Source organism: Lampetra planeri, chromosome 60 (assembly GCF_965212315.1).
Source record: "Lampetra planeri chromosome 60, kcLamPlan1.2.h2, whole genome shotgun sequence".
Taxonomy (NCBI): Eukaryota; Metazoa; Chordata; class Hyperoartia; order Petromyzontiformes; family Petromyzontidae; genus Lampetra; species Lampetra planeri.
The window spans coordinates 2,431,618-2,575,796 of NC_136166.1; the positions used below are offsets into that span (position 1 = coordinate 2,431,618).

Consider the following 144,179-nt stretch of genomic DNA (forward strand, 5'->3'; position numbering starts at 1 on the left):
CTGAGCCACCTGGTTGGTGTTCACAAATCTGGTCTCACACAAAGATCCCCTGTATAGCCTTAACAGACTGAAGGGGAAAGTGCTGTTAGCGAGCACCTATGAACGGTACACGAGGGGGTGGGTGGCCAGCACCACGCCTTAGACTCCCCAGTGGCGATGTTTACTACACACCGCACCAGGTACTTATTTGAGGCTGAGTCGACCTAGGGAAAGCCCGGGACCGGTTCAGAGATAATCGTCACCGGTGTTGGCCGTGAGCGGGAATCTAACTCGGGTCGCCGGGTTCGTAGCGCAGCGCGCGCTAACCGCTACACTGCCACACACACACGCGCACACCGACCTGATTATAAAGTAAACTATAAACTAAACAATTTAGTCTTGATTTGAAGCTTTCGTGACTGCAGGAATCCATACTCTTTGGTTCTTTCGGTAAAGTCACGTAGGTAGAAAATATAAAATAAACCACGACGTTTCGGGCGCAACACAAGCGTCTATCATCGTGCTCTCCCACATGATGATGAACACTTTTGTTGCGCCCGAAACATCGTTATTTATTTTATTTTATACCTACGTGACTTTACCGAAATAGCCAAAGAGTATAAACAATTTATATTTTACCAGGTAAGGCCCACTGAGCGGTGTAGCCCTTTTTCAGAAGCGACCTGGTCACAAAAGATACCCAACAAAGTGACCTTATGAAGTGGAAATCTATCGCAACCAAATACTCTAAACGCGGGACGTTCATTCTAAATGTGCAGGGGAGAAATGGAGGACGCGGAGAAAAATCCGCACGACCACCAAAGATACAGCAGGCGTCAGCGTCGGGATACAACCCACGACCTCCTGTATACCAGGCGAGGTAGTCGACATTTCCTAGCCACCGTGGTGATGATGAGAGAAGGAGACACGCAGACTCCAAAAATGCAGCAGCAGGCGTCGTAAGGGTCGGGATCGAACCCTCGCGAGGTAGCTAACATCTCGCCACCCTGGCGCCCTTTTAAGATGCACCCCCCAACTTTTTCTTTAAAATACGGGGGGAAGGGACGAAGGGGGGGGGTAAATAATTCTCATAATCTGTAGAATACGGTGATTGTAAAAGTCAAAGAATGCGATGCGGCGCGGTACGGAGCGGTCACGCAGCAGCGAGGGGCCGGCTCGTAAAGCCCCGCTTAATGAAAAATAACGCCGCGGGTGAAACACAGGAGACCACGGGACGCCGAGTCCGAGGAACTTTGTTCGTTAATCAGGGGCTATGCGGCGGCTGAGCAGAGGTTTCAACAGGAGGGGTCCCAGAGACCCATACGGAGATGCTGGCATTATTATTAATAGGGGTCTCGGAGATGCCAAAGCTTCCGGCAGGGGGTCCACAATTTGCCAAAGTTTTCCTGCCGAGCGACAAGTGCCACGCTGTGCTCGGCGAGCGAGCGAGCGAGCGGCGACGAAGCTTCCCTGTACAGCCGCTTATTAGGGAAACCTTCGTGCTCCAAGAAGCGTCGGTGCCTTCAAACGCGCAGACGCGCAGATAAGCAGACAGGCAGGCAGGCAGACAGGCAGGCAGGCAGACACAGAGATAGACATTCCGACAGGCACAGAGATTTGTTTGACACTAGGGTAGAGTACAACTATGGGATGTAAAGGTTGCTCCAAACTCAGAATACAGACAGACCAACAAATACAGATGTAGTGGTGATACGCGCTGGGGTAGGGATCGTGTGCCAGCGCGTAGTGATTAGCTGTGTGTGTTGGTGACGCGCGCTGACGGTGAAGGATCAGGGGTCAGCGCGGGGTCGGGGGTTATGAGGCAGTGATTGGTTGGGTATCAGTGACGCGCGCTGACAGCGATGGGATCCTGGGGCAAGCGCGCGGGGATTGGTCAACTAAGGGGGATGCTCACGTCGAGGTCCGCATACGCTCCGTCTCCCGTGAGCGGGGGCTATATAAGGTGGTGCGCACAGGCGCACGGGGAGCGAGTGACCAGCGAAGACTGAAGACGGAGGAGGAAGAGATAGGGCCCTGCGGTACCTAGTCCCGCTGTCCTGTAGGGGCCGGGGCTCTGTGTGACCCAGAGGCGGAACCCTGGGACCCGGGGCCGAGCGTCCGTGAGAGGGCCGGCCCTTGGGACTCAGAGGTTGTGGCCCACGCCCAAGCTGGGGTGGGCCTGTAGGCTCCACGGACGTTACGGGGCGGAGTGCAGTGTGAGCATGCAGTGTGAGCCATAGTAACTACACGTGTCAAGTGAAGTGTGTGTAGTCAGAGGCATAGTAACTACACGTGTCAAGTGAAGTGTGTGTAGTCAGAGGCATAGTAACTACACGTGTCAAGTGAAGTGTGTGTAGTCAGAGGAATAGTGACCACACGTGTCAAGTGAAGTGTGTGTAGTCAGAGGAATAGTGACCACACGTTGTATCGTGACAAGTCAAGGTTTAATAAAAAGTGTGCTACCCATCAAGTGGTTTCCTGCCGTCATTCCAATACTTCACAGACACGACCAAGAATACCGAGAGAGGCGCCACCGGCGTTTGTAATGTGCTACGTACTTCGTCAATCTAGATCTTAAGTTTTCGTGACAGCAAGGATCCATACTCTTTGGTTCTTTCGGTAAAGTCACGTAGATGAAAAATAAAATTATTAATAAAAAATTATAAAATGAAAATAGTAATTTTGCTGTAGCTGTTCCACCTGATGACGGAGGCTTGTGTTACCTCCGAAACGTCGTGATTTAATTTAGTTCTTTAAAAAAAAATCATCTACGTGACTTTACCAAAAGAACCAAAAAGTATGTGCTACGTACTACGTCAATTTAATGTTGTGCAGTGCTTTCAGATGTTTACGATCCTGTTTTTTTTAAGTTACGTAAAATATTAAAAATTATCTACCGAGGAAAGTCACAATGAGTCTGGAACTCTATTTCAGGAGGGTCTTGCTTTGGTATTTCATTTTGAAATGTTTTCCCATCAATTGATGATGAGATGATGAGCGCTTTTGCAAGTGGAAGGAAACCGGAGCACCCGGAGAAAACCCAACACGTGCGAGGGGGCAACACTCAATCCCCGCACAAAATGTCGACAAATTGCGATTGGTCCACTTGCTGTACTGCCTTCTGCTGGCGAGCCAGGATATGGCATCTCGACGATCCGGGGAAAGGGAGTTGAACGACGTCTGTACGATCGACCCAGTTGCTGCATGTGTAGCTATTGTGGCAGAGCAGGGTGTCACCAGCGGTAACACACTCGTGCCTCGCAGCATGAAGGGCCTGAGTTCAATTCCCAACTCGGGCGGCTTTCTGTGCAGAGTCCGTGTGTTCTGCCCCTGTTCTGCGTGGGTCTCCTGCTCTGATTTCCTCTGTCAGGCCAAGAAATAAAAAAGAAACCACTCAACACAACGTGACTGGTATTGGCCACGCATCCCAATGGCCGAGATAGACCACTCGCAATTTGCTAAATTTGGGATCACGCGGCTGCAACATCGCCAACCTGCTGTGACACAGAAAAAAACTTTGGCAGCAACCTCCTGAAAAAGTCTCGAGGCTCGTCGGGGCTTTCCTGGAGGGAAAAAAGAAGTTTAAGAATTAAAAAATTATAAACTATTTTTCCACATTTGAATTTTGCACTTTTTTTTTTTATATAGTTAATCTGTAAAGTTGCTGTGTCCATGATGTGTTGTTTATTGCTCGTGTCGTTTTCTGTGCATTCACTTTGGTGATGTTATTGTGAAAGGAGCCAACTCATAAAAATAATAATGATCTTAGGGGCAGTCGTTTTCTTGAGTCAGGCAGACAGACAGCCCAACAAACAGTCGGACTGACAGAGCAGCACTTGGACACTTGACGGTCAAACAAATAAACAGTCAGACAGATATTCTGACTTGTGCAGTTGGCTATGTACGGCGCAAACGAAGTTCAACATACAACATAAAACCAGTCAAACAGACACACACACACAGGCAGACTATCTACTAAATGAACATGTACACAGGAGGCAGGCACAGCCTCAATGTGACAGACAGCTGTGCAGAGACACAGACCAACAGTCAGACAGACAGACGGATATGCAGACGGAGAGGCATAAAGTACGATTTGGCAGACAGAAATGCAGCCCAGTAGGCAAGCAAGACATGCAGACACGCACACAAATGCCCTTTTAGTCATACAATTAAGGAGCGTACAATCCTCAGCAACTGCCGAGGCCTATATAACCTCGTGCCACAGCAAATCTCTCGCCTACTTTAGCAGTTTGTTTTTGCTGTGGTTGTCCTACCTGATGACGATTGCTTGTGTTGCGATCGAAACGTCGTGATCTATTGTTTTTTCTACCTACGTGACTTTACCGAAAGAACCAAAGAGTACAGTTCTAAGGAGTCGGTGGCGTGAAGGGCACACAAAGACGAAGATCAAAGATCCCCCATATAGCCTTAACAGACTGTGGGGGCAAGTGCTGCTAGCGAGCATCACCTATGAAGGCCGGCACTGTGGCACACGAGGGGGTGGGTGGCCAGCAACCACGCCCGGCCGCCTTTGTCTCCCCCAGTGGCGATGTTTACGCACCGCACCAGGTGCTCATTTGAGGCTGGTTCAGATAATCGTCGCCGGTGTTGGGGGCCCTTGAGAGGGAGTCGAACCCGGGTGGCCGGGGTTCGTAGTGCAACTCTACACGCACGAACGCACGAACGCCCCCGTCGGCGCTTCCAGCAAACACGCTGCCACCGTCCAGTCCCGCTCCATTAGCGAAGCGTTGCGAATGAAAAGGCGAAACGCAGCCCCGAGGGGGAGAGAGAGAAAGGGAGAAAGCAAAAACAACATCGAAACTTTCCCAGCCAATGGAAACGTGGTGGGATGATTCACTTCACTGGTCGCGAAGCCCACCCCTCTCAAGGATTACTTCAGTTCCAGCATTGGCAGGCGGACGCTCTCGTTTATAGAAATATTATGTTAAAGTGCCTACGCGACTGTTACCGAAACTGTTTTCATTCGCCTCGAGCCAATCGAATGGCCGTGGCTCTGAGAATACAAATGAGTTACTCTTGAGCGGATGAGTGACTCTCTATCCCTCTGTCGCTCTCTCATGAGCCCACCCTCTCAAGGATTAGTTCAGTTCCAGCATGGCAGGGAGAGGCGGGGGGGGCTTTTCTCGTTTATAGAAATATTCTTTGAAAGTTGCCCACGCGAATGTTACCGAAACAGTTTTTGTTCGCCTCGAACCAATGAATGGTCGTTGCCCTGAGAACAAAAATGAGTTATTCTTGAGCGGAAGAGTGACTCTATCTGTCTCTCTCCGTCTCTGTCTCTCTCTGTCTCTGTCTAGGATCTGCCCCACCAGTACTTACGCTGCCAGCGGCTCAACCCAATGTTCCGCCTTTTGGGGGACATCTTCAGAAAACTGGGGGTGCCCTTCTACAACAGCAGCTTCGTATATGGGATGGTGCCTTACCTGGCTAACAAGCGCCATGACCTCGCCAACTTCGTCTGTGCTCAGGCGAAGATGGCGGTGTACAGAACGAGAAAAAAGATGCTGGAAGGTGACACTGACGGCTGCTCTGTGCTTCCAGTGTTCAGGGGCCTGCTTAAGGCGCGGCTCCGGCTGGAACACGCGTACCACACGCATGTCGGTGATGTGCACGTCTTCTTCGAACGCTGGGGAGCCGGAAGGGCCCTCTGTACCAGCGTGGATGGCACCCTCGTGTTCACCTTTTGAAGCGCTCGCTCGTCACCGTGGCGTGCGCGATGACCACCACGTGACTTTTTTGTGTTGTTCGCGGCGCATTTAGCGCCACAGCACGCGGTTTTATAGTGTTTGTGTTATTCGTTTGCTGGTGACTTCTTGTATTTCGTATCGGAATCGCCTCCAGTGCTGTTGCTGCTGGCGGCAATAAAAGTTGTTTAAAAGTCACTCTCTCCGTCTCTGTCTCTCTCTCTCGGTCTCTCTCTCATGAGCCCATCCTCCATGTGCACAAACCAACGAATTGGCGAGCAAGCGGCCAAATCGCCGCTCGCGGGGTCCGGGGTGCGGGGCTCGCCGCACAGTGCAAGAGCGGCTCGACAGAGACGGCAGCAAAACGTTTTAGCGTTTCATAAAAGTTCCCCTGAAACAGGAAAGTATCTTTGGCAACGCGGGGACGGCCCAGACACAAGTAACCCCTTGCCCCCCCCTAAAACCCACCCATGCGGCACTCCCACGAAATTCCAAAATTTCCAGAATCCGCAAGCCGACGAGCTGCGAGCGAAGCGGTCACGTGACCGCGCCGTGTGGCCACTCCGCGTGGCTGGCCCAGTTGAATTCTGGCGTATAGGCGGCACCACACCGGTGCAGCGTAACAACAACACACCGGGTCCTTGTGAAACAGTCCAACGATGTCGCTGTTGCCCCCCTTGTTGAGTGGAGCTGCAGAACTTTCCATCAAAAGTTGCCACTTAGATTCGGCGGCCGCTTTCCCATTCGAACGTGCGGTGATGACACCGTCACCACAAGTCGTAATCTTTGTGATGCCACCGTCCCGCCAAGAAACGATTCCGGAAACAAATCGAGGAACCGTCCGACCAAGTCTGGTTAGGGCACGAACAGTCAAATCTTGCCTCTGGAACACGGAGCCAGCCAATCGCCATCAGGGCTGGGTGCTGCTGTACGGCAACAGACCGCAAAGCTTCATGTTCAGCCGCTAGTGTCAACGTTCCGTCTTGCGACCGCTTCAACATCACGACAACTGATTTTGACTCACACCACCACCACCGCCACCCGCAAGATTTTCTGAGCGCGGTGGCGAATCGCGGGAAAATAAATAATAATCGTGAAAATTTAGAAAATAATAATAATACTATACCGGGCACCACCGGTGTACTGCCCGAGACGTTCAAATATTCTACCGCCGAACTCTCCCTGAAAACGAGTCTCGTGAGACTGGGCAAGGCATTCTTGAACGAGGGCGAGAGTCTGTCCTGCTTACTATTCCTCTGCACGGGTACACGTTCATCTCGGCACTAAACAAACGCTCATCTCTTGCTTACAACTTAATTCTGCGCTCGCACCCCGCAATCATTTTCTGACCGGGGTTGCGAATCGCAGGGACGGAAATAATAATCGCGGAAAAATTGTGTTTTTTTTATTTCTTTATATACCGGGTAACAACCGGCGTACCCCCAATTCTGTTCATATGGGTCTCGTGACTCTGGGCCCCCCGATTGAAGATTTGAGACTGTACCAAAGCACGTGTTTTGTTTGCATGTTCACCACAAGTATATGTGGTTCATGCGGTAACATGATTCCTTGCAAAAGGTTTCAGTTTGGTGTTTTAACATCTTCACACAGCTGTTTTATTGCCAGAAATGGTAAAACCTATTCTTATATATTGATATTGGCAAGGGAGGTCCCGTGATGTAGCTGCTCACCCCGAGCTCTCAGTGCCCTGATAGTGGCGTTGTCTTTGTGCGGTTCGCCTTTTGGCGCCCTCTGGTCTAACACTGTTTGAGACTCGGCTCTAAAGAAAGCTGTCTCTGGTGTGGACCAATCAGATTCAAAGACGATGCGTATACTATCAGAGCATATGTTTTTGTTTGCATGTTCACCACAAGTATGTGTGGTTAATGGCGTGCATGAGTTCTTGCAAAGGGTTTCAGTTTGGTGTTTTAACATCTTAACACCTATACTCTTTGGTTTTTTCGGTAAAGTCACGTAGGTATAAAATAAAAAAATATTTCATATCGCAAAAATTATTAAAAACTACGTGACTTTACCAAAAGAACCAAAGAGTATGAATTCCTGCAGTCACGAAAGCTTCAAATCTAGATCTTAACACAGCTGTTTTATTGCCAGATATTATTATATTTTGATCGTGGCAAGAGAGGTCCCATGGAGAATGTGACTCGTTGGGGTCAGGAGCGTGGTCCCCCCGCGTGCCTGCTGCGTGTCGACCACCGTCAGTGAGTGACTCTTGACAAACGGGGACGGCACCACGGGAACTTGTTGCCAGCATCAAAGTGTGAAATGTAATAACAGGGGATTAGCCTTTCTGGCCAATCGGTTTCAAAGACAACGCATATCTTATCAGAGCGTGTTTGTTTGCATGTTCACAAGTACGGTGTGTGGTTAATGCAGTACATGATGCCTCACAAAAGGCATCCATTTTGGTGTTTGAACATCTTAACACCTGTTGTTGTTACTTTTCAAACGTTGCTTCAATAAAAGGACGAGTTTGCTGGACTATTTTGCACATACTGTCATATCATTCGGCACAATTATGGCCAAGTCTCGGCTTACGGCTCAACATATCCAAACACCTTTTCTCTGCCCGCTCAGAATGGCGACTGTCACGTGACATGCACGGCACGATGGGAGGATTCATCAAACGGTCATGATCGCGCCTTTTCTTATCTACAAGTAGTAGATTTGTGTATTTTTCCAGCACTCCTGAATAACAAAAAATTGGGCCACCCCAAAAATGACAGAGTTAGGAAGCTGATTGATTTTACGCTGTCAAGGTTCAAATCTCTACATTGAGAGATTTGGAGCTCAGAACATTTTAATCTCATTTCTATCTCGCCTGCTTCAGTCTTCTCTGCCTGAATCCGTCTCGAGATATCACTGCTACCCCTTCTGTTAAACAAAATTAATTCTCCACACGTTAGTCGATCACACCGTGGCCTTTCGGAAGGAAAAGTTTATGATGAGTGATGCTTTACACCTTTTTACGCGCTACAACACAAAGGTTCGTTGCCCAAAACGTCGGTCACTGTATCCTTTTAATTTTACGGCAGCACATTTTTCAAATGACGAATATTTATTTTATTTTTTACCTCTGCCAATGCAGCAGCAGCGGCATCACCAAACAATTCGTTTCCTTGGCTGCTACATCCCTTATCTCACTGCATCTCTTGTTCACATTTCTTCTGTAATATAAGGGGAAAAAATCTGGCTGTCGCCTGATGAAGCTAGCTGTAATTACTGGCGAAACGTCGTACTCAGATTGTAAATGTTGTGGCTTGGCTCTCCAACACACACAGGTGTGCTGTACTAGTATACTACACTATACACTACACTATACACTACACTATACTATACACTACACTATACACTACACTATACACTAGTGCTGTGCTAGTGACGAATTGGCATGTTCTGTTTACGTGACAACCCTTACTAGTTGGCTGTGTCGGGTGGTGGCGGGTTTTAACGACACATTTATATGTTTATGCACTCTAACCCAAAAAAACCTCTATTATCTCACTGAAAGGGGGGGGGGGGCAGCATAACCCAGCGGTTATGGACCTCGCTACGTACGTCTGTCTGTGTGCTGAACTTCTTTCGCAACCGCACGTGGTCCACCGCGCTGATCGGAGGCACGCAACACGCCCGAGTGACGGAGGGTCAAATACGCGTCCACAGTTGCGATGTTTTGGTCAAAATTGTGACTCGCACATCCAGCTCGGCTTGCGCGGACGCACAGTGTAAATTCGTCGGGACTAAAACAACTACATGAGCGCCTCTTCAAACCTAATTTGGCCAATACCGTGCCCATATTTTTTTTGCTTGTGAAAACACAGCATTCTCCAGAGCTTTGACCCTACAAAAGAAATTCCGTGCGGTCGCCGGAGCATAAAATTGCTTGGAAAAAAATATCACGCGTTAATGAAATAATAAAATGCTTCTACATACACAGTGTGCTTATAGTTATGTGTGTGTGTGTGCGCGTGCATGCATGTGTGGGGGAGCGGTGGTGTAGCGGTTAGCATGCCGTGCTACGAACCCGGCGACCCGAGTTCGGCCAACGCCGGTGACGATTATCTGAACCGGGTCCTGGGCCTCCCCGAGGTCGACTCAACCTTAAATGAGTACCTGGTGCGGCGTGTAAACATCGCAACTAGGGAGACAAAGGCGGCCGGGCGTGGTGCTGGCCACCCACCTCCTCCTGTGCGCCGTGCCGGCCTTCATAGGTGCTCGCTAACAGCACTTGCTCCGACAGTGTGTAAAGGCTACACGGGGCATCTTGTGTGGGGGAGGTGAGGCGTGGTGGTTAGCGAACTACGCTAGGAACCTGGTGAACCCAGTTTCATTCCTGGTCACAACCAACATCTGGCGCCGCGTGTAACAATTTCAGTTTTCAGTTTTATTCATTTGGTATAGCCCTGTGAGCCATTCGGCTCTTGAATCGGGTGCAACTGCAACAAACAAAAAACAAAAACATGAACAAGAAAACATCTTTAAGTGACAGAAAAATCCAGGAAAAAACTGCAAAGTCTTCCAGAAAAAGCACCGTATATCAATGCTGTATGAAAAAATCCCAATGGGATGCAAGTCAAACAACAACAACCACAAAATAACCTAAATTAAAGCCATCAGTCAAACTCCCTACTACAACAAACAAACATGGCCAAACCAACATTTTTTCGAAATCACCAAAATAAAGCCATAAAAGCAATGTAACACTGATCATAGGAACTGTGACCGAATTTTCACAATAAACGACATAAACAACATGTAACACCAAAACCCTGTAGCCATAGCTAGCTGCATGAGTCACTCCACAACAGCAGGAGCATCCGTAGGAGTATCAACATTTTTCAATGCACCTTTAAGATCAGCACACTAAATCAAAACACAAGATCATACTTTGCAGCGGTCATCCAGAATGAAAACATCAGCACTGGTGAAGAAACAGGCTTTGACGTACCAGTGTCTCATCAGCAGTCAGGCTTGCTGTGAGGCCCGGTGGGTTGTGTGAAGAAGATACTTTTGTTATGCGGGGCAGCAGCGGCTTCTGGCTCACCGTCGGACAGAGGCAGTGGTCACCGCATCGGGAGGCGCTTTCAGACGCGCTTCTGCGGCCATCTGGAACGCTCTTCCTTCCGATATTAGGAAGCCGATGGGAGCCATGCACTATTAAATAATCTCGATTGACAAACTAATTTCTTTAAAACTGATTTTTGTGTTCAATTTGTTGTCCTTCAATCCCCCCCCCCGCACCTTCGATTAGCACGGTTGACTACCAAAGGTGCAAAAGAAGTTGAACATATATACATACTGCCCATAGACTAACATTACCCATAGACTCAACACTGCCCATAGACTCAACACTGCCCATAGACTCAACACTGCCCATAGACTCAACACTGCCCATAGACTCAACACTGCACCACAGACTCAACACTCGCCATAGACTCAACACTGCCCATAGACTCAACACTGCCCATAGACTCAACACTGCCCATAGACTCAACACTGCACCATAGACTCAACACTCGCCATAGACTCAACACTGCCCATAGACTCAACACTGCCCATAGACTAACATTGCCCATAGACTCAACACTACCCATAGACTCAACACTGCCCATAGACTCAACACTGCCCATAGACTAAACACTGCCCATAGACTCAACACTGCCCATAGACTCAACACTGTCCATAGACTCAACACTGCCCATAGACTCAATACTGCCCATAGACTAACACGACCCATAGACTCAACACTGCCCATAGACTCAACACTGCCATAGACTCAATACTGCCCATAGACTAACACGACCCATAGACTCAACACTGCCCATAGACTCAACACTGCCCATAGGCTCAACACTGCCCATAGACTCAACACTGCCCATAGACTCAACACTGCACCATAGACTCAACACTCGCCATAGACTCAACACTGCCCATAGACTCAACACTGCCCATAGACTCAACACTGCCCATAGATTCAACACTGCACCATAGACTCAACACTCGCCATAGACTCAACACTGCCCATAGACTCAACACTGCCCATAGACTCAACACTGCCCATAGACTCAACACTGCCCATAGACTCAACACTGCCCATAGACTCAACACTGCACCACAGACTCAACACTCGCCATAGACTCAACACTGCCCATAGACTCAACACTGCCCATAGACTCAACACTGCCCATAGACTCAACACTGCACCATAGACTCAACACTCGCCATAGACTCAACACTGCCCATAGACTCAACACTGCCCATCGACTAACATTGCCCATAGACTCAACACTACCCATAGACACTGCCCATAGACTCAACACTGCCCATAGACTCAACACTGCCCATAGACTCAACACTGCCCATAGACTCAACACTGTCCATAGACTCAACACTGCCCATAGACTCAATACTGCCCATAGACTAACACGACCCATAGACTCAACACTGCCCATAGACTCAACACTGCCATAGACTCAATACTGCCCATAGACTAACACGACCCATAGACTCAACACTGCCCATAGACTCAACACTGCCCATAGGCTCAACACTGCCCATAGACTCAACACTGCCCATAGACTCAACACTGCACCATAGACTCAACACTCGCCATAGACTCAACACTGCCCATAGACTCAACACTGCCCATAGACTCAACACTGCCCATAGACTCAACACTGCACCATAGACTCAACACTCGCCATAGACTCAACACTGCACATAGACTCAACACTGCCCATAGACTCAACACTGCCCATAGACTCAACACTGCCCATAGACTCAACACTGCCCATAGACTCAACACTGCACCATAGACTCAACACTCGCCATAGACTCAACACTGCCCATAGACTCAACACTGCCCATAGACTCAACACTGCCCATAGACTCAACACTGCACCATAGACTCAACACTCGCCATAGACTCAACACTGCCCATAGACTCAACACTGCCCATAGACTCAACACTACCCATAGACTCAACACTGCACCTCCGCATAGCACGGTTGGCTACGTACGGTGCTAAAGAAGTTCAACAAACATGTAACATACGCGTGCCGAGTCGGAGATATTCGAAGGACAGACACTGTCCACTGATGTATTTTGTTACTTATTTTCTCCGCCACGATGCTAATGACTCTTTAAAGTCTACGGGTGTCAAGTGGAGTGTTGTTCATCATCACACCTCCGCTGTAGCCGCAGACCGCGGCGCTTTCTCAGTCTACGCCCTGGGGTATCCGTGCCACCTGCCAGGGGTTTGTGCAGCGGATGGGATTTTTAGCTCATCAAGGGCCCACCCTCAACCGCATCCACTACACGAACCGTGGGCAGTAGATGCGGGTGATACCTGCTGCACAAATTGAAGAAAATAACATCCAGTCGTAGTGGTGCGACTGTGGTCATCCAGAACAGAAACAGGACAACGTGGAACGACTCAGCACTTCCCATAGATTCAGCACAGACCGCATAATGTATAATGGCTCAAGGCCGTAATTATAATATATAAATATTCAAATATGCTCAAACTGTCCCCCCCAATATATTGCTATAAAATATAATTCTGTTTATATGATTGTGGCTATATGGTTGTACTTTATTAATCCCTAATCTCTGCCATTACATACAATGAAACAAGAAAAGGTAAAAAAGAAAAAACAGAGCAATGCAATACAATACACTATTAGACATTATTGTAAAAAAAAAGTACATCCGATGTGTTAGTGAATGTATTTATATTTTAGGGAGGAAATGGCAGGAAATTCTTTTCAAATTTAGACTTTTTTCTGGGGGGGGGACCCCCAGACCCCCTGGAAGTTTTGGTCCCCCCCAATGTTGACTCCATGGCTACGGCCTTGTAATGATTCAATGCCCCCCGATCCACAAATACAAAGTAGGAGACATAATCGCAGCGATGCCCCACGCCACTGTGTGGGCTTGAACCAGCTGAATGTGATACTGTTAGTTGTTGCTCCGCATCTACATCATCATCAGCCGTACGTACGAACGAGCGAACGAAAGAAGAAGTCTATCTATGCCTGCCGCAAAAAAATACGATTACAAGTTTTTACACCGGTGGTTTTCATTCGGTTACCGGTGATATAACAACAGTATCCATAAGAGGGTTTTTTGGGTTAGATCTCGTAAATATATAAATGTGTCGATAAACCCGCCACCACCCCACACAGCCAATTAGTATGGTTTGTCACGTAAACAGAACATGCCAATTCGTCACTAGTACAGTACGAAAGCAAAGCCGCCACGTTTACAATCTTAGCACGACGTTTCGTCGGTAATTACACATAGCTTCATCAGGCGACGGCCAGATTTGTGAAGAAATCCTCCTTTTGCGTTCCTTAAATATAGGCGTAGATGTGGTGGCGTCACTTGTGTGCCCTTGAGCGAAGTGGTGGGGAGGGGAGGAGATTAATGAATGCATATAAATGCATACCACTAATAACAACAGCAGCAGCAGCAACAACCTCGAATCATAAGGCTCAATGCCTTTCCCATGGCAGGCGAGGCCCCACGATCCACGCACTCCAAGGCGGTGCTGGTGGTTGTGGTGACCGTGGTAGTGCCCCCCGCCCACCACCACCGGGGGGCCTTCGCGATGGCTTCCCGCTGAAGTCGTCATGCGGAGCGTGGGGTCAGAGGCCCGGCACCTGCCCCCATCTTTGACCCCTGTGCCCTCCCCCCTCCACCCAGGGCTTACGGGTGGTGCCATGCGGTGGCGGCAGCGCAAAGCCTCGCTCGGCGACAAGAAAGAGAAGAAGAAAAAGTGCAACTCGTGACCCCTAAGGGTCGCAATTATTTTTATTTTTCAACATTTAAGTTTCGACAAACTTTCGCTGGCCTTTAACGTCGGTAAAAGCGCAGCCCTGCGATTGCTTGCTGGCGGAAGGGCGAGCTCTGGGGAGCGCCACTTTTAGGCTCCTCAAAAATGTGAATTTGGCCTACTCTTCCCACGCCTGGCCAGACGTCTTGGGAGAGTTGAGAGTACCCGTACTTTACCCCGCCACCACGACCGCACGCGGCATGCCGAGCGACCGACCGTGGTTACATCTACGGGACCTTTTTGGCAGTATGGGAAATGATGAAAAACAAGAATATGTTTTACCCTTTCAGGCAATAAAGCAGGAGGTGTTAAGCTGTTCAAACACCAAATAGAACCCTTTTGCAAGGCATCGTGCTTGTGGCAAAACATGCAAACAAACATGCTCTGATGATGATACACGCATTGTCTTTGAAGCCGATTGGCCTATAACAGAGACAGCAGCCTTCTTTACAGCAGGCGTCAGGGTCGGGATCGAACCCACGACCTCCTGAATACCAGGCGAGGTAGTTAACATCTCCTGGCCACCATGATGATGATAGAGAGAGACACGCAGACTCCCAATATACAGCAGGCGTCAGGGTCGGGATCGAACTCACGACCTCCTGTATACCAGGCGAGGTAGTTAACATCTCCTAGCCACCGTGATGATGGTGAGATACTATTGACTTTCAAACAACTTTTATTGCCGCTAGAAGCAACACCACTGGAGGCGATTTCGATGCGAAATACAAAGTCACCAGCGACAAATAACACAAACACTATAAAAACACGCGCCGTGGCGATAGGCGCGCCAAGCGCAATGCAAACAAAAGTCACGTGGTGGTTCTCGTCGCACACGTCACGCCCGACGACGGAGCACGTGAGAAGGTGACAAGGAGGGTGCCGTTCCACGCCGGTACAGATGCCTTTTCTGGCCCCCTCACCACCAGTGTTAGAGCAGTTTCAAGGACATTGTAGATAGTAATGATAATGATTAATTATCAGAGCATGTTCGCCACAAGTGTGCGTGGTTAATGCAGACTTGATGCCGTGCAAAAAGGTATCAATTTGGTGTCTGATCATCTTAACACGACTCCTGTTTTATTACCAGAAAGGGTACAAACCCATTATTACTACACGCTTTTATTTAACTCACTCTATCTGTTTTTGTTGTTGTCGTATCCTCAAATCTTGTAACTCAATTTTAACCCACTTCCCAATGTGTTATCGACTGCAAATTTGGTATACTTATGTCATACTGATGACAATACTATATTCTATCATAAAAAATATTTTTAAACATTCATTTTTATATGTTATGTTTTGGCTTGGGATAATTGTCCACGCTCAAATGACGTTGGCTGTAAATGACCAGGGCCCTACGTTATGGCAAGCTTCGGGGCCACTTCCTGGAGTCGTGGAGTTCTGCCATTACGAGTACATTTCATGAAAGCGTGTTTTAAAAAATATATTTTTTAATATTACTTATTTTTCATCATTTTGGATACTGGCAAAAAGTTCCCATAGATATAGCTGCTCGACCCGAGCTAGAAGTGTTCTGATCCTTGCATTGTCTGTGTGCTGTTCGCCTTTTGGCGTTCTCTGGTCTGACACTGTTGGTACAAGGCCAGTGAGTGGGTGGACAATTGCATTGTGTTTGTTATTGTAGCGTTCTTACCCAGTGCCTCTACTGGACATCCGTGAAAAAGAGCTTCATAGCTCATCGGATTACTCCAGTATAAATACATATTTTGATTCTGTTTGGGGAGTTGGGGCGCTGCCCTACTTAAGTATCTGCTGACTATTGTAACAATACTTTCCAGACAATGTACTTTAAAAAAAAGAACATTTAAGTCAAAAATAACTTACACAAGGTACTAATTTAAGTCATTTTCGTTCGGTTGTTTTCTTTTCATTTAGAATCAGTTCCTAATGGAATCGCTCCACTAAGGATCGAGTGTAGATCTGCAAGATCTTACGTGTGTAATTGTGTTTTCTCTTCTTAAGCCGCTACTTGTAATCCGGATAGGCATGCGTGCTTCACATTTAAAACTGGAGTGTGCTGATGAGTCACATGGCCTCACGCGTATCTGAACCGGTCCTGGGCCTACCCTAGGTCGACTCAGCCTCAAATGAGTACCTGGTGTGATGTGTAAACATCGTCACTAGGGAAACAAAGGTGGCCGGGCGTGGTGTTGACCACCCACCCCCTCGTGTGCCGTGCCGCCCTTCATAGGTGCTCGCTAACAGCACTTGCCCCTACAGTCTGTTAAGGCTACACGGGGGATCTTTGTTTTGTGCACCGCGGTTTCTTTTTATGTTGCAAATGTCAAAACGTTGTTGGTGGGGGTGGTGGTGTGCACAGCACTCGGTTAAGGCCACTGCTGATTTTGCTTGTTGTGGTCTGTGAGGCTGGGCGGCCGGGTCAGAAGTTCCATACTGCCAAGCAACTTGTATGATAATTGGTTTATTGTTTACAAGCAGTTATCTTCAATTTAGAATTTGTATTTTTTATTTTGCACATTTGTATCATAACAATTATAAAATGCTGTGCTTTTTCTTTAATGACAACAGAGGGTCAGGGAAGGCATGGGTCTGGGGCTCTTGTGCCGTGCGACCAGGGGGCTCTGAACACCGCCCACTCTGTCGGCCGTCGGGGAAAAATGTGGCACCAATTGACTCCTCGTGCTAAACGCATCGGGCGATGGAGGCCCTCAGCATGGGCCGGGTGGCTCTGTGGAGGTTATTGAACCACGGGGTTGGCGAGTTGAACGTCGGAGTGGATTGGCTTTTGTTGATAGCTTTTGCCGTCTGTACCTCTCTCTCTTTCTCAGTCTTCTTCGAACGCTGGGGAGCCGGACAAGCCCTCTGTACCAGCGTGGACGGCACCCTCGTGTTCACCTTCTGAAGCGCTCGCTCGTTGCCGTGGCGTGCGCGATGACCACCACCACCACGTAACTTTTTTTTCGTGTTGTGCGCGGTGCTTTGAGCGCCACAGCGCGTGGTTTTATAGCGTTTATTTCCATTTGTTTGCTGGTGACTTTGCGTATTTCATATCGAAATCGCCTTCAGTGCTTTTGCTGCTGGCGGAAATAAAAGTTGTTTAAATGTCAAAAGTCTCTCTCTCTCGTCTCCATCTCTGATCTCGCTCGTCGGCTTCCTCTGTTGACGTCTCTCTTTGGGCCGCATCTCTGCCCCGACTGGACATATGCGAACAAGAGCTTCATAGCTCATCGGATTCCTCCTGCAGTCGAAACAAAGGTTGCGATTCTGATCGCTCCGTAGGCCGTAGCTCAGTGGGCCTCTGGAAAGAGCCTTGGTCTGCGTTGCGCCGTTATTTAGCACGTGGCAGAAGACATTGGAAAACCAACTGCAATGTCAAGAGCTGTAGTGCGTGACAGCATCGTTTAGCGTGAGGCTGCGTTCAGCACTCAAAGGCTAACGTCGCGATTGAGAAGAATCAAATGGCATCTTACAATGTCATCTCTGACTCAACATCCTATCCCCTAAGCGATAGGCTCATTGAATCGGCAAGCCGGCGACGGAAAGTTACATCACAGCACGTTGCCTCGGCACCCAAACCTCATCAAATGTTGGAAGCTAAGCGGGGTTTGAGACTGGTTAACAATTGGTGGGCTGGGAGTACACCAGGTGTTGTAGACTTGGGCTAGGAACTGGCCAAGCGGTGGCGATACAGCAATGGATTGGTGAATTCATCTGTGCGGAGCTTTAAATATCACTGCCTCGTATGTGTGGAGATTCTCTAAACGTTCATACATGGAATTGGTCGACGCGTCCCAATGCAGAAGCCTCCCAAAACGGGGTTTTGAGACTTGGGAAGGACTTTGTGGGTACATAAATGGCATTGTTATTATTATCATCGCAGAAAGTCACATCACGTTGCTCTGTTGTGTTCCGATGCTTCTATAGCCCTGCCAAGACTCCTCGGGCTGACGGAGTGAATCACTGGTCTGAATACGGAAAAAAGAGATGTGCATGTATTTAGCACTCACATGCAACTTTCGCCCCCCCCCCGCACCCAAAAGTACTTCGACAAAACGCTGCAGAAGTAATAAGAATATCGGCAGAGCAATAATTGCGTTGGAGGGAGATGGGGGGGGGGGAGAGATGTTGGAGAGATGTGGGGGAGATGTGGGGGAGATGTGAGGGAGATGTGGGGGAGGTGTGGGGTAGATGTGGGGGAGATGTGGGGGAGATGTGGGAGAGATGTGGGGGAGATGTGGGGTAGATGTGGGGGAGGTGTGGAAGAAAAACGCCCTGCTCAAAGGCTCAATCGCCGTCTCCCAAGCCACCGGCGGAACGCAGCGACAGGTTCGTGGGAAGAGCGCGGCACAGACAGGAAATCGAAGTGTCGGTCCGAGACCACAGAGCACCTTAGGCAACGCCGATCACTCGTTTATTTAGAGCGGCTTTAGGTGGTGTCCGTTTTGTTGTCCTTCCCCCGCACCTCCGATTGGCACGGTTGGCTATGTACGGTGCGAAAGAAGTTCAACACACATACACACTACAATACACTGCACAGTACTTTATACTACACTATACACTACACTATTATACACTACCATACTATACAATACACAACTACACTATACACTACACTATTATAAACTACAATACACTACACACTACACTACTTTATACTACATATATACGCTACACTATTATACATTACAATACTATACACTACACAACTACACGATACACTACAATATATTACAATACAATACACTACTATATACTACACTACGATATATTGCAATACTATACACTTCACTACGATACACTACACTACCATACTAAATTGGAAACTCATTCCTTTAGAGCTGCTTTTTGTGTTTAGTTTGTTGTCCTTCCCCCGCACCTCCGACGAGCACGGTCGGCTACGTACGGTGCCAAAGAAGTTCAACGTACATACAAAGCAATACACGTGCGTGCACATGCGCCAATCCATCCCACAACCTTCCGCAGATACCACAAAAGGGCAGTCGCGCAGTTACGATGGGCTACACGTGGGTGGGGTGGGCCGGGAATCCTGCCTGTGGCTAAACTGCGTACTCAAACGCAGTGGTCTCAGCCCAGCGACGAATGACCGCATTTTTTTAAATATCAAAAACATTACATTTATACCTCAGTTTGATAAATTGTAGCTCTTTGTAAATGTCCGAACGATGGTCTACTTTGTTGAGCTATGTTTTGTGGGCAGGTCGCTTCTGGAAAACAAGTTCATACCTCGGTGGGCTTTGCCTGGTAGGATGAGGATGTTTTTTTTTGCCTGTGTTTGGGTGATTTGTTTACCTTTCTTGTACTTTATACTCCGATCGTGTTTTTGTGTTTGTTGTTGTGACGTTCTTACCCAGTTAAAATAGCTTTATAGCTCATCGAATTCCTCCATTATGAATAAAATATTCTCATTTTGAAAGTGTTAAATATTCTAATTTGTCTCTGAAGCAGAGCATTTGGACAAGTTCTGCCCCCTTTTGTGCGCAACAGAGGTCGCTTGAAGAGATATCGGAGGTAGCTCTGTGATATCCATTTCTGTGGGCCGTTCTATGAACACCAAGGGTTGCAATGTTCAGTGCGAGATCTGAATGTATTATTATTAATATTATTTAAGACCGAAACAGGAGGAGGAGGATTTCTCCACAACTCTGTCTGTCGCCTGATGATACTAGTTGTTGTAATTATCGGCACTCGAATTGTAAATGTTGTGGTGGGTTTACTCTCCAACACACAACCGCTGTAGTGCTGAACTAGTAACGAATTGACACGATTTGTTTACGAGACAAACCCTACTAATTGGCTGTGTCGGGTGGTGGCGGGTTTAACGGCACATTTATATTTACGCCATCTAACCCAAACAAACCGCTGTTATGGATGAATGGATTATGTTTCTCATGACCCGACGCCGATAGCACAATCAGGATAACGGGATAAGCGTGGGGGGGGGGAGGCAATGAATGTAAAGTATACAAAAAATAACAACATCCATGCACTAGTCAGGAAACGGGCCCAGCAAGTCGAGCAGTGACGGAACAAAAAAAGGACCCACGGCGCTCACGGTGATTCCCACGGCGCGCGTGGACCCCGTCTTTAAGGAGCCATAGGACAACCCCAGCGCTAGCAGATTGGGAGAGGGCCTCAGCACCACCGGCGTACACCCTTAAAAAGCTGCAGGGAAAACCCCAAAGGGAGATCACGTAATTAATTCTGCTCTCAGCGTGGCATGACCCCAGCGTGGCATGACCCCAGCAAGTCCTGGGGAGGAATCTTAATCTCACTAGGGCAGCTCAACTCCAACTCAGGCCCTGGGAGTAACGCTCGCCGAGTTTTTTTGTTTCCTCCGGTGTGGTGCAAGTCTCAGAATGGATGTCCCACATCATTCGTGAATATCAGGACTGGGCTCATGGAAGTACGGGGAGCAGGCGCTGAAGTGAGCGTGCCACCTCGTGCCCTGCAGCCTGGCACCAGTCGGGGAGGGGTCTCGGCGCCGGGTCTCAAGTTTCCTGCCCTCATGCTCGATGGGCGAGATGTTAACTACCTCACCTGGTATACAGGAGATCGTGGGTCCGATCCCAACCCTGACGCCTGCTGTATATTTGAAGTTTGCGTGTCTCCCTCTCTCCCCGTGGTCGTGTGGATTTTTCTCCGGGTCCTCTGGTTTTTCCCTCCACATTTAGAATCAACGTCACGCCTTTAGAGTATTTGGCCGCTTTACCTTTCCACGTGAACGACCGCTTTGCTGAGCTATCATTTGTTGCCAGGTCGCTTCTGAAAAAGATCTATGCAGCTCAGAGGGCCTTACTTGGTAAAATAAAACATTGTTTAGTTTTACTGCAAGGTCCCACCGTGTCCGTCCAGTGCTCGCCGAGCTGCATTGGCTTCCAGTTGCCAAACGAATACTAAGGTGGCACTCATTACACACAGATTGCTTTCCACAGATTAACCACGATATCTTGGCTGATCTCATCAAGGACCATAAACCATCATCATGCGAACTCCGGTCATCCTCGCAGAGGCAGCTTTTGGCCACTCTGTTGAGCTATCATTTGTGATAGCCAGGTCGCTTTTGAAAATATCTATGTAGCTCAGCTTGGGGAGGGCTTCTTCCAGCAGTGGATAGACAATGGCTGATTCGTTTAAAATATAGCTGAGTTTTAGTTGATGCGAGGAAATAGGCGGAGCTACCTCAGAAGTAGGCGGGGCTAGCGGTGTAGTGGGTGTGGCCATGTACAAAGTGGGCGGTGCTCACGGAGGAATGGGCTGCCAGCCGCACGTGAGTCCTGGCTTTAGCCAGTCAAGACATTTGGAAGCCTTACCCGCACACACTGAGTCCTGACCCACCTGAACCCACTCCGCATCACCATCGCAATGACTGCACGCGGCGGACCAGGCTTGGGGGGGGGGTCGCCTAGGGGAGGGGGGCGCCTAGGGGGGGGCTCCCGCGGACGAGGGGAACCTGCGAGTCCTCACCTTCGTCTGGGTCACTGGCGTTGAGGCTGACGACGGCGGCTCCCAGCGCCGCGTCCTCGCACACTTCCACCTCCAGCCGCGAGCTCGCGAACGCCGGCGCGTTGTCGTTGGCGTCCAGCACGCTGACGTAGACCCGCGCGAGCGTCCCGCTGCCGTCGGAATTCCCAGCGTTGCCGGCGACTCGGGGGCTGTCTCCGTCGCCGGCAGAAGCGTCGAGCGGATTCCCCAGTGGTGCCGAGCTCCCGGAAGCGACCCCCAATTCGCCGCCGCCGCCGCTCGGGGGGTTCCGCGAGTCCCCGGCGGGAACGGCGGTGACGCTCAGCGTGAGCGCGTAGAAGGGGCGAGCCTCGCGGTCGAGGGAGCGGAGCAGGCGGATGGCGCCACTGCGCCGGTCCACGAGGAACGTGTCCCCCCCCGCGTCGTCGTCGTCCGCGAGCGAGAAATCCGCGAGAAGCCCCGGCTCCGGCGACGCGGCTGACACAGTGCCCACAGTGCTGCCTGGTCAAACAAATAACGACACAAACAATACGCAGAATTAACACAATTATATTTCGATTTAAAGCTTTCGTGACTGCAGGGATTCATCTTCTTCGTTCTTTCGGTAAAGTCACGTAGAATGGAAAAAATAAAATATTTTATTATGTTTTATTTTTATTATTTCCATTCTACGTGACTTTACCGAAAGAACCAAGAAGATGAACACAATTATACTCGGCAGATCGTATTCAAATCTTTATTCAGAGCCAGGCATGGGGACTGCCGAGACTGAAAGTTTTGTTTTCCAAATTGCAATGATCCGCAGATGACACATATTCAACACTTCCACATAAAGCAGTGAACAGCGATTAACAACAACGCAGGGTAATGTTTGACACACGAATGCAATTTTCCAGTAGTATGCAGCTAAGGTACATTGAACTTATTTTGCACCGTACGTAGCCATCCGTGCTAATCGGAGGTGGGGTTTCGGGAGGGTGTGATGCAGAGGTGGAGCAGTGGCTAGGAGTGCACTGAACTTGACGACCTGAGTTCAATTCATGGCCACGGTTCACATCAGCAGCGAGTGACATCTGAACCTGTCCTGTGCCTGCCGTTCACCAACCTACACTAACCAGCGTGGTGAAGTATGGTCAAACAACCCCCATGCATTAATTCAACTGCCGTGCCAGAGATGAAATCGAACTGACGAACAGCTGGATTGGAGGTCCGGTGGTGTGCTGCTGATTGTGACAGCATTGTGTGTGGCAGCTGTCTTTGTTTTTCAGTTAAAAAGCCAAACACATAGTGTTTATTTTGACTCTGGACATTTATTGTTTTCAGAATCAGAGTATGTATTTATATTGGAGAAACCCGATATGCCATGCAGCAATTTTTTCACAGATTTTTGTTCCAATTGTTTTATCACAGATACTCATGCGGTTACCGGTATTTTTTGTTTGTTACTTGGGTGCAATTGTGAATAAGAGCCATATCAGACATGAGTACATCGAGTATGCATCATCATTGGGTTCACTGCAACTCAAAGACTCAGCCACCTACAAGGCACGTGGTGAAGTTAGGAGACATCCCGTGTGTGAGCTCGGGGCATTTGAAGGCCTGAAGACCAGAATCGGTGATCTCGACGACATCAGGGAGGCATTTCCTTATCCTGCTGCCGCCGCTGCTGCTGCTACTGGTACCTGGAGCCGAGTCCTCGGGCACCGTGAAGACGAACGCCCGCCGCTCGAACCGCGCCAGGGACACGGCTGCCCGCCCATCGCCTCCGCCCGTCTGGCACGCGCAGCGGCACTGCCACGGAGAGCAAAACGGAAACACGGCGGTGACGCCAAAGGCGGGGGCGGCAGCGCCGGGGCGATGCGCCGCCGGGCCACGGCAGAGGTTTCATGGGTTCGGATTATCCGGCGGCCGCCCCTGATGAAGAATACGGTCAAACACTTACGCGTACGTCTGTTTCGGAGAAAACGCGTCGTCACGGATTAGTGCAGGCCGGTCAAAAAAAACAGGTGAGTTTTAAAGCGGTCCACATTCGCTTTCAAATTCAAGTTCAAGTTCATTTATTAGGTATAGCCCTGTGAGCCATTCGGCTCTTGAATCGGGTGCAACTGCAACAAACAAAAAACAAAAACATGAACAAGAAAACATCTTAAAGTGAATATGTGACTAAGTGCAAACAGAAAATCCAAGAAAAGACAGCAAAATATTGCAGAAAAAACACCGTACACCAACGCTGTGTGCAAAAATCCCAGTGGGATGCAAGTCAAACAACAACAACAACGACCACAAGACAACTTAGATTTTGATGGCATGGCTGACACAGTGCCCAAGGCGCTGCCTGGTCCAACAAACAAGCAGTGCCGGATTATCCTAGTAGCAAAAGTAGCTGCATATGCTACGGGCCCCGCACTTTCAAGGGCCCTGCGCTAAATGCTTTGAAGCTATTCTGCACTTACTTTATTACTATAGTACTATACCGCCTTAAACTTTTACGAACGACTGGGCGTGTAAGGTTAGCGATTTGTTGTATTATCTGGCTGTATAGCAAAATGAAAAATACAATTTCTTTACTATGCAAGTAAAAAGTGTGTGTTTTCATATTTTTGTGTTTTTGTTTTTATTTAAGGGTTTATTTATAACATATTTTCCAGGCCCCGCACTACCTTAATCCGGCACTGCAAATAAGCAAACAACAAATACAAGCATAAACAAGTGAATATTCAGAAAATCGTCATCAAAATATTAATTAAAAAACCTTTCTTTAAAACCGCGATGCAGTTCTTCAAGAACGATTGATTGGGTTTTTTTTGCATAATTGTCAGTGAATTTTAAAAGTTCCCGTGACATCATTCGCAAGGGGCGCCAGCGTCATGGCCCCCGAATTTTTCCAAATTACACCGTCAACTTACTCAGTTGGGACGTACGTAGTAGGGAACATTGCCCTCTGTTGCGAAAACAGACTTGGCAAGGAGATTCAGCGGGTGGTATGCACTTTACGTTGAACTTCTTTCGCACCGTACATAGCCTACCGGGCTCATTGGAGGTGCAGTGTTGAGTCTATGGTGCAGTGTTGAGTCTATGGGCAGTGTTGAGTCTATGGGTAGTGTTGAGTCTATGGGCAGTGTTGAGTCTATGGGTAGTGTTGAGTCTATGGGTAGTGTTGAGTCTATGGGTAGTGTTGAGTCTATGGGCAGTGTTGAGTCTATGGGTAGTGTTAGTCAATGGGCAATATGTACGTTTAACTTATTTCGCACCGTACATAGGCAACCGTGCAAATCGGAGGTGCAGGGGAAGGACAACAAATCAAGCGTCACAATGACAACGACGCACACACACACACGCACACACAAGCACGCACGCACACACACACGGACGCACACACACACATGCACGCACACTTGCACACACTTGCACACACGCACACTTGCACACACGCACGCACACACGCACGCACACAAGCACACTTGCACGCACGCGCACGCACACGCACACACACACGCACACACACACATGCACGCACACGAGCGCACGCGCACGCACACGCACACACGAACGCAAGCACACACGCGCTCACACACGCACGCACACACGCACACGGACGCACACACGGCCACGCACACACGGCCACGCACACACACACGCACACATGCGCGCTGGGCACACTTCGACACGCATTGCGATACGCAGGTCACAGATTTAAATGCAAAAGTCGTTCCTCGCATTAACTAAAACTAAACTATATTTTAAACGAATCAGCCATGTTCTATCCACTGTTGGAAGAAGCCCTTCCCAAGCTGTCCCCATCTATCACAGTTCCGTGATGTTAGAAAATGAACTAAAACTTATTTTTAAAATCTTGATTTGAGGCTTTCGTGACTGCAGGAATCCATACTCTTTGGTTCTTTCGGTAAAGTCACGTAGGTAGAAAAAGAAACATTTATATTATTTTTTATTACATTTTTTCATTTTATTTTAACAGGTAAGGCCCAGTGAGCTGCTACGTAGCTCTTGTTCAGAAGCGACCTGGCCACAAATGATCGCCCAACGAAGTGGCTTCACATCATCGTCGTCGCGTGGAAATGTACCGCAGCCAATGACTCTAAGCGCGTGATGTTGATTCTGAATGTGGGGAGGAAAACCAGAGGACCCGGAGAAAAACCCACACGACCACAGGGAGAGAGAGAGACGCAAAAATCCAAATATACAGCAGGCGTCAGGGTCATGATTGAACCCACGGCCTCCTGCATACTAGGCGAGGGAGTTAACATCTCCGAGCCACCGTGGCGCCCCAAGATAATCAATAGATGGTGGTGGTGGCATCTACATCTGCAGAACGCGATGAACCAGTGGCATCTACATCTACAGGAGATTATACAACCTTTAAAGCCACCCCCCGTGCTTAGTGTGCATGCATTACAATATGTTTGGAATCGAAGGGAGTAAAGTTGGACTTACGAATAAATCGACTTATGAACAGACTTCTGGAAACAAACTCGTTCGTAAGTAGAGGCACAGCACAGCACGGGAGACCTCCATGATCTCTTGTTGCTGCTGCTGTGATCGCGCGTTCTACGTTATGCCCCTTGGGTAGAGGCGCGCGTGGTGGATTTAAAGATCCGCACGCGAATCGGGAGACGCCGCTTGACCACCGCTGCTCTGGGGCAGTGATCCTTCACCTGGGGTGCACGCTGAGCCCCCTGGGGGAGCGAGATGTCCTTTCTGGGGCGTAGCGAGACATGGACAGATTTCTTTTCGAATGTAAATCGTCGAAAACACAAATTAAGCATGCGCATCTTCTTGGTTCTTTCGGTAAAGTCACGTGGAAGGGAAATAATAAAATAATAAAAATACAACATAATAAAATACAATTCTCACGACGTTTCGGCCACAACGCAAGCAGCCGTCTTCAGGTGAAGAACAGGTCTGTCGGAAAGACAGCGTCTGACGAAGAAGCGTCTGACGCTGTCTTTCCGACAGAAGAAGCATCAGACGCTGTCTTTCCGACAGACCTGTTCTTCACCTGAAGACGGCTGCTTGCGTTGTGGCCGAAATGTCGTGAGAATTGTATTTTATTATATATATATATTTTCCCTTTTACGTGACTTTGCCGAAAGAACCAAGAAGATGAATCCCTGCAGTCATGAAAGCTTTAAATCGAAATTTAAGCATGGGCACTTAAGTTGAACTTACTTTGTTTCATCAAACCCTATGCATTTATTAGCAGCAAAATTGAAGAACCGCTGCTCTCGAAGGGAGCGTTTGGCCGATTCCTACTACGCCGGACAGACTTCTTGGAAGACGTGGGGGGTTACCCGCACTTTACCCCAAGCACACATGGCGCTGCTAGTCGACTAACTCCGTGGTCTACTCACTCACGATGCCGCTGAGTGGTGAGCGGTTGGGGAAGAGTATTGCAGAAACTTGCCCCATCGTTTCAGCAGTCATGCAATTTGCGTTTAGCTTTCTTACTCTGCGCTCCTATCGTGTCTCTGCATTGTTTCTTTGCTGTAACTTTCTGAGCCGCCCCCACTGGACATCTGTGGGGGGAAAAAAAACTTCGTATCTCATCGGATTCTTGTCGTCCTTCCCCCGCGCCTCCAGTGAGCACGTTTGGCTACGTGGGGTGCGAAAGAAGTTCAACATACATACTGCCCATAGACTAACACGGCTCATAGACTCATCACCGCACCTCTGATTAGCACGGTTTGCTACGTACGGTGCGAAAGAAGTTGAGCATACAGCATGTCCCCGGGTTGCGGAAGACCTGGCTTACGGAAGTTGGACCTCACGGAAAACGTACGGAAATGTACGCGCGAGTTACGTAAGCGCGAGGTGAGTGTGGCGCGGCGATGTTGCACACGAACACCGCCAAAACTCCGCCTTGACCAAGCCTGAGCTTCACCACTAGGATTAAAGTAAATTTATTTTTTTGTAGCGTTACCTAAATATTTTACTTTCGTATCGTACAGGACTGTATGCTACAATACCATATGATGCGGTACTGAGAGAAAAGCAACTCGCAATCGGTTAGGGCAGGCTACGACTATTTCCGGCTATGGGATTTTATCTTGATTTTTGGGGGGAAATTTTTGTTCAGTTTCCGACATACTGAAATCATTCTGGGGAACCTAACCCTTCCGTAACCCGGGGACTGCCTACACACACACACGCCGATTACAAAGTCCGGTTCGCGTGCCAAGTGATCAAACTTCGCCCCTAATCCGTTGTAATCACGAAGCATGTGCCGCGGTCCCTTTGTGACCGCCCCTTTGGGAGAGAGAGAGATGGCAGGAACGGGACCGGTGAAGACAAAGTGATGGTGTTCATCGCCCCTCGAGTCGAGCGGCGGCAGAACGCGCACCGGCGGAGCGAGCAGGTCAAGAGGCGAGGAGTGGGAGGAAAAGCAAACGGCTTCGAGAGGCTTGACAAAAAGACACAGACAAAGGTGCCCCCCGTGTAGCCTGTAACAGAATTCAGGGGCAAGTGCTGTTAGCGAGTAGCACCGATGAAGGCCGACACGGCGTACGAGAAGGTGAGGTGGCCAGCAACGGCGCCCGGCCGCCTTTGTCTCCCCAGTGGCGATGTTTACCGCACACCGCACCGGGTCCTCGTTTGAGGCTGAGTCGACCTAGGGGAGGCCCGTGACCGGTTCAGATAATCGTCACCGGTGTTGGTGGTGGCCGTGAGCGGGAGTCGAACTCGGGTGGCCGGGTTCGCAGCGCAGCGCTCACCGCTACTACACTGCCGCTCCCCACAGGGTCGCACACACGCAGAGGCACGCACAAGCATACACGGGGCCACCGGTTCAAGATACGGAAAGCTTGGCTTAGCATCTCATAGAAACTTAGTGGGTCAATAGTGAGGACACACAGCGTTATTATATTCATTTAACACTGGCATAAAAAAAATTGCGTGCGTTGAGTTTTTCGTTCTTCCCCCGCACCTCCGATTAGCACAGTTGGCTACGTACGGTGCAAAATAAGTTCAACGCGCATACATTTTAATAGTTTGATCTTTAAGTTAATGTTTTTTTATCTGTTACATTATATTTGTTTTCCTTCTTCCTATTCAGATGACGTTTAAGAATGTAAAGACAGTTGATCAAAAGAATTCGTGAACATTCAAACATTATTCTACCCGTAAGGGAGAAGTCACGCACGCATCAATGTTCACGGAAGTCAGTGTTTGCGAAAATAAATGAAAATAACCCTTCACTATATCTTCAAATAAATATAATAACCCTGTGTCCTGACTTTTGGGCCACCCTGTATATATACACACAACAGACGGACAGACACATACGCACAAGTTTCCCCCGTGTAGCCTTTAACAGATTGTTGGGGCAACTGAGTTTGGTGGCGGTGATGTTGCTGCTGTGTTGGCAGTGGTGCGCAACCACAAACAACAACAACAAAACCTCAATAACAATGTGGCCTTAATAGGCGACGTTTCAGGCAATGACCCTTCTTCAGAGTACACGTTGGGTGGGGGTAAGTGCCGGCACAGTGCACGAGAGGAGTGGGTGGCCAGCACCACGCCTGGCCGCCTTTGTCTCCCCAGCGCTGATGTTTACACACCGCACGAGGTACTTACTTCAGAATATTAGGCTGGAGGAATCCGATGAGCTATGAAGCTCTTTTTCACAGATGTCCAGCACCGGGCGAGTCGAAATGTTACAACAACAAACATTACAAAAACACGATAGGAGCGCAAAGGATAAGAAAGGCAAGTAAATCACTTAATAAAACAAACACAAATAAAACTAAACTATTTTATTTTATCAGGCAAAACCCAACTGGGCTATTCGCTTCTTGTTCACAAGCGACCTGGCCACAAATGACAGCTCAACAAAGTGGAAATTCATAGCAGCTGAATAATGTAAATAGTTTAAGGCCGAGAAGACCTAGACGAGGCCAAGGACCACTTCAGATATTCGTCACCGATGTCGAGTGAGGGGAAAAAGTATTTGATCCCCTGCTGATTTTGTACGTTTGCCCACTGACAAAGAAATGGTCAGTCTATAATTTTAATGGTAGGTATATTTGAACAGTGAGAGACAGAATAACAACAACAAAATCCAGAAAAACGCATGTCAAAAATGTTATAAATTGATTAGCATTTTAATGAGGGAAATAAGTATTTGACCCCCTCTCAATCAGAAAGATTTCTAGCTCCCAGGTGTATTTTATACAGGTAACGAGCTGAGATTAGGAGCACACTCTTAAAGGGAGTGCTCCTAATCTCAGCTTGTTACCTGTATAAAATACACCTGTTCACAGAAGCAATCAATCAATCAGATTCCAAACTCTCCACCATGGCCAAGACCAAAGAGCTCTCCAAGGATGTCAGGGACAAGATTGTAGACCTACACAAGGCTGGAATGGGCTACAAAACCATCGCCAAGCAACTTGGTGAGAAGGTGACAAGAATTGGTGCGATGATTCGCAAATGGAAGAAACACAAAAGAACTGTCAATCTCCCTCGCCCTGGGGCTCCATGCAAGATCTCACCTCGTGGAGTTGCAATGATCATGAAAACGGTGAGGAATCAGCCCAGAACTACACGGGAGGATCTTGTCAATGATCTCAAGGCAGCTGGGACCATAGTCACCAAGAAAACAGTTGGTAACACACTACGCCGTGAAGGACTGAAATCCTGCAGCACTCGCAAGGTCCCCCTGCTCAAGAAGGCACATATACATGCCCATCTGAAGTTTGCCAATGAACATCTGAATGATTCAGAGGACAACTGGGTGAAAGTGTTGTGGTCAGATGAGTCCAAAATGGAGCTCTTTGGCATCAAATCAACTCGCCGTGTTTGGAGGAGGAGGAATGCTGCCCATGACCCCAAGAACACCATCTCCACCGTCAAACGTGGAGGTGGAAATGCTTTGGGGGTGTTTTTCTGCTAAGGGGACAGAACAACTTCACCGCATCAAAGGGACGATGGACGGGGCCATGTAACGTCAAATCTTGGGTGATAACCTCCTTCCCTCAGCCAGGGCATTGAAAATGGGTCGTTGATGGGTATTCCAGCATTACAATGACCCAAAACACACGGCCAAGGCAACAAAGGAGTGGCTCAAGAAGAAGCACATTAAGGTCCTGGAGTGGCCTAGCCAGTCTCCATACCTTAATCCCATAGAAAATCTGTGGAGGGAGCTGAAGGTTCGAGTTGCCAAACGTCAGCCTCGAAACCTTAATGACTTGGAGAAGATCCGCAAATAGGAGTGGGACAAAATCCCTCCTGAGATGTGTGCAAACCTGGTGGCCAACTACAAGAAACGTCTGACCTCTGTGATTGCCAACAAGGGTTTTAATCTTAATTTTAGAACTTTCGTGACTGCAGGAATTATTATTTATTTCTTTCGGTTAAGTCACGTCTAAAGATAAAATAATAAATTAAATTAAATAATAGAATACGACGTTTCGATTGCAACACAAGCAATCTTCATCAGGTATAATGAAATAGCGACATAAAATCTAACCAGAAAACTATAGACAGACATATTAGCAGACATATATCACCAAGATACATAGAGAGAGCAACACAGGTAACAGAGATAGATGGTCGTCTCTGTGGGGTGGCCTTAAATAGACGGAGGAGGGCGGACGCAGAGAGAGGGAGGGGGGTTAGAGAAAAAATCAGCATATCAATGAGTGGACAACAAAACGTGGTACTGCAAGTGCGATGACACGGCAAGCAAGCCTGAAAATCAGGAGAAGGACACACTAAAATTAAATAACCTAGTAAAATATCGAAATGTAATGTAATACAACACAGAGGGTCGGTCAACACACAATTAACGCATAGCCTGGTTGATTACGTATTTCAAAGATTGCTAAGTTAGAATTTAAGTGTGGAAATTCCAAAGAGAGGACACAGGCAGAGAGCACAAGTAGTCAGAGAAGATAAGTTTAAAACTTCCCCGTAGAAGTGGTTCAATCTTCTCCTGATTTTCAGGCTTGCTTGCCGTGTCATCGCACTTGCAGCACCACGTTTTGTTGTCCACTCATTGATATGCTGATTTTTTTCTCTAACCCCCCTCCCTCTCTCTGCGTCCGCCCTCCTCCATCGATTTAAGGCCACCCCACAGAGACGACCACCTCTCTCTGTTACCTGTGTTGCTCTCTCTATGTATCTTGGTGATATATGTCTGCTAATATGTCTGTCTATAGTTTTCTGGTTAGATTTTATGTCGCTATTTCATTATACCTGATGATGATTGCTTGTGTTGCAATCGAAACGTCGTATTCTATTATTTAATTTAATTTATTATTTTATCTTTAGACGTGACTTAACCGAAAGAAACAAATAATAACAAGGGTTTTGCCACCAAGTACTAAGTCATGTTTTGCAGAGGGGTCAAATACTTATTTCCCTCATTAAAATGCAAATCAATCTATAACATTTTTGACATGCGTTTTTCTGGATGTTGTTGTTGTCATTCTGTCTCTCACTGTTCAAATTAACCTACCATTAACATTATAGACTGATCATTTATTTGTCAGTGGGCAAACGTACAAAATCAGCAGGGGATCAAATACTTTTTTCCCTCACTGTAGGTAAAGTCTTTGCCCACAAGGCCACGTTATCTTCAATCCCTTGAGGCTGGTGGCCATGAATCATTGTGGGGTGGCTTGTGGAGTATTGTGGCCATCGTGCGATGCCTTGCAGCCGTAACTAATTAACATCGCGGTGGTAGGAAGGCAAGGCATATTTGATGCTTTGACTGCGGTTTCTTTTCAGGCCGTGTGATGGGTGAGTTGGTGGGTTAGGACGATGGGTGAGGTGGCAGGGTGAGTTGGTGGGTTAGGACGATGGGTGAGTTGGTGGGTTAGGACGATGGGTGAGGTGACTGGGTGCTCCCATTACTGACTCGACATCGTGCTGCCTCTGAAAGGGATCCGCAAAAGTTACGCGGTCCACTCAACAATAACAATATTATAGTAATTAGTAATCTCAAACCGCTGTACATCGGAAGTAAAAAAAAGAATTTGACTAAACCGGTAAAAAAAACCCATGCAGAAATAACCGTGATGAAAAATAATAAGCAAAACAAGTAAAAGGTAAACCCACTTTTAAATCCATAAAGCTAAGCGCACAGAAAGTCATGAGGAGAAAGGGAGCCAAACGCGTCCTCACGTTCCCTCCCTGTCCACGCTGTCTATCCTACACTGGCCCACTCCACCTGCCGTAGCCCAAGTGTCTGTTGATTCCACCCTGGCCTGCTCCACCTAGCGGACCCACCGTGGCCTAAATGTCCACCCCATACCGGCCTGCTCCGTCTCCCGCGGCCTTGCGGACTGCCTGGCGGCCCCGAGGCCCACAGATTGGCAACCCGCCGGTAAACGAGATTCGAGATCCGGCTGAGAGTTAAGAAGCCGCTTGGAGGTGGAGGGTGGGAAGGGGGGGGGGGATGCGGCGGTGGGATGTGGGCTCAGCCACGGTGGCGGAATCTTTACGCCTCAACAGCCGCGGAGACCTCTCGAGATCGATGTCGACGGGCCCTGTTGGTGTGGCCACGCAGGGCTCGCCTGGGGGGGGGGGGGTAGTGACCGTGCGGGGCTTTTTCTGTTTGCTCAGCGGGCCTTCCACCGCCCCACTGCCCCCCCCTCCTCCATCGCTCTCGCAACGGGGACGGAGCGCCGCGCACGGCAAACACTCGACGGGCTTGGAGGAGGAGGAGTCGATTTATGTGGCGCGCGGGGAGCGGAGGGACATTGGCGGTGGTGAAGAAGGCAAGATGCCGCTCAACCAATCCCACACTTGCATCTCATTACTTTGACCAGATCTGGGTTGTTGTTTTTTTATTCTAAAATGTTGTATTTTTACTGGTACGACAACACTCTAACACATTACACTTTGTATAACTCAATTTATAAAATGAGCGTTGCATCGACGACTGTGGATTTGAAGCCGAGCTTGAGGCCGCGCCGCGTGATTAAACCAGATTTTCAAACCAGGTTCTCAAAGATCAAGGGAGATTTCATTCAAATGAATCCACGTTCTCAACGTCCAAAGATATTGCCTGTCGACGGTAGATTATGGAACCCGCAAAACGCTAAAACCGAGACGTGTCCAGACGCCACACGGGCCAGAGTGCTTGACTGCCACCACAAAGAATCTGGGTTCGAATCCTGGGAAGCGGCCCATCATTAAACTGCGTTCCCAGTGTAGCGAGTTGATGATAGCAGCTTGGTCACCACACTAATTAAACCCAACATCAAATACAATTGAAATGTTTTTGTTTTACTTAATGTAGATACATTTCAGCCCTGATGATTAACAATGTTGGTGTATTTTAACGAGACAACATTTCAGAAGTATAATACAGGTTTTTTGGGTTAGATCGCGTTAATATATAAATGTGTCGTTAAAACCCGCCAACACCCGACACAGCCAACTAGTAAGGGATGTCACGTAAACAGAACGTGGCCAATTCGTCACTAGTACAGCACTATTGTATAGTGTAGTGTATAGTAGTGTATAGTGCAGTGTATAGTGTCGTGTATAGTAGTGTATAGTGTAGTGTATAGTGTAGTGTTTAGTGTAGTATATTAGTACAGCACAACGGTGTGTTGGAGAGCCAAGCCACAACATTTACAATCTGAGTACGACGTTTCGCCACTAATTACAACTAGCTTCCTCAGGCGACGGCCAGATTTGTGGAGAAGTCCACCTGTTTTGTTCCTTATATAGAGGCGTAGATGTGTCGACCACCCTTCTGTGCTCTTGCACAATGTGGGGGGGGGGATTACTGAGTCAACGTACATTATGTGCATTATGCGAGCCCTTCAGAAGTAGTTATGTTGGCGTCACCTATGGGGGTGCAGTTCTCTTAGACGGAGTAAGGCGTGGATTTGTGCGAGATTTCCAGACGGGAATGTCTTTGTTACTCTTTGGTTCTTTCGGTAAAGTCACGTAGAAAGAGAAAATAATAAATTAAATAATAGCATTCGACGTTTCGATTGCAACACGAGCAATCATCGTCAATCGAAACGTCGTATGCTATTATTTTTTTTAATTTTCTCTTTGTACGTGACTTTACCGAAAGAACCAAAGATTTATTCCTGCAGTCACGAAAGCGCCAAATCAAGTTTGAATGTCTTTGTTGTCGTCACAATAACCCAACAAATTGAAAATATAACCGTGGAGACGGCAAAGGGGTTTTGTTATTGTTGTTGTTGTTCTTGAAAACCAAGTCCAGCTGCCGACGCACGACTTCGTGCCGTGCGCGAGGAGGACCAATGGGCGACAATGGATGGGACAACATCAAAGCATCTTCGAGGCTCTGGAACAGACAGCGAGGATAGTCAGTGGCGAAGGATTGCCCACGGAGCGGCCAACCGCTCGGCTCGAGGATGGCTGAAGACAAGACACCCACAGTCACCGGCACACACCCGATGGCTTTTGGTTGGACTGCCAGACGGCAGGTGGAGATGAAAAGTGAATTATTTGAAATCTGATTCGGTCATCCGTCAATAAGCTGCTGGGCCCTCTCCCACACCGCGTCGGTCATGGGGGAGCGGGGGGGGCTGTTTGCGCACTACGCCGTGAAAGCACGAATATCAGACATCTCCCACCACTGACTGACGTTAACCGCGTGGCCTGGCCTTGAACTGGGGCCACCGCTTTCAGAGTCAAGTGCAGTAACCATCGCGCCACCGCTCCCGCTCTTGGCATATTCCTTCAAATTGCAGTGTTTTTCGTGAACCTATTCTTCTTTTGTACGGCTGCTGATGTAGATGACAATTTCACATTCCAGTGGCCAAGCCCAGATCACCGCTGCAATGTCTCCTTCGTATGTGTGGATCGGGGCATTGCGTCGTCATGCGTTGCACTTCGGTCTGTCCTGGATGTGACCACAGTCGTACCACGCCTACTGGAGAATTTCCAACGTTCCATTTGTGCACCAGGTATCCGCATCCACAATGCCGTGTGCAGCGAGTGGTGAACCATGAGCTTCGTGGAAGATCAAACCCCAGAGGATCTTCTGCCTTGGGTCTTTCAATCGACCGATGAGAACACTCTGGATATAACGAGAGTCCTAGATCCGTTGGCGTCGTCGGAGTCGACGAGCAGTGGCCCAACGAGAGAGCACAAGAGCGCAACATTCCCCCACGGGCAGCGCTGTGAAGTGGCACGGCACGACACGACACGGTACGGCTCGACACGGCACGAGCAGCCCACCGGGTCGCCGTGCCCGCGGCTCTGAGCGTCATCGTCCCCCTCGCCCGCCGAACCGCCCGACGTCTTGTTGCTGCGCTCCCGTTGCTCCCGCAGCTGCCAGATGCCTCCACCCTCCCCCACGTGTCCAGGCGCGCGTCGTGACGTGTGAAGTGGGTAACGCGGTGGCTAGGAGATGTTAACTGCCTCACTTGGTATACAGGAGGTCTTGGGTTTGATCCCGACCCTTGACTCCTGTTGTATTATTGGAGTTTGCGTGTCTCTCGCTCTCTCTCTCTGTGGTCGTGTGGATTTTTCTCCGGCGTCCTCCGGTTTTTCTCCTCCATATTTAGAATCAACATCACGTGTTTAGAGTATTTGGCTGCAATGAATTTCCACGTGATCAGCCACTTGGGCGAGCTTTCATACGTAGCCAGGTCGCTTCTCAAACAGAGCTACGTATGGCTGAGTGAGCCTTGCCCCGTTAAACAAAACACATTGTTTAGTTGTACTGCAGGGTCTGACCACGTCCGTCCAGTACTCGTCGAGCTGCATCTGGCTTCCGGTTGCTGAACAAATACCACGACGACGGTCGCGCTCATTCCACACAAAGCGCTTGCCACAAATGAACCACAATACCTCGCCGATTTCGTCAAGGAGCATAAACCACCACCGCGCGAACTCCGGCCACTTTCACAGCTTTTGGCTGAACCGTCGAAGAAAGATGGCGGTCACCGCATCATCGCGCGGCGCTTTCAGATGCGCTTCTGCGGCCGTCTGGAACGCTCTTCCCTTCCGATATTCGGTTGTCACTGGAGCTATCCATTTTGAAATCCTCTAGATTGAAAACGAACTTCTCTAGAACTGCTTGTTATGCTTTGTTTGTTGTCCTCGTCCCGCACCTACGATTAGCACGGTTGGCTACGTACGGTGCGAAAGAAGTTCCACACACACATACATCCAGAACGTTCCAGGGCGCTCCTAAAAAAAACACTCCTCGAAGCTCAGTCGCTGAGTTCTCAGTGGGAATTTCACCCCCATGGGAATTTCATCCCATTGAGAACTCTGGCTGCGAGCAGTGCATCTCCTTGAGTGACAAAATGTCAGGTGGTTGATGACACAGTTGACCTCACAGAACTACTTCTGGGGTCCATTTGTTGCCCTCTGAGCCACGGTGATCAAGGGCACCTTGCCACACGCCCTGCTGCAGATAACCTAAAACAAATTTTTTTTGCATGGACATTTTTTGTTAATTCTAGCAGGTAAGGCCCACTGAGATGCTCTGTAGCTATTTTATCAGAAGCAAACTCGCTATCAAAAATGATAGCTCAACGAAGTGGCTCATCACGTGGAAATCTAAATACTCTAAAGGCACGTTCACTCTAAATGTGGGGAAAGACCAGAGGACCCGGAGAAAAATCCACGCGACCCCGGGGAGAGAGACATGCAAACTCCAAATATACAACAGGCGTCTGGGTCAGGATCGAACCCACGTCCTCCTGCACACCAGGCGAGGGAGTTAACATCTCGCCACGGAGAGAGAGAGACACACACAAACTCCAAATATACAGCAGGCGTCTGAGTCAGGATCGAACCCACGACCTCCTGCATATCAGGCGAGGTAGTTAACATCTCCTAGCCACCGTGGCGCCCCTGTGTTGTGTCACACGGTAGCAAAACTGAAACTTTGTTTATCCCCCAGACATGGATTACAACAAATTGAGTGAGAAAAAAGAAACCATTTAATTACGGGTTTTCTTTTTTTGGTGCAGCCACTGGTATCCTGGCTAAAACCATCAACTCTCTGCACATGAGAACCCACTTTAATCTCAACTCGGTCTATACGAGTCTATATATATCTGTGTACAAGTCATCAGTTACCCCGATGACACCATCAACTCTGTGCACATGAGAACCCACTTTAATCTCAACTCGGTCTGTACGAGTCTACATCGGTCTGTGTACAAGTCATCAGTTACCCAGATGACACCATCAACTCTCCGCACATGAGAACCCACTTTAATCTCAACTCGGTCTATACGAGTCTACATATGTCTGTGTACAAGTCATCAGTTACCCAGATGACACCATCTGAGTTACCCAGATGACACCATCTGGGTAACCGCCGCTGTCACCCTTGTTTCACGCGTAAGCAACGACGACGCCGCCGTGTCTTCTCTTGTACTGCTCTCTCTCTCGAGAATGAGACTGTGCGAAAGACACTGTTTGAAGATGTTATTTGTTAATTTTGCAATAAACAAACTGATCTCCAAAAACGATAATAGGTTTTTTCCATTTTTTCTGGCAACAAAACAGGTGTTAAGATGTTAAAACACCAAACTGAAACCTTTTACAAGGAATCAATGTCTGCAGTAACCACAATGCTTGTGGTCAGAATGCAAACAAAAAACATACTCTGATAATGTATGAATTGTCTTTGAAACTGATTGGCCCACACCAGAGAGAGCTTTTTTTGAGCGAGTTGGTGATGATCTCAAAAAGTAAATCTCCGATGGTCAATTTCACCTTATGAAAAAAAAGATTAATGTGACGCTGCCTCTTTGTATCTAGACTATGCCAATCCTTGCCATATATAAATGTTTGTATTTAAGAAGATATTTTGTTTATTTGTATATAATTCAAACAAAAAAACGTGGTAAAAAACATTCGTAGGCCCTTTAGTTTTCTCAGGCCCTAGGCACAGTGCACTATGTGACGGCCCTGGTGGGTGGATGAGAGGGTGAGTGGGTGGGTGAATGAGTGAGTGGGTGGCTGGGTGAGTGTGTGAGTGCCTGAGTGGATGAATGAAAGAGTGGGTGGCTGGGTGAGTGAGTGGGTGGGTGAATGAGTAAGTGGGTGACTGGGTGAGTGAGCGAGTGGCTGGGTGAGTGAGTGGGTGAATGAAAGAGTGGGTGGCTGGGTGAGTGAGTGGGTAGGTGATTGAGTAAGTGGGTGACTGGGTGAGTGAGCGAGTGGCTAGGTGAGTGAGCGAGTGGCTAGGTGAGTGAGTGGGTGAATGAGTGAGCGGGTGACTGGGTGAGTCAGCGAGTGGTTGGCTGGGTGAGTGAGTGGGTGAATGAATGAGTGGGTGGGTGAATGAATGAATGAGTGGGTGGCTGGCTGGGTGAGCGAGTGGGTGAATGAGTGAGCGGGTGACTGGGTGAGAACTCACCACCAGCAGCAGCGGCATCAGCAGCAGAGCGGCGAGCCACGTGAGCGGCGAGCGGCTCCCCATCGGCGTGGCGAGCGAGAGGCGACGAAGACGACGACGTTCGCCGTGGAACTCCTCAACCGAGCATCTTGTGACCGCCACCGTCCATTCATTCATCGAGACGCCAACTATTTGTGTCGTTGTTGTTGATTAATTAAAATCGATCGCAAGAGAGCGTAACCCCCGCGAAGACACTAAACAACACCGACAAACAAACAAAATGCCAAAGCGGGCCGGGCCGGGGGGGGGGGGGCAATCCGTTCCAAGTGCGCCGTGGGTAAAGCTGCGAGCGAGGTGGAGTTCAAAGCAACTTGACGCGCGCGAAAGAGAGAGGCGATGACGCCGCCGGGGAGGGGAGCGAGCGCGCTTCTTCTTCTTCTTGTTGGTGACCCTTGCCGGTGCGAGAGAGGGCACGGGATGGCGGTGGTGGCGGTGGTGGTGGTGCTGATGATGATGCGCTCCTCGTTGGGAGAGGAGTAAGACTGCGTAACACCCCCAATCACCCCACCCACCCTCCTCCTCCCGGGGGTCTTCCACGAGGGGGGCTGCGCTGGGGAGACGGAGCGAGAGCGGCGAAGCCTGAAAGCAGGGAAATGACGGCGGCGGCTGCGGCTATCGCTTACAAGGGAGGCCACCTGGCCCCGTCACCGCTCACGGGGAGGGGGACGGGGGGAGATCGAATGGCTCGGGGTTTGTGCATCAGCATCCAGCCCCAGCCCGCGCGCTTCTTTCTCCGCAGTGAGCAACCTCCCTCGCTCCGCACCCTCTCCCCCCTCTCCTTCTCTCCCTCTTTTTTTACGATCAGTGGAAACAAGAAGATGCTCGGTGTAGTCAGCACTGTGCTTCGTTCATCATTTAGTTTTTTTTTCAATCCTTTGCTTTATGTGCCCCCCCCCCCCCCCATTTTTTAATGAAATATTTCACGCTCTTCTCTCCTCCTCCTTCTTACCCCTTCCCGCTCTCTCTACCCCCTCTCTCTCTCTCTACCCCCCTCTCTCTCTACCCCCTCTCTCTACACCCCCCCTCTCTACCCCCTCTCTCTCTATCCCCCCCTCTCTCTATCCCCTCTCTCTACCCCCCCCCCCTCTCTCTACCCCCCCCCCCCTCTCTATCCCCTCTCTCTACCATCTCTCTCTACCCCCCCTCTCTCTATCCCCTTTCTCTCTCTACCCCCCTCTCGCTCTACCCCCTCTCTCTACCCCCTCTCTCTCTACCCCCCCCCCTCTCTCTACCCCCCCTCTCTCTCTACCCCCTCTCTCTACCCCCTCTCTCTCTCTATCCCCTCTCTCTCTCTACCCCCTCTCTCTACCCCCTCTCTCTCTCTACCCCCTCTCTCCCTACTCCATGTCTACGTTCCCCCTCCCTCCCTCTCTGCCCCCACTCTGTCACTCACGCACACAAACTCAGGCAGCAAGGGGTGGTGGTGGTCTCCTGGCAACACTGCCCGCTATTCACCATCCCCCAGCGCGCACGCACGCAACAATAGCGCGAGCGGGAGTTGACTTGGATTTTATTTCGATATTAATGACACACTTTTATTTAACTTGCCCTGTTGTCTGCTGGGGTTTATTTATTATTTATTTTTAACTCTTTGACGCTTAATATCTTCGTCTCACGTGGCGATTCAAGATTGCGTTTAAAGAACCGGCCCAGATCCCGCCAATCCTGGGCCGATGCTTTTTTCAAGCTTATTTTGTGTTGCACTATATGGAATATATTACAAATATCCACACAATAATGAACAAGTGTCGTTGTCGGGATTGAGATCTTAGAATTAATATGTACGTATACAATTTATTTCTTTACAAGATTAACAATTAATTAAAATAAATACGTGATCCACACCAAGTTTTGTCAATGCACACACTTTTATTACCACTCAAAAGTAGAAAATGAATTATTTTCACTCCAGAATTAATCGCGTTTGATGTGCTGAATTAAAGTGGGGGGTGGGGGGGCTTGCATTAATGGAAATTAACGACATCGATTGGAAGCCACCCACTTGTATTCAGCACATAAAATATAATACATCCTGGGGTCAGAGTAATTTATTTTCAACTTTCGAGTGTTCAACTAAAAAAATTACGAGTTTTTTTTTTATTTAGGGACCCTTTGTAACATATGCTACAGGTCCCGCACTAGCACGATCCGACACTGCCCTATACGTATGTGTCAACATTGTACATTTTGTATAACTATAGAAAACCAAAGGGGTGCAAGGCTGCAGTAGAGGTTATATAAGAAGAAGAACCGCTGCTTTGAAGAATCTCCAGTGGCAAGGTCGCAGGGCAGCACTGAACCGGGTCTTCATTCACCACCACCGCCGCCGCCACCCATCTTCGTTAACGGGGTCACCACCACGGCGATGGGGAGACCCCTAGCGGAGTAGCAACATCGCAGCCCAGAGACAGAACAACGCTGGGAAAGCACCCTTTAAACACGGGGGCTTCCCGCAGCTCGCAAGGCCACCTGCGACTCCAGTTAGCACGGTGGGCTACGTAACGTGCGAAAGAATTTCAACATACACACTACCCCTAGACCAGGGGTCTGCAACCTTTAAGACATAAAGAGCCACTTGGACCCGTTTCCGAAGGAAAAAATAAACTGGGAGCCGCAAAACCATTGCAACATTTAAAACAAATATAACACTGCATATATTGTTTCTTACCTTATTGCTATATACAGGATCGTGCAGTCAGCTGTCAATCTGAATAAAAAAAGGACTTTTTCACTTAACAATGTAAAATATATTTTTGCAAATTAATAGCTAAATTACCTGGTTAATGGGATTTTTGCTCCTGAACCTCAGTGCACAGTGTCTGCACATCAGGGCTGTAAGACGTCACCTTCATTTTCACACAGGCTTGCAAGCTGTCATCTGTGAGGCGTGATCGATGTTTGTTTTTAATATAGTTCATGTTGGAGAAGACCTGCTCACATACATATGTGGAGCCGAAGATCGACAGGACTCCAAATGCATACTTTTTCATGTTTATATAAGTGTTGGGGATGGCATTCCATGTTTCGAATACAAGTTTGTCCTGTTTGGGAAGGTTTTCAATATCACTCCATTTATGATTCTGAGCCAGAATGGCCTTCTGACGGGCAACATCCTCAAGAGTAGCGGTCAAGCATTTGAACTTGGACACCCATATATCTTTGTCGGCTATATCGGCCAGTTCCATCTCAAGATCAGGTTGACTTACACCTGCAAATGCAGTCATATTCAATAGGGATGGATCGATCGCCAGGGGAGTGACAGGGAAGGATAATGTCGTTTTTTCCTCTCTGAACTCACAGAATCGTTTCCCAAACGAACTTTGCATTGTGGTGATTGCAGACTTGAAATATTCCAAATTTATCGTATCATGACTTTGTTTGAACTCTCTCAAAGAGGGAAAGTGAGACAGTGTACCTCTCTGTAAATCTTTGACAAACACTGTCAATTTGCGCTCGAATGCCAAAACCTCCTCCAGCATGTGCAGGGCTGTGCCTCCTTTCCCCTGAAGGGTTGTATTTAGCGTGTTTAGATGTGCTGTCATGTCTACCATAAAATGTAATTTTTCCAGCCACTCTGGCTGTTCCAGCTCAGCAAAGGTGAGCTCTTTGCTGCCCAGGAAGGTTTTTACTTCTTCCAAACATGTGACAAAGCAACGGCAACGTTATTGCCTGTCACCGGGCGGGCAGTGTGGAGCGGAGCGGCGACCTGTCAGCAGCGGCAACGCCAGAGCAGGTGTCACAGTGCGCCTCCTCCCCTCGCTAGCATCCGCCCCGGAGCCGCGGTCAAGGTTCAAAAGAGCCGCATGCGGCTCCGGAGCCGCAGGTTGCCGACCCCTGCCCTAGACTAACACTGCCCATGGACTCAACACTGCCCATAGACTCAACACTGCCCATAGACTAACACTGGCCATAGACTCAACACTGCCCATAGACTCAACACTACCCATAGACTAATACTGCCCATAGACTCAACACTGCCCATAGACTCAACACTGCCCATAGACTCAACACTGCCCATAGACTAACACTGCCCATAGACTCAACACTGCCCATAGACTAACACTGCCCATAGACTCAACACTGCCCATAGACTCAACACTGCCCATAGACTCAACACTACCCATAGACTCAACACTGCCCATAGACTAACACTGCCCATAGACTAACACTGCCCAGAGGCGTAGCTAGGATATTTTGCGCCCGGGGACGATCTATAAATATGGCGCCCCCCCCCCCCCCCCCCCGTTTAATCACATTTTCCTATTACATCGAATAAGGAATAACCATTTAAATTTTAATGAAACATTGTATTTAAAGAAGCAAATTTATAAAAAAATTATATTACATGGCTCACTCAGTCACTGTCGTAGACTGGTTGACAGTCTACAAAAGATGATTTTTTCTTGATTTCACTGTCGCAAACTGGTCAATCACGTAATCAAAATATATTTTTTCCAATGTTTCTCTTTCAACGCTAAGAAGAGCAAGATCGCTGAGACGATCTTGTCCCATTGAAGCACGCAAATACGACAAAATAAGTTTCAATTTGCTGAACGACCGCTCAGCTAGCAATTGAAACTGCTATTGTTAATAAAAATTTGCAGTGAAATTCGTAAATTCGGAAATATGTCGTCTCCATGAAACACAATAACACCAATAAGATCCAAAGGAGTTTCTGGTAGAACTTCATTCCGGTTACTGAGCAGCATTTTGCAATCTCCAATTTCTGTGAAAAGTTCGTGGCCATTGATGTCGGTGTCATAGAAATTTCCAAAATCTGTGCAATTTCGACGAATTGCATCGACATCTGTGTCGGATAGAAGAGTTTTGACGTCCAGCAGAAATCCAAATTTTGTGTTCAGGTCTTTTAGTCGTAAAAACCGTGTTGACATCTCCTGTTGAAGTCGATAAAATACGCTCTTCATAACGCGCACAATTTCTTCTTCTGCTGAAAGTCCTGCATCTCTTGCCAGTTTCTCCTGGCATCTTCCAACGTCGCCTAATTCTTCTGTCCACATCGATCACCCAGGCTGTGCATCTTGTTTTGGCGTTTTCTACAGCAACTTGGCTCAAATCATCACGAAGCTTGACAAATTCATGCTCCAAAGATTCAAGATCAGTTGCTGCTTACTTGAAATTCATAGTAGGATCCTGTAAGCGCTTCTGAAAACGATAAATTTGTCCAAGAATGACATTCCAGAAATGTAATAAAACTATGAAGTAAAAATTTAATACGCATGCTTGTAACTGTTCTGCATCACTTCTGGTTTCAGGCATCATAGTTACGTCCTCCGATAATTTGTCTAGCAGCCCTACTAGTTCATCCAGTCCTTCATAGATAGCTTTAACAGCTTCTGATTGTGCACTCCAGCGTGTTTCAGACTTCTGCTTTACTGTGATGGGCACAGCTTTTTTTTAACTCTTCCCAACGAAATGTTGAAGGAGAGAAAAACAAATATATACTTTCAACTGTTCCAAAAAATGTGACAAGTGGATCCCTTTAGCTGAGTGTACTCCTGATAAGTTTAAGCTGTGGTTGTCACAGTTGACAAACAATGCTCTGTGATTTTTGTCACATATTCGTTGTTGAAGGCCGGATATATGCCCAATCATCACAGCAGCATTGTCGTAACATTGTGCCCGACAGTCGACTAGAGGTATGTTGTCAGATTTCAGTCTCTCGACGATGACTCTTTCTAGGCTTGCTGCATCTTTTGCATGTATCTCGATATAACCTAAAAATTATTCTTTGATAGTTACTTTTTTAGTTTGAAAATCCACATCCACAAATCTTATGACCTGAGAAAATGTAATTACATGACATGTAGGCTGTGTGTGGCGGGATATATAAACTTTTAGGTTGAGGTGTAGATTTGTGCAGTAGTTTCAGGCTGCCGCGCCCGTCGCAATAAGTTATAATGTAACGTTTTAAGCCTCATTTTGGCGCCCCTTTACCTTGGCGCCCGGAGACATATGTACTCCCCCTGCCCCCCCCCTAGCTACGCCTCTGACACTGCCCATAGACTCAACACTGCCCATAGACTCAACACTGCCCATAAACTGACACTGCCCATAGACTCAACACTGCCCATAGACTCAACACTGCCCATAGACTAACACTGCCCATAGACTCAACACTACCCATAGACTCAACACTGTCCATAGACTCAACACTGCCCATAGACTCAACACTGTCCATAGACTCAACACTGCCCATAGACTCAACACTGCCCATAGACTCAACACTGTCCATAGACTCAACACTGCCCATAGACGCAACACTGCCCATAGACTCAACACTACCCATAGACTCAACACTGCCCATAGACCCAACACTGCCCATAGACTCAACACTGCCCATAGACTCAACACTGCCCATAGACTCAACACTGCGCCTCCGATGAGCACGGTTGGCTACCTACGGTACGAAAGAAGTTCAACATACGTGTGCCGAGTCGGAGATATGTAAAGGACACACACTGTCGGCTGATGTATGTTGTTATTTACATTCTGCGCGACGATTCTAATGACTCTTTAAAGCCTACGGGTGTCAAGTGAAGTGTTGTTCATCATCACGCCTCCGCTGTAGCCGCAGACCGCGGCCCTTTATCAGTCTCCGCCCTGTGATGTCCGCGCCACCTGCCAGGGGTTTGTGCAGCGGATGCGATTTTTGGCTCATCAAGGGTCGACCCTCAACCGCATCCACTGCACGAACCGTGGGCAGTAGATGCAGGTGATAGCTGCTGCGCAAACGGACAAATTGTAACAAACTCTACAGTCGTGGTGGTGCGACCGTGAGTCATCTCGAACAGCGGTCCACAACCTTTATGGCACCAGAGACCGGTTTCGTGGAAGACAATTTTTTCACAGACCGGGGGAGTCATCATTGGGTCTTTCCCCCTTTTCAAAGAAACTCTCCAGCGACGTTTGATTTTTACTCATTTTGGCCAGGGTCGGCTCGTGGGCTTACCAACACTGTGACTGAGACAAGTGCGCAGTGGGGGGAAGAGGCGCGGACGGAAGTGGTAATGCAGCGGAGTTTCCTGTAAAGACAATGCCATCACCACAGGGCATTGTGGGTAAAGCAGTCTCCTGTAGTGATAATGACATCACCGCAGGGCATTGTGGGTAATGCAACGGAGTCTCCTGTAGTGATAATGACATCACCGCAAGACATTGTGGGTAATGTAGAAGTCTCCTGTAGTGACAATGACATCACCACAGGGCATTGTGGGTAATGTAGAGGGGTCTCCTGTAGTGACAATGACATCACCACAGGGCATTGTGGGTAGTGTAGATGGGTCTCTTGTAGTGACAATGACATCACCGCAGGGCACTGTGGGTAATGTAGAGAGATTTCCTGTAGTGACAATGACATCACCGCAGGGCATTGTGGGTAGAGGGGTTTCCTGTAGTGATAATGACATCACCGCAAGGCATTGTGGGTAATGTAGAGAAGTCTCCTGTAGTGACAATGACATCACCACAGGGCATTGTGGGTAATGTAGAGGGGTCTCCTGTAGTGACAATGACATCACCACAGGGCACCGTGGGTAATGTAGAGGGGTTACCTGTAGTGACAATGACATCACCACAGGGCATTGTGGGTAATGTAGAGAGGTTTCCTGTAGACCGACAGCTCCATGAGCACTGGAAGGGGAGAGGCTACCGCTCAGTGCTCTCAGTCACCTACAAAGCCAAAGATCCCCTGTAAAGGCTTTCACAGCCTGTTGGGGCAAGTGTTGTTAGCAAACCCCCGTGAAGGCTGGAACGGCACACGAGGGGGTGGGTGGCCAGTACCACTCCCACTCGTTTTTGTCTCTTCCAATGCTATTGTTTACACACCACACCAGGTTCTCATTTAAGGTCGAGTTGACCTAGGGGAGGTCCAAGACCGGTTCAGATAATCGTCACTGGCCTTGGCCGTGAGCGGGAATCAAACTCAGGTTTGCGGGTTCGTAGCGTAGCACGCTAATCACTGCACTACCACTTCCTGCGACCACACGAATATAAACACGAACTACACGAACCATTCAGAGCTAGGTTGTGCGGAGCAGAGGGCATTGCTGCCAAATCAAATATTGTTCTGTACTTCTATGCTCTCTCCTTCACCGGCCCGGGTAGGGCAAGGTTGTAACTGGTTGCAATAAACACATCATTAGACACGAAGGACACAACTATTTTTTAACGTAAATTTTTACTTCCCCGCCATTGTATGTATATATAAATCACACATCATTACAACAGTCATCATCGTAAGCCATCATTGCTTTAATCCTAATTAGAATATGTAGTGCTACAATCGTCACGGATCGAGGTTTATCATTATTATAATCATAAATAATCATTATTCATGCGAATCATCGCTGCTGCCATCCCATCGCAAGATGCCAGGAGATGGGTGTCAACCCGCGTACTCAAAGGGCGCGCGACCTTTGACACCCAGTCCGGTGATCTGCAAAAAGAACACGGGGGGGGGGGGGGGGGGGGGGCGAAACAAATGAATCATCTCCACATAATCATCGTCATCATCACTTCGACCAATCCACTGCTGGATGACCCCCCCCCCTTACCCCACCAATCCGAGCCGTCTTGCAAGAACAAGTGCTGAAACGGTGCGCAAAGAAGTGGGGAAAGATGCACGCTAAGGATAACTGGAATCGCGACGAGAGGCGGAAAGAGGACATGGATGCGTTGGACGGCGTTACGGATGTGAGGGAACATCGGAGCGACCGTTAAGCAAAGTGGGCTTCTAGAATCAGAATGTTGTATTTATACTGCAGGAGGAATCCGATGAGCCACACAGCTCTTTATTCACAGACGTCGTCCAGTGAGGGGCACGGGGTCAGGACGTTACAACAACGGTACAAAAAAACATGACGGGCAGTGCAGAGGTGCCGAAGGAACGCTGGCCGAGCGGTCGAGGTCACACCGACGGGCGTGGTCTCGGAAGAGACGGCGTCCGCCGCACACGGACAGAGACGGAGCGGTGGAATCGGATCGCGTTTGGCCGCGCGGTTGGTCGTGTCAACGCAGGGCCGTGGGAAGGTGGATGCCTCCAACATTGTCAGCTGATTGGTCGTGACTTGACGACGGATAGATCGGAATCGTCGTCGGCGTCGCCCGGGTCCACGTTTTCCCCGACGCTTTGGCTCGCGGAGGTCTCAAGGACGGAGGGGCTCTCTTGCGTAGGCAACCGATAAGTCGGGTGTTGTGGACATTGAGAGGGCTTACACGGCGATGAGATGTTAACTCCCTCGCCTGGTATGTAGGAGGTCGTAGGTTCGATCCTGACCCTGAAGACGCCTGCTGTATATGTGGAGTCTGCGTCTCTCTCATCATCATCATCACGGTGGCTAGGAGATGTAACTACCTCGCCAGGTATACAGGAAGTCGTGGGTTCGATCCTGACCCTGACGCCGCCTGCTGTATATTTGGAGTTTGTGTGTCTCTCTCTTCCCGTGTTCGCGTGGATTTTTCATCCGGGTCCTTCCGGTTTTCCCCTCCACATTTAGAATCAACGTCACAGCGTTTAGAGTATTTGGCTGCTTATACATTTTCGCACGATGATAAGCCCACTTCGTTGAGCTGTCATTTGTGATAGCCAGGACGCTTCTGAAAAAGAGCTACATAGCTCGGTGGGGCCTCAACTGGTAAACAAAAAAGTAGCAAATGGACATATTGGTGGTACACCAGTCCACGTAAAACAGTAAAAAATCTTAAATTTGAATCGGCAAATCTGTCTATCAGTGTTCTTGGTTCTTTCGGTAAAGTCACGTAGAAGGGAAATAATAAAATAATAAAATAATAAAAATCAATTCTCACGACGTTCGATTACAACACAAGCAATCATCATCACACCTGATGTTGATGATGATGATTGCTTGCAATCGAAACGTCGTGAGAATTTTATTGTTCTATTTTTATCATTTTATTATTTCCCTTCTGCGTGACTTTACCGAAAGAACCAAGAATATGAATCCCTGCAGTCACGAAAGCTTTAAAACGAAATCTGTCTATCAGTCTTTTATTGACCCTGTCGCCAAGTTTGACGCAATTCGAAGGTTTATTCAGTCTACCGTGGCTTGCTAAAAAAAGTCAACTTTGACCCTTGATTTGGGTTTGTTGAATCGAGGAACTGTCAGACCAAGTCGAGGGCACGAGTAGTCAAATCTTGCCTCTGGAATAACGGAACCAGCCAATCGCCATCAGGGCTGGGTGCTGCTGTACGGCAACAGACCACTCGTATCAACGTTTCGTCTCCGGACCGCTCCGACATCACGACAACTGATTTTGAGTTGCACCACCACAACCACCAGTTTAACACGTAGGCGTTCGCGACCGATATCATCCATAATACACAGGCGACAGAATCACATCTACGCCTCTATTTAAAGAACGAAACAGGAGGAGGATTTCTCCACAAATCTGGCTGTCCACCTGATGAAGCTGGTTGTAATTACCTGCGAAACGTCATACTCAGATTGTAAATGTTGTGGCTTTGCTCTCCGACACACCGGTGTGCTGTACTAGTGTAGGGGTGTTAGAGAGAGAGCCGTTATGCATGGCAGCTTATGGGAAACAAATACAGTGGGCGGGGCTACGTGAGTGCACGGGGGGGGTGCTCTCAACGACGTCCGCACCAGGCAGCCCGGGGCCCCACCCCTCAGCGGGGGTGGAGTATAAAGGGGGATGTGTCAGAGGGCTCGGGGCAGAATGTTAAAGCTAAACCAGTGAAGACCGAAGATCGTCTAGCTAGAGCCCTGGACTCCCCTGGGACGCCGCCCTTGTCAGGGCCGCGCATGACCGAGCCAGCGGCGTGGTCCCGAGAACCAGAGCTAGTGCTCTGGGACTCCGGATACCGTAGCCCGACTTACCAGTGTCGGGCCAGACAGCCTCCCCTAGCCCGTTAGTGGAGGACTAGGAGGTAGGTCAGAGATAGCTAGCAGTGTATTCCCAGCTAGCCGGGTGAGGGGGCCGATACCCCCTCTAGTATTGTATGTCCACAGTTGTGACTACTTGTACGGAATAAATACGTGTGCCTCACCAATGGTGTCCAAGAGTCATCAACGGTACTTCACTAGTATACTACACTATACACTACACTATACACTACACTATATACTACACCACTATACACTACACCACTATACACTACACTATACACTACACTACTATACACTACACTACTATACACTACACTATACGCTACTATACATCACTACTATACACTATACTATACACTACACTACTATACACTACACTATACACTACTAAACTATACACTACTATACGCTACACTAGACACGACACTACTATACACTACACTATACACTACACTACTATACACTACACTACTATACACTACTACACTATACACTACACTACTATACACTACACTACTATACACTAGTGCTATACTAGTAACGAATTGGCCACGTTCTGTTTACGTGACAAACCTTACTAGTTGGCCGTGTCGGGCGGTGGCGGGTTTAACGACACACATTTATATATTTACCACCACCACCAATCCGCACGATTTTCTAACCGGGGTTGTGAATGGGGAAATAAATAATGAAGCATTTATACATTTTCCCACGCCGGTACGTTCATACGGCATCGAGAGAGAGAGCAACAGCGGTGGCGGTAGCGGCGGCACCTTGAAGACGTTCCCAGCCTGAGGCTCGCGCGCCAGCCCGGCGGCGTCCAGTCCCTCGCAGGCCGACGTGACGAAGAGCTCCGAGTAGTCGGGGCCCCCGAAGCAGCAAGAGGTCGTCTTGGACACGGGCAGCTTCACCACCTGCAGGCGCTTGCCTGTGCACCGCCACCACCAACAGCATCAGCATCGTCATCATCAGCATCGTCATCATCATCATCACCATCACCACCATCATTATCATCATCATCACCATCATCTCCACCATCATCACCACCATCATCATCGTCATCATCACCACCATCATCGTCATCATCACCACCATCATCACCATCATCATCTCCACCATCATCACCACCACCATCATCATCATCACCATCATCATCATCACCATCATCATCACCATCATCATCACCATCATCATCACAATCATCATCACCATCATCATCACCATCATCATCACCACCATCATCGTCATCATCATCATCACCACCATCATCATCATCACCAGCGTCGTCATCATCACCATCATCATCACCAGCGTCGTCATCATCACCACCAGTGTCAAGGTTAGCAGAACCATCGTCGTTGTCATCACCACCAGCACGAGCGTCAAGATCGGCATAACATCGTCATCATCATCACAAGCAGCGTCATAATCACCACCATAACCAGCATCAAGATCAGCGGAATTATCAGCATCCTCGCCATCATCACCACCGCCAGTGTCAAGGTCAGCAGAATCATAGTTATGATCAGTGTCAAGGTCACTACCATGAGCATCAATGTCAGAATCATCTTTGTCATCATCGTCAAGTCATGATCAATATCAGCATCAAATCTAGAATGATCAATATCATTGACAGAATAACTTCAACATCCACACCACACGCGGCCATAGGAGGCTTGCCGTTTCCACGTTGTTACTGACGAGGATGCTAATGACGATGACGCTGAGGATGATGTGATGGCGCTGCTGCAGGAAACATGATGATAACGATGACGACGATGATGTCAATGATGCTGATGACAATGATGCTGATGTGGGCGCTGCTGAAGACCATCACTCCGACGACTAGGACTCCAGGCACGACGGAATTTCTACGATCACCATGCTGGCGATGCTGGTGACGTCGATGATGCTGGTGATGTCAATGATGCTGGTGACGACGATGATGCTGATGACGACGATGATGCTGATGACGTCAATGCTGGTGACGACGATGATGCTGGTGACAACGATGATGCTGATGACGTCAATGCTGGTGACGACGATGATGCTGATGACGACGATGATGCTGATGACGGCAATGCTGGTGATGTCAATGATGCTGATGACGACGATGATGCTGATGACGGCAATGCTGGTGACGACGATGATGCTGATGACGACGATGATGCTGATGACGTCAATGCTGGTGACGACGATGATGCTGGTGACGTCGATAATGCTGGTGACGTCAATGCCGCTGAGGTCGTCAATGCTGGTAATGTCGATGCTGCTGATGACGTCGATGATGCTGATGACGTCGATGATACTGATGACGTCATGCTGGTGATGACGTCAATACTGGTGATGACGATGATGCTTCTGATGACGATGATGCTGGTGACGTCGATGATGCTGATGACGTCAATGCCGATGACGTCGATGCTGCTGATGACGATGATGCTGGTGACGTCATGCTGCTGATGACGTCAATGCTGCCGATGATCACGATCGTGACACCGACGCCGCTGACCGGTTTCGGGATCGATGCGAATGACGCGGCCCCCGTTGTAGCAGGCCACCCAGAGGCGGCCCTCCGCATCCAGGCACTGCCCATCGGGGATCGCCTCATCCGGCTCAAAGCGGTACACCACCCTGCGATCCGCTGGGACACACACACACACAGCGGTACACACACACACAGCGGTACACTACCCTGCTGGGACACACACACACAGCGGTACACACACAGCCTGCGCTCCGCTGGGACACACACACAGCGGTACACACACACAGCGGTACACTACTCTGCTGGGACACACACACACACAGCGGTACACACACAGCCTGCGCTCCGCTGGGACACACACACACACAGCGGTACACACACACAGCGGTACACTACTCTGCTGGGACACACACACACACAGCGGTACACACACACAGCGGTACACCACCCTGCGATTCGCTGGGACACACACACACACAGCGGTACACACACACAGCGGTACACCATCCTGCTGGGACACACACACAGCGGTACACACACACAGCGGTACACCACCCTGCGATCCGCTGGGACACACACACACAGCGGTACACACACACACAGCGGTACACTACCCTGCAGCCTGCTGGGACACACACACACACACAGCGGTACACACACACAGCGGTACACCATCCTGCTGGGACACACACACAGCGGTACACACACACAGTGGTACACACACACACAGCGGTACACCACCCTGCAGCCTGCTGGGGCATACACATACAGCAGTACACTGCCCTGCTGGGACACACACACACACAGCGGTACACTACCCTGCTGGGACACACACACACAGTGGTACACCACCCTGCTGGGACACACACAGCGGTACACACACACACAGTGGTACACACACACAGCGGTACACCACCCTGCAGCCTGCTGGGGCATACACATACAGCAGTACACTGCCCTGCTGGGACACACACACACAGTGGTACACCGCCCTGCTGGGACACACACACAGTGGTACACCGTCCTGCTGGGACACACACACAGCGGTACACTGCCCTGCTGGGACACACATACACACACAGAGGTACACCGCCCTGCTGGGACACACACACACAGCGGTACACTGCCCTGCTGGGACACACACACACACACAGCGGTACACCGCCCTGCTGAGACACACACAGAGCAGGACACACACACACACAGCGGTACACTGCCCTGCAGTCTGCTGGGACACACACAGAACAAAAATCCCCCTAAAACTCTGTGCCTTACAATTGAGATGCAATTCGCAGAAACGGCGCTGCATAAAAATGCTGAATTGCTCATTACGATTAAACAATAAACAATAATTATTGACCTCCCACTGATTATAATCAGTGGGAGGTCCCTCATTCTCGTCTGCTGCCCCGAGAGCGTGGGCCGGCATTCAGCCTGTTAAGGCTACACGGGGGATCTTTTTCTTTGGTGTTCAGTCAGAGCGTGGCTGAGTGAAGCAGGAGGCAGATGGAGGCCCTAAGCTGGAAGTGAAACGGAGCAACGTTCCTGCACGTAACATTGGACACAGCGGTAGCGATTGGCAGATCAAAGCAAGATCCCCATCCGGCCAATCAGAGCGTCCGCGGATGAATGGGAGGACAGACAGACAAGACACCGCAGACCATAATGAATGGGCGCAGCAATACGGAGGGCATTGACTCCCTACTAACAACACGCACACTTGCGTCTGGTGTTCACGGACAGGAATGGATGGAAGAGAGACCGACAGAGACGAAGAGGAAGGAGGCCAAAGCCCGCGTGGAAATTAATGGGCGGTGGCAGGACTCTGAGGCCCGTCGCCCCCAAGCCGTTCTGCGTAGCGCCACGAACGGCGCCTGCGGGTAGCAGCGGGTCGGCCATGAAAAGGATCTACGAACAACGCCCCTCGGCTCACAAAAAAAAACAAATAGATTAACGGCTCCCCTTTTGAGTTGTTCTCCACGAGCAGAAAAAGGACATTCTGGGGCAGCCCCCGCCTCCCGCTCACCCCCCGACCCCCCCCCGGGGTGCCAGCAGCGATTACCGTGGGCCCACGGAGATCAAGGACGCCTCGCCGGTGGGGGAGAGTCTCACAAAAGGAGGCCTCGAACGTCGTGGCGAGCCAACGGACGGACGGGTAAAGGAATGGAGGATTGTGGCGCTTGCATCTGCACCGAGCGCTTTTGATTTTTTTATGTCTTTCACTTGTCGTTCTTTTTTCTTTCTTTTGTCTTTTTTTATTCCTTTTCCTTTCTTCTTTCTTTTTTCCTTTTTTCTTTCACTTAATGTCCTTTTGTGGAACCGTGCGACAACTCAATGAGACGCAAAAATCCTCTTAGCTAATTGAGATCCTGAAACTCCGGGTGTCCGCCACTCGGCGGCGATTGGCACGGTTGGCTACGTACGGTGCGAAAGAAGTTCATCACGCATCCGGTACATTCATACCACGTGATGAGCCACTTCGCCGAGCTATCACTTGCGGTAGCCCGCTCGCTGCTGAGAAAGAGCCACGTAGCTCAGTGGGGCCTCGCCTGGTACAATTAAAATCGAGTAAATTATTGAAATGGTTTTTAGGCCAGCAGCATCGCGGTTTTGGCTCCGGCTCGTATCCGCGAGGGAGCCGGCACACGCACGCACGCACGCTCGCGGGCCGGCTCCGGAAAACCGGCAGTGGCAACGGGAACCGTCAGGGGTGGGCGGGGGGGGCCACGCGGGGGGGGGGGGGATGCGCGTGGGAGGCTCACAGAGGGCGCCGGTGGTGACGTCGTACTTGAAGGCGAACACGCTGTAGGCGAGGCTGTCGATGTAGAAGAAGGTGGCGTTGTCGAGCGACCAGTCGAGGCCATTGGAGATGTCGACGTCGCGGAAGTGGCGCGTGGCGGTGGCGTCGCTGCCGTCGCTGCCCGCGGCGTGCAGGCTGTAGAGCGAGCCCTGCTTCCGCTCCAGCACGGCCGGTGCCGTCTCGTGGCCCATGGTGCCTTTGCGGGAGGCGGGTGGGGGGGAAGAGAGATGCCCGGGGTGATAAAGCGAGAGTCAAAATCAAGGTGCAGCCCTGCAAGACGTTAACTACCTCGCCCGGTATGCAGGAGATCGTGGGTTCGATCCCCGACCCGATGTCGCCTGCTGTATATTTGGAGTTTGCTTGTCTCTCTCATCATCATCACGGTGGCTATGAGATGTTAACTATCTCGCCTGGTATACAGGAGGTCGTGGGTTCAGTCCCAACCCTGAGGATGCCTGCTGTATGGCTCAGTGGGCCTTAACTGGTAAAATAAAAGAAATTGTTTAGTTTTAATTGTTTCCTCACGTCACTGCTGGTGGACATGCCTCCACTAAAGGGACCTCCCGCTTAGCAGGTTACTTTGGCCTACTCTTCCACGCTGGCCAGACAACCTGTTAAGAGCCAAGTGTATATATGTGTGTAGAGGAGGAATATTGGGACGTGACGTCATGCGCGCTGTCCAGTGCAATGACGTCATGGGACGTGACGTCATGCGCGCTGGGCGGGGCGATGACGTCATGTCTCCTCGAGGTACTTAAGGGGGACCCCGTGACGAAAGCGGGGTCACTGTGGGAGTCCGGGATAGAGAACGGTCGAAGAGCCAGCCGACTCGAGGGAGAGAGCCCTGGAGCTAGCCGAGCTCGGTACAGACATAGTGCGGGGTCGTATAGGAGCCCTACCCCTGGGGAGTTATCTAAACCCTTAATAAAAAACCGGCGCAAGCCCTTACCTGAAGACCTGCCTCCGCGTCGTCATTTGCACCTCAACATATGTATTGACAGTTTTCGGCACAGCACGGGAGACATTCATTTTCTCTTTGCCACGACTGTGACCGTGTGTTCGTCATCCCCCTTGGATAGAGCCACGTGCGGAGGATTTAAAGAGCCACACGCGGCTCCGGAGACGCCGGTCGGCCACCGCTGCTCTAGAGGGGAACGTCTGGCCAATGCTTTCCACGCCAGACAGAATTCTTGGAAGACGTGGGGGGGGGGGGGGGGGTTACCCACACTCTAACCCACCACACGCGGACCCTGCCGAGTCACTTTTACTTTAATGTGCACATCTTTCCCGCACCTCTCATTAGCACGGATGGCTATGTCCGCTGCAAAATGGCAGAAGTTCAACATACAAAGAGAGACAAAGATCCCCCGTATAGCCTCAACAGACTGTTGGGGCAAGTGCTGTTCGTGAGCAACTATGAAGGCCGGCACGGCACATGAGGGGGTGGGTGGCCAACACCACGCCCGGCCGCCTTTGTCTCCCCAATGATGATGTTTACACACCGCACCGGGTACTCATTTGAGGCTGAGTCGACCTAGGGCAGGCCCAGAATGGGTTCAGATAATCGTCACTGGTGTCGGCCTTGAGCGGGAATCGAACCCAGTTCGCCAGGTTCGTAGCGCAGCGCGCTAACTGCTACACTACCGCTCCCCATACATACAACATACATACAACATACAGGGACTCAATCGCGATTTGAAGATTTCATGACTGCAGGAATCCATACTCTTTGGTGTTGCGTTCGAAACGTCGTGATTTTTTTTTCTACATACGTGACTTTACCGAAAGAATCAAAGAGTTATACAGGGACTCCTCTATTAACCAACTTTCAGAGATACGAATAAACCTGTCTGTACGTCCAGTTACCGCTGTTCGGACCGACAGCTGTAAGTTCAACCGCTGCGCAATAGATGGCGGTTGTGGCATCTACATCTGCAGAACGTGAAGAACCAGTGGCATCTACATCTGCAGAAGGTGAAGAACCAGTGGCATCTACATCTGCAGAAGGTGAAGAACCAGTGGCATCTACATCTGCAGAACGTGAAGAGCCAGTGGCATCTACATCTGCAGAACGTGAAGACCCAGTGGCACCTACATCTGCAGAACGTGAAGAGCCAGTGGCATCTACATCTGCAGAACGTGAAGAACCAGTGGCTTCTACATCTATAGAACGTGAAGAACCAGTGGCATCTACATCTGCAGAACGTGAAGAACCAGTGGCATCTACATCTACAGAACGTGAAGAACCAGTGGCATTTCCATCTGCAGAATGTGAAGAACCAGTGGCATCTACATCTGCAGAACTTGAAGAGCCAGTGGCATCTACATATACAGAACGTGAAGAACCAGTGGCATTTACATCTGCAGAATGTGAAGAACCAGTGGCATCTACATCTGCAGAACGTGAAGAGCCAGTGGCATCTACATATACAGAACGTGAAGAACCAGTGGCATCTACATCTGCAGAACGCGAAGAACCAGTGGCATCTACATCTGCAGAACGTGAAGAGCCAGTGGCATCTACATCTGCAGAACGTGAAGACCCAGTGGCACCTACATCTGCAGAACGTGAAGAGCCAGTGGCATCTACATCTGCAGAACGTGAAGAACCAGTGGCTTCTACATCTGCAGAACGTGAAGAACCAGTGGCATCTACATCTGCAGAACGTGAAGAGCCAGTGGCATCTACATATACAGAACGTGAAGAACCAGTGGCTTCTACATCTGCAGAACGTGAAGAACCAGTGGCATCTACATCTGCAGAACGTGAAGAACCAGTGGCATCTACATCTGCAGAACGTGAAGAACCAGTGGCATCTACATCTGCAGAACGTGAAGAACCAGTGGCATCTACATCTGCAGAACGTGAAGAACCAGTGGCATCTACATATACAGAACGTGAAGAACCAGTGGCATCTACATCTGCAGAATGTGAAGAGCCAGTGGCATCTACGTCTGCAGATCATCATGCTACTTTTAAAGCCATTCCCCGTGTTGAGTGTACACGCCGTACAACGTGTTTGGAATCGACAGGAGTAAAGTTGGACTCGCGAACAAATCGACTTACGAACGGACCTCTGGAACCTAACTCGTTCGTAAGTAGAGGAGTCCCTGGACATACAACATACATACAACATGCATACAACATACATACAACATACATACAACATACATACAACATACACACACCATACATACAACATACATACAACATACAAAGCACAGAGAGCCCCTCACCAGCTCCTCGCATCCCTAGGGAGGGGCAATGCAATTAGGCACTTTGGACTTCTTTATCACCGTTACGCAGCCCAAACGAGCTAATCGGAGGTGTGTGTGGCTCTCTGCGCTCCTAGTTGTGTGATACAGTCTTATTCCCGTGATGTATCCCAGTTTCATATTGTAGAGGTGGTAACCGTAGTTGGACCTGACATATGTACATGTTATCAGAGTTTGTTGGCATGTTCACCGCATGTACTCTGTGTGTGGTTAACGCAGACTTGATCCCTTACAAAAGGTTTCTATTTGGTGTTAATAATGAATCATACAAAAAACGTGTTTTTTTCTGAAAAAATAACAATAGGTTTTAAACAGGAGTTGTGCTAATGTGTTCAAAATAACAAATAGATACCTTTTGCAAGGCACTAACCACACATCATTAATGATGTCTGCATTGTCTTTGAAACTCATTGGCCTACACCAGAGACAGCAGCCTTCTTCATGGCCCAGTCTCACCAGTGTCAGACCAGAGAACGCCAAAGGGCGTGTTTCTTAATACTGGCAAAAATCGGTCCCATAGATTACGTTTTATTTTATTTTATTACCTTTGATGACAACGACGACGATGATGTGACGACGATGATGATGATGTGACGCTGGTGGCGATGATGGCGATTCAACTCGGGAGGGGGGTGTAAGGGCGCTCAGCGGCCCCGCTTCTCACCGGCAAAGAAGCGCCCCGCCGGGTCCACCTTGCCGTCGTTGAAGCGGTTGTTGGGGCGGTCCTTGTCGACGGCTACCACCGGGGTGAAGCGCTGCTCGTCCCAGTCCAGCAGGCCGAACGTGGTGCCGCACGCCACCGCGTAGCCCGCCCGGCCGCGCCGCGGCACCGCGCACCCCACTGTCTCGTCTTCGACGCGCCGGCAACGGCGCGGACGGCGGCGGTACGAGAAGCGTCAACAGCAGCGGTGAGCGGATGTAACCCACCGTGCGTGCGTAGTGCGGTGCCTGCGCGTCTGCGTGCGTCTGCATGTCCCGTGCCGGCCTTCACAGGTGCTCGCTAACGGCACTTGCCCCGAGGTTATACGGGGGATCTTTGTCTTTGTAGGTGACTGAGAGCACACCGAGCGGTAGCCTCTCCCCTTCCAGTGCTCATGGAGCTGTCGGTCTACAGGAGACCCCTCTACATTACCCACAATGCCCTGTGGTGATGTCAATGTCTCTACAGGAGACCCCTCTACATTACCCACAATGCCCTGTGGTGATGTCAATGTCACTACAGGAGACCCCTCTACATTACCCACAATGCCCTGCGGTGATGTCATTGTGTCTACAGGAGAAACGTCTGCCTTTGGCGATGCTGAGAATACCCACGGTGTTACGCGTGAGTTGGAACATCTCTTAATGTAAGCGAACACATAGCGGCATGTGTGTGTACACGAATCAGTATGCGTGTGCGCGCGTACAAATACAGGTGTGTGGGTACGTGCGTAAACGTATACATACGGGCGTGTGTGCGTGTCTGCACAGATGTACAGGCGTGCGTGCGTGCGGGATGCGTGCGTTCGTGCATGCGATGTAGCGTGCACTCAGCCGCCTACCCAGGTGCACCTTCTCCACGGTGCCCGTGTGCGGGTGCCACCTGCACACGTCCTGCGCCAGCACGTCCACGTAGAGCAGCGTGCCCGCCGCACCCTCCCACACGGGGCCCTCGCCCACGCGGCACGCCTCGCCCACTACGCTCTGCACCTGCACCCCCGACATGCCGCCTGGGCACCGCACGCCACGGGGTCACCTTGAATCAATACGTGAGCTTTTAAATACGCCGCACGCACCCGGTTGGTGAGTGGGGAGGGGACGTCGCACACATGGCTGGTGAGTGAGGAGGGGACGTCGCACACACGGTTGGTGAGTGAGGGGGGAGGGGACGTCGCACACACGGTTGGTGAGTGAGGGGGGGACGTCGCACACACGGCTGGTGAGTGAGGGGGGGACGTCGCACACACGGTGGGTGAGTGAGGGGGGGACGTCGCACACACGGCTGGTGAGTGAGGGGGGGACGTCGCACACACGGTGGGTGAGTGAGGAGGGGACGTCGCACACACGGTTGGTGAGTGAGGAGGGGACGTCGCACACACGGCTGGTGAGTGAGGAGGGGACGTCGCACACACGGCTGGTGAGTGAGGGGGGGGACGTCGCACACACGGTGGGTGAGTGAGGGGGGGGACGTCGCACACACAACTGGTGAGTGAGGGGGGGACGTCGCACACACGGCTGGTGAGTGAGGGGGGGGACGTCGCACACACGGTGGGTGAGTGAGGGGGGGACGTCGCACACACGGCTGGTGAGTGAGGGGGGGACGTCGCACACACGGTGGGTGAGTGAGGAGGGGACGTCGCACACACGGTTGGTGAGTGAGGAGGGGACGTCGCACACACGGCTGGTGAGTGAGGAGGGGACGTCGCACACACGGCTGGTGAGTGAGGGGGGGACGTCGCACACACGGTTGGTGAGTGGGGAGGGGACGTCGCACACATGGCTGGTGAGTGAGGAGGGGACGTCGCACACACGGTTGGTGAGTGAGGGGGGAGGGGACGTCGCACACACGGTTGGTGAGTGAGGGGGGGACGTCGCACACACGGCTGGTGAGTGAGGGGGGGACGTCGCACACACGGTGGGTGAGTGAGGGGGGGACGTCGCACACACGGCTGGTGAGTGAGGGGGGGACGTCGCACACACGGTGGGTGAGTGAGGAGGGGACGTCGCACACACGGTTGGTGAGTGAGGAGGGGACGTCGCACACACGGCTGGTGAGTGAGGAGGGGACGTCGCACACACGGCTGGTGAGTGAGGGCGGGGACGTCGCACACACGGTGGGTGAGTGAGGGGGGGACGTCGCACACACAACTGGTGAGTGAGGGGGGGACATCGCACACACGGCTGGTGAGTGAGGGGGGGACGTCGCACACACGGTTGGTGAGTGAGGGGGGGACGTCGCACACTCAGTGGGTGAGTGAGGAGGGGACGTCGCACACACGGTGGGTGAGGGGGGGGACGTCGCACACACGGTGGGTGAGGGGGGGACGTTGCACACACGGTTGCTGCACCTCCTGCACACTCAAGAGCCACACCACCGACGGCCACGTAAAAAAATGAAAGTGAACGAGTTTATTGAGGTCTCACCTTGGTCGAGCGCGAGCCAGCAACGCAGGACGCCCCGGCGGTGGTCTGGCGACTCAAACCCAAGGAAGTTTTCAGCAGAATCTGGGGAGAGAGGAAACAAGACGTGAACCATTTTATACTGGAGTCTCTCTTCCCATTATTAATTAAGTTAATTATTACATTAATCATTACCCTGCACGCTATTAAATCACCCAGTGTCAACCTTTCACCCCCATGCTAATGTTTTCTGGGAACCCTCGCGCCCGTGCTCGCGCGCCGGTGGGGGGGGGGGGGGGCCACTGGAGTTACGGACGCGCCAGTGATGACCACTCAAGACGGTCGCTCCGTTGACCAGCGTACTCCATATTTAGAGGGGGGCCCCGCTGGAGTTATGGACACTCCAGTGATGACCACTCAAGACGGTCGCTCCGTTGACCCACGTAGTCCATACGGAGCGGGGGACCCCGTTGGAGTTATGGACGCGTCAGTGACGACGATGCAGACTTGATGCCGTGCAAAAGATTTCCATTTGGTGTTTGAATATCTTAACACGACTCCTGTTTTATTGCCAGAAAGGGTACAAACCCATTATAATCATTTTGGACACTGACAGAAAGTTCCCATGGATATAACTGCTCGGCCCGAGCTATAAGTGCTCTGACACGTGCAATTGTCTGTGCTGGTGGCTTCGTGGCGTTCTCTGGTCTACCACTGGTGGTGAGACGAGGCCATGAAGAAGGCTGCTATCTCTGGTGTAGGCCAATCAGTTTCAAAGACAATGCAGACATCTTTAATGATCAGAGCATTACTTTTTGGTTCTTTCGGTAAAGTCACGTAGAAAGAAAGTAAATTAAATAATAGCATACGACGTTTCGATTGCAACACAAGCAATCGTCTTCAGGTACGAATGAATGAGAAAACAAACCGAGTAAACTTGAAAATATAATGCAATACAACACAGAGAGTCGGCTAACATAACAGTCAACACCCCACCTGGTTGATTACGTTCTTCCAAAGATTGCTAAATTTGAGAGAGAGACAAAACACAGACACGAAGACACACAGACAGACACACAAGCAGAGAGAGACTCACACAGAGACAGAGAGAGACACACACACATAGGCACACAGAGAAACAACGCCTCTGTGTCGAGACCTTAAATAGAGAGAGGGGGGCAGAGAGAGAGGGGGGGGGTAGAGAAATTAGCATGTCAATGAGAGATTTGGAGCTTTCGTGACTGCAGGAATTACTAGAGAGACAACACAGAGCACGTGTGTTAGCATGTTTTTTTCCACAAGTGTCGTTAATGCCTTGCAAAAGGCATCTATTTGTTATTTCGAACACATGACCACAACTCCTGTGTTATTGCCAGAAAGAGTCAAACCTATTCTTATTTTTTCAGAAAAAAAACACGTTGCTTTTTGTATGATTCATTATTAACACCAAATAGAAACTTTTTTGCAAGGAGTCAAGTCTGCGTTAACCACACACAGAGTACATGTGGTGAACATGCCAAGAAACTCTGATAACATGTACATATGTCAGGTCCAACTACGGTTACCACCTCTACAATATGAAACTGGGATACATCACGGGAAGAGGACTGGATCACACAACAATTAATTATCAGAGCACGTGTGTTTGCATGTTTGTGTGTGTGGTTAATGCAAACCTGATGCCTTGCATAAGGCATCACATTTGGTGGTTGAACATCTGAACACACCTCCTGTTGTATGTCCAGAATGGGTAATAATAAAGCGTTTCTTCACCGTTTCATTAAGTCCAGGACAGGTAATAAGTGGAACGTAAGGGGAGTTCTTCAACCACCCGGCACTGTCACCATCTCAGGGATGGTGACCCACACCCAGTCCAGACCACTGGCTCCACAGCTCACCAAAGCCACAACCCGCAGAGGTCAAAAGTCCACGCCCTCCAGTCAACACGGTGGATTTAAGGCACGTGTTGGGGATATCATTGTGTCAGCAACGCACAAGCGTTTCATGTTGTGTATCAGTGTGTTTTGTGTCAGTAAGACAAGAGCTTTGTGTTGTGTATCGGTGTGTTTTGTATGAGTAAGGCATGCGTTTCATGTTGTGTATTGGTGTGTTTTGTATGAGGAAGGCAATAGCTTCATGTTGTGTATTGATGTGTTAGTAAGGCAATAGCTTTATGTTGTGTATTGGTGTGTTAGTAAGGCAATAGCTTTATGTTGTGTATTGGTGTGTTGGTAAGGCATGTGTTTCATGTTGTGTATTGGCGTTTTGTGTTCGTCACGCACGCATTTCACATTGTGTGCTCGGTGTTATTTTGCGCCGAAATGTGACGTCGATATTCCCGGCACAACATCAAAACCCTGTGCCACCCGCGAAAGGCTTTCCAACTGCTGCTCTAAACCAATCATCAATGAACAGATGACTGCACAAGGATATAAACGACGACGATCGAAAAAAGTGCCAAGGCGTGCAGGCTTTTGGAGTGTCATTCACGAGTTCAGAGTCTGCCAAGGAGATTGCCTCTTTGCCATTCGGGCGTAATTTAAGGTTCCAAGTCGGGCAAAACCGATCATCGGACTGCGATCATTAAACGGGGTGAGTTAATGGTAAACTCGTTTTACCTTAACATTCGATTTTTTTGTGGCAGCCCACTCACGTGAGAAAATAAAAAATAATAAAACCCCCACGGGAAAATGTGAAAGTGCCGACTCGGCGTGCCGAAAGCCAACTGAAACCCATTCGTCCGTCGGCTTTTTTCTTCGCGGGGAGAGCAACGGGCCGAGCGTTCGCAAACGGCGCCGCGAGATCCGTGCCGGACGATTATGGTGAAGGGACGCGTCGTGAAATCAATAGCCCGGCGGCGAGTGTAGGTTTGCATGGAGCCATTTGTGTTCATCCGGACGAGAAGGGGGCCCCGCTCCCCCACACCCACGTCGTACGCGTCTCGACGGGGGGGACGGGGGGGGGGTGTGGGGGTCGTTTGACCATACTTCACCACGCCGTTCGGGCACGCGTTGGCGAAAGCGGGCGGCGCAGAAGTAGGAGCAGCATTGAATCCAAAGGCGGAGCCAGGATTTTCAGGTAGGGGGGGCAACCCCTCCAGCAATGAAAAATGATAGAGGAGTTGTTAGTAAGTAAGAAGTTGTCCCTTGCTTTTTATTCGACGTGTGCGCGGCGATGGCGCAGCCATCGATCGAGGGTCTAATTCGCACCGCGTTGTGTTATCGGCATCGTGCTCGCTGAAGCCTTCGGGGAAGTCGTGTGCTGTAGACGCAGCTGCACACAATTCTGTGAGTCACTTATAACTGCTTTGCTGTTAATTATTGCCAAGTGTAGGGGTGTTACGGAGGGGCTGTATACAATGGGATCAGATGGGAAAGAAACACAGTGGGCGTGGCTATGTCGGTGCACGGGCAGGTGCTCCCAGCGACGTCCGCATCGGGCAGCCTGGGGGGCTGACTCGGAGCTGGGATCCCCCGGGGCCCCACCCCTCAGCGGGGGGTTTGGTATAAAAGGGGATGAGCCGGAGGGCTCGGGGAGAATATGTTAAGCTAAACCAGTGAAGACCGAAGATCGTCCAGATAGAGCCCTGGACTCCCCTGGATCGCCGCCCTTATCAGGGCTGCACAGGACCGAGCCAGCGGCGTGGTCCCGAGAGCCAGAGCGGTGCTCTTATCAGAGCTGGTCTGGGACTCCGGGTACCGTAAGCCCGACTTACCAGTGTCGGGCCAGATAGCCTCCCCTAGCCCGTTAGTGGAGGACTAGGAGGTAGGTTAGGCATAGCTAGCAAGTGTATTCCCAGCTAGCCGGGTGAGGGGGCCGATACCCCCTCCAGTGTTGTATGTCCGTGATTGTGCCAACTGACGCGGAATAAATACGTGTGCCTCCAACCCCCGGCGTCCAAGAGTCCTCAACTATATTACATCTGGTGACAGAAGTGAACGACCACGAACATGGACACGCGCCGGACAGCTCGAGCCGGGGTACCGGAGGCGGACGACACCGATGCAGTTGTGGAGCCCGAGACGGCTGAAGAAGGCATCGAGCAGTCGGGGCCGGATGCATCCACTCCGCAGCATCGGGATGGTAGGGATCCGTCGACAGATGGACTGAGGCAGGCTCACGCAAAACTGGCGGAGCTGCTGTACGCTGCTGCCGCCACGCTGGAACAGATCACACGGCTGGGGGCTGGTGGACCGCCACGGGCGACGACAGCCGACGACCAGTGCGCCTTCCCGCCATTTCGACGGAGCCCGACTTCGAATCTCCCGCCATCGCCGCAGCAGCTGCTGAGGGCGTGGCCGGCCTGAGCATCGCGTCCGACATCGGACGTACAGTGGCTGCCGCGTCATCACCAGCGGACAGAGCGTCACCACTGGTGCAACCGGCGATGCCATCCGTCGTTCGCGCCGAAGCCGAGCCGAGTGACGGTGACAACGGAGAGCGACCTTCCACGGCGGCCGCTGCGTTGCACCAACGGCTACCTCCACTCAAGGAGTTTGTGGGCGAGGATGGCGACTGGGGCGGCTTCCAGCGGCGCTTCCTCGCACACCAGGAAATGGCGCAGTGGACAGATGCCGAGGCTCTCCGCGCGCTGCCGGCGCTCCTCGACAGCGACGCCCTCGCCACTCTTACATCGGCGTCGAAGGACAAACGCTCCACGCTACAGATGGCACTGCAGCTGCTGGCTACAGTCTACGGACCACCGTCGGACTGCAGGCAGCTCTTTTATGATCGCCAGCGGGGTGCAAAGGAGTCGCCCCTGGCGTATCGTACGAGTCTCCTGGCACTAGCAAAGACGGCCTTCCCACGAATGGACAACGAAGGCGTGGACGCTATGGTAACGGAGAAAATCCTCCTGCTGGCAGACGACTTAGACATCGTCGTCGTGGCACAGGACGACGCAGAAATGTGTTCCCTCCAGGCTGCACGACTCCTCCACGCCAACCTACTCTCGCAGCGACGGAAGGCCAGCAAGGCAGCGACCGGGCGTGCTGTGGCTGCAGCCACACTCCCGGCGGAGGAAATTTGCGCCGTCGACCGTCAACTGCAGCAGAGAGCGGGAGTACGGGCGGGCCGGGACGGGTCGAGCCGCCTCGACCATCCATCGTCGTCGCCAGCGCTCCTGCGCTGTTACAATTGCAGCATCCGGGGCCATGTCGCCTCGGGGTGCCGCTCTCCTCGACAGCGCGGGACGACGCCTCGACAGGACGCCGGCCCTCCTCCCAAGCTCCATCAACATAACCCGGCGAGTCGCGGCACCCCTCATGTTTGGCCCACGCACACACCCGTCACACACTCGCACACCGCAGCGAACGGGGGGCCGACATTGCACACCGTCGCGCCAACACGCACCACTGTGGGGACTCATATCGAACCCAGCCAGTGGTCCGTGTTGGCCCATCGCGTTGTGGCCGCATCGTCGGGGTCGTCAGCCGTTGTGGGGCACATTGATGGGGTTGAGGTGCGCATCCTGGTCGATACGGGAGCATCGGCGACCATCATTTCAGAACTAATTTACAATATTCTTCCTGTCCAGAGCCGTCCTTTGCTGCCCGTTAACGTTCCATTCTATGCTGCTAACGGGGGCTCACTTGGCATCATTGGACAAATTCGAGCGCAAATTTGTATCGGTGATATCAAATTATCTGGCCCGATTTTTGTTTCCTCCTCGCTGGTGGTTCCGTGCCTGCTGGGGACGGACTTCCTGGGCAAAATGACAATTCGTATTTTGATCGACCAGGGCTGCATTGAGCTCCCGTCGGGCCGACGCATGGCGTTTCTGCTGTCCCCCGCTGCGGGTCGGACGGCGTTCGCGACGGTACCGGCGTTCGTCGATAGAACGGTACGCGTACTGCCGGGGGCACAAATGTTGGTGCCTCTTAAACTTCGTCGGCCCTTCGCTAAAGGCATTGGGGACCAGGGGGTTCTGCTGGGGCCGTCTAGGGCCGGGGTTAGCGGACCTCATTTAATTCTGGCCCAGACCATCGTTAAAGGGGACGGGGATCCTTTCATCGCGGTCCTCAATGTGGGGTCGCAGACGGTGGTGGTTCCACAGGGGACCGTGCTTGCTCACGCAACGCCGGTGCCCTGTGAGGAACCCGTCGCGAATCACGTAAGCACTGTCCCTCTGCCGCGACCACATTCGGACAGCGATGAAGGGTGGCTCGAGGCGCTTTGTGCGGGATCGACGGACCTGTCGGATTTAGAGCGTCAAAAGCTTAAAACACTGCTGCGTGAATTTTCCGACGTTTTCAGTCGGAACAAATTCGATTTGGGCTGTACTCATCTGCTGCGTCACCATATTGATACAGGTGACAGCGCGCCAATACGCCAGAATCCTATTTGGTTAAGTCCCGCCGAAAAGGACCATGTCAAATCGGCCGTTGATGACATGTTAGCCGCCGACATCATTTCTCCCTCTACCAGCCCTTGGGGAGCGCAGATCGTCCTGGTTAAAAAACAGGACGGCTCGTTGCGTTTTTGCGTCGATTTCCGTCGCCTCAACAAAATTTCTGTTGCCGACGCATACCCGCTCCCACGGATGGACGAATCGCTTGACGCCTTGGCGGGAGCGCGATTCTTCTCCACATTGGATTTGCTTTCGGGATTCTGGCAGCTTCCTCTGGACGATGATTCAAAGCCTAAAACTGCATTCCGTACACCGCACGGCCTGTTCCAATTCAACCGGTTGCCGATGGGACTCCACTCAGCGCCGGCAACTTTCCAGCGATTGATGGAATTGGTTTTGGCTGGATTGCAATGGAACTCGTGTTTGATTTATTTGGATGACGTTATCGTCTTTAGCAAAACATTTGACGAACATCTCCAGAGGTTGCGGGCGGTTTTCCTCAAAATGCGGGCTGCTAATTTGAAATTTAAACCCCAAAAATGTCATCTGTTACGCGAATCTGTGCGTTATTTGGGACATATCGTCGGATGCTCAGGTATTGCTACCGATCCCGCCAAAACGCAGTGCGTCAGCTCCTGGCCGACTCCCACCTCTGTGGGAGAGGTCAGGAGTTTTGTTGGATTCGCGTCGTATTACCGACGGTTTGTCGCGGATTTTGCGACGATTGCGAAGCCCCTACACGCTTTGACGTCAAAGGGGGTCCGGTTTCATTGGGGACAGGAGGAGGAGGCTGCTTTCCGCTCCCTTCGGGACGCTCTGGTAAAAGCTCCTCCCTTGGTTTACCCCGATTTTTCTAAACCCTTTTTGCTCGACACCGATGCGAGCAACACGGGTATTGGGGGCGTGCTTTCCCAGGTGGTTGACGGCGTAGAACGGGTAGTCGCGTACGGTAGTCGGGTGTTGTCTCCAGCGGAGCAAAGATATTGTGTCACCCGTCGGGAACTGTTGGCAATTGTCAATTTCATCCAACAGTACCGCCCATATCTGTACGGTCGGCGTTTCACCGTCCGTACAGATCATGCGGCACTACAGTACGCCCTGCGAGTTCAACAACCATCGGGACAATTGTCTCGATGGTTGGAGATTCTCCAGGACTTTGATTTTGAAACTACGTACCGTAAGGGCGTTCGCCACACCAATGCGGACGCTCTGTCGCGCATGCCAACCACCTCCGAATGCGCATGCCTCCTGGGGTCGGGACGTTGCAGGCCTCTGGGTCAGATATCCGTTCCGGTCTTGGCGGCCGCCGACGACGCAGCATCAATGACGAATTCGATCGCACAACAGGGAAAAGATTCCCTGTTGGGGTTGCCTGTCACTGAATGGGGGCGCCTCCAGATGGAGGATACCTCCCTCCTCGCGTTGCGTCGTCGCGTCGGGGGTGCTGGGCGGGGGAGGGGTGATGCCGACTCATGGGAAAAGGTCCAGGGTATGCTAATGCATTGGAACGGGAGATCCCATCGACACCGGCTGGTGGTCCCTTCTGGGTTGCGGGGTAAGGTGGTGTGGGCCGCTCATGAGCGCCTCCTCCACCTGGGGACCCAAAAGACCCTCGCCTTGCTCCAGCTTTATTTTTTTTGGCCGGGCATGACAAGGGATGTCGCGGATCTGTTGAGGTCATGCCCCCGGTGTGCGCAACGGAAACCACCAACACGGGAGTCTAACCCGCCTTTGCAATCTATCAAAGTCTCCAGAGTCAACGAGCTTGTCGCGCTGGATATTCTGGGCCCATTCCCCGCCACCCCCAGGGGCAATAGATATTTGTTGACCGGTGTGGAATACTTTACGCGCTGGCCTATGGCCTGGCCCCTTGCCAACCAGTCGGCAGCAGCCATCGTGGAGGCCTTTTGTCCAGGGATACGTCCTGGACAAAGGTGCTCCGGAGCGGCTGCTGACCGACCAGGGCAAACATTTTTCCGGCAAACTACTCCAACAAGTCTGTGAGCTCCTGGGCACGAAAAAAATTCGTACCTCCCCGTATCACCCGCAAACTGACGGGATGGTTGAGCGTCTGCATCGAACCATCACGTCGATGTTGTCACAGCAGGTTTCGGACTCACAGACCGATTGGGACCTGCAAATTCAAGGGGTCTTGGCAGCATATAGAATGGCCCCCCATGCGGCAACGGGATTTTCCCCCTTCTTCCTGATGTATGGCCGCGAACCTGACCCGCCTGTTCGGGCCCAGCTGCGGATCCCCGCGCCGCAGGGTAAAACTAAATTGGCCGACCATGTTAAATTTAATCTTGCTAAATTAACAGAGGCACGGGATGCTGCCATGCAAAATTCCGACCTCCGTCAGAAAGCTAATGAGAGGCTCAGACTGGGTCGGGCGCACGTGCTGCAGTGGAAGCCGGGGGACAAGGCATGGCTGCACTGTCCACAGGTACCACTTGCAACCTCCTCTAAACTGGTGCGGCCGTGGCGGGGCCCTGTGGAGGTGGTTGAGGTTTTGCGGCCTCAGTGCGTACGCATCAAATGGGGGAAGCGGCGGTGGTTTGTGCACCCGTCCAGATTAAAACCCTTCGTTGCGGTACGAATTCCCACTTCACACACGCGTGGCCAAACATGTGGGGGGTCGACCGACTCACAGGGTCCGTCTCCGCTGCTCTCACCTAATGTGTTGCCGGCTGTCCCGCCCCCAGGTGCACCAGGAGTGACGGACTCACGCCCGACAACCCCTCCTGGGGATGCCAAGGGTCTCGCGGCATCAAAAAAACACTCAGTCGGAGACGGACAGTTGCCACCCGACAGTCCGCCATCCGGGGTTGCCCCGTGTGACGGGCCCGCTGCAAGAACGCGCGCAAAAATGCGCAGACTTTTGTGAGGGCCGGAGAAATGTACATATGTTGTGTTCATTGTGTGTTGTGTGGGTGGTGTGGTTCCTGCACACTGGATTGTACATATGTTGTGTTCATTGTGTGTTGTGTGTGTGGTGTGTTCTCCTACATATTGGATATAGGGTGCTCTTACGGTATTCGTATTTATTCAGGGGGGGTGCGCCGGGTTAATTCTCTTCTTGCTGTTGCGGTTCTTGTTGGTGTTCTTGTTATTGTTATTGTTGAAAAAAAAAATTGTGAGGCACACGCGGGTTCAAGGGGTAAATACACTTTTATTGTTGTTTTTTGCAGCCGGGACAGCTGCGAGCTGTACAGGGGGGGGTGATGTAGGGGTGTTACGGAGGGGCTGTATACAATGGGATCAGATGGGAAAGAAACACAGTGGGCGTGGCTATGTCGGTGCACGGGCAGGTGCTCCCAGCGACGTCCGCATCGGGCAGCCTGGGGGGCTGACTCGGAGCTGGGATCCCCTGGGGCCCCACCCCTCAGCGGGGGGTTTGGTATAAAAGGGGATGAGCCGGAGGGCTCGGGGAGAATATGTTAAGCTAAACCAGTGAAGACCGAAGATCGTCCAGATAGAGCCCTGGACTCCCCTGGATCGCCGCCCTTATCAGGGCCGCACAGGACCGAGCCAGCGGCGTGGTCCCGAGAGCCAGAGCCGGTGCTCTTATCAGAGCTGGTCTGGGACTCCGGGTACCGTAAGCCCGACTTACCAGTGTCGGGCCAGATAGCCTCCCCTAGCCCGTTAGTGGAGGACTAGGAGGTAGGTTAGGCATAGCTAGCAAGTGTATTCCCAGCTAGCCGGGTGAGGGGGCCGATACCCCCTCCAGTGTTGTATGTCCGTGATTGTGCCAACTGACGCGGAATAAATACGTGTGCCTCCAACCCCCGGCGTCCAAGAGTCCTCAACTATATTACACAAGTATTATTGTCCTATCTCATAGAGTCTCTAGCACGTAATAATATGCTACACAGTGGCAATGGGGGTCGCAAAATGCCAATTTATTACTAATAAACCCCAATGATCCGATCAAAATTAGGGATTTCGATCGGATAATTTGGGGGGCACGTGACGCCCCCCCCCCCCCACTGGCGCCACCAATGATTGAATCGACAGCATTGAGATGCACTCAGCTTGCACTGCTCTCCGCTGCCGACCACGCATCATATCGATACCTATAGCGCCTGTTATGGATAGCCGTCGCTCATCCAAGCACTATGCAGGCTCCTCCGTGCATTCCGGGTGAACGTGTTCCGAGGCTCCCTTGGATTATTACTGAGTTAAATGAAAATCTGAGGGAAGAGAGGACATTTAATGCATTCAAGATGGACCAATGTATGTATGTTGAACTTCTTTCGCACCGTACATAGCCAACCGTGCCAGTCGGAGGTGTGGGAAGGGCAACAAGCCAGACACAGAAATCAGTCGTAAGAAATGAGTTTGTCAATCGAGATGATGATTTAAAAGTGCGAAGCTCCAGTGGCTTCCTAACATCGGAAGGGAAGAGCATTCCAGACGGCCGCAGAGGCGCATCTGAAAGCGTCGCGCGATGCGGTGACCACCGTCTTTGCTCGACGGCCAGCCAGAAGCCGCTGCTACTGCTGCGAGGATGACGACCGGAATTCACGCGATGGTGGTTTGTGCTCCTTGACGAGATCAGCGAGGCGGTACTGTGGTTCATTGGTGGCAATGGCTTTGTGTGTAATGAGTGCATCATGTAGATTAGCTTCACTTAGGGTATTTTGTGAAACCGGCCACAAGTTATACAAATGCTCCAGAGGAAATGAAACTAATTTCAATGACTACCGCCATGGTTAAACAAGGGGCAAAGACTGTTAAGCTGTGAGATCACACAGCTTGGCTCAGAGCCAGATTCTGATATCTTGTGAGGCCAGAGCACCTCGGGTTTGGTTCCAGCTTGGCACAGAAAATAGTCCCAGCCTGGCACAGAAAATAGTCCCAGCCTGGCACAGTAAATAGTCCCAGCCTGGCACAGAAAATAGTCCCAGCTCAGCTCGGCTCGGTTGTGCCGGCAGAAAAGGGTATTTAATAGTGCACATTGTTGATCGTACGCTGATGCCAGTTTCATAACAGACCACAGTGCGACTGGGGCCACAACAATCGTAATTAGTGGGCAGCATCGTAACGTCGTCGTCCGCTGCCATCGCTCGCCGGACACCAATGAAGCCGTCCACCGCAGTTCGCCCCAACCTCAACACAAGCGCGATCCAACTCCCCTGCCGTGGACAAAAAAGGAATAAAGCAGCGGACGAGGCCAATCACGCGGGAGGTGGACCATCAACAGGTGTCGAGCCAGAACTCAACGGGTGAGTGCAGAACTCAAACAGAGGCAATGGCCTTCTCGTCGCACTGTGAGCCAGGGCGCGCCTCTCCACACCACGCATCAGCCCCCGCTCCGCCACCCACCCCCCCCCCCCCCGTTTGAGACGGCAAATCCTCGTCACGCCGGCACTCACCGCACCTCACTACCTCCATGGTGGGGCCCTCTCCTTGCCCATCCCACGCACGTGCATCAATCTCCAACCGCTCCCCTCAGGAGGCGAGTGGACGAGTTTAAAACCGTCACAAGCCGTGGGAATCGCCGCACTTGAGAGCCCATCCGGACAAACGGTGGGGAGGCTCGGGGTTTTTTTTTCACTTCTTGTTTCACAAAAGGCCCCCGGCTCTGGGGAGAGAATCCAATCGACAAAATATCCCGTTTTTTTAAGCTTGAGAGGTCAGCGGCCGCTTCGGGTGGGAGGGAGAGCTGCGGGCGGCTGAATTTGCTCGTAGTTCTCTACGGATCCCAAGCCTCTCCGAGAGCCAGAGCAACCGCGCGCGGCCCGGGGAGCGTCCTCACCCCCGACGTTCGTTCCGGTGACAGCAAAAAACGCAATCGAGTGAATGGGAGCGCGGGGAGTGGGAGCGTGTGGAGGGGGGGTGGGCGGCAGGGGACGCAAGACCGGAAGCGCGCGGGCTCAGCGAAGCGGCGGCAGCTGCACGTTGGCCTGACCACACGACGAGGAAATGCGATTAAGGAATCGGGAACGCTGCCTGGAGAAAGCTGGAGACGTCGCAGCACCAAAGCAATGGGAGAGCATGAAGAGGGAAATTCACAAACTCCACAGGTAAACACTCATTAATTGGCCAGGAACACCTTTATATATAGAGGACCGCAGATCTTGGGGGGAGGGGAATTTTATGCCAGCTCACCGCCTGGCTGCTACCTTGCCGCTCGGTCTGTGGTTCCTCGTGCCTCCAGTGATGTCTCTCTCCACGAGGGTGAGCGGGTGGTGGGTGGGTGGGTGGTGGTGGTGGTGGCGCATCACAGGGATGAGTTTAACCTGGGAGATGGAAAACAGAACTCGCGATACACAAAATAAACATGAGAAATAGTAGGCGACTCAATGCAGATCTGCGAAGGATGAGTACAAATAAAAGCCAGGAATGAAAACTGCTTTTCGGGTGAAGAGGGAGTTCAAGATGCCACACTTAGGAAACAGCGTCCTCCACGGTGCGTGAAAGAGAGGAAGCTCTGACAGCAGATGGCAACGGTGGACATTGTCAGAGAAGCAGGACCACCCGCTGGATGAGAATTGGCAGAGACCTATTTACTCCATACAGAATTGGCAGAGGCCTATTTAGTCGAGACCATGAGATATCATGGATCTTTGAGTCTGTGGACGTTTTTAAAATGCGTCTTAAAGCCTATTTATATACGCTTCCACTTGTTAAACTTTTAGTTAATTTAGCAAATGGATTCTTGAAATGTGTTTATAATATGAATATTTTAATGCTGAGCGTCTGCTACTGTGTCCTGTACAGTGCTCTGAGATCCTGGATGAAACGCGCAAAATTGTCGGAATTATTCTTTACTCGATGCTTACATGGAATGCCTCAATCATAGGATGGTGCCTCGGCCGTTACTTTATTCAATGAATCTATCGCCTCCCTAAACTGTACAAGCGAATCGGAGCAGAGGTGTCTGAAACGGTCATTGAAAAACGTCGTGGTGAGAACAGAATCCGCCGTGCAGAAGACCGCAAGGGAAGACGGGGCAGGTTGTGAGCATCGTAGATATTGTTTGGTAAATGAAACGACAGCGGTTGCGCTGTGGTGGGAGGGCCTCTGCGCAGGATGGAGGATGGTGGAGGAGGAGGAAGGCCGATTTGCCCGGGACAGACGTCCTTTGGCTTGGCTCTATGAGAGTTGAAAACAGCGGTCTCAACGATCGCAGAGAATAAAAGTGAGGGCAGATTGTGGGAGACTCTAAGGGCAGATCGTGGAGGTCGCAGCGTGTCTGGCTAAAGCAAAAAACTGCTTCAGCGTGTTACAACATCCTCTGGCGTGTGCCATGACGGGGGTACTGCAAGATCCGAGCGTGTCCGTCCGGTACTCGCCGAGCTGCATGGGCTTTCAGTAGCCGAAGGAACGCGTCATAAGGTCGCACTCATTACACGCACAAAGCGCTTGCCAGCAATGAACCACAATGCCTTGCCGATCTCGTCAAGGAGCATAAACCACCATCACGCGAAATCCGGTCGTCATCCTGGCAGCACAGGCGGCTTTTGGCTGGCCATCAGACAAAGACGGTGGTCACCGCATCGCGCAGCGCTTCGAGATGCGCTTCTGCGGCCATCTGAAACACTCTTCCTTCCGATATTAGGAAGGCACTCGAGCTTATGCACTTTTACATCATCTATCTTGAAAATGGATTTCTTCAGAACTGCTTCTTGTTGTGCTTAGTCTGCTGTCCTTCTCCCCCACACCTCCGATATGCGTGGTTGGCTACGTACGGCGCGAAGAACACATTCCTGCGGAGGGAACTGGTAGGAACGTTGGGTTGCTCGGTCAATGTCCAGGGTCAACGGCGGCGTGGTGTATTCCGCAAATATGGCCGACTGTGAGGGCGGGTACAAACCGGCGTGAGTAGGTTAAACGTTGAGTTTTATCAGGGCACCACGGGGTGACCAGCCCCTCCCCACCCAGCCCCACCCCTCTCACTCCCCCACCCAGCCCCACCCTTCCCACCCTCCCCACCCAGCCCCTCCCCACCCTCCCCTCTCCACCCAGCCCCACCCTTCCCATTTTTGGATGCACGACGGACGGACACAATAATCCCGTGGGCTGGTGTAACCAGGAGGTTCCTACCAGTAAAAAAAAGTGCAACATACACACATACATACACATACATACATACACATACATACATACACATAACAGCTGCAGGTTCTGGCACAAAGCAGAGGTGTGGTGGTGGCGGTGGCGGCATCTCAACATCTCTGGCCACGGCGATATCCAGGTTGGGTTTGCGTGGCAATAGCGCAACTTAACAACATGCAGTCAGCAGGGCCCGGATTAATGTTCCTGTAGGCCCGAGGCAATTTGTTTCGTAGGCCTTCAGTGTTAACTTTCTGAAGTTGGTACTACTGCCGCTGCCACTCAGCTCGTTTCACGCGTAGCAGAACAACTCCGCCGCGTCTTTCCTTGCACTGCTCTCTATTGAGAATGAGATTGTGCGAAAGACACCATTTGAGGATGTTAATCTCCGGTGTTCATTTCTCTCTCACCTCATGAAAAAAAAAACTACTGACATTTACATGACTTTGCCTCTTTGTATAAACACTGTCGCCTATTCTTGTTATGTATAATTCAAGAATATATCTTGGTTACATTTTTTATCATACAAACAAATATGGTCAAATGTTGTTTTCGAAGGCCCTTTAGTTTTGCCCTAGGCACAGTGCCTACTGCAGCCTATTGGATAATGCAGCCCTGGTGGGTGGGTGGGTGAGTGGGTGAGTGGGTGGGTGGGTGGGTGAGTGGGTGAGTGGGTGGGTGAGTGGGTGAGTGAGTGGGTGGGTGAGTGAGTGGGTGGGTGAGTGGGTGGATGAGTGAGTGGGTGGGTGAGTAAGTGGGTGGGTGGGTAAGTGGGTGGGTAAGTGAGTGGGTGGGTGAGTGTATGGGTAAGTGAGTGGGTGGGTGGGTAAGTGGGTGGGTGGGTGAGTGGATGGGTAAGTGAGTGGGTGGGTGAGTGTGTGGGTGGGTGAGTGGGTGGGTGGGTGAGTAGGCCCTAGGCACAGTGCCCACTGTGGCCGATTGGATAACGCGGCCCCTGGCAGTCAGTCCACTTTACACAGCAGCGAGACGGAAGGGGCAATGATGAATTGTCATCATCATCAAATCTCATGGCAAGCGCTGGAAAATTCCACGCGTTGCAAACGCTGTAATGCTCAGCACATGCTTGGCTATAGGCCACACTCTCACCCAGTGTGGTTGGGGAGTTTGAGTTTGTTTTTGTTTGTTGCGAATCACGTCGATGATGAATGGCACTTTCAGCTTAAATCAAGAACAGATAACGCAAGTTTTTCTTTAACTCAGTTTTCACTTTCAAGCGACTATCGCCAACCTATTCAATTGGTGCTTCACCCGCGCGTGTGTCCACGTACAGTTGCTGATCCACTGCTGGATGAGAGCCTCTCAAATCCCTGGGAGGGAGGTGGTGGTGGTGGTGGTGGGGGCGGTGTTATATGACCATTCTTCACCACGCTGGTCAATAGCGCCGTGCGCAATGGCCCCCCCCCCTCCTCGCATCAGTGCAATCACTAACATCATGAGCCAAGAATGTCTGTGTGTAACGCGCGTGACGTCACTCGACGTCGACTAGCCTCCCTAATTAATGATGATGAACAGGTGGGGTCCTCCACAAGGACCCCCCCCCCCCCATTAATAATCATGAACGGGTGACGTCACTCCGCATGAAGGTGGAGCGGAAACGAAAATTTGTTTGCGCAAATTAGCTTTCATTTTGTCCTTTCTTTATGGAAAGTAAAGTGAATAAAGAAATAATTAATGTATAAAAAGCCAGAGCCTTGATGTCACGCTCACTCCGTAACGCTGTCATTAATAATCGTGATCGGTTGACGTCCCTCAACATGGGTGGGGGGGGGGGCTCTTTACCGAGAACTTAACCCTCATTAAAAAGCCAGAACCCTCATGCCACGCAAACTCTGTAATCCTATTGAGACGTAAAGGAAAAAGGGCATCGTGATGAACATGGGATATAACCGTGAAATAAAAACAAAGTCTGTGTTACCGGCCTTACAGATGGCACACCAATGGATGCACTGAATATGATTTCACTGCTTTTCGCTTGAATGTGTCAGATTTACTGCAATACACCCGTCCTTGGATGGGCTATAGGCCAGTGTCAAATAACTCACCGTCATCGTAAAGGCTCTTGGTTGAGCTGTCATTTGTGGTGGCCATGAATAAGAAGCTATACGGCTCAGTGGGCTTTACCTGATCAAATTAAACTAAAAATGAGTTTATTTTTAGCTCATATCGTGTGCGTGCGTTTGTTTGCAGTAACTTCCTGACCCGCCCCTAACTGGACATCTTGTTGAAAAAAAAAATATTCTTGGTTCTTTCAGTAAAGTTACGTAGAAGGGAAATAATAAAATAATAAAAATAAAACATAATAAAATACAATTTTCACGACGTTTCGGTCACAACGCAAGCAGCCGTCCTCAGGTGAAGAACAGGGCTGTCGGAAAGACAACCTCTTTCCAGCGTCTTTCCGACAGCCCTGTTTCTACACCTGAGGACGGCTGCTTGCGTTGTGGACGAAACGTCGTGAGAATTGTATTTAATTATTTTATTTTTATTATTTTATTATTTCCCTTCTACGTGACTTTACTGAAAGAACCAATAAGATGAATCTCTGCAGTCACGAAAGCTTTAAATCGAAAAACAAAAAGAGCTTTACAACTCATCAGTCCTCCTGCCATCGATTCTGACGATCACCAATCCCGCGATTCTAACGATCCGCGTGCAGGCGGCTGCACGCGAGCCAATTTCAACGCTCCATCTCCACTTTGTCCGCTACAAAACAAAGACGAAGATCCCCCCGTATAGCCTCAACAGACTGTCGGAGCAAGGGCTGTTAGCAAGCAGCAGCACCTATGAAGGCCGGCACTGTGGCACACGAGGGGTGGGTGGCCAGCACCACGCTCGACCGCCTTTGTCTCCCCCAGTGACGATGTTTACTGCACACCGCACTGGGTACTCATTTGAGGCTGAGTCGACCTTGGGGAGGCCCAATACCTTATATCATATACCAAGGCCGTAGCCATGGAGACAACATTGGGGGGGGACCAAATCTTCCAGGGCATCTGGGGGTCTCCCCCTCAGAAAAAAAAAATCTGAATTTGAAAACTAATTTCCTGCCTAAAATATAAAAAAAATTCATTAACACATAGGATGGACTTTTTATTTATTTTTTACAATAATATCTACTAGTGTATTGTATTACATTGCTCTTTTTTATCTTTTCTTGTTTCATTGTATGTAATGGCAGAGGTTAGGGATTAATAAAGTACAACCATAACCACAATCATAGAAACAGAAATCTATGCATTGTTACATGAAAAATCCAGATATTGTGGCCAAGGTTTAGCAAATTGTTTTAATTTATATAGCATAGCATTTATTATTTTTAAAAAAATAGTTTTAGCAATATATTGGGGGGGGACATTTTGAGCATATTTGAATATTGGGTGGGGATGTGTCCCCCCCAATATATATTATAATTACGGCCTTGGGGCACTGCGGCAACCACGCTCGGCCGCCTTTGTCTCCCCCAGTGTTTACTACACACCGCCCAGGCTACTTATTCGAGGCTGAGTCTACCTAGGGGACGAGGCCCTGGGACCCGGTGAGCGGGTTCGTAGCGGCTCACCGCGGCTATACTGCCGCTCCATCTCCACTTTAGACGGGACAACAACCGCCATTCGCCACTAAGTGGTGGTGACATCCCCACGACGCTTGTGCCAGGCTAGGTGCACGTTGAGGCCACGTGAAGTGTCGAACGCCCGCCGACAGGTCAAAGGGCAGACCCAGCAGGTGCCACGGGTCGACTGAGATAACCGAGACGACTGGCTGATGCACCACCTGAGCCCCCTACTGTGCCAACTTGCTGTGCTTTAGCTACCCGGCGCTCCGCACGTTGTTGTGAGCGTCGCTCCTCCGCCCTCCGTTGTTGTTGGAGGGCGACTGCCTCCAACTACCCAGTAGCCTCGCAGTGCACCTAGCCTGGCACTGTCCTGTAGCGTCTTTCACGAGCCTCCTCCACAGAGGCCGATCTTGACACCGCTGGTACCAGTCATCGGCAAGTCCACTCAGCTCCACGTCCTCCTGTACCACAACACTCCATCTCTTCTCTAGCCGGTGCCGCGCCCGTTTAGCCCCCTCGATCCGGCCGAACAGAAGCTGTTTAGGCATGCGGTGGCTGGGCATGCGGGCTACATGACCCAGCCAACGCAGCCTTGCCTGCCGGAGGAGCTCACCGATGGGACTTTGCCCAAATCTTTGGACGTGACACCACACAAAAGCACGCACAAACGCGCACAAACGCAACTTTGTGGGTTTTTTTGTAACAAAAGAGCTGGCAAAGAGCGAGAGAGAGAAAAATAGACCCCAGCTCATTGCAAACGAAACTTTAGCGACGTTTTTTTGTTACCTTCGAACGTTTTCACGCGACGGGGATTTAGTTTTGTGTCTTTGCAGAAACTCGGCGCCGCTTTTAAAACCTCGGGCGACACCACTCGATAATTAGGGTGGGGGGAGGCGATCGAAACGATTTAACTTAGCCGCAAATAATTACCGAACAGACTTTAAACACCGTAAAACGCTAAGTTGGACGCGGTGTTAAGTATTAATATACAGTATAAAACGAGCATGGTATGTTATTCTTTCGCGGAATGTTGTACAAAGTGGTTTTCATTGAATTTAAATTTCCCCACCCCTCAAAGAGGAGTTGGTTTGACCCGAAGCGGCTGGGGAGGGGGGTCTTGCGGGGGATGCCAAGTTGGAGGTTTTACCTCTGAGATGGAGCAGTTTTCTAGTTTCATTTATTTGGTTTCTCCCTGTGAGCCATTCGGCTCTTGAACCGGGTGCAACCGCAACAAACAAAAAACTAAAACATGAACAAGAAAACATCTTAAAGCGACTAAGTGACTATGTGCAAACAGAAAATCCAAGAAAAGACAGCATAATATTGCAGAAAAAGCACCGTACACCAACGCTGTGTGCAAAAATCACAGTGAAAACCGCGAATAGCCGAAACCATAGGGGCCAGAACTTGGTCCGGCTAAGGGGCCGTCCATAAATGACGTCACGCGATTGTGGACGATTTTTGACCCCCCCCCCCCATCGTCACACGGCGTCACAAAAAGTCATACCCCCCTCAAATATGACGTCACAAAGCTCTGCCCCCCCCCCAAAAAAAGATAAAACATGCTTCAAATCGCTTTAAACTATTGTCACTGTAGTGCGTATTTAATGTGGCGCTGCACTCTGATGTTGTAGGAGAAAACATTTATTAAAAAGTCTATTTAATTAAGTAGAACGTGTTGTCTATATTTATTTAAAGTTGCGCATTTTGATGTGATGTCACATTCCTCAACCCCCCCTCCCCCCTCGTCACACATCGTCACAAATGTCTGACCCCCCCCCCCCCCAGGTGCGTGACGTCATTTATGGACGGCCCCAAATATTGAGAGGCCAGATTGTGACACTGCAGAGCCACGTGACGGCCCAGCGGGGCACTGCAGCAGCAGAGGCAGCCTCGAGGTGGCGCTGGAGGCTGCGTGGATCGATTTCGATATTTTGTTTATTTTTTATTATTACACACTTTTAGTTAACTCACTTCGTCTGTTGTATCCTCAAAAAATAAATCTTGTAACTCAATTTTGACGCACTCCCCAATGTGCTATCGACTGCAAACTTCGTATAGATATGTCATACTGCTGACAACACGATATTCTATCATAAAAAAATCCAAAACATATATTTTAAACTTTTTACACGCTTTTATTTAACTTACTGTATGTGTTGTCGTATCCAAAAATGTTGTAACTCAATTTCAACCGTATTCCCAATGTCGTATCGACTGCAAACTTGGTATAGCTGTGTCATATTGATGACAATACTATAATCTATCATTGAACAAAAAAAATATTCTTATACAATATTTTTTACGGCTCAAATTGTCCACGCTCAACTCACGTTGCCTGTAAATCACCACGGTCCCTTACGTCACGGCAAGCCTCGGGGAGCCACGCCGAGGGGCGGGGGATGTGGAAGGAGGGGAGGGGCATGGGGAGGGGCAGCTCGGACAGTACATTTGATTAAAGCGTGTTTAAAAAAAAGTATTTTTAAATATTTTTTTAAATATTTTTAAATATTTTATTTCCAACATTGATGGGGTCCGGACACAAATTGGAAATCCAGCTTATAGCATGCGTGGGCAAGGCCCTCAACCAGCAGTGGATTTGGGGCTGTCAAGTAATTATATTAAATACAATTTCTACGCGATAAGTCACTTCGTTGGGCTATCATTTGTGGCCAGGTCGCTTCTAAAAAAAAGCTACATAGCTCAGTGGGCCTTTTTTGCATAAAAAATATATTGTATACATGGATCCTCTACTTATGAACGAGTTAGATTCCAGATGTTTGTTGGTAATTCGATTTGTTCGTACGTACAACTTTACTCCTGTCGATTTCAAACACGTTGTACGGCCATGTCACACTAAACATGGGGAATGGCTTCAAAAGTTGTATAATTATTATACAACTGAAATTATCTCCTGTAGATGTAGGTGCCATTGGTTCTTCACGTTCTGCAGATGTAGATGCCACTGGTTCTTCACGTTCTACAGATATAGGTGCCACTGGTTCTTCACGTTCTGCAGATGTAGGTGCCACTGGTTCTTCACGTTCTGCAGATGTGGATGCCACTGGTTCTTCATGTTCTGCAGATGTAGATGCTACTTGTTCTTCACGTTCTGCAGATGTAGATGCCACTGGTTCTTCACATTCTACAGATGTAGATGTCATTGGTTCTTCATGTTCTGCAGATGTAGATGCCACTGGTTCTTCACGTTCTGCAGGAGTAGATGCGACTGGTTCTTCATGCTCTGCAGATGTAGATGCCACTTGTTTTTCACGTTCTGCAGATGTAGATGCCACTGATTCTTCACATTCTACAGATGTAGATGCCATTGGTTCTTCATGTTCTGCAGATGTAGATGCCACTGGTTCTTCATGTTCTGCAGATGTAGATGCCACTGGTTCTTCACGTTCTGCAGGAGTAGATGCGACTAGTTCTTCATGCTCTGCAGATGTAGATGCCTCTGGTTCTTCACGTTCTGGAGATGTAGATGCCACTGGTTCTTCGCGTTCTGCAGAAGTATGTGCCACTGGTTCTTCACGTTCTGCAGATGTAGATGCCACTGGTTCTTCACGTTCTGCAGATGTAGATGCCACTGGTTCTTCACGTTCTGCAGATGTAGATGCTTGTTCGTATCTCTGAAATTTCGTAAGTCGGGTCTTCGTAAGTAGATGCGTACCTATAGTTTAATTTCAGTTTTAACTTATTCCACTTCCCAGTTATGGTTGGAGCAATGCATACATACACGTGTGTGAGGTGTTGCCGTGAAGGGGGTCGCACCATGACCGGACAAGAGGGAGCAGGGGGGCCCCAGTCGGGGGTGAGAAGATCACGTGGTGGGGATCCAGACTCCACACGAGGGTTCTGGAAGGGAGGCGTGGCCAGGGGCGGAGCCAGCCAGGCCAGGGGAGATAGAAGCGGGGTCAGCCCTTGGAATGAAGTCGCCATCCTCCATCCTCGATCGTCGGTCTCCACGTGTGAGCCAGGCAGCCCGGATCCAGTTATAGAATAGCAGCAAGTATTAGTGTAGTTAGCCGTGGTGGTCACCATCCTATGTCACAATCCTGTTAAAGACTTACCCGTTGTGTGAAATGAAAGTGTTGCCTCCAACTACAAGTCTGCGTCTAAGTCACGCACTGCACACGTATGGACACATGCGTGAGACCGACCAGAGCCTGACTGGTTGACTCCGTCTGTGGGCGAGGCGACGAGGAGGGTTGGTGACATGGAGAGGCCCGCGGTAAATATCCCTCCCCCAGCTGCTGATTTGACTGCCGCGTCTGATGTGGTGGAATGACGCCACACCCGTTCTGACTGCCGGCTAAATTGTCACCAACAACTGGAGATTTGAGAATTTTCGCTCTCTCAAAAATGTCACCCGATGGGAATTTTTTTCTTCCGTAAAAGCAAAAATTTCTAACTTAAAAAAAGCACACAAATGACCAGATCCTCTCTCAAATCACCTCCGCTAACTCTTCACCGACCCCAAATGTTGGAGTGACCCTGGGGAAAGCGCAATGCGCAATGTCAACTGAACCGCAACGACCACTGCGCCCAACGTGTGTGGTTCCTCGTGTCAAAATACAACTTCCAGATGAATTGATTTTGTGTATTTGAGATACAAAAACTGGCCAGGTATATGTTATTATATCTCGGATAACATTTTCGAGCATCTGGCCTCAGCCCCTGTGTGTGTACGAGATGACGAGCTGCCTCTAAATTGAAACAAACATTAAAACGACCGCACAAAGGGAGCGTTGTTCTTAAATAACATTTATGTACACAACAACAAAAATGACACGTGGCAGAAAAGCAATTTTACTTCCGATAGAGACCCCTGCAGCCTTGCTGTGCCCTCAAAGCAATGCACACCGCAGCACCTCTGATTAGCGAGGTTGGCTTCGTACGGTGCGAAAGAAGTTCAACACACGCACAGCACAGATCACTCTAACGTGGATCAATCCTCACAAGGGGCGCCTTGCACCGTCAGCTACTGATTTTTTTTTAAATAGTTTAGTTTTACAGTTTTGTTTTTTTTTCCGCACACCAATTGTTCTTAACGCGGTAATTCCACGAGCATCCGTGCAGTGGAGGTGAATGATTCGCTCGGTCCGTGGCCATTTCAACGATATTGAAATGAATAAAACTTTATTTCTATAGCATTATTCGTGCAAAAAAATTGCAATACATAGTGCTTTACAGGCATGAACAATAAAAATGAAATTCTAGGCTAAATCAAATCACGTAACAAATGTCTAGCAAAGGCATCGTAAAAAGAACACAATAAGATAATCCTAATGAAAAGCAAGTTTTAAAAAAAAGTACTTTTTAAAATTTATTTTAAAAATGCTCAATGATTCTGAAGCCCTCAGATACCCTGTCAGGCTGCTCCACAGGCAAAGACTGAAACACTTTCAGCCATTTCTCCCCAGGTTTTGGTCCCTGGCCTTTGGGACGACTTAAAAAATGCAGTGCCAGATTATCCTCGGAGCAAAAGTAGCTACACGTGTAGTAGCTTCACATGTAGTAGCTACATAAGTAGTAGCTACATAAGTAGTAGCTACGGGCCCTGCACTTTCAAGGGCCCCGCGCTAAATTCCTTCAAGCTATCAATTCCGGTTCAGTGATTATGCACTTGCTCTATTACTATAGTACTATACCGCCTTCAACTTTTACGAAGGACTGGGTGTTTAAGGTTAGCGATGTGTCGTATTATCTGGCTGTATAGCAAATGAAAAAAATACAATTAGTCTACTATGCAAGTTAAAAACGTATGTGTTTTAATATAGTCATACCTCGGTATACGACTGCTTTGGAATACGTCGAATTTGGTACACGTCGTGTTTTGACGAGAAAAACATGTCTTGGGATACGACGCCTTGCTTGGGATACGACGCCTTGCTTGGGATACGACGCGCTTGCTATGTATGTATATAATGTATTGTTTGATGATTCGCTTCCACGCAGCACTAAGACGGTAGCTATCCGAATGGTGAAAGTTATTTTGATTTATTTTAATTTCGATAGATTATCTCATTAGTGATGGCCAGTAGTAGCTAGTTTTGCACGAAACTTCAACATTATCACAATCAATTGAGTGTCCTTGTTGGCACGCGTGTTCTGCTACTGCATTTGGGAGAATTTAATATTTCTCTGACGTCGCCTTCATAATCACTGTGACAGCAGCTATTATTGTAAGTCTAGAGTTAAGACTTATGGACAGTAAATATGCAATCATTCTCCCGTATATCGTTGAGTAACATACAGAAGCACATTTTGGAATAGCTACATTCACCGTTGCGCATAAGTTCCGAATAAACATTATAGAAAATAAAATCGAAATATAAAATATTTGTCCTGACATTTTTTTTTTCAGATCACAAAATCTCTGGAGATTCCAATAGAGTTCACTAAAAAGTCAATTCGTGTTGACGCTACTTATTTATTTTCACGTCGGCTATTTTCATTTTATTCAAGGCCCAATGTGAATCCCACAACCCCAGGTGGTTGGGGGTCGGCTCAGCCCACAATCCCTCCAGGATCGATACAAATGCGTACCAAGTTGTGGGGGAAGTCTAACAATCGTTGTCCCAAGATTTGGACTCTCTCTCTCTCTCGTGCCACAGGAACGTGGAGTTTCCACCGCAGGCTCAGGGCTGTACACGGGAGATCAGCATCTGAGCGAGATGCGGAATAGAAACACAAATCGGAAGCATTGGTTTAGCGTATTTCTCCTGATTCAAACGTGCTCCGTTCACGCCCCCTCTCCATCTTGAGAAGGCCACGGTGTGGGGGGTGCGTCTTATACTCCGGTAGCTGTGTCCACGCACGCGGCCTGGTTCGCACAACTTTTACACGAGTTTGAGGCGCGTCTTTACCCGCTTCGGGGCGTCTTTCACTCTCTAATTAATAACCCTAACATTAATATTGACTCAATATTGTGCACGTGTATTTGACTCAATTAACATTAATTAATAATTTCAGTAATGTTGCTATACTCTTTGGTTCTTTCGGGTAAAGTCACGTGGGTAGAAAAATGTAATATAAAATAATATATCACGACGTTTCGATCGCAACACAAGCGGTCGTCCTGCTGAACCAGCGAGAGAGCTGTTCCAACAAGAGGTTTTTGACGCGGCGAAGGGCAAGCAGGCAGGGTCTGAGCTGGAAAGGAATTCCATCCCCGCACGCAAGCATGTCAGTTGTGTTAATGGGGGAGGTTAGGGAGAGAGAGGTGAGGGAGAGAGAGATTAGCATGGAATCAGAGCACCGTCCCCGCATATGTGCACAACAGCAGTGTTAATGGGAGATTAGCACTATGTTGATAGGAGAGATTAGGGGGATTAGCAAGCTAATGTCATGTCTATGTGTCAGAGGTCACAAACGGGGTTTGATTCCTTACCCGTACCCATACCCGGCTGCACCAGGGTCGCAAACGGGTACCCGTACCCGGCCGTACCCGTACCCTACCCGTACCCGGCCGGGTATCGGGTAGGGTACGAGTACCCGATTGCGACCTCTGTGATGAAGCCATGTTGCAGGCGCGGGTGGGTTGATACTAGGAACTTGAATTGTGAGAAGAGACAAGACGTTGGGAAATGAGTGACAAACGGTGACTCACCAGTGACTCACGGCCTACCCGTACTCGTACCTGGCCGCACCAGGGTCGCAAACGGGTACCCGGCCGGGTACGGGTAGCCGGGTATCGGGTAGGGTACGGGTATCGGGTACCCGGTTGCGACCTCTGCTATGTGTAGCACACCGAGAGAACGGCGGTCGGGCGGCCCACACGGGACAACGGCGCTCGCCGCTCGTTGCAGAGGCTTTGAGGTTCGAACTCCCCGGCGGCCGCCCCGCTTAAGTAGCGCGATGCCACATCGACCATCGTCGCGATGCGACCGCTAGGCCGGTGTCGGCTTTACTCAAGGTCGGACATTAAAGACCCCCCCACCACCCACCACCGCCCCCAGGGTAATTCGCAACGAGTGGGCTGTTGCGTCCCTGCGTCAGATTTTAAAAAAAAAACCTCATCTCTTGAGAACTGCTTGTTGTTGTTGTTCTTTAGTTCGTTGTTGCCCCCCCCCCCCCCCCAAGTACACACCTCCGATTAGCGCGGTTGGCTACGTACGGTGCGAAAGAAGTTCAACACACACACGTACATATACGTACATACGTGCAGTAGATGCGGTGGCAAACACTGCACGTGCCGAAACGCTGGCGCGTGCGACGACGACTCATCGATAGAAATCGATTCCTACGCCCCGTTTGCACCATGATACCTTCGCCGATCTCGTCAAGGACCAAAAACCACCATCACGCGAACTCCGGTCATCCTCACTGCAGCAGCGGCTTGCGGCTGGCCGTCAAACAAAGACGTCGGTCACCGTATCGCACCCCTTTCGCATGCGCTGCTGCAGCCGTCTGGAATGTTCTTCCTTCCGAGCTGTGCACTTTTAAATCATCTAGATTGACAAACGTATTTATTTCGAACTGCTTTGTGCGTTTAGTTTGTTGTCTTTCCCCCACACCTCCAATAAGCGCGGTTGGCTACGTACAGTACAAAAGAAGCTCAACATACAAAGACAAAAATCCCCCAAATCGCCTGAACAGACTGTAGGGGCAAGTGCTGTTAGTGAGCATCACCTATGAAGGCCGGAACTGTGGCACACGAGGGGGTGGGTGGCCAGCAACCACGCCCGGCCGTGTTTGCCTCCCCTAGTGACGATGTTAACTATACACCGCACCGGGTACCCATTTGAGACTGAGTCGACCTAAGGGAGGCCCAGGACCGGTTCAAATAATCGTGACCGGGTGTTCGCCGCGAAAGGGAATCGAACTCTGGCTGCCAGGTTCATAGTGCAGCGTAGCGCTAACCGCTACACCACCGCTCCCTCTACAACAAACAAACACAATCAGGGTCCAAATTCAAAAATCACATCGCAAACTCCTCAGTTGGGATTGCGCACGCTGCATATGCAATTGTCGCCCGCTACTGCCAGAGGGACTCATGGCCCATGGTCGCTCTCACGAAGGCGACCCCCTTCCTGGTCTCTTGCGCTCTCACCGGGGAATTCGACTCGGATCTCCGAGCGACGGAGGGGCTCTGAGGAATGGAACGACGGGCCGGTTATTTTGCTCAGGGGCCAGAACCCCCCCCCCCCCCCCAAAAGAAACAATGAAAGTTCTAATTCCTGTTCGGCAGCTCGGAAACCGTCGTTCGTCAACGGAGCCACCGATCCCTTTGGCTCACGACGGAACCCGTCGGGTTTGAGCGCGAGCTTCGGTCACTTGCGATCCGCGCAAATGAGGCGCAGATGCGAAATCGGAGTGAAGGAGGGCAAAAACTGTGCAAGAAAACAGGAAACGGTACAAACGAGACGGTGAAAATGAGACCAAGTATCTGAACGTAAGATTGGAATAGTATTACAGGTAGGAACAACAGTTCCACACCTGCCCACCAGGGATTGTTTGTCTGTCGTGCATAGCCACGCCCTTGATTTGTATTTCATAGAGCGCTTCGGGCGGGCTCAGCACCACGTGACGCACCGACCCACGCAGCTTGCGCCACGTGACACGTATCGCACGAATGCGCTGTCCAACCAAGTTCCTACCTTAATTCTAGATTTGAAGCTTTTGTGACTGCAAGGATTCATACTCTTAGGTTTTTTCGGTAAAGTCACTTAGGTAAACAAATAATAATAATAAAATAAAAGTAAATGAAAATAACTAAATTAAATCATTTAATTTAGTTATTTTCATTTAATTTAGCTATTTTTCATTTATTATTATTTTCTTATTATTATTTTACCTACGTGACTCTACCGAAAAAAACCTAAGAGTAAGTTCCTACCTGCCCACTCTGAAGGAACGTGTTTTCAGCGGTTGCACTCGATCCCTCCACCCAATGGCAATTCAGTGAAATTGCACAGCACCCAGTTACGATCCCATTTACTACCTGAATAGTATTGTACATAAACATCCTTGAACCACCGCTCAGTTCGTACCGTGCGTATCATGGATGATCTCATATGCACTATTTAAAATATTTTTTTATTTTACCAGGTAAGGCCCACCGAGCGAGATGAGAGCTCTTTTTCAGAAGCGACCTGGCCACCACAAGCGGTAGCACAACGCAGTGGGCTCAAAGTCGTGTGGACATTCATGGCAGCCAAACAACTCGAAACGCGCGACGTCCATTCTCAATGTGGAGGGAATAACCGGACGGGACGGAGGAAAATCCACGCGACGACGGGGAGAGAAACACGCAGACTCCAAATATACAGCAGGTCAAGGCCGTAATTATAATATTGGGGGGGGGGACACACACATCCCCCCCCCCAATATTCAAACATGCTCAAAATGTACCCCCCAATATATTGCTATAAAATAGATTTGTGTATATATGATTGTGGTTATGGTTGTACTTTATTAATCCCTAATCTCTGCCATTACATACAATGAAAAAAGAAAAGGTAAAAAAGTAAAAACAGAGCAATGTAATACAATACACTATTAGACATTATTGTAAGAAAGAAATAAAAAGTCCATCCTATGTGTTGGTGAATTTTTTTTATATTTTAAGCAGGAAATTCGTTTTAAAATTTAGATTTTTTTTCTGGGGGGGGGGGGGGCAGACCTGGAAGATTTGGTCCCCCCCAATGTTGACTCCATGGCTACGGCCTTGCAGCAGGCGACAGGTCTGTGTGGACTGGCCGGTCTCACTGCACACCGTTTCGTATTGTGCATTCATTTATGCTGTCACGCTTGTTTGTTCCATCTCATTCTGTCGTGTGTGCTGTCTCGTGCGTGCTTATCCAGTGTGGTACCATCTCATCTGTACCGTCATGTTTTCCCAAGGGCCTGCATGGGCACCACGGTGGTTAGGAGATGTTAACTACCTCGCCTGGTATACAGGTCGTGGGTTCCATGCTGACCCTGACGCCTGCTGCTGTATATTTGTAGTTTCCGTGTCTCTCTTTCTCTCCCCGTGGTCGCGTGGATTTTTCTCCGGGTCCTCCGGGTTTTCTCCCTCCACGTTTAGAATCAGCGTCGCGTGTTGAGAGTATTCGTTATTTATGAATGCAAATTAATTCGGTTCAAGTTTGAAAAAATAAGAATAGGTTTCACCCTCTCTGGAAACAGGTGTTAAGATGTTCAAACACCAAGTAGAAACCTTGTGTAAGGAATCAAGTTCGCATTAAAAACACACGGTACTTGCGGTGAACATTCAAACAAACATGCTCTGATAATTAAATATGTATTGTCTTTGAAACTGATTGGCCTACACCAGAGAGAGCAGCCTTCTTCATGGCCTCGTCTCACCACCAGTGTCAGACCAGAGAACGCCACAAGGCGAACAGCACAAAGACCATACACGTAGCAGAGCACTCATTGCTCGGAGGGCAGAGGCAGAGCGGTCGGGAAGAGTGGCGGTGCTACCGACACGCGGGAACGACGCTGGCGCCTCCCGCTCCCACGTCTGTGCCACCTTTGTCGATGTCCGTGTGCGTCTTTATAGCCGTCGCTCACTTGCGCCGAAAGCCCAAACGATTCTGGCGCCTCTCGCTCTCGTACTGCTCTTGTTTGGGACTTGCGCTTTACGCCCACGACCATTGGATACCCCTCAACTGTCAGTAGCGCAACGTTTAGCGGGGAGAGCCTCTGCAACTCCTCCTCCACGACGCCAGTTGTCGCTCTGCCGCTCTGCCTCTCTGCCTCTCTGCCGCGTCCGCGGGGGCGAATCGTCGTCCGCCCCCGCGCGCCACGAAGCGCGAACTGGAAAAAGCAGAAATGGTGGCGACACTCAAAAGGGACCCCCGGGAAGCGGCTCTGCGGTATCCGCTTCCGCGGGGACGGCACGAAAGGGTCGCGGGGTTACGGGGTCACGGGGTCGTGAGGTCACGGGGTCACGGGGTCGCACCGCCTCCCACCCCCGCCCCCAGCTGAATCCTTCGTCCCGTGCCCCGGCGCCATCAGGGATTAAAATTGGGGGAGGAAAGACAAAAAGCATCACATCCAGAAGACGGGAGGCGTTCGTTTTTGGAGTGGAATCTTTCTTTAATAGGTGTTCGCTAACAACAGCACTTGCCTCAACAGTTTATTTATAAGGCAAAATGGGGGGGGGAGGCATGTGTGTGTTAGTGTGTGCGTGTGTGCACGTGTAGTGGGGTGGGGGAGCAGTCGTGCAGCGAGCGGTCAGCACGCCGCGTAACGAACCCGGCGACCCGAGTTCGATTCCCGCTCATGGCCGGCGATGATTATTTTAACCGGTCCTGGGCCTCCCCTAGGTCGATTCGACCTGGTGCGGTGTGCGGTAAACATCGGCCCGAGGGAGACAAAGGCGGTCGGGCGTGGTGCTGGCCACTCACCCCCTCGTGTGCCGTGCCGGCCGTCATAGGTGCTACTCGCTAAAAGCACTTGTCCCAACAGTCTGTTACAGGCTATAGGGGGGACCTTTGTCTCTTGCGTGTCAGTAGTGTCACGGTGCACAGAAAGCATTCTCAGCATATAATAGAGACGCCGGCTTTAACCGGGTCGCCGCTGTCTGCCCGGAACCGGCCAAACGGCCACATCTCGTGTCCCGGCGCCGCGCTCGCAAGGCTCCACAGCGAGCCCCGGGCAAGGGGCCCTCCTGCTTCTACCCCAGCGGCATCGGCGGCGGCTTCGTCGGCAGCTTCCAAATCGCAGTCCCGCCCGGCGACGTCCTCCTCCAAGTCCGGGAACGCGACCTCCCCGGCGCTCGTCCCCACGCCGACGCTGCCGCCGCCACCGCCAGCCCCTCCCGGCTTCTTGGGAATGCGGAATCCGCCCCAGTTTGTGGAGGGCCCCGCCGGTGCGGACCGTGCCACGCGGATCTTCGTCGCCCCCACCGCTTGCGCACCGCTCCTCTTCGACGCTGCCGCGGCCACGGCCGCCGATGCCGCGGTCGTAGCGGCTGCGGCGGCGGCCGTCGAAGCCCCCGCGGTGCCGCCGGCCGCCGATTTGCTGCGTCGGCCCCTCCGCCGGGGGCCCGCGCTCGCCGTGTCCGTCGTGCCGGTTCCGGGGCCCCGTCGCCGGCCGACCGAGGCGGAGGAGCGAGCACGCTGGCGGCGGCGCCGCCGCTTGTGCCGGCGCGGGGCCCCCGGGCGCCCGTCGGCGCTGCTGCCGCTGCTGCTGCCGCCGTCGCCGGCGCAGCTGCTGCCGCCGTCGCTGCTGCTGCTGTCGCGGGACTTGCGATGGCGCGGAGCGCCCCGGGGTTTCCTTGCCGTGCCCGCGAGGGAAGGCCCTGCAGGAGGAGAGAGAAGTGGGGGGTGGGGGGAGCTATTAAATCTATGATTCTGATGACAGCATCTTTACACGCGAGCGGCGCTCTAATTGCGTCGCGGCTGTTCACCCACCAAATGTCAACGGCTCAGCGCCCACGTGAACGCAAACACGTCGGCAAATAAACCGACTGCCGTGAGAAGCTATCAAAAAAGAAGATGACGCCCGCTAGGCGTTCACCCCCATCCTGCAACACATCGAGCCCCATTTACACGTGTTGGGCATAGACTGTGTTTCAGTTTCATCCGGGCCGCCCCTCCTCCCCGAGAGTTGACTGCATATAGGGGGGCACCAACGTGGCTAGGAGATGTTAACTGCCTCGCCTGGTATATAGGAGGTCGTGGGTTCGATCCCAAGCCTGATGATGCCTGCTGCTGTATATTTGGAGTCTGCGTGCCTCTCTCTCTCATCATCATCACGGTGGCTAGGAGATGTCAACTACTACTACAATTCCGACCCTGACGCCTGTTGTATATTTGGAGTCTGCGTCTCTCTCCCAGTGGTGGCATGGATTTTTCTCCGGGCTCTCCTGTTTTTCCCTCCACAGTTAGAATCAACGTCACTCGTTCAACGTATTTGGCTCAGAAAATGTCCACACGACGATAAGCCCCTTCGCTGAGCTACCATTTGCGGCCAGGTCGCTTCGGAAAAAGGGCTACATAGCTCAGCGGGCTTTACCTGGTCAAATAAAAACAGTAACAGTCTTAGTTCAGCGATGAACTTTCAAAATTTATTACAAATAAACCCGGCGCCTCGCGGCGTTTTTCGCGACACGCGGCGTTTAACGACGGCGGAGGGATACGCACGCGCGCAGAGGCCGCCGCTGTCGTCGGCGTCGGCGGTGGGAGGAGACGCCAGGGCGAGCTGCACCCGCCTCCAAAAGAGCTGCTCGTGGAGACGCGCCAGGGCGCTCTTGAGCTTCTCCCGGCGCGACACCATGTAGCAGAGGTTCCTCGCCTGCTCCCACGGGTACCACGCCGTCATCGTTAGCGATAGGGGGGGGGGGGGCACGGACTACACCATGTAGCAGAGGTACCGCGCCTGCTCCCACCAGCACCATGGGCACCACGCCATCATCGTTAGCGATGGGGGGGGGGAGGGGGGCACGGACTACACCATGTAGCAGAGGTACTGCGCCTGCTCCCGCCGGCATCATGGGTCACCTATGAAAACGAGCTACATTGCTCAGTGAGTCTCCCCCTGGTAAAATAAAAATAGCTTAATAGTTTCGTTTCAAAGAATAGTTTTTTAAAATATATTTTAAACGTCTCGGAGCAACAAACCAACCACAGCAGGGACGTGTTTTCGATTTTAGAATTGAAGGGAAAATACCGAAAATTCCGCCTCGTTATGGAACGCTGGGACAGTACAAATTATTTTTATCTTATAGACAAATCCGAAAATGCGACGTCACGGGAAATGGCGTCGCATGCGTGGCATCACGTCCACGCTCTTCCCGCCAACGCCAAAAGCAGGCGTCACGGGGCGCCGGGGGACGTCACTTCTGTGAGCACGGAAATTGACGTAGCGACATTCCGACCGAATTGCAAACGCACGCCGTGTCAACCCATACTCTTTACCCCGTATTCTTGTACAGGGAAATTTAATTTTCAGGTCCACACGGCGTACAGCCGTTTCAATACGGGCTTTATAGGATGAACGTTGAGATTTATAATGGGCTCGGGGTGACCAATGAGGTCTGAATTGGTCTGCAATAAGGTAACCACTGATAAGGGGTTGACTGGTATGCCAATGACCCAGATTTTCCGTAAATAATCCGAATAAGATTTCCTCTTTTACTCAAAACTCATCCCCCTAAACCACAGCGTGCGTGCAAAAAATAAGAATTCCTCAATCAACAGTAGTAATGTGATGATGAAAATCAACACAATACTTTCTCAACGAATCAACGGGAGTATGATTGCGCCCATTCTTTGGCGACACTGCCGATGGAAGTGGGCTAAGAGGACGAAGAAGAAGGTGGCGCATCGCCTGACACGTCACCGATAATTACGTATCAAAATAATAAAAACCTTCGAAGTATCTTCTTCACTGGTAAATCTCAAATACCAATTCTCTGGGTCTCAAGCGGAGGGAGAAATTTCCTCCATCACCGCCCCCCCAACTAAACTGGGGGAAGAAATGCACAGATCCCCCGTATAGCCTTAACAGACTGTAGGGGCAAGTGCTGTTAGCGAGCACGAGGGGGTGGGTGGCCGGCACAACGCCCGACCGCATTTGTCTCCCCAGTGGCGATGTTTACACGCCGCGTCGGGGAATCATTTGAGGCCGAGTCGACCTAGGGGAGGCCCAGGACCGGTTCAGATAATCGTCACCGGCGTTGGCCATGAGCGGGAATCGAACCCGGGTTGCCGCGTTCGTAGCGCAGCGTAGCGCAAACCACTACACTACCAAGACACACACACACACGCACACACACGCACACACACGCACACACACGCACACACGCACCGTACCCGCTCGAGATTCTGCCGCAGGTGCGTGAGGGAGTTCATGTCCCGCTGGGCAGCGCTCTCCTCCTCCTCTCCCGTCGTCGCCGTCGTCACCACCGCCACCTCCGCGTGGCGCTCCTCCTCCTCCGCCTCCTCCTCCTCGTCATCCTCATCGTCCTCGTCCTCGTCCTCCCCGTCCTCCTCACTGTGCCCCTCCACCTCGTCGGCGTCGTCGTCCGCGTGAGCCGGGGACGACGACGATGACGACGATGACGGCGACGGCGGCGGCGAATTGGCCGAGAGGGTCGGAGGTCTGGCAGTGAGGACGCCGCACAAACGATTAAGGCTCCATTCTTACAGCCTGGCGGGGGCAGCACCACGCGTGCGGACGCGTCGTGCGTCTGCGGGTGGACGCGGCTCAGCACCGTGTACAGGAGGTCGTGGGTTCATGTAAACTACGACCTCCTGTATACCAGGCGAGGTAGTTAACATCTCCTAGCCACCGTGGTCGTGATTATGATGATGAGAGAGACACGCAGACTCAAAATATACAGCAGGCATCGTCAGGGTCGGGGTCGAACCCACGACCTCCTGGATAACGTCGGGCATGCGGATTTAGCAGAGAGAGAGAGACTGGGGGTGGTCAGTCATAGGCAGGGGAAACAACGGAGCCCTTAAACTTGAGCCAGGACTTGACCAGGGGCCAAGGGGTCAACAACACAAATGCCAGCTGGAGTCCAGACTGTGGGCAGCAGCAGTAGCAGCAACAGCAGTAGCAGCAGCAGCAGTAGCAGCAGCAGCAGTAGTAGCAGCAGCAGCAGTAGTAGTAGTAGCAGCAGCAGTTGTAGTAGCAGCAGTAGTAGCAGTAGTAGCAGCAGGAGCAGCAGCAGGAGGAGCAGCAGCAGTAGCAGCAGCAGCAGTATCAACAGTAGCAGCAGCAGTAGTAGCAGCAGTTGTAGTAGCAGCAGTAGCAACAGCAGCAGCAGCAGGAGTAGCAGCAGCAGTAGCAGCAAGAGCAGCAGTAGCAGCAGCAGTAGCAACAGAAGCAGTAGGAACAGCAGTAGTAGCACCAGGAGTAGTAGCAGCAGTAGTAACAGAAGCAGTAGCAGTAGCAGCAGTAGCAGCAGCAGTAGCAGCAGTAGCAGCAGCAGCAGTAGTAGCAGAGGAGAGTTAGTGATGCGAGGTTTTTGTTTGGGTTCGATCGCGTGAATATGAACGCGTCGTGAAACCCGCCATCCACCCGACACGGCCAACTGGTAAGGTTTGTAACGTAAACCAAACCTGCCGTCACTTGTTCAGCGCTAACCAGTTGATGTGTTGGAGAGTAAAGCCACGACATTTCGCTGGTGATTACAACCGGCATCATCAGGCGAGAATTAGTGACCTTCCACTAAGCGAAGATTTTGCGGAGGCTTTCACAACTCATTAAATTGCTCGTCTTACGATTTGTGAACATCACAAGCAAAATGTACACTCGCACAAACAATAAATGAAAAAACAACTAAATTAAATCACGACGTTTCGGAGGCAACACAAGCTTGTCTTCAGGTGGAACCTTCACAGCAAAATTACTGTATCAAGTGAAGAGAGCTCTAAGAGACACGAGACTATATACAGGTTAAGGGGCGAAAACAATACGAACGAGACGAGAGATAGGAACCGATCCTCGACCCGTATTACGGACGAGCCGTCGGACCGCGACGACGTTCAGCCTCAACGCGCGCCGACCTGCGAGGCTCCGGCACGGCCGCCGGCTTCGGCACGGACGGAGTCGTCAGCAGGGGCCGATCGAAGCCGCTCTTCCTGCGCAGCTTCCAGAACTGGTAGACGAGGTCTGCGGCGGCAGCGCTGGCGGAGCCGGCGCGTCCCAGGGCCGGCGCCGCGTCTGCCGCGCCGGCGAGCGTGTAGAACTCCTCCTCCAGACGCCGCAAGCGCTCCCTGCGCATCTCTGCGACCGCGTCCACGATGCCGCCGTCGTCGTCGCCGCCGGTGCGTCGCGCCGCTGCCACGCCGGTGGCGGCCGCCCTTCGCCCGCCAGGGAGCTCCTCCCACTCCCAGTCCGTGCTGCCGGTCGGCGTGGTGGCGACGCCGGCGCCGTCCGGGGGGAATTCGGGCGACGGCGGAAGGGAGCAGCCTCGGTTGCCGATGTCGGAGGCTTGCGAGGGCGAGCGCGACAGAGGCTGCGGCTGCTGCTGTTGCTGAAGGTGCTGCTGGCGCTGCGTGTGCTCGGGGCAGTAGGAGCGGAAGCGGACGCGGTCCGTGCGCTCATCCAGGAAGGTGGCCATGTCGAGGCCGCCATGGAAGCCGCAGGTCACGTGGAAGGCGCGCACGCACGTGTGCTCCGAGCACTGTGGGCGCGCGCAGAGACAAGTGCATACACACACATACACATAGGGTCAAACAAACAGGGACGCACACAGATATGTGCACGCACGCAGACATGTGCACACAGATACACAAATACACACACACATACAGGCATGCGAACACACGCACGGAGACGCACACAGACACGCAGAAACACACGCACACGTGCACAGACACGTGCACGCACGCAGACAAGCACACACAGACATGCACACACCACAGACACGCACACACCACAGACACACACACATCACAGACACGCACACACCACAGACACGCACACACCACAGACACGCACACACCACAGACACGCACACACCACAGACGCTCACACACCACAGACACGCACACACCACAGACACGCACACACCACAGACACTCACACACCACAGACACGCACACACCACAGACACGCACACGCGCAGCCACTGTTTTTAAGCCAGGTTCACACAGCCAGGTGTGTATGTGCGCATGCTAGGGTGTTGATTCGGTGCACAAAATAAGTAATTTGGCCATTAAAGGAGAATCGGATTCTACGGACACCCCCTCCCCCCCCCCTTCTGGTCCGGTAAACCGCAGGTTCACAGTATGCGTGATGTTGAACTTCTTTCGCAGCGTACGCAGCCAACCGTGCCAATCAGAGGTGCAGTGTTGAGTCTATGGGCAGTGTTGAGTCTATGGGCAGTGTTGAGTCTATGGGCAGTGTTGAGTCTGTGGGCAGTGTTGAGTCTGTGGGTAGTACGTATGATGGTTGGACTTCTTTCGCACCCTACGTAGCCAACCGCGCCAACCGGAGGCAGTGGGTCCACGCGACCCCAATCTCACTCTTGTGACGGCGTGATCCAATCTAGTCGCCCGCGGCCGATTTGCCCACATATCTGTGCGAGCAATCGCGCCGCTCCTCCAGGATCGTGTCGACCGACGGCGGTTCGCAGCGTCGCTGCAACTGGTCCCCTCTCCCACTCCGCAACCAGTTGCAACCCGTTGCAGAGACGCCCAAGAGTGATGCGATTCGTTTTACGCGTTGAGTGACCGTTTAGGCGTGAACTGGGCTTTGGGCCAAGTCCACCTAGGGGAGGCCCCGATGGCACGCGCGTGAGTGAGCCGTCACGGCTGCGATGCACTGCGTCGCCCACCGTGGCTGGGAGTGGAACTGGGGCTGGGCAGGATCGCGGTGCGGGACGCCACGTCACTCCCCACACAAACGGCACGCACGCGCTCACACGGCACGCACATGGACACCGTGGGCGTTGAGCTATCGCCAGACGGTCCTCCAGATGGGATGAGTTGAGTCACGAGTAACGGAAAGCACGTGTGTGTGTGTGTGTGCGTGTCTTTGTGTGTGCGTGGATGTGTGCATGCATGGGGTGTGTGCGTGGATGTGTGCGTGTGCATAGGGCGTGTGCGTGTGTGTATGTGTGTGCAGGGGGTGTGTGCGTGTGTGTATGTGTGTGCATGGGGTGTGTGCGTGTGTGTATGTGTGTGCAAGGGGTGTGTGCGTGTGTGTATGTGTGTGCAGGGGGTGGTGTGCGTGTGTGTGTGTATGTGTGTGCATGGGGTGTGTGCGTGGATGTGTGCATGCATGGGGTGTGTGCGTGTGTGTATGTGTGTGCATTGGGTGTGTGCGTGTGTGTAAGTGTGTGCTGGTGGTGGTGTAGCGGTTAGCGCGCTGCGCTACAAACCCGGCAACCTGGGTTCGATTCCCGCTCACGACCAACACCGGTGACGATTATTTGAACCGGTCCTGGGCCTCCCCTTAGGTCGACTCAGCCTAAAATGAGTACCTGGTGCGGTGTGTAAACATTGCCACTGGGGAGACAAAGGCGGCCGGGCGTGGTGCTGGCCACCCACCCCCTCATGTGCCGTGCCGGCCTTTCATAGGTGCTCGCTGACAGCACTTGCCCCAACAGTCTGTCAAGGCTACACGGGGGATCTTTGTCTTTTACTTTGGCTGAGTGAGTGGGTGGGGCGCTTGCGTGGTTGAGTGTGGGCGAGTGAGGGGGTGGGAGTTGTTGTCGTTGTTGACGAGACGAAGCCGTCAGGTAGCCCCGAGTCCCCAACGTGAATGGAGGAATCAGGGAGTGAAGTCCACGGGAACGTTGGCCAATTAATGAGGGGCGCTGCACACGCTGTATTAGCCACCACTCATGGTCCAGCAATGCCCACATCTCACTTCCTGTGCACGATCTCATTATCTGCGTATGTGTGCACGTTGAACTTCTTTCGCACCGTACGTAGCCAACCGTGTTGATCGGAGGTGCGGGGTGAGTGTGTGGGTGAATGGTTGAGTGAGTGTGTGGGTGAGTGTGTGGGTGAGTGTGTGGGTGAGTGTGTGGGTGAGTGTGTGGGTGAGTGTGTGGGTGAGTGGTTGGGTGAGTGGTTGGGTGAGTGTGTGGGTGAGTGTGCGGGTGAGTGTGTGTGTGGGTGAGTGTGTGTGTGGGTGAGTGTGTGGGTGAGTGTGTGTGTGGGTGAGTGTGTGGGTGAGTGTGTGGGTGAGTTTGTGGGTAAGTGTGTGGGTCAGTGTGTGTGTGGGTGAGTGTGTGGGTGAGTGTGTGGGTGAGTGTGTGGGTGAGTGTGTGGGTGAGTGTGTGGGTGAGTATGTGGGTACGCAGAAGCGCACAGAAGTAACATGGAGGAGCAAATCAAGGCTTTGGCGAAGTTTTACGGAAGCACACGGCACAGGCGGCAATATGCAGAAGCGCAGACGCAAGCGCAACGAAGCAGGCAGAACAAGAAACAAGCGGTCGGGAGCAGAAGCGCGGAGAGGCAGCGTGCGGGGAGGCAGCGTGCGGGGAGGCAGCGTGCGGGGAGGCAGCGTGCGAGGGAAGCGGTGGGAGCGCTACCTGGATGCAGGCGCCCGTGCGCTCGTGACAGAGGCAGCAGAGGAGGGCCCAGCGCGTGGGGGGGATGAGCGAGAGGCGCGTGATCGGCTCCATCTTCTCCGGGCACCCGATGCTCACCTGCACCGTCGCGCACACACAAAGACAAAGATCCCCCCCGTGTAGCCTTAGCAGACTGTCGGGGCAAATGCTGTTGGAGAGCACCTATGAAGGACGGAACGGCCAACAAAGGGGGGGTGGGTGGCCAGCGCCACACCCGGCCGCGTTTGTCTCCGCACCAGGTCCTGATTTGAGGCTGAGTCGCCCTCGGGGAGGCCCAGGACCGGTTCAGATAATCGCTATCACTGGTGTTTGTTGGAACGGGAATCGAACTCGGGCCGCCGGGTTCGTAGCGCAGCGCGCTAACCGCTACTACACTACCGCTCCCCACCACACACACGCACACACACGCACACACGCGTGTAGACACGCACGCACACGCACACACACACGTGGAGACGCTGGCACATCCAGGCCGAGCCAGCCCAGTGCGGCTTCGGAGGCAACAGGCGGTCGCGTTTCCATCGCAGATGCCGAGCTGTGCCGCTAATGGCGGAGGACCCGGAAAAAAATCCACGCGACCACGGGGAGAGAAACACGAAAACTCCAAATATACAGCAGCAGGCGTCAGGGTGAGGATCGAAATCACGACCTCCTGCATATCAGGCGAGGCAGTTAAGATCTCACCACCGTGCCTGGTCTACAGGAGGTCGTGGGTTCCATCCCGACCCTGACGCCTGCTGTGTATTTGGAGTTGGCGTATTTCTTTTACTGTGTTGGCGTGGATTTTATTACGAGTCCTCAGTTGTTTTCCCTCCACATTTAGAATGAACGTCACGCGTTCAGAGAATCTGGCTGCTGCTGTACATTTCCACATGAAGATAAGCCACTTCGTTGAGCTATCATCATTTATATACACTACACTACTATACACTACACTATACACTACTATACACTACACTACTATACACTACTATAAACTATACACTACACTACTATACACTACACTACTATACACTACACTACTATACACTTCACTATACACTACACTATAAACTACACTATACACTACACATTGGGCTCTATGGAGGCCCGTCGTTAGCTGATTAGTCGTGAACATGCGTGCTCGCTAAGAGGAGTTCTCCTGCACATCTCAGTGGGTCTCCTCACCCGGTAAAATAAAAACTGTTTCGTCGTTAAAGGGGTCGCGCGTTTGACGGGCGTCAATCGCCGATTCGCTCCAATCGCCGGACTGACGGTCACTCGCCTCCTGACCGCCGCGATTGCTGTTCCCGTCAACTTCACTTCTTGATTCCCCCCCCGCCCCCCCCCCCCGATCGTTCAGAGGTGGGGGGAGGGGAAAGGAGCGGACTGGGCCTCTCACAAAACAGGGCCCCACGATGCAAGCAACATTTTCCCGTCGCCAAGAATGTCCTCTCGAGTCTGGCTCGGAGCTCGGCAGGGGTGGGGGGGTTAACGGCGCCGCGTTCACCGCGCCACGGCAGTCGGCGCGACGCGATGAGGCCGTGGCGTCGCCGCGTCACCGACGCGCTCCTCCCATCGTCCGTCGCGTTCGGGTTTCCCGTCCGCAACGAGAATTGGCGTCACGCGTTTTACAGGAAATTGGCTGCTGCTATTAATGCAGTCAACCCCTTATCAGCAGTGCCCCCTACACCTTACTACAGACCCTTGTCAGCAGTGCCCCCTACACCTTACTACAGACCCTTGTCAGTGCCCCCTACACCTTACTACAGACCCTTGCCAGCGCCCCCTACACCTTACTACAGACCCTTGTCAGCAGTGCCCCCTACACCTTACTACAGACCCTTGTCAGCGCCCCCTACACCTTACTACAGACCCTTGTCAGCAGTGCCCCCTACACCTTACTACAGACCAATTCAGACATTATTGGTCACCCCGTGCCCCTTATAAATCTCAACGTTCATCCTACAAAGGCCCATCATAAGGGAGAAACACAAATAGACAAATTATGTTATCGTTGTTGAAACAGCTGTACGCCGTATGGACCTGAAAACTCAATTTCCCCATACGAGAATACGGGGTAAGCCGTGTGGGTGGACAGCCGTGTGATTGTCCACGTGATGATGATGATGATTGAGCTGTCGTTTGCGACGGCCAGGTTGCTTCTGCAAAAGAGCGCCACGCCGCTTAGCGGGGCCTCGTCAAATAAAACCCAAAAAAATCGGTTTACACCTCGTCGCCGAGCGGCACGGAGCTCGTCAGCGCAAACTCTCCCCCGCCGCCGCGTCATCGCCCCTGACCTCGGGGATCCAGAGGGCGCAGCTGACGTGCGCCCACTTCCCTCCGCTGCGCGTCGGCTTCATGGCTCCGTCTCGCCGGGGGCACAGCTGGCAGCGGGGGGCGGCCACCCCGCGGTCGCACACGCGACACAGCCAGCTCCCTGCGGGCACGCACGCGATGCCGTAGCAAGCCTGGGTACGCACACACACACACGCAACAGCGCGGTCAGCGGGCAGGTACATGCGCACGCTCATCCATAGGTACATGTGTGCACCCACATACGCGCCCACGAGCATGGGTACGTACGCACACCCATGCCCACACGTGCGCGCATGGGTGTGCATGCGCGTACATGCATAGGTACAGATGCACACGCACACGTTTACAAACACGCATAGGTGCATACTCACACGCGTACATGCACACACACACACAGGTACATACGCACACACACTCATAGGCGCACACACATAGTTACATAGCACTAAGATGCCCCGTATAGCCTTCACAGACTGTGGGGGCAAGTGCTGTTAGCAGCACCTATAAAGGCCGGCACGGTACACGAGGGGATGGGTGGCCAGCACTACACCCGGCCGCCTTTGTCTCCTCAGTGGCGATATTTACACACCGTGCCAGGTACTCATTTGAGGCTGAGTCGACCTAGGGGAGGCCCATGACCGGTTCATATATTCGTCACCGGTGTTGGCCGTGAGCGTGAATCGAATTCGAGCCGCAGGGATCTTAGCGCAGCGCGGACCACCGCGCCACTGCTCCCCCCACCAAGTGGACACGCTCGCTCACACTCGCCCACGTGGACACGCTCGCTCACACTCGCCCACGTGGACACGCTCGCTCACACTCGCCCACGTGGACACGCTCGCTCACACTCGCCCACGTGGACACGCTCGCTCACACTCGCCCACGTAGACACGCTCGCTCACACTCGCCCACGTGGACTCGCTCGCTCACACTCGCCCACGTGGACACGCTCGCTCACACTCGCCCACGTGGACACGCTCGCTCACACTCGCCCACGTGGACACGCTCGCTCACACTCGCCCACGTGGACACGCTCGCTCACACTCGCCCACGTGGACTCGCTCGCTCACACTCGCCCACGTGGACACGCTCGCTCACACTCGCCCACGTGGACTCGCTCGCTCACACTCGCCCACGTGGACACGCTCGCTAGCACGCAGACTTCACAGGACAACCAGAGCAAAGATTTAGGATTCATATTCAACTCCAGCACCATTGCTCCTCAACGGCCACCAACAGCCAGGGCCATTGCTCCGAGCCCTCCGCACCGATGCCCCCCCAAGCCGCGACCAGCCCGGCGGCCGCGCCGCGTACCTGGTGGACACACACGTCGCACTTGTCGCAGAACACCATCTCGTTGCCGTCCTCGGCGTGCGGTGAGCGGCACACGTCGCACACCACGTCCGCGTCGAACTCGATGCCCAGCGCCGCCTCGGTGCTGAGCGCCCGCAGAGCCGAGTCGGCGCAGCGCCGCTCCAGCCGCGACAGCGCCGCCTCCAGGGAGCGCTCGCGCACCGGCGGCAGCCCTAGCGCCATCGTCGTCATCGTCGTCATCCAACTGATAATCTAGTATATAATTACAATAACCCCCCTCCCCTCAAATCGTTGCACCTGATGAGTTAATTAGTTAATGATGACGTCACCCTGCTGCTGCTCTATATAAGAACGGGAGACAGAGCAGAGCCTCACCATTCTGGCGAATTGCCCGATGATGCTGGATGCAATCACCAGCGAAACGTCGAATTCAAATTGTAAATGTTGTGGTTTCATGCTTCAACACACCGGTGGGCTAAAGCAGTGAACTATTTGTCTTTTGTCAACGTGACACTTTTTTACTGATTGGCCGTGTCGGGTGGTGGAGGGTTACAACACATTTATAAATAACGCCATCTAAACCCAAAAACGTTGATTATGAGCACACGAACTTTATCATCGCAACACGGGGCGCCAGGGTGGTGAGATGTCAACCCCCTCGCCCAGTACGCAGGAGGTCGCGGGATAGAACCCGACCCCGGCGAGGTGGTTAACATCTCGCCACCGTGGCGCCCCTACGTGGATTGTGTTTGAGACTGACTGGCCTACACCAGAGACAGCCTTTTCTACCGCCTAGTCTCAGCCAAAGAATGCCGAAAGGCGAACAGTTAAAGTTGTGATACCGGCAAAAGGTCCCGTAGACACAGTCTGGTGCCTGGGTCTGAGCTTGACACGTCGGCGGTGCCGGCTCCGCGCTCCGACCGAGCCAAGGCACCTGGTCACTTCGAGTTATTAAACTAAACTATCAACTGTTTTTTTTTTATTTTACCAGGTAAGGCCCACTGAGCTTTATAGCTGTTTCGTTGTCAGCGACCTGCCGATCACAAATGAGAGCTCAACAATGTGGCTCATCATCATCATCATCGTGTGCAGATTTATAGCAGCCGAATACTCGAAACGCATGTTGATTCTAAATGTGGAGGGGAAAAAAACGGTGGACCCGGAGAAAAATCCACGCGGCCACGGGATGGCGAAAACCTGGAAGTGTTAAACTGGGGAGAGAGAGACACCGCAAACTATAAATATAGAGGGTTTAGGGTCGGGATCGAACCCACGACCTCCTGTATACCAGGCGAGGTAGTTAACATCTCCTAGCCACCTTGATGATGATGAGAGAGACACGCAAACTCTAAATATACAGCAGGCATCATCAGGGTCAGGATCAAACCCACACCCTCCTGTATACCAGGCGAGGTAGTTAACATCTCCTAGCCACCGTGGCGTTTCAGCAGAGTCTTGAGCCTTCTTGTTGACCAGAAAAATAGAGAGAAAAAAAACCCACTGATTTTAAGTTAAAATAAATAACGCAGAACAATCGCACCAAAAGAACTCCACCGCATACAGCCCCCTCCCCAACACCCCCCCTTCCTGTCTTTGCCACTTCAAAAAAAAATGGTTGCCAGGCCATGTGTCTCACATTGGAAACAAGATGTCAGAGGTCTCTGGGTTGAAACTGTAAATGGCACGTGAAAACAATTCCGCTGGTTCACAAAGCGTGCCATTAAAGAGTTGCACTGCCGGGAACCTTGTGTGTGTGCGTGCGTGCGTGCATGTACGTGGAACTTCTTTCGCACTGCACGTAGCCAACCGTGGAGAAAACTACAGCCGGGGACTGGAATGATTAAGATGAGATTGGGACGTAAGGCGCTTTCAAACGCTGGGTTATTTAATCTACGACCTCGCCTGGTATGCAGGAGGGTCGTAGGTTCGATCCCAACCCTGACGCCTGCTGCTGTATATTTGGAGATTTCGTGTCTCTCTTTCTCTCCCCGTGGTCGCGTGGATTTTTCTCCGGGTCCTCCGGTTTTTCCCTCCACGCGTTTAGAGTATTAAGCTGCTTTAACTTTCCACGTGATGATACGTAAATTTCGTTGGGCTATATCATTTGTGATGGCCAGGTCGATCCTGAAAAGGGCTCAGTGGGGCCTTACCTGGTAAAATAAAAGATGGTAAAAAAAGTGTTAAAATAGTTGCCATTATGTGCAAATGCTTAAATCCTTCATAGTGCCCGAATGGTACATTTATAATACAAAACAGTTGCAATGCTTAAGGTTCAAAGATAAAAGAGTCAGCCAATCGATACAACAATAACAACAAAACCAGCGAGAGAATCATAAAAAAGAAAACGCGGCGTGCGCAGATTCTTTGCTTTTCAATAATTAACTCCCCGTCGGACGGACCTGTTTTTTGTGTTTTTTTCTCGTGCACATTAAACAGCCGAGAGGAGACCGGCCGGCTCGTCAGAGGTCAGGGCACAGAGCCGGCACCTCTGAGGACCTGGTTCGAACCCAGGTCTCAGCCGCCGCCTGTGATTAACAGCGAGTTCCCAAGCGTAGTGGAGTTGATGGTCTCTCTCAGCCTGGTCGGAATCAGAATCTTTTAATTGTGCTGGAGGAGACATCCGGTGAGCTATGAAGCCATTTTTATTATTACACGCTTTTTATTTAACTCACTCTGTCTGTTGTTGCTGTTGTTATCGTATCATCAAATCTTGTTACTCAATTTTAACCCACTTCCTAATGTGGTATCGACTGCAAACTTGGTATACTTATGTCATACTGATGACAACACCATATTCTATTATTTAAAAAAAAAACAGATATTTAAAAACATTATTTTGTATATGTTATGTTTTGGCTTGGCTCTAATTGTCCACGGTCAACTGACGTTGGCTGTAATTGGCCACGGTCCCTGACGTTATGGCAAGCTTCGGGGCCACTTCCTGGAGTCGTAGAGTTCTTCCATTGCTAGCACGTACATTTCATGAAAGCGTGTTTTGAATTGTTTTTTAATCTTACTTTTTCACACATATCCAGTTAGGGGCACCGTGTCAGAAAGTTACAGCAACAAACAAAAAAGACAAAAATCCCCCGTATAACCTTAACAGACTGTTGGGGCAAGTGCTGCTAGCGAGCACCTATGAAGGCCGGCACGCAGTTCAGAGGATTACAGAAATGTCGGTATGACTGCCTTACAATGAACACTTCTCTGTAAGGGGCATGCGAGAAAGTGTGCATCTTTAGTGGATGGACAGGAACATGCGTTATTTTGCTGCTATACTTTCACAAGTGATAAGCAACTTCGTTGAGCTATCATTTGTGGCCAGGTCGCTTCTGAAAAAGAAGCCAATGGCTCAGTGGGGCTGTACCTGGTAAGAAAAAACTATTTAGTTTTATTTATATATTTTATTAAGCGATGTGCTCACCTTTCCTATACTTTGCACTCCTATCGTGTGTCTATCTTGTTTGTTGTTGTTCACGTTCTGACCCCGTGCCCCAACGGGACATCTGATTCCACGCAGTACAAATAAATTCAGTCTGACTCTGTTGACTCTTGACTTGAAGGGATCTCAAAACGTAGTTCCGCAAAATATGCTTCTGCAGTTCAACAAGTACGCGACCAATGTAATCCATAACAGAGGTTTGGGATAGATTGCGTGGATATAAATGTGTCGCCACCACCCAACACAGCCAATTGGTAAGGTTGTGTTACTAGTTCAGCACACCGGTGTGTGTGTGTGCTGGAGAGTAAACCACTGCCCGGGCGGCGAGCCACTGACCCATTTTTGTCATCTCGCCGTTGGCGGCTCGGAGCCAGCTGACGTCCATGTCGTCGAGGTCGTACTGAGTGGCCTCTTCCCCGCGGTCGTGATCTCTGGTGGCCGGGGGGGTCCTGAGCACGTCGTCGGGGTCAGGGTCGGGGTCGGGGAGGAGGTGGTGGGGAGGAGGCTCCTCCCAGCGGTCGCTGCACCAACCCTGGTTCAGGATCCTGGACGGAGAAAAGTAAGAAAACAATCATTTTGATAAATTACAAACATTACTAAAACATAACAATAAAATACATATTTTCTACCTGCGTGACTTTGACGAAAGAACCAAAGAGTATGGATCTGTGCAGTCACGAAAACTTCTAATCGAGATGCAAGACAAACATTAAACCGCGAGTCACATTCGGCGCCTGTGTCGGTCTTACGGCGACTTTGTCGAGCCATTACTTGCGTTGGCTTGGTTGCTTCTGAAGAATGAGTTGCTTCCTCAAGGGGGGGGGGCTTTGCCTGGTAGGATGGGGATGGTTTAGTTTGAATTTGCATCTTTTTGGGGCGATTTGTGTTGCCTGTCCTGTACCTTGCACTCCTGTCAGGCGGACAGCCTGATGGTGGCTGTGTTGTAATTGCTGGCGAAACGTCGCACTCGAGTTGTAAATGTCGTGGGTTTATTCCCCAACACACAGCCGGTGTGCCGTACTCGTGTCGAGGAGTCGTGGGAGGAAGTGAGGGCATCGGCAGGAGAGAACAGGGTTACGTCATAGGGTGACGTCACGTTACCCAGAGGAGAGGGGTACTTAAGGGGGACCCCGGGACGAGGGGCGGGGTCGTTGTGGGGAGCCGAGGGAACGGAGGTCTCGAGGGGTTGGAATACACGCCGAACGGAAGACGCGCCGCTCGGCACCGGGACCCTCGGCCGAGGAAAGAGTGGGATTAGTGGGGAGCTTAGGTGAGGATAGGCCGAGGAGTTAGGCGGCTACCGGGACGGTCCACGGGAAGGACCAAGTGGAGAAGCATCTACCTCGGGTGTGATCCGGTGATACTGTACGTGAGTGTAGTCGTTAATATAGTTAATAAACTGGCTAATTAATAAACTGCTCATCTCTCACATTAACATAGCCACTTCCGTGCCCAGTTACATGCTAATTTCTCACATTAACATCGCTAGACCCGGCCACTTCTTTATGACCCTTGGGCTACACCCATTTCAAACCTTTTAAAACAGTCTGCCCCAGCAGCAGATCATACTTTCCCACCTGATGACGGAAGCTTGTGTTGCACCCGAAACGTCGTGATCTATTTTATTTTATTTTCCACCCACGTGACTTTACCGAAAGAACCAAAGAGTATGGATTCCTGCAGTCACAAAAGCTTCAAATCAACACTGGCAAGATCTCTTACAGAGAATTTCGTCTCCGTGTGAGTTTACACCACAACACTCTTAAAGAATTGGCACGTGTTGTTTACGTGGCAAAGCTGACTAATGAATTGTCTGTTGTCGAGCGGTGAAAACATGAGCTGCGCTATGCGCAGTCCTCACCTGAAGCTGGGCACCGGGATGGATTCTGGACAAACCGGCACCTGGACTCCACGCTCCCACTCTGGTCTCCAGGGGTCGGCGAGCAGATAAAACTGACCCGGCACTAAGGATCCGGAGTCTGGCAGCTTCATGGCGCTGATGAGGTCAGTGCGGAAAATCTGGAGCACATCGCGAACAAGGGGTCAGGGTCAGTGGAAGTGACGACACGGCCGACCAGAATCTCCACCAGCATCATCATCACCACCGTCACCACCACCGTCAGCCATGTATGGATGTGTAATGCGGGCGAAAGCGACCTTCCGGATGTGACGTCACGAGGAGGCGGAGCCAGGTGACGTGGGTGAAAGGTAGGGGGTCCTTAAGCGGGTAAACCGGAAGGAGAAGGCAGTCGGGGTGTGAATGGAAAGGTGTGGGGCCACGCGGGCGTACGAGCCGAGGGGGCACCGTCAGAAGCGGGAGCCAACCCTGGGAACAGTAGGGAGCTACTGGGAGGTGCAAAGCTGCAGATAGAGATAGGCAGTAAGGCTGTGTGTGAGGGGCAGCGGGGTGGCTGCCAAGAGTCGCAGGAGCGACGAGAAGGCGAGACAGCACGAGGCTGTCAGAGCTGCAGCAGGAACAGCCAAGGGAGCTGTGTGAGAGTACAGCAGCGGAGCTGCTGTGGGGCTGCAAGAGCGACAAGAACAGCAGCGGGGCTGCTGATGTGGACTGGAGTGACATCGGAACCAGCACAGAGAGAATAAGAGAGACAGCCGTGTGGGAACGCAGTACGGACCGAATAAAGGACACTGAGCCAGAGATCGTGGTCAAGTCTTTTATTACACTGGGGTCAGAAGTGAAACGGCATGTCTAAGCAAGTAAGGAAGAAAATTCCCCCGGCGCCAGCATCGGCTTCTTCGTCCGACGACGACGAATTCCCTCCGACCACGGATTCTGCTGGGGTGGTGGAGGAGAGCCCTGCTGAGGCGAGCACGGGGACGGGCGTGGAAGATGTCGGCGCGATGGCGGGTCCGTCAACAACATCGGACGCTGACCAAAGATGGCAACAGGTGGCAGAACAACTGGAGACACTAAAGGACGTCCTGGCGCATCTATGTCACCTCGTTACGCCAAGGACGACGATGGAACGAGGTGCTCCACGGGCCGCCACGTTGCCTGCCCTGCCGCCGCCATTGGCCACGCGGCAAGAAGACGCCATCTTGCGCGCTCCGCGGCGCCAAACCGCCATCTTGGCCACGCCGCGGGCCGACGCCATTTTGAATTTGCCTCCAGAACAACCATCATTGGAAGACGGCGTAAAGAGGAGTCGGAGTCGCCACCTTACTACAGTTAAGGAATTCTCTATCGGGGGCGATTGGAGCGCTTTCGCCTGCCGATTTTTGGCGGCGGTTCGTTCAGCAAGATGGACCGATGCGGAGGCCTTGGAAGTGTTGCCGACTCTGCTGGACGACGAATCTGTTCGATTTTTCCGTTCCATAACGGCCGATAAGAAGAAGACTTTATGTGGAGTTTTTGAGGAAATGGCCGACGCCTATGAGCCACCTGACGACGCGCATCGGCGATTCGCTCAACGACAACGAGCACCCGAAGAATCGCCCGTGGCGTTCAGGGGTGCGGTGTTGGAGCTGGCCATGGCAGCATATCCTGACACGCCACAGGATCTGCTCGAGCCTCTCATATTGGGAAAAATGCTGGAGCTGTCTCGGGATCTGGGGATCCCCATGCCTGTGTGTGGGCATGAGAAGCTCACGTCCCGGGCGGCAGCAAAGTGTCTGGATGCGCAGTTTAATCTCCGTCGCTGGAAGCAAGTGGCGGCATGGACGGGTGGGCCCGTCAAGGAAGGAGGCGCGATGGGGTGGGACCCCACAAGGGCGATCTATGTGCCGGATGAGCGGGGTCCACAGGAGCTGACGGCTGCCTCCTCTCCATGGTCGGGACGCGGAAGGCCGGGGCCGCGCGCTACGCCATCGGGACGGGGCCGCCGGGATGCAAGACCTGCGCTTCGGCGCAACGAGGCCGATTGCTTCCGCTGCGGCCGTAGGGGCCATTACGCCAAAGATTGCTGGGCCCGCTTCCCGGGTCCGCCGCAGCAGGAGCCCACAACACCGGACAAGCCGACCAAGGAACCTCCGAAACAGGCATGTCGGCACGCACCAGACACTCGGCAAGGCTTTACACCTCACCCACCACCTTTGTTGCGCGATCCTATTGTTGTTGTTAAAGAAAGGCCATCGACGGGGCCTTGTCATTCAGTTACGCAGTGGCGCAAATTGGCACGGAGAGTTGTCGCGGCCGCTACGGGTTCGTCCACTGTACCGGGGTCCATACAAGGTGTGGACGTGCGCATTTTGGTCGACTCGGGAGCGTCTGCGACTATTATATCGGATGTCATTTTCCATCTGTTGGGCATTCCGCCGGGGGCTGTGCGTCCGGTTTATGGGTCTTGCGTCGCGGCGAACGGGGGTAGTATGGGTATCGTGGGCCAGGTGGATGCTAAGATATCTATAGGGGATGTGTCGGCTTCGGGCGTTGTGTTAATATCGAGATCTTTGGCGGTTCCTTGCTTACTAGGCACGGATTTTTTGGCTAAGATGCCCATTTTGATTAAAATCAATGAGAATTGTATTGAATTGCCGGGGGGCCGTCGAATCTCGTTTCTGCCGTCGCCCTGGGGGCGACCTGCTTCGGCCGTACAGGTGCAGGCGCTGTCCGTCGCATCTGTGGACATCCCACCTGGTTCACAGATGCTTATACCCTTGCGGTATCGGAAGCCCCTGCCCAATCGGCTAGGAGCATTAGGGGTCTTGTTGTCACCATCCGCCACGATAACAACGGGATTGGCGTTAGTTGGGGCACAGACCATCGTCCGGCCGGATCAATTACCGGTTTTACAGGTGCTTAATGCGGTGGTGGAAAACATCCGTGTTCCGGCCGGTACGGTTGTGGCACATGCCACTACGGCGTTTGCGACGCACGATTGTCCGCATCGCCGGGGAGTGGTCGCTGGTGTTTCCGAGCCAAGGGGTTCGGATAATCGTTGGATCGCTACCTTATGTGACGAAAATTCTTCCCTGTCCGTGGGGCAACGTGATGCGCTGCGTAAATTGTTGCTGACGTATTCGGATGTGTTCAGCTCCGACGATTTGGATTTGGGACGCACATCGTTGCTTTCCCATCACATTGAGACGGGCGACGCTGCCCCTATTCGGTTAAATTCGCATCGGATGAGTCCAGCGGAGCGAGAACACGTTCGGGGGGCGGTGGAAGACATGTTGGCTGCGGACATTATATCGCCATCTAACAGCCCATGGGGCGCTCCTGTGGTCTTGGTTAAGAAAAAGGATGGCAACTTGCGATTTTGTGTCGATTTCCGGAAATTGAATAAGATATCGGTGGCAGATGCGTACCCCCTGCCGCGTATGGACGACTCCCTTGACGCATTGTCGGGGGCTAAGTTCTTTTCCACACTGGACCTCTCTTCGGGATTTTGGCAGCTTCCCCTTGACGAGTCCTCACGGGAGAAAACCGCATTCCGTACGCCGCAGGGGTTATTTCAATTCAACTGCCTCCCGATGGGATTGAATGCGGCCCCTGCTACATTTCAAAGATTGATGGAGCTCGTTTTGACGGGGTTGCAGTGGGAGACGTGTCTTATATATTTGGACGATATTATTGTGTTCAGCCGCACATTTGAGGAACATTTAACGCGGCTGGAGACAGTGTTCACGAGGATGCGCTCTGCCAATTTGAAATTCAAACCAAAGAAATGCCACCTACTGCAACGGTCCGTCCGTTATTTGGGGCACATTGTGAGTGCAGAGGGGGTGTCCACGGATCCGGAAAAGACGGCGTGTGTCCGGGATTGGCCGACTCCGGCCTCTGTGGGGGATGTTCGGCGGTTTTTGGGATTTGCCTCGTATTACCGAAGATTTGTGCCGGGGTTTGCGACGATTGCGAGGCCCTTGCATCTCCTTACGGGTAAAGGACGGAAATTTGTTTGGGGAGAGCCGGAAGAGGCGGCCTTTCGGAGTCTGCGTGATCTATTGGCTACGGCCCCGACATTGGATTATCCCGATTTTGATCGCCCTTTCATTCTTGATACGGACGCGAGTGACACAGGTATTGGGGCGGTATTATCACAGTCTAAAGGGGGCGTAGAGCGCGTTGTGGCGTATGGTAGCCGAGTCTTGTCGCCTGCGGAAACACGCTACTGTGTCACTCGTAGAGAACTTTTGGCGGTTGTTTTTTTCCTACGGCAATTTCGACCGTACCTTTACGGTCGTTCTTTTATTGTGCGTACGGATCATGCGGCCTTGCAATATGCACTTAAAATGGACCAGCCATCGGGACAGTGGGCACGTTGGTTGGACACGCTGCAGGAATTTTCCTTCCAAATTCAACATCGGAAGGGAGTGCGCCATGCGAACGCTGACGCACTTTCCAGATTACCAGGGCGCGCCCCTTGTAAATGTGCGTCGGGGACGCATAGGTGTTCGCCGATTCTGAACCCCCCTCAGCCGCTTACGTTGGCCGTCGGGAAGTCGGATACTCCGATGGAACCGGGACCGACTGATGGGGTTTTGAATCTGCCGCGGTCTGTCTGGATTCGGGAACAGATGATGGACGAGTCGTTGTTGTCCATGCGGAAGCGGTCTATGAGGGACAATGGGAGTCCGAGTTCGGCTGCGGGGCCGCGAACCGCTCTCCGAGATGGTCTGCTTATGTGGCAAGAAAGGTTCCAGGAAAGCTGGCGTGTGGTGGTACCAACGTCCTTGCGATTTGAGTTGATTAGAACTCTCCATTGTGACACACTATTGCATTTAGGGGTGCAGAAGACCTTGTTGACGTTACAACGTCATTATTTTTGGCACGGCATGGCGACAGATGTCGTAGGGCACGTGCGCGCGTGCCCTGAATGCGCCCGGCGTAAGCCGCCTAAACATCCTTACGTGCCGCCTCTCCAGTCGATTCAGGTGTCTCGAGTCAATGAATTGGTGGCACTGGACATATTGGGACCCTTCCCACCATCGGCGAGGGGAAATAAATATTTGCTGGTAGGGGTTGAGTATCTCTCCCGTTGGCCGATGACCTGGCCGTTGCCCGATCAGTCGGCCGCGGCCATCACCGACGCCTTTTTGTTTGGGTACATTATGGACAAGGGGGCGCCGGAGAGACTCCTCACGGACCAGGGCCGAAATTTCTCTTCTAAATTATTGGCTGAAGTGTGCGCAGGCCTTGGGACTAAGAAGATACGGACATCTCCATACCATCCGCAGACGGATGGTATGGTTGAGCGGCTGAACAGGACATTGTCTGCCATGCTTTGCCATACTGTGAGTGAACAGCAATCGGATTGGGATCTGCACATCCCCGGAGTGCTTTCGGCGTACAGGATGACGCCCCATGCGGCTACAGGGTATTCGCCGTTTTACCTTATGTATGGTCGGGAAAACGTGCCTCCGGTGGATGTGCAATTGGGTACTGGGGTGAAGGGACCTCGTAAACCACTCCCTGAATACATTCAGGACACGGTTCGCCGGGTTACGGAGGCGCGGGAAAACGCCCGCGTGGCTACGGCCAAAGCCCAGGCCCGGAACGAGCGGTATGCTCGGCGGTCTGAGGGAAAGTGCCCCTGGAAGGTGGGAGACCTGGCCTGGCTCCATTGCCCACAGGTGCGGCCGGGGACCTCTCCTAAATTGCACAAACCTTGGCATGGTCCTGTGCGCCTCATTGAGGTTCCCAATCCACAGTCGGCGCGCGTTCAGTTTGGTTCTCGCCGTTGGTTTGTTCATACGTCGCGGTTGAAACCATATGTTGCTCCCCTACGTGATGCGTCATCTCCCAATGTTGCCTTGCCGGGGTCTGTTGCTGCTGACTCTGACTCTTCCCCGCCTGCGTCCATTGATCTTGCTAGAGCGCCTGTCGTACCTGTTCCAGACAGGCCGACCGTGACACCGCGGGGGAGGAGTGGGCCTGTTCGGAGGGCGCCTGCCAGGGCTGCGGTACCTTCAAGCCCGGCGACCCTTCCGACCCCGCTGCAGGCGCATTCGCGGAATACGACCAAGACTGATTCGTCAGGGACACGAGATGTCGGTGGACTTCCAATCGCAGCAGGGGAATTACCCCCTGTCATTTCTCGTGTTCCATCGCGTCCCCGTTCTACAAGTGGGCCGCCGACCGTCCGGGACGGGCCGGCGACCCGCACTCGTTCCAAATCGCTTACGTTTCGTTGATTGTATGTTGTTATTGTTCTTGTTCTTGCCGTCGTATTTATCGCATGCTTTCGTACGTTCGTCGATGTTACTTGTGTGTTGTTCTTGTTGTTATATTGCATGCTTAGTGTCCTTTAAGGGGGAAGGTCGGTTCACCGCATTACGCTTTGGTGTTGTTCAGCCGAGGTCGGCTGGGTTTTTTCTATGGGGGAGGGTGGTGTAATGCGGGCGAAAGCGACCTTCCGGATGTGACGTCACGAGGAGGCGGAGCCAGGTGACGTGGGTGAAAGGTAGGGGGTCCTTAAGCGGGTAAACCGGAAGGAGAAGGCAGTCGGGGTGTGAATGGAAAGGTGTGGGGCCACGCGGGCGTACGAGCCGAGGGGGCACCGTCAGAAGCGGGAGCCAACCCTGGGAACAGTAGGGAGCTACTGGGAGGTGCAAAGCTGCAGATAGAGATAGGCAGTAAGGCTGTGTGTGAGGGGCAGCGGGGTGGCTGCCAAGAGTCGCAGGAGCGACGAGAAGGCGAGACAGCACGAGGCTGTCAGAGCTGCAGCAGGAACAGCCAAGGGAGCTGTGTGAGAGTACAGCAGCGGAGCTGCTGTGGGGCTGCAAGAGCGACAAGAACAGCAGCGGGGCTGCTGATGTGGACTGGAGTGACATCGGAACCAGCACAGAGAGAATAAGAGAGACAGCCGTGTGGGAACGCAGTACGGACCGAATAAAGGACACTGAGCCAGAGATCGTGGTCAAGTCTTTTATTACAGATGTATGCAGAACTATCTTCACACCCTACGTAGCCAACCGCGCTAGTCGGAGGTGTGTATGTTGAGCTTCTTTCGCACTGTCTCGTGGCACGACCCAGAATGCACGAGTCGAATATCACTGGGGATTGGGGGGGCTAAAAAACTAAAAATCTAACCCAAATAATTCTACCCACACACACGGGAGGGTGGGTGGGCGGGAGGGCGGGAGGGCGGGAGGGCGGGCGGGCGGGCTACATTCCACAAGAGCGACTCAGCTCCCGCGCAACTGTTCAAGGCATGAATTCAGAACAAATATACTCAAACTGATGAGTTCAGTGTATCGTAGAACCACGGGCACGCTGCCCGTATTCTCCTGGTCCTAGAATGTAAAAACGCACCCCAAAAGCAGATCTGGTCTCTCGCACACAACAACAACAACCGCCATTCGCCACAAAATTGCGGTGACGTCACCACGGTGCTTGTGCCAGGCTAAGTGCAATTTAAGACCACTGGCAGGAGGTCACGGGGCAGACCCAGGTGCCATGGGTTGACCGACTCACACAGACACGCACCCACAACAACGCAACACGCTCGCAAGCAACGCCGTGTGGCCTTAAGAAGCAGTAACAAACAATATATGATGGCAAACTTTTCGGGTAAAAGGCCCCTCCATCGGAGCACAGAAAAACTCAAGAGTTTGTGCACCGCTGCACCACCACTACCACCACCACGTGTTCAGCGACGCCGTCACGATATTCGCTCTCACGTTTTCGTTGTTGTTGTTGTATTAAAACAGAGGTGGCAGAAGAGCACACCGCCTCAAACCCCGTGCAGTAGGACGACCGCAGTGGCTCGCATGTCCACGGCACTTCGCTTGGGAGAGCGAGAGGCGTGATTGGAGAGCCCGAACCACCGCCCCCCCCCCGCCACTGAGGATGCGTCTGCCATGTGAATGCGAACGCATGATGTTGTAACAGTTCAACGCGTTAGTAGTAGTAGCACGGCTTTCGCGACCAATAATATCCACTGGAGGTTTTTCCAATCTCGATTTGAAGCTTTCGTGACTGCAGGAATCCATACTCATTGGCTCTTTCGGTAAAGTCACGTAGGCAGAAAATAAAATCAATCACGACGTTTCGGGCGCAACACAAGCGTCCGCCATCAGGTGGGAAAGCATGGTCTGCTGCTGAAACAGTCTGCCTCAGCTTAAAACAGTCTGCCTCAGCTTAAAACAGTCTGCCCCAGCTTAAAACAGTCTGCCTCACCAGCAGGCCACGCTTTCACACCTGATGACGGACACTTGTGTTGCGCCCGAAACGTCGTGATTGATTTTATTCTATACCCACGTGACTTTACCGAAAGAACCAAAGAGTATGGAGGTTTTTGTTGTTTGTTGGGGTTAGATCGCGTAAATATAAATTCCAGCCAATTATCAAGAATGCGTCAAGCAAACAAAACGTGGCATTTCGTTACGAGTCCAGCCACACGCACACCGCCTGTGTGTTGGAGGGTAAACCCACCACATTTTACCGATGAAGCGAATTATAATGACTGGCGAAACGTCACGGTAGTCGAACTGTAAACGTTGTGAGTTTACTCTCCAAAACACCGGTGTGCTGAACTCGTAACTAATCAGGCACATTTTATTTACGTGACAAAAAAGAAAAACCTCACTAATTGGCTGCGTCAGGTGGTCGCGGGTTTAACGACACATTTATATTCACACAATCCAACCCAAAAAAAGCCTCTCATGGATAATTTTAGCCGTGAAAGAGCCTACGTGTTAAACCCACAGCAAGTTGACCCATCGCCATCTTTTCCCATCTGTACGTTGCCCCCTAGCACGTGTGCGAGGGTTTTCTCCGGGCGCTCCGGTTTTTTCTCCCACACGTACAATAATAATAATAAACAAACCCCTCTACTGTGGATGTTGTAACGCTCAATGGAGAGAGGATGCGCGCTTCCCTCCCTCCGCGTCTCTTTGTGCGAAGAGACAGCAGCGGTGTCGTGGCGATTGTAGAGGACAAGCTTCACTAGCAGGCTTTGCCCGGGACGTGGATTCTTGTCTTGGATTAATACGCGGAGGGTGGGGGGCGGGGATGCGTGACGTCAGCAGGCACACTGCATGACGTCAGCAGGCACACTGCGTGACGTCATCAGGCACACTGCGTGACGTCATCAGGCACACTGCGTGACGTCAGCAGGCACACTGCGTGACGTCAGCAGGCACACTGCGTGACGTCAGCAGGCACACTGCGTGACGTCAGCAGGCACACTGCGTGACGTCAGCAGGCACACTGCGTGACGTCAGCAGGCACACTGCGTGACGCTGCCGGCACGCGGGTGACATCACTTGCCGTGCAAAATATATACATTATTGCGCCCCCCTCCCTCCCCAAAATACAAATGTCTATATTTATACTTTTTCCATTGTGTACAGTCTGGAAACTACCCACACGCCAAATTTCAAGTTTGTTGCATGTCGGGAAGTAGCTAAACATTTCGAACAGACACACACATTCACACATTTCCCTTTTATATATATAGATGTACGCGACACGGTGGGTTGGTGGGAGCAGCGGCGGCGGTTACTGCGGTTAGCGCGCCGGGCTGCGGAACTTGGCACAATCCGAGTTTTCAATTCCTGGCCGTGGCTATTGGCAGTGGCAGGTGATAGACCCGAATCAGTCCGGAGTAAGCTCAGCAGAGTCCAAGCTTGGATAACGCTCGGATGGGTGGACACCGTGCATGCCAGGTTGTCATCAGCTGCAGCGTGGTCAGCGGAGCTAAAGCCATTCTTGCACGACACTTCTACGCTCCCTCGCCGATGCTCCCACGCCTTTGCCAAGCCGGCACTAGCCAGCGCGTTGAAGTACGGTCAGAGGACCCCCCCCCCCCGTGATCCACACAGCGTCGCTATCCACACAGTGTGGGGAGGCCTTAATCCAGCAGTGGATTGACAAAAGCGCCGGACGTGTACACGCTCAGTGTATTTGGACTGCACGATCTGTTAATGGCCGTGATGATGATGATATGAACGATGCTGCTGATGATGATAAATAGACGAGATATAAGTAAAGAGACCAGTATCATGAGAGCCGTGATAGTGATCGCGGCAGTAGTGATGATCATCATGTTGGGGGTGCCACAGTGCCGAGATGTTAATTCCCTCGCCTAGCATACAGGAGGTCGCGGGTTCGATCCAACGCGTCTCTCTCCCTGTGGCCGCGTGGATTTTTCTCCGTTTTTTTCCCTCCAAGTTTAGGATCAACGTCACGCGAACCACTGCTCAGCGGTTGACAGGTTTGGTATGTTATGCCATCTAACCCAACAACAACAACAAAGAGAAACCTCGGTTGCGAGTGCTGCTGCGTCTCGGGCGCTTTTCTTGCGAGTGGCGGATTTTTTTGTCGCGCCGCTGGCGACTCCTCGCTGGAATGCCGGCCCTGGTTCCACGCCGGCACGGGGCGCGTGCGCCCAGAGTACCGAAGTCGCCAACCGTTGCCGAAGAGAGCAGAAGCAGCCAAATGTTCGTGACGTTCCCGCGAAGAATCGTCACGAACATTCGGTGCGTCGGTTCGATGGCGATAACAAAAAGGTAACAACGGAGTCGTTAGGAAAGGATGCCCCAGAAGGCCGCTGACATTTGGCGCGTGAGTGGGGAGGAGCGGCGGGCTCCGTGGTTAGCGACCCGCCCGCGACGGACGTGGCCCCCTCCCAAGACCGACGCGTCGGCGGCAAGCCACGTCTGCAAGCGTTCCCGAGGCCTCACCGGGCACGCACCGATCGGCGTGGTGAAGTATGGTCACACAGACCCCCTCCCCCGCCCGCCCACCCCACGTGCCGAAACGGGGTACAGAGACGCCTTCATCCACCAGTGGCTTCAAGAACGAGGGCCCAAAAACGTCGCCTATTGTGTCGCTTTTTTCCTTCTTTTAAGGCCACACGGTATTGCTTGCGAGCGTGTTGAGTTGTTGTAGGTGTGTCTGTGTGTGTGTCAGTCGTGGGGAGCGGTAGTGTAGCCGGTAGCGCACTGCGCTACGAACCCGGCGATCCGAGTTCGATTCCTGCTCAAGGCCAACACCAGTGACGATTTCTGAACCTGTTCTGGGCCTCCCCTAGGTCGACTCAGCCTCAAATTAGTACCTGGTGCGGTGTGTAAACGTCGCTACCGGGCGTGGCGCTGGCCACTCACCCCCTCGTGCACCGTGCCAACCTTCAGAGGTGCAGCTCGCTAACAGCACTTGCCCCAACAGTCTGTTCAGGTTATACGGGGGGAACCTTTGCCTTGTGTGTCAGTCAACCCATGGCACCTGCTGGGTCCGTCCCGTGACCTCGCGCCAGCGGGTGCCCGACACTTCACGTGGCCTTAAAGTGCGCACAGCCTAGCGCAGGCGTCGTGGTGACGTCGCCGCCGCTTCGTGGCGAATGGCTGCTGCTGCTGCTGCTGTGGTCGCTGTTGTTGCGTGCGCGAGCCCATGTGTGTGTGCGACGACGCCCGGGCGCTGGCTTTTTGGGCTGCGTTTGGTTGTCGTTGCTCTCCCTCCCGGAGCGTCTCGCGACCAGGAGAATGCGGGTGGCGTGCCCGCGGCTCCACGGCGCACCCAACCTTGGCGGCCCCACATTGGGAGAGCTCCACTCTGTCACGTCGGAGGGCCCCCCCCCCTCCCCCCGTTTACCTTCGAGAGGTTCACGCGGGACTTCATAAACCGTGGCGAGCCACCGGAACGGCACAGCGGGGCCAGTGTGTGGAGCCGGCGGCGGCCGCTTGCGGGCCTCCAGACCGCACCCCCTCCCCCAACCCGCCGAACCTCGCACCCCGCGCCACGGTGGCACGTCGAGTAAATTCACGACAGGGGCACCATGAATCGAGGCACTATTTTACAGGCGGGGGGTGGGGGGCAGGCGGGGGTTGGGGGGGAGGTGGGGGGTGGGGGGGGGGCAGGGGGTTGGGGGAGGCGGGTGGTGGGGGGGGGTTGCGCCCCAGGAATTTCGCACCTCGGGCCGCCCCCTCTCGGGGGCCGCGACCAAACGGACGCGGAAGGGAGCCGCCCTCTTGCACCGGGACGCGATGATTGCACGCCCCGATTGCGCTTCGATTGCACCTCGATTGCGCCTCGATTGCACCACGATTGCATCACAATTGCGCCTCGATTGCACCATGATCATGCCCCGATTGCTCCACGATTGCACCATGATTGCGCCCCGATTGCACCTCGATTGCATCACAATTGCGCCTCGATTGCACCATGATCATGCTCCGATTGCACCTCGATTGCATCACAATTGCGCCCCGATTGCACCACGATTGCACCACGACCGTGCTCCGATTGCGCCCAAATTGTGCCCAGATTGCGCCGTTGTTCCACTCATTATGGAGACGCTGTTATTCCCCCGGGCTTCGCGTCGCTATTTCAGGAAATGTGCCCACTCAAGGTGAAATCGCAATAACGTCTCTCACCCACCTCCAGATTGCGGCCCCCTTCTCACTCGGGAAGTCACACGGTCCGCCGCCGTCGGTCAATCGTCCGGCCAGGGATTAAACATCACGGCCAACGGAGGCGGTTGCTCAAGTCGCAGGCGAATGGCTAAAGCCCGGCAAATTTGTGGGGCACGTCAAAACACCGCGTGGTCGTAAATAATGAACTTACGACGACGGACAAAGATCCCCCACCCCCGTGTAGCGTGTTCCAGACTGTGGGGGCAAGTGCTGTTAGCGAGTAGCAGCACCCATGAAGGTGCGGAACTGTGGCGCACGAGGGGGTGGGTGGCCAGCACCACGCCCGGCCGCCTTTGTCTCCCCCATTGGCAATGTTTACCACACGCCCCACCAGGTACTCGTTTGAGGCTGAGTCGACCTCAGAGAGGCCCACGACCGGTTCACAGTCGTCACTTGGTGTTGGCCGTGAGCGGGAATCGAACTCGGGTCGCCGGGTTCGTAGCGCAGGGCAGCGCTAACCGTTACTACACCGCCGCTCGCCGTGAATATAACACAATCGCACATTCCGCATGCAGTAGAAATGAGACAAAATCATGAACGGAATTCCGTAGCGCATATCGCGAGCCTGAAATCGCGACAAGCTGTGACCAAGTGGTTCGCGTTGGGCTAGTGGTAAAGTCTCACGACTTGGTGACTTCAAGTCCTTCCGGTCACCTACAAAAGAGATTCCATTTTGCGTACGTGACACAAACGGAGAGATGCAAGCGTGGAACGAAGTTGAGTGATGGGGAGAGGAGCGCGTGGATTCGAGGTTGTACAGAAAATCAGAGGCATACGGACTCCACAGGATGGTAAGTGGCATCCGGGCAGCACACGAAAACTAAACTAAAAACTAAACCATAATTTAATACGTAAGGCTTTCGCGACCAATATTATTCATAATGAAGTGTTTTTGGGATCAGATCGCGTTATTTATAAATGTGTCGTAACCCTCCACCACCCGACACGGCCAATCAGTAAAAAAGTGTCACGGTGATAAAAGACAAATAGTTCACTACTTTAGCCCACCGGTGTGTTGAAGAGTGAATCCACAGCATTGCCCGATGATGCTGGATGTAATCACCAGCGAAACGTCACAGTACTCAAAAACTGTAAATGTTGTGGTTTCACTCTTCAACACACCGGTGGGCTAATGTAGTGAACTATTTTGTCTTTTGCCAACGTGACACTTTTTTTTACTGATTGGCCGTGTCGGGTGGTGGAGGGTTACAACACATTTACAAATAACGTGATCAAACCCAAAAACCTTTATTATAAGCCATGGTTATATTTCACCAGGTAAGGAGGCTGAGCTGCGATGTAGCTGTTTGTCAGAAACGACCTGGCTACCACAAATATGGCTCAACAAAGTGGGCTAATCATCATCACGTGGAAATTCATGTCAGCCAAATACTCTGAATGTCGATTCTAAATGTGGAGGGAAAATCCAGAAAACGCGGAGAAAAATCCACGCGACCGCAAGGGCAAGAGAGAGATACACAAACTACAAAAAATACAGCAGCAGGCATCGTCAGGGTCGGGATCAAACCCCTTGACCTACTCTATACCAGGCGAAGTAGTTACCATCTCCTAGCCACCGTGATGATGACCATGAGAGAGAGAGACACGCAGACTCGAAATATACAGCAGGCAGGCGTCAGGGTCAGGATCAGGATCGAACCCACGACCTCCTGTATACCAGGCGAGGTAATTAACATCACCCCACCGCTGGAAGGAGTTCCACAGAGCGAGGAGAACAGCGAGGGTGGCAGACAGAAGAGGGACCGGGCCGTCTCGTTGGGCGACGGTTCCAGGCGGTTTGTTGCGCCGCTGAGCGCGGCAGAGAGACAGAGACACGTCGACAACGCGGAGCGGTCTTCGTGCAGCGGTGCGTCGATACGTGGCCGGCGATGCGTCCATATGTGGCCGGCGGTGACGATATCGACTGATGAAAAAAGGCCAAGGGAGCCCCCCCGCGCCCGCCCACCCACCCGCCGGCCGGCGCGCTTCAGAAATGGCAACATGGATCGCTTAAACAAAATAAACAAACCCAGAACCCCTCTCTGCGTCGTCGCGAATGCCGGTTGTCAACGGATTTTTGGCCGAATTTTATGAATTTCGTTCTCTCGCTTGCTTTTCAATGGCTACCAGACGGCTCCCAGAAAACGCATCAGTCATCCGCGCGCTCGAGGCGCTCGGAATTTGGCACGGGAACGTCAAAGGCCCCCGTTCGCGCGTGCCCACCAAATATTTTATTTTCTTCTCCCGAGAGGCTGCCTGGCGCGCGCTCGGCAGAGCACCTGGCTGGGGCACGTGGGGCGGGCGGCGGGAATCGACGACGCCACGGGGGTCTCGACGAGCAGCACCCTCCTGCCGGAGCGGCCCCTTGCGCAGAAACTCGGCGGGGCGGACGACCGAATCGCTCGCAGTGCGCGTCAGACGGCTCCGCAAAAACCCGTCGCAGCGAGCGCTTTGCGGTCACCGCGGGGGGGGAGGGGGTGATGGGGGTGAGGAACGCACTCGGCCGTGACGCGTCCCCACCCAGGGATCTTTGCGGCGACGGATTTCCCATCGCGTGCACGCGGTCGGTCGTTACTCGTCCCTAAACGACGCCGATCAGCTTGCTCGGTGAGCAACCGCTCGCTCAGATGTGGACAAAAGTCGAACAAAACTATCTTTTATATTTCACCAGGTAAGGCCCACCGATCTGTGCATCTTTTCTCCAGAAGGGCCATGGCCACAAAATTATAGCGTGACGTGTTAAACTCAACAGCAGCGGCGTATCGTCGCCACGTGGAAATTGATGACAGACAAATATTCGAATGGACACGTTGGTAAATGTGGAGGGAAAAAACTGGAGGACCCGGAGAAAAATCCACACGACCATGGGGAGAGAGAGAGACACGCAAACTCCAAATATACAGCAGCAGGTATCGTCAGGGTTGGAATCGAACCCACGACCTCCTCCATACCAGGCGAGGTAGTTAACATCTCCTAGCCACTGTGATGATGATGGGAGAGAGAGAGACACGCAAACTCCAAATATACAGCAGCAGGCATCGTCAGGGTTGGAATCGAACCCACGACCTCCTGCATACCAGGCGAAGAAATTTCTACTTAAAACTTTTGTGACTGCAGGAATTCATATTCTATGGTTCTTTTGGTAAAGTCACGTAGATAGAAATATAATAACAATAAAATAATACAAATAAAGTGAATAAAAATAATACAAATATCACGACGTTTCCATCGCAACACAAGCGGTCGTCATCAGGAACTGGGAGGTTAGCCTCTGAGGGCAAGCTGCTTATAAAGGTTTAGAGATGGGCGGGGCAGCTAATGTTAATGTGGGGGAGGGCTCTGACACGGGCAGTAGGTCTACACCAATCAAAGCATTGCACCTCGCTCCACATACCTACACTGCTGACGGTGGAGGTGGACAAGAAAACACAAATCAAGTCATGACCCAAAGTGGTTGATGACATCTTTCCAATGATTGCCGACTTTAAAACCGTCGTCTCGGTTGAAATTGCGTCTGTGTCTGTATATATGGATGGCTTCGTGAACGAATCTTTGTTGATAGCAAGTCGGCTTGCCAAGTACAATCGTCTTAGAGAAATCAATTTCACGTGAGCCAGCCGCATTTAAGTAATGATCAGCCACGGTCGAAGTACTGGTCCTGCCGTGTTTCAGATCCGCCTTTCAAAGGCGGCAGCGCTGTGACACGGCCACTCCCCAACACGCGACGCGCCCAACTCTCGATGACTCGCTCCAGTTTGCTTGAATAATAAACGGCTGCTCAATAATGTCGGTCTGGAAAGCATAGCGCTGTCAACCCATCACGGTTTACCACGTGTTCTTCTTGTACGGGGAAATTGAGTTTTCAGGTCCATACGGCGTGCGGCCGTTTCAATACGGGATTTGTAGGATGAACGTTGAGATTTAGAAGGGGCACGGGGTGACCGACGAGGTTTGAATTGGTCTGTAATAATGTAGAGGCACTGATAAGGGGTTGACAGGTATGCTATACACTACACTATACACTACTATACACTACACTACATTACTATACACTACACTATACACTACTATACACTACACTATACACCACTATACACTTCACTACATTACTATACACTACACTATACACTACACTATACACTACACTATACACTACACTACATTACTAAACACTACACACTACACTATACCATACCTGGCAAACCATCACGGTTTACCCCGTATTCTTGTACGGGGAAATTGAGTTTTCAGGTCGAGATTTATCAGGGGCACGGGGTGACCAATAAGGTCTGAATTGGTCTGTAGTAATGTAGGGGCACTGATAAGGGGTTGACAGCTGTGGGATCGCCGCTGGGGTGATGGACTCAAACCTAATTTGAATTGACACGCGGGGCGACAACGATCGGAGGTCTGCTTTGTATACTCTCTTATCCTCCAAAGACAAAGATCCCCCATACAGCCTACAGCAGGCTGTTGGGGCAAGTGCTGTTAGTGAGCACCTATTAAGGACAGTGCGGCGCACGAGGGGGTGGGTGGACCAGCACCACACCCGGCCACCTTTGTCTCCCCAATGCAGCAGTTTACGGATGAGTCGACCAAGGAGAGGCCCGGGACAAGCTCAAATATTCGCTGTCACTGTTATTGGTCGTGAGCGGGAATCGAACGCTACGAACCTCTACACTACTGCGCCCCATACAACAAACACAAAGATCCTCCGTGTAGCCTTAACAGACTGTAGGGGCAAGTGCTGTTAGCGAGCACCTATGAAGGCCGGCACGGCACACGAGGGGGTGGGTGGCCAGCACCACGCCTGACCGCCTTTGTCTCCCCAGTGGCGATGTTTACACACCGCACCAGATACTCATTTGAGGCTGAGTTCACCTAGGGGAGACCCAGGATCAGTTCGGATAATCGTCGCTGGTGTTGGCCGCGAGCGGGAATCGAATTATCGTCACCGAGTTCGTAGCGCAGCATGCTGACCACTACACCCACCTCTCCCCACAAAGACAAAAAATCCCCCGTATAGCCTTAACAGACTGTAGGAGCAAGTGCCGTTAGCGAGCACACGCACACACGCACGTAAAGCGACGCACACTCTCACACTCATTCGCTCACCACCCCCCACCCCAACCATCACCCGCCCGCCATCACGCCCAGCGAGCGATTCGCGTCAACCCCCGACGGAGCCGGCCCCATTGGAGTGAGCCACGGCCGAGGAGCCGGGGGGGGACGGCCGCTTACGCACGACCCGTGACGCGCGACACGTGACGCGCGCTGCGCCACTCGCGGGAGCCGCGCGTGACGCGGGGGGGGCCCTCTCCACGTCCCCCGCGGCGTGGCCCAGACGCCGCCTGTTCCTGCCGCCTCCGGCTAAGGTTGCAACGTGCGCCCCAATTATAGCCGCGACCTCCGCCTGACTCCCGCTCACCTCAGAGAGCGGCGGTGGTGGGCCGACCTCACGCGCCCCCCCCGGCGTGCGCGTGTGTGCGGCTGTGCGTCGTGTATTACGGGGAGCGGTAGTGCAGCGGTTAGCGCTACGCCGCGCTACGAACCCGGCAACCCGGGTTCGATTCCCGCTCACGGCCAACATCAGTGACGATTGTCTGAGCCGGTCCTGGGCCTCCCCTAGGTCGACTCAGCCTCAAATGAGTACCTGGTGCAGTGTGTAAACATTGTCACCGGGGAGACAAAGGCGGCCGGGCGTGGTGTTGGCCACCCACCCCCTCGTGTGCCGTGCCGGCCTTCATAGGTGCTCGCTAACAGCACTTGCCCCGACAGTCTGTTAAGGCTACACGGGGGATCTTTGTCGACGGAGTGGAGCTCCATCGGTGGAGAATATCCGCACCGGCTTTGGGCCCCTGCTAGGGAGACAAAGGTGGCCGAGCACGGTGCGAGCTCCACCGCCCCCTCGTAGGCGCTCACCCAGCAGTCTGTACGGCTACGCGGACCCAAGCCATGGACCCACCGTGGCCTGCGCTCCTTCATCCGAGCAGGAGGAGGAGGAGGAACAGCGACACGAACTCTCTCTCTCTCTAGAGACGACGCTGATGAAGCCCTCTCGTCGTGGCCAGCAGCAGCTGCAGCAGCAGCAGCAACTGCAGCAGCAGCAGTAGTAGCAGCAGCAGCAGTAGCAGCAGCAGCAGTAGTAGCAGCAGCAGCAGCAGTAGTAGCAGCAGCAGCAGTAGCAGCAGCAGCAGTAGTAGCAGCAGCAGCAACTGCAGCAGCAGCAGCAGTAGTAGCAGCAGCAGTAGCAGCAGCAGTAGTAGCAGCAGCAGCAGCAGACCCCGACGCTGGCATCAAGCTACTGAAGCTCACTGCCAGAAGCCAGAGAGTCACGGGAACACAGGGGAATCAACTCTTTGGTTCTTTCGGTAAAGTCACGTAGAGTAGAAAATAAAATGAAGAGTCAGGCTGTATTTATTTGTACTGCGAGGAATCCGATGAGCTTCAAAACTCGTTTTCACAGATGTCCAGTTGGGGCCTGGGGTTTGTATTTTCGCAATGTAACCCACAAAAAAACTCTTCATTCTGGATATAGAGGGATTTATTTTTTTGCGCGTGCGTGTGCTTTAGCTGGAAAGCATCTGCCGCACGGAGACGGAGCGATCGAATCGGTTTGGCGTTGCAGGCGCCAGGTCGACCGCGACAGGATCACGAGAGGCGGCGACGCCTCGGGGGAGGCCGTCGCCATCCAGCAGCGGAGAGACCGTCGCGGCCGCTCACGGGGCTGACGAACGAACGGGATGTCCCCCCGTCCTGCGCGTTCCCGCACCGTGTCCGCGTCTACTGGTGACGTTCCGCCCCCCCCCCCGCCCCGCCCGCAGAGTTACATCGCGCCTGCCACATTCCCCGTATTTGGGCATTCGACGTCTCCGCCAGCGGCCACGGCGCTTCTCTCCGCTGCTGGATGGCGGCCTACCCCGAGCCGCCACGCGGATTCAACGGCTCCCGTCTCCCTCCGCGTAGAGGCCACCATTCGCTCTCGCCACGCGGCGCAGTTCCCGCTTATCCCGAGCGCCGTTGTTGTTGCCGCTGCTGGTGTCGTGGTCGTCGCCGCGTCGCACGTTAACACGTGGTGAGGAAAGGTGGCGACTCCGTCGCGAGCGCTGGAGTCGCCTGGTCACCGGCCGGGCGGTGACGCACACTCGGCCCGGTTGCAGGTGCGGTGTTTTTTTCCCGTTTCACAACAACAGCGCCGATGCCGACGCCGCCGCCGCCGCCGGTGTCAGGACACGGAGAAAATACAACAACCTCCCCCCCCACGCCGCCCCCCCTCGCCGCCCCCCCCCCCAAATGCCTCCCCCCACGCATGGCAACAGCAACTCCCTCGCTGCGGTCACCAAGGGGGAATTAACATCGCGCCAAATATGACGCACATTCATCAAGTGGCTGGAAAAATAAATAAACGACATTTGATCTTCGCGCAGGTTTTCGGGTCACGTTGCCGCCGCCGCCGCGTCGTTCGACAACGTTGCCTCCGACGTTTCGCTCCACACGCCGCGACCTTTTGCGGGAACTCGACTTGAATGTTGCGTTCCGTCAGACCGCGGGGCTTTCCCCAACGAATGCCATCACGGAATATTACGCGGCGGCAGCAGCAGCAGTTAATTATTACAGAATAATAAATCTCCACAAAGACTCGGCACTCCTGCGCCGAGTTAGGAGGAGTGCTCCTGCCAATAACACCCAGAAAGCCAATGAGAATTCTGCCGAATAAAAACATCACCACGCCGCTACGTGCACGAAACTCTCCGGCACGTGCCGCGACAGGCACTGCTGCAAGATCCGACGCCGCGCCCGTCCGGTGCCCGTCGAGTAGCATTGGCTTCCAAACGGACGCGTGAATAAGGTCGCCCTCATTACGCACACAAAGCGCTTGCTGCAAATCAACCGCGGTAGTTCGCTGATCTCGTCAAGGAGCATAAACCACCATCACACGACAAAGATCCCCAATATAGCCTGAACAGACTGTAGGGGCAAGTGCTGTTAAGCGAGCACCTGTGAAGGCCGGAACAGCACGAGAGTGGGTGGGTGGCCAGCACCACGCCCAACCGCCTTTGTCTCCCTAGTGGCGAGCACAAACCACCATCACGCGAACTCCCCCCAGACCACAACGCAAGCAGGACGGCTGCTTGCGTTGTGGCCGAAACGTCGTGAGAATTTGTATTATGTTTTATATTTCCCTTCTACGTGACTTTACCGAACGAACCAATAATATGAATCCCTGCAGTCACGAAAGATTTAAATCGAAAAATAAAATCCCCCCAGACCTCCGATTAGCACGGTTGGCTACGTACGGCGCAAAAGAAGTTGAACGTAGTACCGACGACTCCTTTTCAGGCAGCTCCTGCCAAGCTTTGTGCACTAGGGGCGTGGCGAGGTCAACACGCACACATTCCATAAGGCCGACCGCAGCTGATGAGATCCAGAGGGTCGCTGCCAGTCTGCAGAGCAGCAGAGGGTCTCAAGCGACGGGTGACAGACCGGGGCAGAGGAGGTAGCAAAAGGCTTCAGGGACCGGGGGTTGAACCGGGTTCACTCACCTCATCTGGAAGGCCATGTGGCTTGGTCACGGTCGGCAGACTCGGACGTCCGGGTCTGCCGATCTTCCGCCACTGCCTCTTCCCTCCTGCCAACCGGGCAGCGGCGCACAAAGGGGGAAACGAATCAATGACGGATCGACGCTGCTGTGCGTGCACGCGTGTGTGTGTGTCGGACGCCCTACTTCCACCGGACACGGGGAAAACAAATGAAATTGTCCGGTAAATGAACGCGCCGATGTATGTGTGGGCCCCGCGCACACCGCTGCATTGAAAGGACGATCCACACGCGCCGGGCGTGCTGGTTGCATCATCAGGCAATTTCCCAATGATGATGATGATGCCGACGATTGTAACTTACCGTTGAAACGTCGGTACCTGGATCATTGAGCGCGTTTGGATCGCTCCTCCCGCACGGCGGTGGCGGTGCTCAAGCAATCATAATAAATCGGCGCGCGTTCACATCACAACTGTGTTCATGAGGCCGGCGGGCGGTGGAATGGGTACGACAAAACAACAAAGACAAAGATCCCTAATATAGCCTGAACAGACTGTAGGGGCAAGTGCTGTTAGCGAGCACCTATAAAGGCCGGAACGGCACGAGAGTGGATGGGTGGCCAGCACCACGCCCGACCATCTTTGTCTCCCCAGTGGCGATGTTTACACACCACACCAGGTACTCATTTGAGGCTAAATCAACCTAAATGATGCCCAGGACCGGTTCAGATATTTGCCAACGGTGTCGGCCGTGAGCAGGAATCGAACTCGGGTCGCCGGGTTCGTAGCGTAACGTGCTAACCGCTACACTAACGCTCCCCACGACACACACAGACACACACACAGACACACACACAGACACACACACACCACACACACAGTTACACAGACACACACACACAGACACACACACACAGACACACACACACGCACCACACACACACAATCACACAGACACACACACAGACACACACACACAGACACACACACACCGACACACACACACAAGCGCGCACGGCATTGCACTCACGCAGCAAACCGTGACCCCGAAATAATCGATACGTGAATCACGATAACATTGGCGGCCAGGGCCTCCGACGTGTTGCAATCAATGAAGGGTTTCCGCGTCCCCTGGGCGAACCTCGGCCTGAAGTGAGCAACGCCGGTGTGGTGAATCCGTGACTATCATCGGCACTGGACAGCCACCCTTGCGACACGCGCGCGTGCGGCCTCACGTGCCGATTCACTCGCGGGGGAGAGGGCCTCCCCCCCCCCCCCACAGCGGCAAGCGTGCGGGTCGGGGCAAGTTACATTTGAGCATCCTCCGCCCGCGTTGGTCGGCGCGGGTTGGCGAAGGCGGGGAGCATGGACGTCGGAGCGCGGTGCAGTACAGCATCTCGCCACAGTGGGCGAGATGCTAACCACCTCGCGTGGTACACAGGAGGCCGTGGGTTCGATCCCGACCCTGACGCCAGCTGTATATTTGTAGTTTGCGTGTCTCTCTCTCTCCCCGTGGTCGCGTGGATTTTTCTCCGGACCCTCCGGTTTTTCCCTCCACGTTTAGAATCAACGTCGCCACGCGTTCAGAGCATTCGGCTGCTAGAAATGTCCACGTGATGATGATGATCAGCCGCCACCCGTTGAGCTAGAATTTGTGGCCAGGTCCGCTTCTGAAATAAAGCTGCAAAGTTCGGTGGGCCTTGCCTGGCAAAATAACAAAACAGTCTCGATTTGAAGCTTTCATGACTGCAGGAATCCATACTCTTTGGTTCTTTCGGTAAAGTCACGTGGGTAGAAATAAAATAAAATCAAACAAATCACGACGTTTCAAACAGGCCTGATGAGGCCTGATTACGACCGCTTGTGTTGCGATCGAAACGCCGTGATTTGTTTTATTTGATTTCTAACCACGTGACTTTACCAAAGTAAAAAAAATTGTTTCGTTTTAGTTTCTATGCACTGTATCACGTGCCGGTCACTCGCCCATTCAATCGCTACCCAGGGCGAAGGTTAAATGGGGGGCCTGCGTCTTGCATGGCTTGTTGTGTGTATGCACATACATGTGTCTGCACATACACGTGTCTCCACATACACGTGTCTGCACATACGTGTGTCTGTACATACGTGTGTCTGCAATACGTGTGTATGCACATACGTGTGTATGCACATACATGTGCCGGGCATGACACTGGGGATGGGGGAGGTGGGGGGGGAGGGAAGCAGTTGGCGCACTGCGCCACGAACCCGGCGACCCGAGTTCGATTCCCAACATCGGTGACGAAAACTGAACCGGTCCCGGGCCTCTCCCGGTGTTTGACTCGGCCTCATGAACACCCCGGTGCGGTCTCATAAACATCGGCGCTGGGGAGACAAAGGTGGCCGAGCGTGGCGCTGGGCCGCCCACGCTCCTCGTGTGCCACGTCGGCCTGGACAGGTGCTTGCTAACGGCGCTTGTCCCGACAGTCGGGAGGAGAAGGTCTATCAGGTGCATGTTGATCTTCGTGTGTGTTTCTTTTTACCGGGTTTGTAGTCGGAGTCTTCGCTACAGCTCGAGTAGCTGCCCCTCTTCATCCTGGTCTGCGCATCGCAGACAAACGCACGCACACACGCACACACACGCACACACGCACACACGCACACACACACAAGAGGTTGTTAGGGAAAACCAAAGTGCGCAGAAGTGTCCCACAAGTCGCCGCTCGGCGTCACCGGTGACATTGATCATCACGACCGCGCCAGGGCCGGTGCACACAAGTACGCTGCGTGTGTGTGGACAGGGCTGAGTGGGGTGAAGGTCGCGTAGCGGTTAACGCGCTGCACTATGAACCCGGCGACCCCATTTCGACTCCCGCTCACGGCCGACACGGGTGGCGATTATCCGAACCGGTCCTGGGCCTCCGCTAGGTCGACTCAGCCTCAGATGAGTAGTTGGTGCGGTGTGTAAACATCGCCACTGGGGAGACAAAGGCGGCCGGGCGTGGTGCTGGTCACCCACCACCTGGTGTGCCGTGCCGGCCTTCATAGGTGCTGCTCGCTAACAGCACTTGCCCCAGCAGTCTGTTAACACGTTAGAGGGGTTCTTTGCCTCTGTGTATACTGCTGGGCAAAAGCCTCTCCAAGCCGTATCGGTAAAGGGGGTTGTGTGACCATACTTCACTAAGCTGGTCAGTCAGCGCACGCTGGTGTCTGTATGTTGAACTTCGCGGGGCCCGAGAACCGGCAGATATCACTCATAACTGGTCTGGTGTCCAGTTTGTTGTCCTTACCCCCACACCTCCCATCAGCACGGTTGGCTAGAGACGGTGCGAAGGAAGTTGAACGTACATACTACACTACACTATACACTACACTACTATACACTACGCTATATACTACACTATACACTACTATACACTAAAAACTACACTATACACTACTATACACTACACTACACACACTACACTATACACTACACTACTATACACTACGCTATACACTACACTATACACTACAATACACTAAAAACTACACGAAACACTACTACACTACTATACACTACACTATACACTACTATACACTACACTATACACTACCATACACGACACTACTATACATTACACTATACACACTACGCTATAGACTACACTATACACTACACGCACTCCGCTATACACTACTATACACTACACTACAAACGATATACAATACGCTATACACTACACCATACTAAATTGAAAACCCATTTCTTTAGAACTGCTCTTTGTCGTTCGTTTGCTGTCCATCCACATAGGTGCGTGCGTGTGCGCGCGACCGGGGAATCGAATCTCAGTTCATCAGATCCATCGCAGCTTCCCTCACGTTGGCATCAATTGACGTGAGCGGCGTCAGCACAATCGCGCGGGAGTCATGGAAATGTCCTCCGTGGGGATGATGCCCGTGTCTCACGAGAAGCCTTCGGCGTGGCAAGAAGACCGACGGTTGTGGAGGTGCCGCAGGGTGGTTATGGGTGAAGAGTGGTGATGGGTATAGAGTGGTTATGGGTGTAGGGTGGTTATGGGTGTAGAGTGGTTATGGGTGTAGAGTGGTTATGGGTGTAGAGTGGTAATGGGTGTAGAGTGGTGATGGATGTAGAGTGGTGATGGGTGTAGAGTGGTTATGGGTGTAGAGTGGTTATGGGTGTAGAGTGGTGATGGGTGTAGAGTGGTTATGGGTGTAGGGCACAGCGGCCCCTCGGTTAACGGCCACATCGGGTTCACGACTTTTGCGGTGAACGTTTCGCCTCCCAAAGAGCACCCCCACGGTTTCGAGTGACGTTGACGTTTTTATGTAACGGTCACGTGTTTACGTCACATGCGCACGTGGGGTGCACCGATTTCAGCCAATCCGAGCGCTCGTGAGTGGGGGGCTGAGCCGCGCCCCTCGGCCAATCGGTGACGCACATCGCCGAGTGGTTTAGACCTCAACTGGCTTTGTATAATATTCTACGTTTTCTGTCTTTGGGCAGTGGAGAAACACATGCTGACCAGGTGACATTTGTTTTAACTTATTATTTACAACTTATAAGTGAATGGTAGTTGTCGGATTAAAAAAAAACCAAAACGTTAACCGGCGGACTTGCTGTCCCCAGGAAAGCCTCACGACCCAGTCTCTAAATCTCGAGTCAGGAGGATGCTGCCACACTTTGGCAGTAAGGGGGGGCACGTCTCAGCACCACAGGGGATCGTTTGACCAACACCAAGGTCACACGGCTACGGCGGGAAGCTGGAGGCGTGTGACCCCCCCCCACCACGTGCACAGAGAGAACTCCCACACGCAGAGGGCGGCACCCAAGTCTCCACTAATTCCTGCGGAGGGAGCTGGTAGGAACGTTGGGTTGCTCGGTCAATGGCCAAGGTCAACAGCGGCGTGGTGTATTCCGCAAATATGGGCGACTGTGAGGGCGGGCACAAGTCGGCGTGAGTAGTTTAAACGTTGAGTTTTATGGCACCAAGGGGTGACCAGTCCCTCCCCACCCTCCCCACCCAGCCCCTCCCCACCCTCCCCACCCAGCCCCACCCTCCCCACCCAGCCCCTCCCTCCCCACCCAGCCCCTCCCTGCACGACGGACACAATAATCCCCTGTGGGCTGGTGTAACCAGGAGGTTCCTACCCATACTAGTGCACGTTCAGAAACACGCGCGGGGGTTAGATACGAAGTGATGAGATATGAAGGCCTCGTGTACGGTATGCTGACATGAATGGTTATCGCGGTCGGTAACGTTCGACGGTACGGCAAGGAGCGCATTAAACCCCCCGCCTCCCCCAATACCTTGCGCAAATAAATGTGCGAATAAAATAAAAACAACCTGTCAATCAATACTCAGTGGATCTCGTAAAACGGCGAACATCCCATCACAAGCGGCTCAGAAGAAGAACGGGCAGCTTCACAACTCAAGGACGCAATATGCAACGCCATAACTGGAGGTGACCCAGCCGATCATCACCTCTCACCGAGGGGTTGATAAACGAATAACCACTTAGCGGAGAAGTCTACAGCGGTTGTTCCATGGGTGGACTCACCCCCACCACCACGCGGCGTCCACCACTCACATAGGGCTGTGAACGAGGAGTAAACAGCGGAGTCTGCGTGTCGCTCTCTCTCTCATCATCCTGACCCTGACACCTGCTGAGTATTTGGATTTTGCAGCATCTCTCATCATCATGACGGTGGCTAGGAGATGTTAACTACTTAGCCCGGTATACAGCAAGTCGATGGTTTGATCCCACCCCTGACGCCTGCTGTATATTTGGATTTTGCAGTATCTCTCATCATCATCACGGATGTTAACTATCTCCCCTCGTATACAGGAGGACGTGGGTTCAATCCCGACTCTTGAAGCCTGTCAGGGTCTCTCTCTCCCGTGGTCGTGTGCATTTTTCTCCGGATCATCCGGTTTTCCCCTCCATATTTACAAACGTGCGATTCGAATATTTGCCTTCTGTGTGTGTCCACGTGATAAGGCACTTCGTTGAGCTGTCATTTTTGACAGCCAGGTCGCTTTAATTAAAAAAAGAACTACATCGCTCAGTGGGCCTTAACTGGTAAAGTAAAAATAAAATACTGTTTGGTTGATAATTGTTTTTTTACCCTTTTATCTGGCAACAAAACTAACATCTTTTTTTACAAGGAGTCATGTTTGCATTGACCACAATACTTGCAGTCGGAATGCAAAAAAAACACAACTCTGATAATGTATGCACTGTCCTTGAAATTGATTGGTCAACACCCGAGACAGCTTACCTTAGAGTCTAGTCTCACATGGTGTTGGACCAGATGACGCCAAAAGGCGCACAACTCAAAGACAGGTTCTTTCGGTAAAGTCACGTAGAGTATAAAATAATAATAAATCACGACGTTTCGGGCGCAACACAAGCGTCCATCATCAGGTGGGAGAGCACGATGATAGACGCTTGTGTTGTGCCCGAAACGTCGTGATTTATTTAATTTCCTACCCACGTGACTTTACCGAAAGAACCAAAGATCCCTGCAGTCACGAAAGCTTCAAATCGAGATTAGAAATAAAAAATAGTTTCAGTTCCATACGGTTTCAGCTGATCTCCGAGATACAAACGAGCTACTTAAACCCTTTAGAGGGGCCTTAAAGGCCAAGCCAATCACTTTAAATTCGATCCTGTATTTTGCTGGAAGCTAATGCTGCCCATGCAGTCTGGAATTGCCTCCCTTTGCCTCTGCACTGCCGTTGTAATCCCCTCATTCAAGTCCACAGGCTCTTCACTTTCCAATCCTCCTCTGCCGATGACCGAATGTCAAGTCACCACCGCCACCACCTTGCTGACGGGATTAGCAAGGACACAATGAGATGCTCCTCCCTCCATCAGCTCCGCCCACTGACCAGGTAGCCCCTCCCACTGACCAGGTAGCCCCGCCCACTAACCAGGTAGACCCGCCCACTAACCAGGTAGACCCGCCCACTGACCAGGTAGACCCGCCCACTGACCAGGTAGCTCCGCCCACTGACCAGGTAGCTCCGCCCACTGACCAGGGAGCCCCTCCTACTAATCAAGTAGACCCGCCCACTGACCAGGTAGCCCCGCCCACTGACCAGGTAGCCCCGCCCACTGACCAGGTAGCCCCGCCCATTGACCAGGTAGCCCCGCCCACTGACCAGGTAGCCCCGCCCTCTACGCCGCATTGGCTGGACATCTTTGCTAAGAAGAGCTGCAGAGCTCATCAGATTCCTCCTCCTGCAGTCTAAATAAAGATTCTGATGGGGCCCGAAAATTACGAAAAATAATTGGAATGTCCCAACCAAGCCGAGGCGTTTGGCATCCCACCGGGATTCTTGCACCCAGCGTTGAAACGCGGTGGTTCTTTCTGGAAGGCTTTGCCGTTTTTCCTGGATTTTTCTTTTGCGTGTAGTCACTTTAAGATGTTTCTTGTTCACGTTTTTGTTTTGTTGCGGTTGCTCCCGCGTCAAGAGCCGCATGGCTCACAGGGTTATTACCTCACACATTAAACTGAAAAAACTGAAAAGAACTGAAAGACGAGAGAGCAAACGGATCGACAAATAAAATCCCTCCGACAAGTGCCGCCGAGAGCGCCAGCCCCTTCGACTGGACAGCTACCCCCCCCCCCCCCCTTGAGGTGCCATCGACGCCAGACGCCCCACAAACCAAAACTGCCGGCCACGGCGTCGTTGAATCTTGAGTGGCCACTTCTTACGCAACGCGAAACATCCACAACGCTCACGGCCGCTCCACGCAATGGCAGATCGAGTCTTCACGGAGCGTTGTTTTTGTTTGACTTTGCCGGTCACTGGAAGTGGCCCCCCGCCTCATGCGATCTCAGAATCTGACAAAGATCCCCCGTGTAGCCTCAACATACCGTTTGGTGCAAGTGATGTTAGCGAGCACCTCTGGAGGACGGAATGGCACACAATGTGTGACCAGCACCACGCCCGACCGCCTTTGTCTTTCTAGTGGTGATTTTTACACCACGCACCATGTACTCATTTGAGGCTCAGTGTACCTAGGGGAGGCCCAGAACCGGTTCGGATAACCGTCACTGGTGCTGGCCGTGAGCGGGAATCGAACTCAGATCGCCGGGTTCGTAGCGCGGCGCGCTGCACACACGCGCACAGATTGCCACAAGACTCGTGGGGGTGACATGGTGTGCAGCAGAGGGCTTGTACAGCACAAATCCATTGTGGTACGGTACTTCTATGCTCCCGGGCCTACGCTCCGTGCATTCGGCAAGCTGGCGCGGTGAGAGGGCTCTCATCCAGCAGTGGATTGAGCAATCGCCGTACACGTGAAAGTTTTTATTGTGACGACACGCTTTGTATTAACTTACTCTGTCTCTCTTGTTGTCGTATCCTCAAATCTTGTAACTACATTTTAACCCACTTCCCAATGTGGCATCGACTGCAAACTTGATATACTTATGTCATACTGATGACAATACTATATTCTATCATTAAAAATAAAAATTTAATATTTGTAAACATCATTTTTTTATATGTTATGTTTCGGCTTGGGTCTAATTGTCCACGGTCAACTGACGTTGGCTGTAATTGCCCACGGTCCCTTACGTTGTGGCAAACTTTGGGGCCACTTCCTGGAGTCGTGGAGTTCTGCCATTACTAGTACGGTACATTTCATTAAAGCGCGTTTAAAAAAAAAGTTGTTTTTAACTATTAATTATTGTCTTTGTGCTGACGGGCACAGCATGGGATGAAAAGGGCAGTTCCCCCCACCCACCCACGGTTCTAACATCTGATATTTGTTTAACAAGCATGACCCCCTCCCTGCTGATGACACCCAGAGGGTCAAAATCCAGCGCAGGCTGTCGCTTGCTTGAGCCAAATGAACGCTGCGACGAAACATTCGTCCAGGAGGCCCCCATTTGGCCGGCGTACAAGAAGACCGCGTGCCTGTGCGGGGTGGAATACAGTGGACTTGCGTTTCCTCATCCGTTCCATCATTTCTGTCGCCGGCCACGGTGACTCCTCGAGCGAGCAGCTAACTCGGGTCGTGGTGACACGGCGTTGGTACGGTACGATACTGTACGGTACTGTATGTACTACGTCATGCGGTGCTACGTCATGCGATGCTACGTCATGAGGTGTACTACGTCGTGCAATAATATACCGTGTGGCAATCTATGTACTACGTCACACGTACTAGATTGTACGGTAATACATCGTAGAGTACTAAGTCCTGGGGTACAGCGTACGGTACTACAGCGTACGATACTACGTCGTCGTGAAATACGACATCCACAATCACTGTGCCGCGCATCGTTAAAAATATTTGTAGCGCCGCGGTTATCGTTGCTCATTTTTACTTTGACAGATTTACTTCATTGGCGAATTAAGTTGTCTGCGCAATAACATTATTTACTCGTTACACTCGTTACGCATTAAAGAAATGTCCTCAAGTCGAAATGTCCTGAGGAGCAAACGGCGGCGTTGGGACCTTTGTGACCTCTGCGTGAAAGGCGGAGTTCAACTTGAAATGTCTTTTAGAAAGACAAAAAAGAACTGTAAATTATTGTTATTTTCGTAGCGTTTGTCATTTGCCCGACTACATTTAGTAATGTCTGCAAATGGGCAGCATTGTCAGGGTTATAGACGCACGGCATTGTCATGATTAGAAGACTTATGGCAGGTTTCAAGTGACGTAAACTCCACTTAATGATCTTTGCATTCTTTTTCCCCCCAAAAAACTACAAAAGAATGTGAAACGTCACCGCAAATGTACGGGAAACTGATCATCACGATAATCGTCCGTCATGTGGTGACATTTGGTATCACATCGCATACATATACATATATATTTCGGCACCCTAAACTAAGAATAACTTTGACCATTCTTTCGTAAACAAATGCCCCAATTCTACCGCCGAATGTGATGCTGCATCGGCGCCGCGGATCATCTCAGAAGTCCCCCAGAGCGGCGCAGCCCTTTGCGTTGGAGAGCAGCCCACTGAAGCGGACGTCACAGAACTTCCTTTGAGATCCCCCACCACAACCACCCACACATAGAGTACCGCACGACATAGATCCGTACGACGTAGTACCGTACGATACCGTGACGTGCGGTACTATGCCATACGGTACTACAGCCGAAGAGCGGACCCCTCCACGATGGGCGGTCCGTCGTGATGAACACGTCCAAGGCTCGCGCATTGCGGGGCACAGTGCGCTCTGGCCCCAGCGGACGGGGGCTACTACGCAACGCAGCCTTCCTCAAAACCTCCTCCGCCGTTGGTTAATTGCACCCACGGGCGGCGGGGGGTGGGGGGCAACACGCACATGGGCAGGTAAAAAAACAGGTAAACATCGGCGGGATAAGATAATGGGGTAACGATCGCGAGATTCAATAACGCTTGGCTCGGGGAAAGAAAACAAAAAAGCACGGCGGCCTTGACACAAACACACGTGCCGGCTCTCCCACCAAACGCCCCTCGGTTTGGACTTACAGACGGCCGGGAAAAGTAGCAGCAGCAGCAGCAGCAATAATAACAATGCGGTTCGGAAGGTGCGTGATATTTGATGAACATTAATGAAGGTGATTCTTGCTATAGTGGAGGGGTTTGGAGAACCAGGCAGAGGAGGAGGACCGTTTAGTGTATCTTAAACAGGGAGGTGTGGAACTCCTGGGGAAAAACTAAACTTAGCAGGTAAGGGGCCGTCCATAAATGACGTCATGCGATTTTGAACGATTTTTGACCCCCCCCCCTTCGTCACACGGCATCACAAAAAGTCAGACCCCCCCCTCAAATATGACGTCACAAAGCTCTGCCCCCCACCCCCCCAAAAAAAATATAAAACATGCTTCAAATCGCTTTAAACTATTGTCATTGTAGTGCGTATTTAATGTGGCGCTGCACTCTGATGTTGTAGGAGAAAACATTTATTAAATAGTCGATTTCATTAACTAGAACGTGTTGTCTATATTTATTTAAAGCTGTACATTTTGATGTGATGTCACATTTCTCAAACCCCCCCCCTCGTCACAAATGTCTGACCCCCCCCCAGGTGCGTGACGTCATTTATGGACGGCCCCTAAGGCCCCACTGATCAGCTATTGTAGCTGTTCGTCAGAAGCGACGTTACCATCACAAACGACAGCTCAACGAAGTGGCCCATCATCATCACCACGTGGATATTTATAGCACGCAGTGCGATAAGCACGACGCAGATTCAAACGCGATCCACTGCTGGAAGAAACGCTCCCCAAGCTTCGATTTAAAGCTTTCGTGACTGCAGGGATTCATATTCTTGGTTCTTTCGGTAAAGTCACGTAGAAGGGAAATAATAAAGTAAAACAATAAAACGAATTTATAGTTTTATTTTTATTATTTCCCTTCTACGTGACTTACCGAAAGAACCAAGAATATGCTTCCAAAGCTGTCACCATCCATTACAGTTCTGCGACATAAAATAATAAAATATTTTTGTTATTTTAACCTGGTAAATAAAGGCCCCACTGATCAGCTATTGTAGCTTTTCGCCAGAAGCGACGTGACCATCGCAAACGACAGCTCAACGAAGTGGCTCATCATCATCATCACCACGTGGATATTTATAGCAGCAGCCAAATACTCGAAACACGTGACGCTGATTCTAAATGTCTAAACGCTGGCAAGTGCAACGCAGACTCATCGATATAAATCGATTCCCACGCTCGCGGGATGAGTTTCTCGATTCGCTGCCCCGCTTGAACCACAACACGTCAATGATCTCGTCCAGCAGCATAAACCACCACCACGCAAACTCCGGTCGTTATCCTCGCAGCAGCAGCAGCGGCGGCGGCGTTTGGTTAACCATCAGACAAAGACGGCGGTCACCGCATCGCGCGGCCCTTTCAGATGCGCTTTTGCGGCCGTCTGGAACGCTCTTCCTTCTGATATTAGGAAGCCGCTGGAGCCGTGCACTTTCAAATAATCATCGAGACTGCAAACACATTTCTTTACAACTGCTTTTTGTGTTTAGTTTCCTTACCCCGCCACCTGCGATAAGCACGGTTGGTTACGTAGAGTGCAAAAGAAGTTCAACACGTACTTTTGTACACTGTTGTACACCATTATAAATCCGCTGCTGGATGAAAGCATCCGCAAGCCGTAGCCATCGCTCTCGTGGTCTAGCAACGAAACATTCCACCCAGCACCTGGCACACACACACACACGAGCCGATTTCATCGCTCCAGCTCTGCAGCGGACGTGTTTCCTCCGGGGCCACGCGCTCCCTAGGCTGGCGCCGTGGTAAAGTCTCGACAGGAGAGCCGCCTCCTGACAACGTGTTCCTGCACGAGCCCACCGGGCGCCACGGTGACTAGGAGGTGTCAACTACCTCGCCTGGTGTACAGGAGGTCGTGGGTTCGACCCTGACGCCTGCTGTATATTTAGATCTAGATTGGAAGCTTTGTATGTATATTTGGAGTTTGTGTGTCTCTCTCTCTCATCATGATCACAGTGGCCAGGAGATGTCAACTACCTCGCCTGGTATGCAGGAAGTCGTGGGTCCGATCCCCACCCCGACGATGGCTGCTGCTGTATATTTGGAGTTTGCGTGTCTCTCTCTCTCCCCGTGGTCGCGGGGATTTTTCTCCGAGTCCTCCGGTTTTTCCCTCCTCATTTAGAATCAACGTCACACGTTCAGAGTATGCGGCTGCTATGAATCTCCACACGACGATAAGCCACTTCGTTGGGCTATCATTTGTGGCAGCCTGAAAAAGAGCTACAAAGCTCAGTGGGCCTTCCCTGCGAAAATAAAAACAGTTCTAGTTCAGTTAGTAATGTCCTCCGGTGTCAGTGTTTTGCGTGCCTCATTTGCGCTTGTTCTCAAATGCAAAGTGTTCCTCCTCTGCCTGCATCTGATTGCGATTATAATCACGACGATGGATTGCGTCTTCTCTCGACACAAAGCCCTATATGCCGGGGGGGGTGAGGGCCTCTCTCGCATCCCCCCCCCCCCCCCGTGGCAGCTGTCCCTGTGTGGCTACAAGGTGACACGGGGCGCCTTGGCCCGCAAGACGGGCATCAGTCCGCCAGCAGGAGGTCCGCCCGATGGTGCGTCTTGTCCCCCGCTTCCCCTTCGCGCACTTTTGTCGATTCTCGTTACGCGCGTTTGCTCATAACGGATCGAATCCCCGCCCCCCCCGCCCCCCCCGCAGCAGGATGGATTGCGATGCGTCACCAGGGCAACGTTTACCAGCCCGCCGTCCATTGCTGTCGCTTTTGTATATTTTAGATTTTATTTAATTCAATTTTTACATACTTTAGCTCCTTAGTATTAGTTAGACTTTGTACCTTTAGTATAGTTAGACTTGTACACCACTTATTTAAGATTTAAGATTCATATATGAAT

The 144,179-nt window shown here is 51.8% G+C and overlaps 3 protein-coding genes and 1 long non-coding RNA gene across 7 annotated transcripts in view; all 4 read right to left on the minus strand.

Moving 5' to 3' along the window:
• Positions 1-20,536: 20,536 nt before the first annotated feature.
• Positions 20,537-36,732, minus strand: LOC144736305 (cadherin-24-like). Its single transcript, XM_078618952.1, has 5 exons — positions 36,703-36,732; positions 36,202-36,312; positions 23,694-23,802; positions 22,015-22,512; positions 20,537-20,661 (listed from the first exon to the last, which is right to left on the minus strand). Exons 1-5 carry the CDS (start codon positions 36,730-36,732, stop codon positions 20,537-20,539), a joined length of 873 nt encoding a protein of 290 aa, XP_078475078.1.
• Positions 36,733-47,566: 10,834 nt separating this feature from the next.
• RGN (regucalcin) lies at positions 47,567-60,586 on the minus strand. Of its 2 annotated transcripts, XM_078619002.1 has the most exons (6): positions 60,380-60,583; positions 59,503-59,688; positions 55,525-55,758; positions 52,787-52,918; positions 51,048-51,202; positions 47,567-47,843 (listed from the first exon to the last, which is right to left on the minus strand). In XM_078619002.1, the coding sequence occupies exons 1-6, from the start codon at positions 60,540-60,542 to the stop codon at positions 47,793-47,795; spliced, it is 921 nt and encodes a 306-aa protein (XP_078475128.1). In that variant the 5' UTR covers positions 60,543-60,583; the 3' UTR covers positions 47,567-47,792. The 2 variants fall into 2 exon arrangements, with proteins under 2 accessions (XP_078475128.1, XP_078475129.1); XM_078619003.1 differs by lacking the exons at positions 47,567-47,843; positions 51,048-51,202; positions 52,787-52,918 and adding an exon at positions 52,978-53,328 and having other exon boundaries at positions 60,380-60,586.
• Positions 60,587-61,967: 1,381 nt separating this feature from the next.
• On the minus strand, positions 61,968-81,007 carry LOC144736339 (uncharacterized). The gene is made up of 3 exons (XR_013588759.1): positions 80,708-81,007; positions 74,401-74,531; positions 61,968-62,042 (listed from the first exon to the last, which is right to left on the minus strand). It is a non-coding gene; the product is annotated as an uncharacterized LOC144736339 (long non-coding RNA).
• A 10,947-nt stretch (positions 81,008-91,954) lies between these two features.
• Positions 91,955-144,179, minus strand: part of LOC144736324 (protein Jade-1-like) — a 91,389-nt gene continuing 39,164 nt past the window's right edge. For all 3 annotated transcript variants that reach the window (XM_078618985.1, XM_078618986.1, XM_078618984.1), the window contains 11 exons: positions 133,346-133,403; positions 130,833-130,918; positions 109,838-109,995; positions 108,313-108,521; positions 104,535-104,746; positions 103,202-103,372; positions 100,884-101,000; positions 97,402-98,021; positions 95,698-95,986; positions 94,027-94,177; positions 91,955-93,182 (listed from right to left, as the gene is read on the minus strand). In XM_078618985.1, the coding sequence (XP_078475111.1) occupies positions 92,419-93,182; positions 94,027-94,177; positions 95,698-95,986; positions 97,402-98,021; positions 100,884-101,000; positions 103,202-103,372; positions 104,535-104,746; positions 108,313-108,521; positions 109,838-109,995; positions 130,833-130,918; positions 133,346-133,397 (2,829 nt within the window). In that variant the 5' untranslated portion in view covers positions 133,398-133,403 and the 3' untranslated portion in view covers positions 91,955-92,418. The remainder of the gene's footprint in view (positions 93,183-94,026; positions 94,178-95,697; positions 95,987-97,401; positions 98,022-100,883; positions 101,001-103,201; positions 103,373-104,534; positions 104,747-108,312; positions 108,522-109,837; positions 109,996-130,832; positions 130,919-133,345; positions 133,404-144,179) is intronic.

Bases quoted from the DNA above. Each gene is read 5' to 3' on its own strand.
- RGN (XM_078619002.1), bottom strand. From the start codon at position 60,542: ATGTCGGGGGTGCAGGTGCAGAGCGTAGTGGGCGAGGCGTGCCGCGTG. The intron at 52,919-55,524 runs GTGAGCCTCCCA...TGTGTGTCCCAG, and splicing joins CGTCACCACCGGCGCCCTCT to CGGATCGCAGGGTGGTGTAC. The intron at 51,203-52,786 runs GTCAGCGGCGTC...GGCGGTGCACAG, and splicing joins TCGCATCGATCCCGAAACCG to GCAAGCGCCTGCAGGTGGTG.
- LOC144736305 (XM_078618952.1), bottom strand. From the start codon at position 36,732: ATGCAGCTCGACGAGTACTGGACGGACGTG. The intron at 36,313-36,702 runs GTCAGACCCTGC...CACGTGGGGGAG, and splicing joins ACGAGTACTGGACGGACGTG to GGTGGAGGCATCTGGCAGCT. The intron at 20,662-22,014 runs GTGAGGACTCGC...CCAATCTGCTAG, and splicing joins CGCCAGTGACCCAGACGAAG to CGCTGGGGTTGTCCTATGGC.